Below are 144179 nucleotides of genomic sequence, written 5' to 3'. Positions count from 1 at the left end.
TATGATGTACGTAAACTAAAAATATCACCCGAATGGGGGATTTCATCGTTAGACACTAGACACGTGGGGAAAGTGTGTGGAGAAAAGGGAACCAGGGTAGAGTGTTATCCAGGAATTAGGTTGAGGCAGATGTTGAGGAAAGTAGAAGAGAGGGAGGAGGGGAAGGAGAAGGTGGTAGTCTTTCACGTTGGTACCAACAACGTAAGGCAAGCTGATATAAGTACCAACATAGTTGGACATGTGTGGGATCTGGTAAATGCAGCACGGTTGAAGTTTAAGAAAGCGGAGGTTGTTATCAGTGGAATACTATGTAGGAGGGATACTGACTGGAGGATGATTAAATGAGACTATGGAGTGGGTATGTGAGAGACTGGGAGTGAAATTTCTAAGTCCTAATGGGTGGACAGGAGATAGGGATCTGCGCTCAGATGGCCTTCACTTAAACCGCAGTGGTACGTATAAGTTAGGAAATTTATTTGGAAGGGTAATAGGGAGGTACATTCAGGAAAACGGAGTAATCTAGGGAGCGGTGATAAGGGAACAGGGAACTGGAAATCAAGTAGGGATGACATAAAATTGTTAGTGTTGAACTGTAGAAGTATTGTAAAGAAAGGAATAGAATTAAGTAGTTTAATAGATATATATTTACCAGAAATTGTAATAGGAGTTGAATCATGGCTGAAAATGATGTAATGGATGCAGAAATTTTCTGACGTAACTGGAGTGTGTATCGTAGAGATAGGATAGGAATGGTGGGAGGGGGAGTATTCATTCTGGTGAAAGACGAATTTGTAAGCTACGAAAAAGTTAAAGATGAGAAACATGAAATTCTATCTGTAAGGCTCATTTCTAAATAGGCAATTTGATATCTTTGGAGCGTGCCGACCGGGAAAGGGTAGTGCTGACACATTTTCAGAATTATTTGATAAGATAATCAGCTATGTGGGAAACGACATGGAAAGGCATGTGATTGTAGCGGGCGATCTTAATTTACAAAATGTCAATTGGGAAGGAAACGCGAACGACAGGAAGCATGACCAAAAAATGGCAAATAAGTTAATATGGGAAAGACAGCTAATTCAGAACGTGACAGAACCAACTAGAGGGGAAAATATCCTATACGTGGTGCTGATAAAACCAGATGAGCTCTATAGATAAAACGAAGTAATAGATGGTATTAGTGATGACGAAGCTGTTTTTGTCGTAGTTAAAAATAAATGTGATAGAAAGGAAGGTTTTAAAAGTAGGACTATTAGGCAGTACCATATGGCTGATAAAGCGGGCATGGGGCAGTTTTTAAAAAGTAATTGTGATCGGTGGAAAACGGTAAATAAGAATGTAAACAGACTATGGGATGGGTTTAAAGAAATTGTTGAGGAATGTGAAAACAGGTTTGTACCTTTAAAGGTGGTAAGGAATGATAAAGACCCACCTTATTATAATAGAGAAATAAAGAGACTAAGAAGTAGGTGTCGACTGGAAAGAAATAGAGTTAGAAATGGCTGTGGAAGTAAGGAGAAATTGAAGGAACTTACTAGGAAATTGAATCTAGCAAGGAAGGTTGCTAAGGATAACATGATGGCAAGCATAATTGGCAGTCATACAAATTTTATTGAAAAATGTAAGGGTATGTATAGGTATTTTAAGGCAGAAACAGGTTCCAAGAAGGACATTCCAGGAAAAATTAATGAACAAGGGGAGGTGTGTATGTTAGGATCTTCAAAAGCCAGAAGTATTCAGTCAGCGGTATGTAAAGATTGTTGGTTACAAGGATAATGTCCAGATAGAGGAGGAGACTAATGCTAAAGAAGTATTACAATTACATATGATAACCATGACATTTACAATAAGACACAAAAGGTGAAAACTAGAAAAGCAGCTGGAATTGATAAGATTTCTGGGGATATACTAAAGACAATGGGTTGGGATATAGTACCATATCTGAAGTACTTATTTGATTAGTGTTTGGTTGAAGGAGCTATACCAGACGAATGGAGAGTTGCTATTGTAGCCCCTGTGTATAAAGGAAAGGGTGATAGACATAAAGCTGAAAATTACAGGCCAGTAAGTTTAACGTGCATTGTATGCAAGCTTTGGGAAGGCATTCTTTCTGATTATATTAGACATGTTTGCGAAATTAATAACTGGTTCGACAGAAGGCAGTTCGATTTTAGGAAAGGATATTCCACTGAAGCGCAACTTGTAGGATTCCAGCAAGATATAGCAGATATCTTGGATTCTGGAGGTCAAATGGACTGTATCGCGATTGACCTGTCTAAAGCATTTGATAGGGTGGATCATGGGAGACTACTGGCAAAAATGAGTGCAATTGGACTAGACAAAAAAGTGACTGAATGGGTTGCTATATTTCTAGAAACTAGATCTCAGAAATTAGAGTAGGCGAAGCATTATCTGACCCTGTAATAATTAAGAGGGGAATTCCTCAAGGCAGTATTATTGGACCTTTATGAGTAGTATAATAGGACAGTTCGGCGGCCTCCTCCTCCTCCCGCGGCGCGGAAAATTTGAATTCTGGCGGGAAATTTGAATTTTGGCGGGAGATTTGAATTTTGGCGGGAGATTTGAATTTGTAAACAAAGCCACGTGCTTTTTGACAGCTGTCATCGACAACAACGCATCGCTAACCTCACTGCTGCCATATTGACGGGCCTTAACCTCAGTAGTGCCAACTTAACCTAACTAGCGTGAGGTAAACAAAGCCACGTGTTTTTTGACAGCCACGTGCTTTTTGACAGACAACAACGCATCGCTAACCTCAGTACTGCCATCTTGACGGGCCTAAAGCTCAGTAGTGCCAACTTTACCTAACTAGCAAGAGGTAAACAAAGCCACGTGCTTTTTGACAGCCACGTGCTTTTTTGACAGCTGTCACTTAACCTAACTAGTGCGAGGTAAACAAAGCCACGTGTTTTTCGACAGCCACGTGCTTTTTGACAGACAACAACGCATCGCTAACCTCAGTACTGCCATCTTGACGGGCCTAAACCTTAGTGGTACCAACTTAACTTAACTAGCGCGTGGTAAACAAAGCCACGTGCTTTTTGACAGCCACGTGCTTTTTTGACAGCTGTCATCCGCCATCTTTAAACACTGTGCTGCCCTCTTTAGATGTAAAATTCGTCACCTGTCATCGGCAGTGCTGCTATCTTGGCGGGCCTAAACCTTAGTGCTACCAACTTAACCTCACTAGCGTGAGATAAACAAATCCACGTGCAGCTGTCATCCGCCATCTTTAATCACAGTGCTGCCCTCTTTGTGGTGGCGGATAATTTGAAAAATGCTTTTTGATAGCAGCCATCTTTGATCACCGTGCTGCCCTCTATGTGGCGGCGGTAAATTCCACGTGCTTTACAAACCTATATGCTTTTCTGACAGCTGTCATCCGCCATCTTTAATCACAGTGCTGCCCGGTGGCGGCAAATTCCACGTGCTCTTGTTTGGAAACAAAGCCATGTGCAGCTGTCATCCGCCATCTTTATTCACCGTGCTGCCCTCTTTAGCTACTTACCTTTGACAGCTGTCATCCGCCATCTTTAATCACAGTGCTGCCCGGTGGCGGCAAATTCTACGTGCTTTACAAACCTATATGCTTTTCTGACAGCTGTCATCCGCCATCTTTAATCCAGAGAGAACAGTGCTGCCCTCTATGTGGTGGTGGCAAATTCCACGTGCTCTTGTTTGGAAACAAAGCTATCTTCTTTTTTGACAGCTGTCATCCGCCATCTTTAATCACCGTGCTGCCCTCTATGTGGCGGCGGTAAATTCCACGTGCTTTACAAACCTATATGCTTTTCTGACAGCTGTCATCCGCCATCTTTAATCACAGTGCTGCCCGGTGGCGGCAAATTCCACGTGCTCTTGTTTGGAAACAAAGCCATGTGCAGCTGTCATCCGCCATCTTTATTCACCGTGCTGCCCTCTTTATCTACTTACCTTTGACAGCTGTCATCCGCCATCTTTAATCACAGTGCTGCCCGGTGGCGGCAAATTCCACGTGCTCTTGTTTGGAAACAAAGCCATGTGCAGCTGTCATCCGCCATCTTTATTCACCGCGCTGCCCTCTTTAGCTACTTACCTTTGACAGCTGTCATCCGCCATCTTTAATCCAGAGAGAACAGTGCTGCCCGTGGCGGCAAATTCCACGTGCTTTACAAACCTATATGCTTTTCTGACAGCTGTCATCCGCCATCTTTAATCCAGAAAGAACAGTGCTGCCCTCTATGTGGTGGCGGCAAATTCCACGTGCTCTTGTTTGGAAACAAAGCTATGTGCTTTTTTGACAGCTGTCATCCGCCATCTTTCATCATCGTGCTGCCCTCTACGTGGTGGCGGTAAATTCTACGTGCTTTACAAACCCATGCGATTTTCTGACAGCTGTCATCCGCCATCTTTAATCCAGAGAGAACAGTGCTGCCCGGTAGCGGCAAATTCCGCGTGCTCTTGTTTGGAAACAAATCAACATGCTTTTTTTTGACAGCTGTCATCCGCCATCTTTAATCACCGTGCTGCCCTCTATGTGGTGGCGGCAAATTCTACGTGCTCTTGTTTGGAAACAAATCAACATGCTTTTTTTGACAGCTGTCAACCGCCATCTTTAATCACCGTGCTGCCCTCTATGTGGTAGCGGTAAATTCTACGTGCTTTACAAACCTATATGCTTTTCTGACAGCTGTCATCCACCATCTTTAAGCTGTAAATCCCCGATTCTCGTGTTAGCAGTTGTAAAACAGATTCTTAATCAGAGTTCTTTGACGTCAGGAAGGGCAACCGGTCGAAAACAATAGTGTATGATGTAAGAGGCTAGATACTGCCAGTTTTGCGTCAGGAACGGCAACTCAACAAATTCTTGCGATTTAAAATCTTAGTTTTGCGTCAGGAAGGGCATCCGGCTGTAAAACAATAGTTCGTGATACAGTGATTTAAAATCTAAAAAGACCATCTAGCTGTAAATCCCCGATTCTCAAGTTGTAAAACAGATTCTTAATCCGAGTTCTTTGACGCCAGGAAGGGCAACCGGTTGAAAACAATAGTGTATGATGTAAGAGGCTAGATACTGCTAGTTTTGCGTTAGGAAGGGCAACTCAACAAATTCTTGCGATTTAAAATCTTAGTTTTGCGTCAGGAAGGGCATCCGGCTGTAAAACAATAGTTCGTGATACAGCGATTTAAAATCTAAGAAGTGCATCTAGCTGTAAAACCCCGATTCTCGTGTTAAAAGTTGTCAAACAGATTCTTAATCCGAGTTCTTTGACGTCAGGAAGGGCAACCGGTCGAAAACAATAGTGTATGATGTAAGAGGCTAGATACTGCCAGTTTTGCGTCAGGAAGGGCAACTCAACAAATTCTTCTGATTTAAAATCTTAGTTTTGCGTCAGGAAGGGCATCCGGCTGTAAAACAATAGTTCGTGATACAGCGATTTAAAATCTAAGAAGAGCATCTAGCTGTAAATCCCCGATTCTCGTGTTAGATTCTTAATCCGAGTTCTTTGACGTCAGGAAGGGCAACCGGTCGAAAACGATAGTGTATGATGTAAGAGCTTAGATACTACCAGTTTTGCGTCAGGAAGGGCAACTAGTCTTAAAACAAAACAGATTCTTAATCCGAGTTCTTTGACGTCAGGAAGGGCAACCGGTTGAAAACTATAGTGTATGATGTAAGAGGCTAGATACTTCCAGTTTTGCGTCAGGAAGGGTAACTCAACAAATTCTTGCGATTTAAACTCTGTAAAACATATTTTTAACCCCAAGAGAATCGAACCCGAGACTACCGGGTGAGAGGCATGCACACTAAACTAAACTGTAGGCTATGGGTTTGTTCTACAGTCTTTGAAGTTGTATCGACGCAGTCATTCTGAGCGAGCCGCGGAATGCATGTGTTAGCTGAAATTGTACACGTATCTTCCGGCTGTAGTAGTAACCTTGAACGAAGACACGGTGTGCTGATAAGCGACTTGTAACTCACGAACGTCTTCTTAGCTGAGTAGCATTCAGCCCATGTAAGCTCTTAACATATTATGATTGTACGGAGAGGTTAAAACACAGTACCAATTAAGGTTGTAAAATATTCTGTTCTGTAAAACTGAAATAGTCCTCCTCTGTGGTGTAGTAGTTAGTGTGATTAGCTGCTACCCCCGGAGGTTCGAGTTCGATTCTAGCCTACTCCTACCGAAGAAGCCTGCACAAGGCTTATTACCTCCATCCGACAGATGAATCACCATCAACGTCTTGTACTCAAAAATCATTTTCGAAGGAGTCTGCACAAGATTTAACGCCCCCCTATCAACAGCCCTTACTTAATGCTGGCTTTTTGCACACCCCGCCTCTTAGATCATACACCATAGTTTTACGACCGGTTGCCCTTCCTGACTAGGATTTTAAATCGATAACTAGATATCCCGGTACCGGCACATAGCCTACCCCTACCGAAGAAGCCTGCACGAGGCTTATTGCCTCCATCCGACAGATGAATCACCATCAACGTCTTGTACTCAAAATCATTTTCGAAGGAGTCTGCACAAGGTTTAACGTCCCCATCAACAGCCCTTACTTAATGCTGGCTTTTTTTGCACACCCCGCCTCTTAGATCATACACCATAGATTTATACGACCGGTTGCCCTTCCTGACTAGGATTTTAAATCGATAACTAGATATCCCGGTACTGGCACATAGCCTACTCCTACCAAAGAAGCCTGCACAAGGCTTATTGCCTCCATCCGACAGATGAATCACCCTCAACGTCTTGTACTCAAAATCATTTTCGAAGAAGTCTGCACAAGGTTTAACGTCCCCTCAACAGCCCTTACTTAATGCTGGCTTTTTTGCACACCCCGCCTCTTAGATCATACACCATAGTTTTATACGACCGGTTACCCTTCCTGACTAGGATTTTAAATCGATAACTAGATGTCCCGGTACCGGCACATAGCCTACTCCTACCGAAGAAGCCTGCACATAGCTTAACGCCTCCATCCGACAAATGAATCACACTCAACACTCTTCAATCATTCTCGCTACTTCGGAAGATAGCGGGTTCGAACTAGAAGCCGTAAAAAATAGCAAATGCTAGGCGAGGAGCCTGCGCGATCGTCATAACGTGATCTAGCTAAATGTAGTTTTAGCTCAATGCCTTTAAGTGCCTACAGGTAAAGAATACCGCGGATGTAGCTTAGTACCCTCCCCTTTAAGTCGAGAAGTCGAGGATCGCGCGCTAACTTTCCAAGGCTCGATCCGCTGCAGAACTCTTAAATTCTGACACCTCGGCATCAACAGGAGGTTCGATTCCGGCTTAAATACATCAGCCTGCGGGACTTCAGGAGAGCTCTTGTTGCATAAACACTTCGTTCCGACTGTACTGCAGTTGTCAGCGATTTTCACATCCGCTTGGTAACAAGCAGCATATTTACTCGCTGCAGTCTGCGTGAAGTGCTCACAGTTCTCTATATGCGTTTATCACGCACACATCTCCCGTCTAAGTACTGTCTGCTGTGAATATTATTCTTCAGCCTTTATCTTAAGGTAAGGTAGAACTGTTAGTTACTTTTTGCAAAGCAACTTCTACGCTAGACATCTACATTCGTATATGTTTGTTCTTTTTAGGTACCGTTCGAAAGTACGCATTTTATTCATCCGAGTAACAGTCTGCAGCACGTGCATTTTTTAAAGGTATGTTTTCGAACTTTGAGTTGTAAAGATAACTAGGCTAGCTGATACACCCTACACTACATTCATATATGTTTGTTCTTTTCTTTTTAGATTTGACCAGAATATTATCATTCGAGTTTCAGGCTTGAACGTACGCATTTTATTTATCCGAGTAGCAGTCTGCAGCACATTCATTTTTAAGGTATGTTTTCGAACTTTGAGTTGTAAAGATAACTAGGCTAGCTGATACACCCTACACTACATTCATATATGTTTGTTCTTTTCTTTTAGGTACGACCAGAATATTATCATTCGAGTTTCAGGCTTGAACGCACGCATTTTATTCACCCGAGTAACAGTTTGCAGCGCGAAGATTTTAAGGTATGTCTGACCTCTATTCGTTGAAACTTGGTTTCTTCTAAAACATCGTAACTTTAGTCTATTGATAAATAGTCATTTTCTTTAATCCTCATGCTATAGACGAGGTTAAATTTATAATTTCAAACACGCACATAGCTATGTCTGACCTCAGCAGGCTGAAACTTGATTTCTTCTAAAACATCGTAACTTTAGTCGTTCTCTTCAATCCTCATGCTATAGAGAGGTTAATTTTATAATTTCAAACACACACATAGCTATGTCTGACCTCAGCAGGCTGAAACTTGGTTTCTTCTAAAACATCGTAACTTTAGTCTATTGACAAATAGTTATTTTCTTTAATCTGCATGTCATAGATGAGGTTAATCTTATAATTTCAAACTCACAGCAATGTCCGACCTCAGTAGGTTGAAACTTGGTTTCTTCCGAACATTGCAACTTTAGTCTATTGATAAATAGTTGTTCTCTTCAATCCCCATGCTATAGAAGAGGTTAAATTTATAATTTCAAACACGCACATAGCTATGTCTGACCTCAGCAGGCTGAAACTTGGTTTCTTCTAAAACATCGTAACTTTAGTCTATTGATAAATAGTCGTTCTCTTCAATCCTCATGCTATAGACGAGGTTAATTTTATAATTTCAAACACACGCATAGCTATGTCTGACCTCAGCAGGCTGAAACTCGGTTTCTTCTAAAACATCGTAACTTTAGTCTATTGACAATTAGTTATTTTCTTTAATCTGCATGTCATAGAAGAGGTTAATCTTATAATTTCAAACTCACAGCAATGTCTGACCTCAGCAGGCTGAAACTTGATTTCTTCTAAAACATCGTAACTTTAGTCTATTGACAAATAGTTATTTTCTTTAATCTGCATGTCATAGAAGAGGTTAATCTTATAATTTCAAACTCACAGCAATGTCCGACCTTGTAGGTTGAAACTTGGTTTCTTCCGAACATCGTAACTTTAGTCTATTGATAAATAGTCATTTTCTTTCATCCTCATGCTATAGACGAGGTTAAATTTATAATTTCAAACACGCACATAGCTATGTCTGACCTCAGCAGGCTGAAACTTGGTTTCTTCTAAAACATCGTAACTTTAGTCTATTGATAAATAGTCGTTCTCTTCAATCCTCATGCTATAGACGAGGTTAATTTTATAATTTCAAACACACACATAGCTATGTCTGCCCTCAACAGGCCGAAACTTGGTTTCTTCCGAACATCGTAACTTTAAGCTAATCATAAATAGTTGTTCTCTTCAATCCTCATACTATAGACGAGGTTAATTTTATAATTTCAAACTTACAGCAATGTCTGACCTCAACAGGCTGAAACTTGGTTTCTTCTAAAACATCGTAACTTTAGTCTATTGACAAATAGTTATTTTCTTTAATCTGCATGTCATAGAAGAGGTTAATCTTATAATTTCAAACTCACAGTAATGTCCGACCTCTATTCGTTGAAACTTGGTTTCTTCCGAATATCGTAACTTTAGTCTATTGATAAATAGTCATTTTCTTTAATCCTCATGCTATAGACGAGGTTAATTTTATAATTTCAAACACACATAGCTATGTCTGACCTCAACAGGCTGAAACTTGGTTTCTTCTAAAACATTGTAACTTTAGTCTATTCATAAATAGTCGTTCTCTTCAATCCTCATGCTATAGAAGAGGTTAATCTTATAATTTCAAACTCACAGCCATGTCCGACCTCTATACGTTGAAACTTGGTTTCTTCCGTAACTTTCGCCTAATCTCTATCGGTCGTTCTCTTTTCAGATGTTCCCCTGCTGCGAGGAATGTATTGTAACGTTTACAAGGCGAGATAACTTCATGCGCCATATGAAATCAAAACACCCTAGCATAACATCTGCTTTATGTAAAGTTTGTAGTGTGTATTTCGCTAACGTAGAGCGATACGAGGCTCACTTAGTAGAGGTACTGATGTAGCTGTGGAAAGTACTAGTAGTAAAAAACCTAGAAAAAATCATGAACTTCAAACTATTCACTGCGAGCACTGTAACACTGATGTACCATCTTCGCATTTTCAGGGACACTTACGGAGTAATGCACATAAAAATAATGCGTGTAGAAGTGGTAGTAACGCAAACATCGAGGAAATTAATACAGCATTTAAAAGTAGGATTGCTAGTTACAGAATTCGCACTAGTCAAAAGTTTCAGAGCACTTCAAACTTTTTAAATTACGTTCAACCGGATGTACAACAGCTTCTTGCTAAATCTTTGTCTAATCATAATTTATTTCATTTTGAACTTTTCGCCTTGTACATTAAAAGCACGGATGAATCCGAAATAACGGACATTAAATCATTTAATACGAAGAATTTTGTCATAAGTGAGTCGACTAATTTTGGTGATGTACTTAGGGATGTCTCTAACATTATTTCAACTAAGAGCGAGGAATTTCAGGAAAAGGAATCAGGGTGGACTTTAGTTGAGATAATGTATCTAGAAGTTAACATCAATAAGTACAATCCCATGCGAGGTTCATCGTACATCGACCTGCCGACATGGATTCAGCAAAGAAAAGCTGTTGTAAACATCCAAAACAATGACGAGGCATGTTTTGCATGGGCGGTGATGTCGGCTTTAAATCCTGTGAAACGGAACGTAGCGAATAGAACATCATCGTATCCACACTATTCAACGCAACTAAATTTCGATAGTATAGAATTTCCTGTGCAGTTAAAAGATATTAAGCGCTTTGAGGAACTAAATAGCATTAGCATTAATGTGTATGGTGTAGAGAAAAAGTCTGTAGTAGGTCCTCTGTATTATACATGTCATAAGAAGAGTACTCATGTTAATTTACTCTATATTGAAAACAGTGAAAATAGCCACTTTTGCTGGATTAAAAATCTGAGTAGACTTGTTGGTAGTCAGTTATCCAAAGAAAGGTGTAAAAAGTGGCTATGTGATGGATGCTTGCAGTATTTTAGAACTGAAGATCAGTTAACGAAGCATTCCAAGAATGACTGCAATCATGTACGTACAGAGATACCTACTACAGGCAATAATGTTTTAAAATTTACAAATTTTCACAAGCAGATGTGGGTACCGTTCGTGATTTATGCAGACTTTGAAGCCATCCTCACGCCATGCAACACATGCTTACCTAATCCTGACAACTCTTTCACTAATACTACGCAAATGCATGTCCCGTATAGCCTCGCGTATTACATCAAGTGTAGTTACGATAGCACGCTTAACAAGTTAGAGCTGTATCGAGGACATGATGCTGCTAAAGTATTTTTAGAAAGACTTGAAAGTGATGCAGTTCGTCTTGGTCCTATTCTAAATAGTAATATTCCTATGAAGCCACTCACCGAAATTCAGTTAAATGATCATGAACGTGCTACAAAGTGTAGCATTTGTGATGGGGAATTTTCAGAAAATGACCCTAAAGTTTTTGATCATGATCATTTAACTGGTTTCTACAGATGTGCCGCTCATTATAGCTGTAATCTTAAGTATAGAGTTCCTAAATTTATCCCTGTAATTTTTCATAACTTATCTGGTTACGACTCTCATTTCATCATTTCACAATTTGGAGCTTCAGATGAAAAAGTAGATATAATCCCTCAGAATAAAGAGCGGTACATTGCGTTTGCAAAGTCTGTAAAAGTAGATGCTGAGCATTCTATAAAACTGAGATTCCTTGACTCGTTTCGCTTTATGGCGAGTAGCCTCGATAAACTTTCTAGTCATTTACAACCTGAACAATTTACGGAAATTCGACGCGTTTTTCCCGAAGAAGCGCAGTTTAATTTACTTCGGCGTAAGGGTGTTTTTTGTTATGAATATCTCGACTGCTTAGAACGCCTCGAAGAACGTGCCTTACCATCGAAACAATCCCTTTACAGCTCGCTGAATTCAGCAAATATTAGTGATGATGACTATTTACATGCACAACATATCTGGGAGCAGTTCCACATTCAAACGCTGGGTGAATACTCCGATTTATATTTAAAGACAGATGTACTTTTGTTAGCTGATGTTTTTGAAAATTTTCGCTGTGTTTGCATGGAAACCTACAGCCTTGACCCATGTCAGTATTTTACTGCGCCTGGGTTAAGTTGGGACGCGATGTTAAAACACACGCAGGTGAATTTGGAACTGCTAACTGAATTGATATGGTGCACTTTATAAAATCATCTATTCGAGGTGGTCTAAGTCAGTGCAGCGGGCGGTATTCGAAGGCGAATAATAAGTACATGCCGAGTTTCGATTCTAGTCAGGAATCTCGGTATATCGTTTACCTCGATGCTAATAATCAGTATGGGTGGGCGATGAGTCAGCATCTACCGGTGAGTGGTTTTCGCTGGCTGACGCAGTGCGAAATTGATGCTTTACAGCTACACGCCCTAGGTGATGAAGCTGATAAAGGTTATTTCCTCGAAGTTGACTTACAGTATCCTAAAGAGTTACACACTTCTCATAATGACCTACCGTTCTGCCCTGAAAATATGAAGCCCCCGTACATCGCATCAACGACGAAAATGCTCATTGCTAATTTGTGCGATAAATGTAAGTATATCATTCATTACCGAAATTTAAAACAGTGTTTGCAGCATGGTTTGAAGTTATCCAAAATTCATCGCGTACTAGAATTTAATCAGTCACCGTGGCTAAAGCCATATATCGATCTGAACAATAATTTAAGAACGAATGCGGTTAACGAGTTTGAAAAAGATTTCTACAAGCTCATGAATAACAGTGTGTTTGGTAAGACTATGGAAAATGTTGACAAACGCGTTGATGTAAAATTGATTACAAACTGGGAGAATATTAAGAAAAGGTATGGTGCTAACTATTTAATAAGTAAACCAAATTTCCACAGCTGCACCATCATACATGAGAATTTAGTTATTATACAGATGAATCGTGTTAAGGTTAAGTATGACAAACCTACCTACGTCGGCTTTGCAGTACTTGAATTGGCTAAAACACTCATGTATGAATTCCATTACGATTATATGATGAAGAAGTACGCGCATAATGCGCAATTGCTCTACACACATACCGATTCGTTTATTTATCAAATCAAAACTGATGACTATTACAATGATATAAAGCCGGACTTGGGTAGGTTTGATACAAGTAACTATCCTGCAAATAATCAATATCATCTACCGCTAGTGAACAAAAAGGTTCTAGGTAAAATGAAAGATGAATGTGCTGGGAATATTATCGATTCATTTGTAGGTACTAAATCCAAGTCATATTGCATAAAACTCTTAAATGAATTACAAATAAAGAGATTGAAGGGGGTTAAAAAGAATGTCGTTCAGAATCAGCTAAGTTTTGAAAACTATAACAATTGCATTAAAAGTAATCCATCTGTTTTGCATAAGCAAATGTCTGTCATTAGAAGCAAGAAGCACCAGTTGTACACTCATTTAATTAGTAAGGTAGCCCTTAATAGCGATGATTGTAAACGGTTTGTCATTCCAAATTCTACCAACACGCTAGCCTGGGGGCATAGAGTATTGATAGGTACTACTTTACATAAAGCGGATGTAAACATTATGCTAGAGGTGTGTACTTACGTTACGCTGTCTTACATCACAATTCACTGTACATATTGTAGGGAGAGGTACGCTGAGAGAGTAGTACGGCAAGTTTAAACTTGTACATTCAAGAATTGCATCGAGAAGTACGCAAACATCACTAGGGTAAAAACGATTCGAGATAAAACTTGTACATACAAGATGTAAATAAATAATGTAGAATTGGCATATTCTTTTATTTTAGGTTAGGTATTACCTTCATCCCGCTCCTTATTTGCAAGATAGAGTTTTTGTTTATTACTCAAAGAAGAAAAGCAAGAAAGAAGGTGTTGAGCAGATTCGTAAGTATGTTATTGTCTAGCTCATGTTGAGAAGAGATTTTTTTTCTAAACAGTGTTTGATTGCAATGCATTGCTAAACAAGAGCACGTGGAATTTGCCGCACTGTTCTCTCTGGATTAAAGATGGCGGATGACAGCTGTCAAAGGTAAGTAGCTAAAGAGGGCAGCACGGTGAATAAAGATGGCGGATGACAGCTGCACATGGCTTTGTTTCCAAACAAGAGCACGTGGAATTTGCCGCCACCGGGCAGCACTGTGATTAAAGATGGCGGATGACAGCTGTCAGAAAAGCATATAGGTTTGTAAAGCACGTGGAATTTACCGCCGCCACATAGAGGGCAGAACGGTGCTCAAAGATGGCTGCTATCAAAAAGCATTTTTCAAATTATCCGCCACCACAAAGAGGGCAGCACTGTGATTAAAGATGGCGGATGACAGCTGCACGTGGATTTGTTTATCTCACGCTAGTGAGGTTAAGTTGGTAGCACTAAGGTTAGGCCCGCCAAGATGGCAGCACTGCCGATGACAGGTGACGAATTTTACATCTAAAGAGGGCAGCACAGTGTTTAAAGATGGCGGATGACAGCTGTCAAAAAAGCACGTGGCTGTCAAAAAGCACGTGGCTTTGTTTACCACGCGCTAGTTAAGTTAAGTTGGTACCACTAAGGTTTAGGCCCGTCAAGATGGCAGTACTGAGGTTAGCGATGCGTTGTTGTCTGTCAAAAAGCACGTGGCTGTCGAAAAACACGTGGCTTTGTTTACCTCGCACTAGTTAGGTTAAGTGACAGCTGTCAAAAAAGCACGTGGCTGTCAAAAAGCACGTGGCTTTGTTTACCTCTTGCTAGTTAGGTTAAGTTGGCACTACTGAGCTTTAGGCCCGTCAAGATGGCAGTACTGAGGTTAGCGATGCGTTGTTGTCTGTCAAAAAGCACGTGGCTGTCAAAAAACACGTGGCTTTGTTTACCTCACGCTAGTTAGGTTAAGTTGGCACTACTGAGGTTTAGGCCCGTCAATATGGCAGCAGTGAGGTTAGCGATGCGTTGTTGTCGATGACAGCTGTCAAAAAGCACGTGGCTTTGTTTACAAATTCAAATCTCCCGCCAAAATTCAAATCTCCCGCCAAAATTCAAATTTCCCGCCAGAATTCAAATTTTCCGCGCCGCGGGAGGAGGAGGAGGCCGCCGAACTGTCCTATTATACTACTTTTATGTTTTCTTATGTATATAAATGATATGCGTAAAGGAGTGGAATCAGAGGTAAGGGTTTTTGAAGATGATGTTTTTCTGTATAGAGTAATAAATAAGTTACAAGTTTTGAGCAACTGCAACGTGACCTCGATAATGTTGTGAGATGGACAGCAGGCAATGGTATGTTGATAAACGGGGTTAAAAGTCATGTGGTGAGTTTCACAAATAGGAAAAGTCCTCTCAGTTTTAATTACTGCGTTGATGGGGTAAAAGTTCCTATTGGGGATCATTGTAAGTATCTAGGTGTTAATATAAGGAAAGATCTTCATTGGGGTAATCACATAAATGGGATTGTAAATAAAGGGTACAGATCTCTGCACATGGTTATGAGAGTGTTTAGGGGTCGTAGTAAGAATGTAAATGAGAGGGCATATAAGTCTAGAGTATGGTTCCAGTGTATAGGACCCTCACCACGATTCCGTGATTCAAGAACTGGAAAAAATCCAAAGAAAAGCAGCCCGATTTGTTCTGGGTGATTCCCGGCAAAAGGGTAGCGTTACAAAAATGTTGCAAAGTTTGAGCTGGAAAGAATTGGGAGAAAGAAGACGAGCTGCTCGACTAAGTGGTATGTTCCGAGCTGTCAGCGGAGAGATGACGTGGAATGACATTAGTAGACGAATAAGTTTGAGTGGCGTTTATAAAAGTAGGAAAGATCACAATATGAAGATAAAGTTGGAATTCAAGAGGACAAACTGTGGCAAATATTCATTTATAGGAAGGGGAGTTAGGGATTGGAATAACTTACCAAGGGAGATGTTCAATAAATTTCCAATGTCTTTGAAATCATTTTGAAAACAACAGATAGGGAATCTGCCACCTGGGCGACTGCCCTAAATGCAGATCAGTATTGATTGATTGATTGATTGATTGATTGATTGATTGATTGATTGATTGATTGATTGATTGATTGATTGATTGATTGATTGATTGATTGATTGATTGATTGATTGATTGAATATAAAAAGTACGCCGAATACTCCTTAAAGAAAAAATAAGGCAATGTACGATCACTTATAGTATTTCCAAATGGATAGTCGGTATTAGTTGAAAAACATTCTAGAAGAAGGAACTAAGAGTGATACTGTGAGGCAACAAGAAGAAAAAGCAGCATTGTTTCAGGCAGTAAGGACTTATTACAGTCATTCCGTGGTTCCTCTTTTCACACCAGGTAAGTGTACGATAATGAATACCACGGTCGCTTTCTTGTTCCTTCCCACTACTAACCCTTTCCCACCCCATCATCGCCGTGTCGGTGCGACATAAAGCAAATTGAAAAATATCAAAGATATCTGATGTTGGAAAATGAACTGAAGGTAGAATAAACTGTTCTTTAGAAATTGGCCCAGCATAGCAGCTGGTTTTAAAAGTCATTTTCTCTGACTAATGCCATTTAGGATTGATGGTTTGGAACAAAAATCCCCTCCTTCCCTTCATCCCCACTCCACATGGCACCACGGCTCTGATCGGCCTTGGCCTACCAAGCGACCACTACTCAACCCGGAGGCCTGCTGATTACGAGGTGACGCGTGATTGACGAGATGAATCCTTATCGGCTATTGTTTTTGGCTTTTTAAGGCCGAAGCCGCTATCTAACAGTCGTCAGATAGCTCTTCAATTGTTCTCACTTAAAGTAAACTCGTGCCTCGTTCCGACGTGGTACAACTCTAGTGGAGGTCAGCTGCATGTACCATTTTAACAACATACTTAAATATTATTCTTGATTCTCTGGAAGTACTGGGAATCGAACTCTGGCCTCTGCGCAGCTACTGTTACGCTACGGAGGCAGTTTCTATGTAGACTTAGTGAACCGCTAACCAGTCCTCAGATCCAGGTTTAAAAAAAAAAAAAAACCTGACCTGGTCGAGAATGATCCCGAGGCCTCCGAAAAAGGAGGAGGCTGACGGCGGGGCTGGCTTGGAACAAAATACGTGTTTAAGAAAATATGAACAGTAGTGCTAGGAGGTAGACATCAGCGAACGTGTGTTAAAATATTATGCTTTGAAGCTAGGGCTGATCGTAAGTAGCAGGAAAATATAAATGTATATTTAAGAACTTAATTTCAGGTGACGTGATATCAAACTTTTTTCAAAACACCATGTTGACATATGAGCCCATACCGAGCAAGTTAGCCACAAAGTTGAGTCACGTCACTGTGAGCTTACATTCGAGAGATAATGGGTTTGAACCCCACTGTCAGCAACCCTGAAGATGGATTTCCGTGGTTTCCCTTTCACACCAGGCAAATGCTGAGGCTGTACCTTAATCAAGATCACGGACGCTTCCTTCCCACTCCTAACCCTTTCACATCATATCGTCTCAATAAAATCTATCTGTGTCTGTGCGACGTAAAAAAAAGTCTAAAGTCAATTATGGTTTTGTTACGTAAATATTGTTTGCATTATAAGACACAAATACGATCGTGTTAGATTGGAGGCTTCGGAACTGATGCAACTCAGCTAACTGTAAAATAATCTTTTGGTCACAACCCGCGATCGTTACAATACGGAATGCATTATTACACTCATCTGAAAATAACGGTTGTTAACGTTCCCATTGTGTGACATAGTCTAAGTATAGTATTGTTGCTCCATCTGTTCCATTAATTTAATTTATTTCAGGATGGCCTAATAAATGCAAACACACATATTTAAACACAAACAACAACCAGTTGTGAATGGCCACACTAATTACTAGTTTATTTACAAATCTCTCTTCTGTACACACACCCGGGAGTCCCGGCCGGTTGCTACCTGGGAACGTCCATAATCCTTACTTTCACTTTCTCAAAGTGCAGTCACCTCCTACAGCCGCCGTGCATATACATCTGGATTTGAACACAGTGCCACTGGCTAAACAACAGACGACGACTGTCCGTTGGTTCTACTCCACTTATACTTCACACAGTCACATGCAGTGAGCAACCAAACAGCTCAGCAGTATTCAACAGCAGGACGATACTCACAACGGCGAACATTAACACACATAGCGGGTTTCCTCACCGGCTCACGGCGATCCTCAGTCCTCAAACAGTACAGTTCTGTCGTCTCCAGTTACACACCCACTGATCTCTCCGACACCACAACAACAACTCTCTTGCAGGGGCCTTGTATTTATACCTCAATGTTGGGCCACTAGAACATTCAGGCTTGGCTGGATATCGAACTTTCCCGTCATAGCTTCCAGAAATCGCATAGAGAAACTAGATGAAGGGAACAATAGAGAAAGAGCCGTGGCATGTCTTCGGGCGGCCTGGGAAGTTCCCCGATCAGGCTTAGGAATATCGAAGGGGCTGCAACAAAACTGACGGTCGCTTGAGCACGTAACAGTATTAATCAGTAACGCTTGCATTCCAAGGAATGGAATTAATCAGTGACATTAATCAGTGATATTAATCAGTATATTTCCACGACATAATTATGGTATTAATCAGTACCGTAACGTTCTCATTTATTCGGGAGATAGTGGGCTCCAACCCCACTGTCGGCAGCGCTGAAAATGGTTTTCCGTAGTTCCCCATTTTCACACCAGGCAAATGCTAGGGCTGTACCTTAATTAAGGCCACAGACGCTCCCTTCCCACTCGTAGCCTTTTCCTGTCTCACCGTCGCCATAAGATCTATCTGCGTCAGTGCAACGTAAAGCAAATGGTAAAAAAAAAAAAAAAATCACTTCGTGACAATTATGGCATTAATCCACTAAATGTTCACCTCCATAGAGTAACAGTTAGAGTTAGCCCTATTAGCTACCGTCCTCGGAGCTCCGAGTTCGACTCCCGGTACTGTTAGAAATTTTAAAATGACAGGAGGACTGGTAGGCCCTATGTAGTTTCTTCTTCTTGAACATTTTTTCATTCCTACCCCTGAAAGGTGAGGCGGGCCACCTAAAGGGTTGTAGTTAAATGTGTACATGTAATTCACCTCCATTTGGGCTGCGTCTGAAAAGAGCTGCATCACCTCAAGCATAAGAGTATACGAGTTTACTTTAATCCACTAAATGATCGAAACAGAAACGCAGATAACTATAGAACATTTAAAAGGCTCGTGTATTTGATAGCATCAGGTATTAGCCATATTTATAGTAGAGAGTTCTTAGGAATGTTTATGCAGCGTAGTTTTAATATTGTTGTAATTTCATGTCACATGTGATTCCGTAGATATGTTTTCTGAAGTCAGTGTATTAATGATGCGTTATATCAATAAAAGTTTTGCATTGAATACCAATGGACTCGGGAAACAGGTGGGCTTTAATATTCCGTTAGTCATCCATGATATATTTACTGCTGTTTCATATACCGGTAGGTCTGTAATAAAAACAAATATGCTAAAATGATAAGATAATCAAAGCCATGGCTATTTTCTTTTCGCTTCTTGATCTAATTAATTCTTAATAATACTATCAGATGTTTACATCCCTTCAGTTGCTTTACTTTTTATGATACGATGAGGTGCCTGAATATTTTACTGAAGGAAAGGTCTTAAACATTCCAGAAAATCTACCGATACTGTATATATCTTTCTAATTTATGCCAGCAGACTGTAACTACGCTACTCAGCTGGCGTAAAATGTATTCAAATACACGCACCTGAAGAAACATCTCATTAATATTATTCAAGCAAGTGTTCACACGTACCACGCACGGCATCGAGTGAGTTGGCTACGTGGTGCGAGTTGCAGTGACATACACAAGGGGTTGCAGAGGGGAGATGGTTACTGGGTCCTTTCCTCTCCGCTCCTGAACACTTGACATTTCCTTTTTTAATTGAAACATAAACCAATATAATAAATATTAGACTATCTGAATCCCTTGATGTTTCTCAAATTTCAAATTAACACCTGTGATCAGATTTTTTTCTTTCTACAATTGACTTTAAGTTGCACCGACACAGAGTATGATGGCAACGATGGGATAGGAAAGAGCTAGGATGGGGAAGGATGTGGCCGTGGCCTTGATTAAAGCACAGCTCCAGCATTTGCCTGTTGTGAAAATAGGAAACCACGGAAAACCCTCTTCAGGGCTGCCGACAGTTGGGATCGAACCCTCTATCTCCAGAAATAATAATAGTAGTAGGAGTAAGCATTAAAATTCCGGCTAACTGCATTGGAATAACCAGTCTTAAAAATGATCCCCCCAACTTAACGAAATTATTTGTTCGTCACTGACGAGTTGTGTAACCACAGAATTATACGCACAATAAGTAGGCCCTACCTACGTGGGGCTGATGATTATGATGTTCAAACCATAATAAATAGCCTACTACTGTACTTCAATGGCGAGATAAATATATTCTACTCTAACGTAAATAAATAAATGATTACTGGATTAAAGCCACTATGTTTATTTAATGAAGCCGAGCTTTCAGCCAAATGGAATTGGCCTTCATCAGGGCAAGTTAAATTCTGCTTCCGACAGTGAGCAAAGCAATACAAAGAAACGTGGAAGTCATAGCCGGACTATCCACGGCCTACCCAACTAATAGGTCTCAAGGATCTTCGTGCTGTAATTCACCGCCCTCTGTCGATGGTTTCGTGAGCGCGTCCCGCTGTTCCATGGTGATGTTATCAAATCAAATCAAAATCTCTTTATTTGCAAATGAGGTGTCTACCTCGGTGGCAAATGGTACACTAAAATACATTATTGTCAAGCACTAAATATTAAATTACCAAGAGAAGAAAATTTTGCCAAAATACAATATTATACAATTTATACTAGCAATTTTTTCTATTAAACACACAGCTCATCCTTAATAAATTTATATTGTTTACAAAATTCTACTTATATCTCCTGTACTACTTACAAATATAGTCAACTGATATACAGTATGTGGAATTACTTCAAATGATACTATACAACTTGTATAAGATTTAAATTTACATTGCATTTATTTACTTTTTTTTTTTTTTTTACCCATTCTGGAACCTAAGTAGCATAACGACCTGCTGCGTCTTAACCACGGCCCCTTTTGCCACCACTTTTCAGAGTTCCTGAAGGGCCTTCACACCTACCGTAGCGGTCCCAGGGCCCTCGAAGTCCCCACTGTACTTCACCCCTACAGGCAGTCCCCTACTTTGGCTGTCCAAACTCCTTAGACCAATTATGCAAGTATTTTGCAGTACAGGTCCCCATGTATTTGATAACTTGAAGCCGTCTTCCATGTTGATGTTATTTGGGCGCAACTCTATCTCTATGGCTTCTCTTACCAGTCGAGCATAGAAGTCTTTTACAGGCACGATGACCTTCGCCTAGTCAAAGAGGATGTCATGGTCTGTTCTGAAGAAATGTTCTGCTATGGCATACTGGCTTATGGCATTCTCCGTGGAGGATGAAAGAGCGACATTCTTTACCGACCTAATGTGTTATTTCACCCTGGTACTGACAAGCCCTTTCGTCATGCCAATATATGAGCAACCACAACCACATAGAACTTCATACACGTCCGGTGTTTCAAGATGTGGTTTTTCTTTGAATGGTTGAAACAGGGATTTGAGCTTCCGGTCTGTGGTGAAAACTGGAATTATATTGTGCTTCCTAAGAATGCGCCCTATTCTGTCAGTTATACCTGCCACGTAAGGAAGGAATATTTTCTTCTTTTTACTGTAGTCCTGGTTGGTATTTTCCCTGTTAGGCTCCTTGATCTTCACAGCTCGTTCTATGTCTCCTGACGCATAGCCGTTTTTCTTCACAGATGTTGTCAGTTCTCTTAATGCACTTGAGCGGTTATCAGCGTCCACTGGCGTAGCCAAGGGGGGGCCCAGCGGGGCCGCCCCCCCCCCCCCCCCCAAATGTTTCCTGAAACTAGAGCGAGGATCAGCCGTTGTTTTACGTACGATACGAACAACTTAAAACTTACGCCGAAATGACGAATTAACGTAGCGACAAAGAATCTACTAGCAGGGCTCAATACGGCCATTCATAATTCTCCATATTTGTACTGCTTGAATGAAAGGAAGACACTTAGGATTGTGATGCGCGGGGATATTTCGCTGTAGAGGCCTCGGTATTGGGAATGTGTTGACAAATGCCAAAAGATGAGGAAAAGGGCAATTAGCCAGGGATTACTCAGTAGGGGGCCGGAACGTGACCACCGAGATAACGGGGTCCACGGCCTGAAACAGTTGAACAACATCGAGTCAGCTTTTGCAGATCAGTTCCAGGAAACTGGGGTTGTACCGTGGTTGAAAGACGTGCTGTGTTTAAGTTGCAGCGTTCGGAAAACTGTGACAGGATTGTGAGCTGCACGTTAGTTTCTCATTTTGTGCCATATAATAACTTTATTTGTCACTAAGGGCAAAATAATGTGCATCCTCAGTAAATTATGATTTTTTTAAATTCTAACAGTAGCAAGACAGATCGCAGATGCGTACGTTAGTTCTATAGGTAGGTCTATATATTTTGTCAAATGCCCGGGGACTGATTGGAACCTCAAATGGCACCATTAAAAGTGCATGTAACTATCTTGTAATTAGCGGACGTGATAACTCAGTCCAATGAATCTTCTCATCAAGACGGCCGAGGCTTGAGTCGCAGTCGATGCATGAAACATTTTTAAAATGGGAAGTCACGTTCTATTGATACAGATTCTACTTAAAACACTAGGTCGCGTGCCTTACCTTTCTTTAGTACTTTTGAGTAATAACCGCATCATTTATGATGGTGTATTTTGAGCATCAACCGTTCTTCGGGCTTACCTTGTATCTTAAATAGTGAGTGGATGCAGTGGCGTACCCACGAAATAATTTCAGTGGCCAAGTCTAGGCCAGTAGCGTGGATACAACTTTTCCATGGAAGGGGTTGTGAAAAGATGTTTTATTTTGTATTTAGAATTTGCTTTACGTCGCACCGTAGGTCTTATGGCAACGATGGGAAAGTAAAGGGTTAGGAGTGGGAAGGAAACGGCCGTAGCCTTAATTGTATGTTGAATGTTCAGTCTTCAGTCCTAAGGCTGGTTGGATCCTCAACAGCTCCGCCATCAGCTATCATTAAGGTATGCAAATGGGAAACCACGGAAAACCATCTTTAGGGCTGCCGACAGTGGGGTTCGAAGCGGATGCAAGCACACAGCTGTGCGCCCTTAACCGCACGGCCAACTCGCCCGGTGGATATGAAAAGAAAGCCGGTCCTACCGAGTGCGGTGACGGATCTTCTGTAGATATTGATGGTTTTGATTGTTACCATGTAATTATATCCAACAATCGAAATCATAGCTTCTGAACTCTAAACCGGCTGCATTATTGAAACTGTTCGTAAAATTGATAATATCGTTCTTCGTTTGTGAGGAAGTAGAATCTTTATTTAATTTTTTTTCTAAAAAAAAAAAGGAACCATTTTGGTACCACGCCCCGTGAAGGTGACTACCTGCCAGGTAGTAGATATTTCGATCACGGGAGACTCATGGCCAACTCTATTGCACCCACAAACAAGGCTGTATCTTCCCGATCCCATGCCTTTCTTAACTCTGTCAGTGGCGGGCATCGAATGCAGGATGCCTTAAGTCTAATTCTAAAGGAGACCTAAAAGTAACAAGCCGACCCCGCCGTGTAGGGGTAGCTTGCCTGCCTCTTACCGGAGGCCCTGGGTTCGATTCCCGGCCAGGTCAGGTTTTTTACCTGGATCTGAGGACTGGTTCGAGGTACACTCAGCCCACCAGCTTATAATTGAGGAGCTATCTGACGGTGTGATGGCGGCCCCGGTCTAGAAAGCCTAGAATAACGGCGGAGAGGATTCTTCGTGCTGACCACAGGACACCTGGTAATTTGCAGGACTTCGGGCTGAACAGCGGTCGCTTGGTAGGCAATGGCCCTTCGGGGCTGTTACGCCATGGAGTTTGGTTTGGAAAAGTGTACAGAGAAGGAAGCGACACCCCTGCAAGGCTCTTTAGCTTCCAGCTAGTTCTTCCGTCCGGTCTCGTGCATTTAGGACAGTTGGAAAACGTACGCCTTAATACATGCTCTTCATAAAACCTGTGTAAACATAATAACTGAATCTATTTATAACAATAATCACTAACGCCTCCTTTTCATGTGGTTCAGTTGGTTGAGTCGCTGTCCTTCTGAGTCCGAGTTCGCAGGTTCAAATCCCTACTTTGGTCGGTGGCCCTCAAAACGGTGTTGAAATGGCAACAGCTCTATGTCGTTGGTTTCCGGCACGTTAATAAAAATTATACATACGAATATTAGCGTCATAAAACTGTAATTTTATGCCACTATATTCTGCACCCCAGGCTTGCGAGGGGAACGAATTAACAATTAGCTTTACGTCGCAACGACACAGATAGGTCTTATGGCGACGGTGGGATAGGAAAGGCCTAGGAGTGGGAAGGAAGCGGCCGTGGCCTTAATTAAGGTACAGCCCCAGCATTTGCCTGGTGTGAAAATGGGAAACCACGGGAAACCATTTTCAAGGCTGCCGACAGAAGGGTTCGAATCCACTGGCTCCCGGATGCAAGCTCGCAACTGCGCTGCTCTAACCGCTAGGGAAACTAATAGGACAAGGTAAACACTCCCTAGCATACGTTGTAACATATATTTTTCTTTACCAACTAACAAAATATCTATACCCATACCCCTTACATTCTATATTTATTTATTTATTAGTGCCTTTTTTACAGTGGCGAAGTTAGGGCTCGAGGCCCTCTCGTATACTTAACCACATACAAATCAAAATCTTAAATAAAATACTGAGATAAAATACTGACAGTTAAAACTACATAAATTAATAGAATTAAAAATAAATTTAAATAAATTACTAACTAAATCAATATTAAAACTAATTAATATTTAAAAGTGCGGCTCCATGGCTAAATGGTTAGCGAGTTGGCATTTGGTCACAGGGGTCCTGGGTTCGATTCCCAGCAGGGTCGGGAATTTTAACCATCATTGGCTAATTTCGCTGGCACGGGGGCTGGGTGTATGTGTCGTCTTCATCATCATTTCATTCTCATCCCGACGCGCAGGTCGCCTACAGGTGTCAAATAAAAATACCTGCACCTGGCGAGCCTAACATGTCCTCGGACACTCCCGGCACTAAAGCCATACACCATTTCATTTCAAAATTAAAAACTCTTAAAAATAACTAATCCTCAGGCACGCACACATTCACACTTCAACCATTCAGTCAGCTGTCCTCAGCAGGTAGTCTCGGCAGGTGACCTTAAATCTTAATAAAGAGCTAATTTCTCTGATCTGAGCTGACAGGGAATTCCATAATGTGGCGCCGATCACCACAAATAATCTATTAATTTTATTTGTGCGGTGCAGTGGAATAGAAAGAAAGGATCTAGTACGTGTATTTACGTTGTGAAATGATGATAAAAAGGTGAATTGAGAAGAAATATACAGTGGCTGACTTTCAGCTAACACTCCTAAACACTCGTTTGAACATCGTACCCGATGTTGTAAATAAATCGCAGGCAGGAATTCAGTGCTCGTTGAAGTTTACGTGCTTCTTCTCTCGTCATATCAACTAAAACAACGTAACAGTAATCAAGAATAGGGAGAATGAGTGTCTGTATTAGTTTGGCCTTTAGCTAAAATGGAAATATATCCCTCTGCCGTTTAAGAGGGTGAAGCACTCTAAAATTCTTTACGTATTTCTTTCGTGTGACCAGAACAATCAAGTGTTTCATTCATAATGAAGCCGAGATTTTTAACCGTTTTACTGTGGGGAATAATGTTACCATTCAGTAGGATAGGCGGGACTGCGACATTGTTTGAGCAGCTCAGTAATTTTCGTAGTCCAATTATGATTGCCTGAGATTTTTTGGAGTTTAGTATAAGAGAATTTCGTTGTGCATATATACTGAGTCATCAGAGGTCATTGTTAATATCTTGTATTGCATTGTCGATATGTTATTTCATGTCACGGATGGTATGTCATTGATATAAATACAGAAAAGTAAGGGCCCTAGAATACTGCCCTGCGGGGCACCACTAAGTTTCATTTTCCATTTAGAGGCCTTGTCGTTTACTGTTACACGCTGTTGATGGTTACTCAAATAATAACTAAAAAACTTAAGCGCAGCTAGGACGAAATTTAGCAGTTCCATTTACTTTATCGTAGTCGGAATTTCTATAGTGTCAAAGGTGCTACTGAGGTCAAGAATGATAAGTTTAGTGAGCAGTCGTTTGTCTATAGCGTTTCTTCTTACCTTCAAAAGTGCTGTCGCCGTACTGTGAGCCTTCTTAAATCCAGATTGCAAAGGGTCCTAAGGAGCATTTTTATTTAGGTATTCCAGAACTTGCTCATATACTAAACGTTCAAAGGCTTTAGAATGCGCAGGGAGTGTGAACACAGGACGAATGTCAGAGTGATTGTGGGTCTAAACTCTTAGGTACCAGTATAATATTCAATATTGTCTGTTTTCCAGACAGTAGGGAAAATTCCGTTTAGTAAACAGTAGTTCAGTATGTGCGTCAGTTTAGGCAGGACACCACCAATAATGTTATGTATAAAAGTAATAGGAATATCATCTACACGCGTGGCCTTTGATTTAATCGAGTACAAAGCCTTTTTAACCTGATTTTCTGTGACACTGTGAAATGAGAATGGTGTATTGGCTGGAGGGGAGGGCGGTGATTCGGTGCAGTTAATTGGGGTAGGTTGAATATTTATTCTACTAGAGTAATCGTTCAGTTCGTCAAGTAGAATGTCAGGAGTTGTCTGGCTCTGTTGATGTTTTCCTATTCCCAGAGCTCTAAATTGGTCCCATGCGCGATTGGAATTAAAGTTGTTAGCTAAATTGCGGAAATATGCACATTTTTTTAAATTTCTGATTAACTGCTTTGTGCGATTTCTTAAGATGCGGTAAGATTCGAAGTCTGTGTCATCTAAGGTTTGTTTATAATGTCGAAATAACAAGTCACGGTGGGCCATAATTCTCTTAGTTTCAACATCTAGCCATGGAGAAGGGCGAGAAACCTTTATTCGACGTGTATGTGTGTGTTTCTTTGCCGCATTAATCGTATAAAATGTCACTTCTTTATAGATTATCACATGACCATTATTATAATAAAATTACCGTATTTATATTCTGGCTTGGGGACTTGGTATTTGTCCCAACATTTTCCTCTTCATATTCAGACAACATACTACACTACCAAACACCAAAGAAACACACAACAGTGATTACATCCCTCCATATAGTGTTGGCGTCGGGAAGAGCATCCGGCCGTAAAACAGGGCCAAATTGACATGTGCGACACAGTTCGCACCCGTGACCCCATAGATGTCGGAAAAACAGAAGAAGAAGATTATTATAATGATGATGATTACTATTAGCTTCGGAATCCGCACGAATCCACCACTCTTACTTGGTTCCAAGGACACTCATTTCCTTTTTAGGTATTCTATACCACCTAAACTCTGGAAGTTTGGTCACCTATCAAAATAAATGCCCCCCCCCCCAAACTGAAATCCTGGATACGCTACTGTCAGCGTCTGCAACGTTATTCACCCTAGTAAATAACGTTCGAAGGAGAGCTGCTTTTTGGCACGGGTGGTGATGTGAGGGCTTATGAAGGTATCTTTCAGAATGTGTAGGTTTCCTGTGCGTTGCATGGCCTAGTGTACCATCATTTTTCTTGTATACTAGCACATCAAGAAAAGGTAATTTACCTTCATTTTCTACTTCCATCGTGAATTTGATCTTACTGTTAATGGAAGTTATGCGTTCCAAAAATTAATTAATGTTTCCCTTCCATGTGGCCAGACCGAAAATGTGTCATCCACGTAACGATAGAAGCACTTAGGTTTCAATGGCGCTGTAGTTAATGCAGCAGACTCAAAGTGTTCCATAAAAATATCAGCAGCCACTGGTGACAGAGGTGGACCCATTGCTACGCCTTCTGTCTGTTCGTAATAATCCCCTTTGTAGTAGAAGTAAGTAGATTTTAAACAAACTGCTGCCAGATTTGTCAAGTCCTCAGACATGTATTGTCTGATGTAAGCTAGCGTTTCTTCTACTGGTATGTTAGTAAAAAGTGCGTAACATCAAAGCTTACCAAGATGTCACCTTCGTCCACTCGTAGCTCACGTAACTTCTGTAAGAAGTGTTTCCAATCTTTAACGCGATGTTCTGTCTTCCCTGTTTCTGGCTAAAACAGTGATGAAATATAGCGGGCTAACTCATGGTCGCAGAACCAATGGTACTCACGATTGGTCTTAATGGCACGTGACTCTTTTCATTCTATGCTCGATTGCGCCTAAATAACACCAACAGGGAAGACAGCTTCAAGTTATCAAATACATGGAGACCTGTACTGCAGAAATACTTGTATAACATCACCATGGAACAGCGGGACGCGCTCAAGAAACCGTTGACAGAGGGCGGTGAATTACAGCACGAAGATTCTTGAGACCTATTAGTGGGGTAGGCCGTGGATAGTAGGGCCAGGACTTCCACGTTTCTTTGTATTTCTTTGCTCACTGTCGGAAGCAGAATTTAACTTGCCCTGATGAAGGCCAATGCAATTTGGCTGAAAGCTCGGCTTTATTAAATAAACATAGTGGCTTTAATCCAGTAATCATTTATTTATTTACGTTAATACTATGAGCCACGAAAACCTACGTTCATTACTTATATTCTACTCTGTTCTATTATTCTAGCGTATACCGAGCGAGTTGGCCATGCGGTTAGGGTCACGCAGCTGTGAGGTTGCATTCGGGAAATAGTGGGTTCGAATCCCACTGTCGGCAACCCTGAATATGGTTTTCCGTGGTTCCCATTTTCACATCAGGAAAATGCTGGGGTATTATTAATTAAGGCCACGGCCGCTTCCTTCCCACTCCTAGCCCTTTCCTATGCCGTCGCCATAAGACCCATCTGCATCGGGGTGATGTAAAGCAAATTGTTTTTAAAAAATCTTCTAGCGTGGGCTAGAACAAATTTGTTCCTTTCATTGAGCTGTCGCAGTCTAATCCTCGGCTTTGACAGCATGAAAGTGGCTGAGGTATGAGTGATGTTAGAAATGCCATTCCCTATTTTGAATGGTATGAAACGTTTGCTCATAGAGTCGGTTGGGACGTGCTTTTTTCTTTTTGCTTTACGTCGCACCGACACAGATATGTCTTATGGCGACGATGGGATAGGAAAGGTCTAGGAATTGGAAGGACGCGGCCGTGGCCTTAATTAAGGTCCAGCCCCGGCATTTGCTTGGTGTGAAAATGGGAAACCACGGAAAACCATCTTCAGGGCTGCCGACACGGGGCTCGAACCCACTACCTCCCGATTACTGGATACTGGCCGCACATAAGCGACTGCAGCTATCGAGCTCGGTGGACGTGCATTTTAGTGGGCTTGGCAGACTGATATGTAATTGCTACTTCCGGCCCGGGTAGGAAATCAACTGGAAACTACCCCACTGCTCATTTATTTTTTATTTATTTATTTTTTATTTTATTTATTGATAAATAGGGTTCCAGAGAGCAAGAGCTCTGTCAAGAGGAACAATACATAGATAATCACAACAATGGCGGATTAACGCATAAGGTCTAAAAGTGAAAGAGTAATAATAGTGGTTTTACATATACTTTAAGTATCACAATTTATCTAATGGATAGGATTATATTAAGTGGATTATCATCAGAGTAACAATACATGAGGAACAACTTTTTGACTTTTAAGATTTGGAAATGAAAATATCAGAGAAATAACTGTTACACATTTATAGTGCCTAACAGGTACTTCTTAAGCTTATTACGAAATGGCACAGTTTTAGAGATGATTGCTATGTTGTCAGGAATGCTGTTATATTCAGATATTAGTAAGTGTTGCACTCCCTTAGTGCCAAACCTTGTTGTATAATTTTGATGAACATGTAATTTATTTTTTTGCCTTGTCTTATATGAATGGATGTCAGTGACTTTAGGAAATTCAGAGTTGGTGAACATTTTGTTATGCAAGACTTTATGAATAAGAAGTGATGCGTTTAATGAGATTAATTTCTTCAGAGGTAATATATTTGTTTCAGAGTACATTTTATTTCGAGAATATAGTTGATGAAATCCATACATAAATCTAATAACCCTGTTTTGTAAGACCTCCAAAGTATTTAAGTTATTTTGGGTTGCTTTGTCCCAAATGAAACACAAGTAAGAAAGTCGAGATTGTATCATTGTGAAATAAATTAGACGAAGAGTGTCAATTGTTAGTAGGTACTTAATCTTGCCAATGATACCAACCAAGACAGAGATTTTATTTTTTACGTTTAATATATGAGGTGTCCAGGAGAGGGCACTATCAATTATTAGTCCCAGATATTTAACTTCTTTAACCCATTTCAACTTCGTAGTGCCAAATAATATATTTGTAGTTGCATTTAGGTCATTTTGTGATTTATCGAACATCATACAGACAGTTTTTGAGTAATTGGCTGTTAGAAGATTTTTTCTCAGCCATTCATCTAAGATATAACAGTCATGCTGGATATCTGCAACTATTTCATCTTCAGAATTTGATGAATAGAACAGTGAAGTATCATCTGCCAAAAGTGATATTTTACCCTTAAAAGAACACAGGGCTATGTCATTAATATATATAAGAAACAAAATTGGACCCAATATGGAACCTTGTGGTACACCAAAACAGATCTTTTGTAGCTCACTTTTATTGATGCCAATCTGAACATATTGTTGTCGATTTGATAAGAAATCCTTAAACCAGAGCAGCGAGGGACCTCTCACACCTGCCTTTTCCAGTTTGTATATCATAAGTTCATGGCTAACAGTATCAAAAGCCTTTTTTAAATCAATAAACAGCCCAGCAGTCTTGTAACCTTTATCAATATCATTTTGAAGCTCAATTATCATGTCCATTAAGGCAGGATTCACCCCAGCCTTTTCTCTGAAGCCATATTGAAATCTGGAAAAATAATTGCATTTTTCGAGGTAACTAATAAGCCTAACTTTGACAACAGTTTCTAAGATTTTAGATAATTCAGGTGGTATTGAGATGGGTCGGTAGTTTCCAGGGTCGGATCTATCATTCTGTTTGTGTATAGGAACCACTCTAGAGATCTTTAATGAATCAGGGACAATGCCTTTTGCCAAAGAGCAGTTGATAAATTCAGATATTGGACCAGAGAGTGCTCGATTACAGATTTTGAGAAGTTTACTGGAAATACCATCACTAGCAACTGAGCGAGCATGTTTTAGAGAATTGATTATTGTAGACACTTCTTCTGGAGAACATGGTTCTAGGAAAAGGGAATTAGGATGATTATTGATTGTAGCAGTATGTTCAGGATGTGGAACAATATTTGAAGATAGTGTGGCAGGGACTGAGATAAAATTATTATTCAGGGCATTACAAATGTCACTTTTGTCTTCAAAACATTCATTCCCTAGCTTGATACGTGTAATATTGATTGTTGACTTTGAAGGTTTACCAAGAACTTCGTTTATGAGTTGCCAGGTGTGTTTAGTGTTGTGTAGATTGTTTTTAAATTGATTATCATAGTACGACTTCTTGAGAGTCCTTTTCAGGGTTGTAACTCTATTGCAGTAACTTTTATATTCTTCTTTAATTATACTGTTGTGTGGGTGTTTTCTCAATTTACTGTAGAGAAGTGCTTTATGCCTGCAGAGTGATGCAAGTTCTGGTGTGCACCATGCATTCAGAATGGTGTTTGCATTTTGATGATGAAATTTTCTAACTGTCGATGCATAGTCAAGACCACTTTGAATGTATCTGGTTAAAGCAGCATATGAAGCATTTATGTCCCCACCATCTACCCGCTGGAATTGGTGTTGCTCAAAATATGATCTAGCCCTTTCATAATCTATATGTTTATATGAGTGTCGTTTTGGCTCACTGGGAGTAGGCCTATAATTAGATGTTTTTGAAATATCTAAACTAAAGAGCAAGAGATTATGGTCACTCATATAATCAATTATGTTATCTACAGACCAGTTATTAAGTTGTATGCTGCATAAAAAGTGGTCGATTAGTGAATTGTTCGAACTCAGTCTGGTAGGGTATATTGTGTTACAGTTTTTAAGGCCATAGCTCTGCATGAACGATTTATATTCATTAGTTAATACTGCATTTGAGAGTAAATTTATGTTAAAGTCACCAACAACAATTATATTTCTATGTTTTATTTTGTTGAGTATTATTTCTATGTCATCACATACCTGTGTCCAGTTTGAAGTGAATGGATTGTAAACAGCTATAATAATATAACTACACCCTGACTTAGAAATCTCCAGAACCAGAATATTATGATGCTTTTGGACATTATAGATGATATTACATTGCCACAATTTGTTTTTAGCGTAAATTGATACTCCCCCACCCTTAAGTGATTTTTCAGAAGGAATTCTAAAGGAATGAAATGCTTCATAACCTGGGATATTGTAAAAGTTAGACTCATCACCGTTTACAGACAACCATGTTTCGACAACAACTATAAAATCGATATTCTGAATTAACTCTATGCGATCAGCAATCATCTCTAACTTACCATTTCGTATGCTACGTGAATTGAGATACATTATTCTCAAGGTTGGAGCAATTGTTCCAAGTGAGGTAACCAAATCGCTATATTGAAAGTATGAGTTCCATTGTCTTTCTGTCATTAGTGTAGTTTAAAAGAAGAGGAAGAGAAACAAATATACATAAATATAAAACATAAAAAGGAATCTGTGAAGACTGACAGCTCATTTAGGCCTAGATGCTGCGAGCCTAATCAATTTTTCAATATCATCTTCACATTTTATTGTAAATACTTCGAGGGAGGTGGCAGAGATTTTTGCCAGAATCCTCCCTTGTCTCACAAATGCACGTTCAATTCCCTTTGTCCTAGCATCACGAGCCTTCTTGAAGAGAGATTCATTGTAGGGCGTAAGGTGTTCGTTCAAGTATATATTCACTTTTGGACCACCAAAGCCTAGGAGAGAAGAGGTTAGGATCTTCTGGCGTCTTGCTGATTGCAAAAAAGCATCCTTTTTCCAGCGTTGGACAAATCTGACTATTACGGGCTTCACACTGGTTTTGTTGAAAGAAGAAACCCTGTGAACAGTGTCGATGCTGTCCGGATGTATTGGTACATTAAGGTTTTCTCCAATTTTCTGGACAATTTCGGTTAAGTTTTCTTCTGAGTGGTACGGAATCCCTAGAACACTTCTGCAGTGATGTCTAAGCCATATATGACAGCTTATGGCGGAGCTGTTGAGCTTCCGACCGGGGTCCGGGCTGAGTACTCAACATACACACTGCACTTTAACCGAATATTGACAAGGCGTCTATAAAATCAGGGATCATGCATTCGAAACTTTGTGAAATGAAGTCATGTGCTCACACTCAGGCTCATACCTCCGGGACTAAAAATCCGGTTCAAATGGTTGAGCTGTCGTTTGACTGGAATTTAGGACGTGATAGAAAATGTACAGTAACTATTCATAGGCCTCAGTTTAAAACACGGGATGGGGAGAGGTCGTTACAAAAGTGACGATTTTAAGATACAGTAGGCCCTATATGATTTGGTTTGCGATGACTTATTCCGAACCCGAAAGAGATACGAAGGTGTTAAGATGTATAAAGATAGAGAAATTGACGCCTTACATTCACGTAAAGAAAACGGCCTAAGTCCTGAAAATACAACACGAGAATAGATTAGTTCAAAATGTGATTTATTTTTTTGAAAAATCGTTGATTTTACCATTACAATGTCAATTCTGACCCATAATGGAAATATTTCTCTGAGCCTCGGATGATTATATCACAACAGTTGCCCTACGAGTAGAAATGTGTGAATTTCTTACTTAGCTTCATACCGACTTGATATAAATTCTGAACGATCATGCATGTATTATGGGTAGTAAATCTTGACACCCAACATAATGGTACATAGCGTACCAAATTTAGATAATTATCAAATGTTAGAAAACAGTATAATTGGAAAGAGGAATTCAAATAGGACTGAACTGCGATATAAAAATTCTGAAAATTTACAAATGATAACTGCACGGAATCATACCACTTACACAAACGCAAACACCAACGCCGACTGGAATGGAATACGGAGTGGTATGGAGTGATGTGCGGAATGACGCCTGGAATCGCGAGAATCGGTTCCTACGACTCCGAAGTCGCACTCAATGTCGCATGCGAGGAATCGATTCCCGATGACGTCACCAGACTGTGCTGGGCGCACTCGCTAGAGCAAGTCAATCAATCAATCAATCAATCAATCAATACTGATCTGCATTTAGGGCAGTAGCCCAGGTGGCAGATTCCCTATCTGTTGTTTTCAAAATGATTTCAAAGAAATTGGAAATTTATTGAACATCTCCCTTGGTAAGTTTTTCCAATCCCTAACTCCCCTTCCTATAAATGAATATCTGCCAAAGTTTGTCCTCTTGAATTCCAACTTTATCATCATATTGTGATCTTTCCTACTTTTATAAACGCCACACAAACTTATTCGTCTACTAATGTCATTCCACGCCATCTCTCCGCTGACAGCTCGGAACATACCACTTAGTCGAGCAGCTCGTCTTCTTTCTCCCAATTCTTTCCAGCCCAAACTTTGCAACATTCTTGCAACGCAACTCTTTTGTCGGAAATCACCCAGAACAAATCGAGCTGCTTTTCTTTGGATTTTTACCAGTTCTTGAATCAGGTAATCCTGGTGAGGGTCCCATACACTGGAACCATACTCTAGTTGGGGTCCTACCAGATACTTATATGCCCTCTCCTTTACTTCCTTACTACAACTCCTAAACACCCTCATAACCATGTGCAGAGATCTGTACCCTTTATTTACAATTCCACTTATGTGATTACCCCAATGAAGATCTTTCCTTATATTAACAGCTAGATACTTACAATGATCCCCAAAAGGAACTTTTACCCCATCACACAGTGGGTAATTTCTAGCATCCAGCCGGCCAAAAATGATATTTTCAACCCTTGTCTTTGGTGCGCATTTTCTGTGAGTCGTGTTTATAAGACTCTTGGGTACAGTAATTAAGTTTTGAAAAGTCGCGCTGTCTGATTATCTAATCTCACTGAAGGCCCAAAGTGGCTCTTCTCCGTTACGGCATCATATTCTGGCGAGGCGAGCTCGCAGTTACAGTATTATTATGTGAGGGCTCAGTAAATACGTCAGAACTAAATAATATTTCTGTAGCTTTCAATGTGATTATATTAGATGAAGGTATGCATTTTATATGGTATGTAGCATTTTCTGAAAATTACTGTATTGTTGTCCGGAGTATGCACTTAAAATTCAGGTACACGATGTCCAAGCGCTATCTAATTATACAAATTTGAGCTGACTTTCAAAATGGATTGCCTTTGATTTCCGCAATGAAAGTCTTTTGGATGAGATATCTATACTTGAATGAATAGAAAAGTGTGACTTTCTGCTGCGACCAGGTGCGACCATCAGAGTAATTAATTTTTTTCAGAAGCCATGCACTCTGTAACCCGGAGGTCGGTTTTCGAGCTGTTGAGGAACAGCAGGGAATATAAGCGGAACGATAATATTGCGAATGTTGTAATTGAACATTTAGGCTTTGAGGATTGTTCCGAGGATATATCCAAGTCAATAAAGAAATCTTATTTTGTGTGCTAAAATTCGATCACGCTGGACAAAATATAGTAGAAAAGGGGACAAATTGCTGAAGTACAATAAAAGATAGTTCGAGCAGAGAATGAGCCTTGCAGAAGGACGTGCATCACAACAATGTCAGGATGAGCCTGCCAGTACTATAGCTCATTCCATGTTAAGAAAACAGTATTGCTCTTATGACAACAGGGTTGCCATATCTAACGGCTCCGCTCAACGCCATCACGGGAAAACGGCGGCACATAAATTTGTGAAATTCAGTATGTAATTTCAAGACAAAAGGCTAAAGAAACTAAGCTACGAATTACTTTTATGAACTAAAGGGGACGTGGTGTTTACGGGGGCCACTTTTCGTTTGTACAGAATCAGAGGTAAACTACGGCACATAATAAAACCTCAGCACTGAAATATAAGGAAAATTGCGAGAGAAAATAGACAAATAATTTTATGGGCTCGAGGGGCTGGGATGTATTTAATTGCATTTAATAAATTTACCCAGACAATTAAAGCTAGAAAACAGACGCAGTAAATAAATACTCCAGATGACTACAAAAGATCACAGTATTAATGTTAAAGAAGTAAATCACACACCTAGGCTTATTGCATAACTCTCATTCAACAAAATATATATTTACGCACTTATTTAAAGCCTAAATAAATAAATAAATAAATAAATACCGTAGATGACTTCACTACAGAAGTTCAGGGAGGAAACGCTTCTATTGTTTGATATCCGAAGCAAAGTGCTGGCAATACCAATGATGGACACCGCTAGAAGATTCTTCAGAGAGGCTTCCACTTCTACGGATATTACTGGAGTAGACATAAATTTAATAAACATCTACGTGCCATCGTATAAACTCTTTCGTGTGGGTATGCCATTGATAAAGTGACATTTTGGCATGTACGCAACGGAAACTATACAACTGTACTTACAAAAATACAAATCGTACTACATGTGTAACTTTGTACAAAATATTGGGTCATGGAGAGGAGGTCATTAGGCACTGTATTATACCTATTGGACAACTCTCCGAGGAAGCCCAGGAGACCAGGAATAAAGATAATAGGAAACCTTCCAGAAAGACACAAATACTGACTTTTTCCATAGGCTGCTTATATCATCGGACCCTTATATTACCAGCTTAGGAAAATCAAGGAGGAAGAAGTTGATTCCGCTTTCACGAGAAGTGCTCAACTTACTGTCTGAGCCTCCTGTATCTGGTTCTGCCGAAGGAGATAATGACAGTGACGATAGCGATTCTGATATAACTGCATCTAAAGAATAAATTGTTTGGCAAGTACATGTATTCCTGTATCTGTTTTTAAACATACTAAACAGCATGTCCCGCTATTAACATCTATTTAATTTCTTAAAGCTATAACGAAAATGATTAAAATTACAAAGATTACTAATTATATCCTTGGCGTAGTAATTTGTTCTTTGTACTTGATTGACCACACAGTGAATTATCTCCAATAAAAGCAGTTACATACTAAGTTTTATATAAATCGGTCCATTAGTTTCCGAGATACGATTTTTGGCCGGCTAGATTCCTGAAATTACTCACTGTGCATCAATGCAGTAATTAAAACTGAGAGCACTTTTACTATTTGTAAAACTCACAGCCTAACTTTTAACCCCGTTTATCAACATACCATTGCCTGTTGTCCATCTCACAACATTATCGAGGTCACGTTGCAGTTGCTCACAGTCTTGTAACTTATTTATTACTCTATAGAGAATAACATCATCTGAAAAAAGCCTTACCTCTGATTCCACTCCTTTACTCATATCATTTATATATATAAAACAAAAAGGTCCGATAATACTGCCTTGAGGAATTCCCCTATTAATTGTTACAGGGTCAGATAAAGCTTCACCTACTCTAATTCTCTGAGATCTATTTTCTAGAAATATAGCAACCCATTCAGTCACTCTTTTGTCTAGTCCAATTGCACTCATTTTCGCCAGTAGTCTCCCATGATCCACCCTATCAAATGCTTTAGACAGGTCAATCGCGATACAGCCATTTGACCTCCAGAATCCAAGATATCTGCTATATCTTGCTGGAATCCTACAAGTTGAGCTTCAGTGGAATAACCTTTCCTAAAACCGAACTGCCTTCTATCGAACCAGTTATTAATTTCACAAACATGTCTAATATAATCAGAAAGAATGCCTTCCCAAAGCTTACATACAATGCATGTCAAACTTACTGGCCTGCAATTTTCAGCTTTAGGTCTATCACCCTTTCTTTTACACACAGAGGCTACTATAGCAACTCTCCATTCATCTGGTATAGCTCCTCCGACCAAACAATAATCAAATAAGTACTTCAGATATGGTATTACCTATATCCCAACCCATTGTCTTTAATATATCCCCAGAAATCTTATCAATTCCGGTCGCTTTTCTAGTTTTCAACTTTTGTATCTTATTGTAAATGTCATTGTTATCATATGTAAATTTTAATACTTCTTTAGCCTTAGTCTCCTCCTCTATCTGGACATTATCCTTGTAACCAACAATGTTTACATACTGCTGACTGAATACTTCAGCCTTTTAAAGATCCTCACATACACACTCCCCTTGTTCATTAATTATTCCTGAAATGTCCTTCTTGGAACCTGTTTCTGCCTTAAAATGCCTATACATACCCTTCCATTTTTCACTAAAATTTGTATGACTGCCAATTATGCTTGCCAGCATGTTATCTTTAGCTGCCTTCTTTGCTAGATTCAATTTTCGAGTAAGTTCCTTCAATTTCTCCTTACTTCCACAGCCATTTCTATTACTTTCCAGTCTTACCGAGTTCGATAGCTGCAGTCGTTTAAATGCGGCCAGTATCCAGTAATCGGGAGATAGTGGGTTCGAACCCCACTGTCGGCAGCCCTGAAAATGGTCTTCCGTGGTTTCCCATTTTCACACCAGGCAAATGCTGGGGCTGTACCTTAATTAAGGCCACGGCCGCTTCCTTCCCACTCCTAGCCCTTTCCAGTCCTATCGTCGCCATAAGACCTATCTGTGTCGGTGCGACGTAAAGCAACTAACAAAAAAAAAAAAATCTTTCCAGTCTGCACCTCCTTCTTAGTCTCTTTATTTCTCTATTATAATACGGTGGGTCTTTATCGTTCCTTACCTCCCTTAAAGGTACAAACCTGTTTTCGCATTCCTCAACAATTTCTTTAAACCCATTCCAGAGTCTGTTTACATTATTTACCGTTTTCCACCGATCATAGTTACTTTTTAGAAACTGCCTCATGCCTGCTTTATCAGCCATATGGCACTGCCTAATAGTCCTACTTTTAAGACCTTCCTTTCTATCACATTTATTTTTAACTACGACAAAAACAGCTTCATGATCACTAATACCATCTATTACTTCAGTTTCTTTATAGAGCTCATCTGGTTTTATCAGCACCACATCCAGGGTATTTTTCCCTCTGGTTGCTTCTGTAGGCCACCCCTAGTGGACTTTGAGTGAACTAAAAACCGTAGATAACTTTGCTTTGCCGAGAGAACGGCGACCGAAAAAAATAAAGATGGACTGAGCTGTTTTTGTATGTTTGTGTAACGATAAGTGTGGTGTAAAATAGAAGTGTAGTTAAAGAAGATTCAGCGTGCTGTGTACTTCACTACAGTTCCATCACTTTCTGAATCAACTGTCCTTCCCATATTAACTTATTTGTCATTTGTTGGTTATGCTTCCTGTCGTTCGCATTTCCTTCCCAGTTTACAACTGGTAAATTCAGATCTCCCGCTACAATCACATTTCTTTCCATGTCGTTTCCTACGTAGCTGATTATCTTATCAAATAATTCTGAATCCATGTCAGTGCTACCTTTCCCGGTCTGTGCACTCCAAATATATCAAGTTGCCTTTTATCTTTAGAAATGAGCCTTACACCTAGAATTTCATGTATCTCATCTTCAACTTTTTCGTAGCTTACAAATTCTTCTTTCACCAGAATGAATACCCCCCCCCTTCCCACCATTCCTATCCTATCTCTACGATACACACTCCAGTTCCGACTGGAATGGAATGATACGGAGAGATCTAGACAGACCTTGACTAGAGTGAGTCTTCCGTATATAAGTAGGGCAAATTCGTACGTGCAATATTTACTATTTCTTTTGTATGCAGTGAAATGTCTTATTGGTTTTCATGAATGAATTATGCCACATAATAATGAAATAACAATTTATCCTCATAGTCTGGAAATCACATTACACATTTTGACACTGGGTGTAGCAATCGACATTGTTATTTGTCCTGCTTATACTGTATATTTTTCTCATGTGGCTTTCAAATATCGTTAGTATAAACGTATAAAATCTGTTGAATTAAGTCACATTTTGAATAAGTACACAACTTGTTTCGTAGCATACCTGTCTTTCGTTACATTTATTTCGAAATGAGCATTTTGTGCTATTGTCCGACTCATTGGCTGAATGGTCAGCGTTGAGGGCTTCGGTTCAGAGGGTCTCGGGTTCGACCCCCGGCCGGGTGGGGGATTTTAATAGCAACTCATTAGTACTTTTGGCCCGGAGGCTGTGTGTTTTGTGTTTGTTCCAACATTTTCCTCTTCATATTCAGACAACACACTACACTACCAACCACTACAGGAACACGCAGTAGTGATTACATCCCTCCACATAGTGTTACGTTAGGAAGGGCATCCAGTTGTAAAACAGGGCGAAATCAACATGTGAGATACAGTTCGCACCCGCGACCCCAAAGGTGTGAGAAAATTTGTAGAAAAAGAATAAGAAGAACGTTTCATACTATTGCTAAATATTATGATAAACTGTCAGAATTACTATTTTTGTTTTCATCACTGCTTAACATTAGTTAAGGTTATCTCTAGTACAATTGTAATTTGATGAAATAGTTATGTTATAGGCCTATTATGTCATAATCACCGTACAAGTTTTGATTTGTTTACAATCCATACAATTTGATTGATTTCAAACCGAGAATCATATTTTCTAATCAAATCACAGTCGCAGTAGAACATAAAACTCCCGGACACTACAATGAGAGCAGGCATGGCTTGTGAAGTGACCTGGTTATAAACCAAAACGAACTCGTTCGCGCTCCACGTGTTTACGTTTCTGCATCATAGATGGTGCTACTAGTTCCTCGGAATCGATTCCCGAATCGGGTAAGTACCCGATTCCCCAGGCATATGGAATCGACTCTTCGCGATTCCAGTCGCAACCCATCACTAGTGGTAGTGGTATGGGAGAACAGGGCAAGTGGACATTCCACCGGAATATGACGTGATATGCGCCTGTGATGACATGTTTATTACGGCTTACTTTTTTATGCAACAGTTCTACAATGTTCAAAGTTCTTGTTTTAATAGTTTTTTCATAAAGTAGTAAAGTTTAATTTTATGCCAATTCGTCATCTTGCCCCGTGCCCGGGGTAAGTTGATTAACCTATTGGGGTAAGATGACGAGCATTCTTCTAAACTGTTTCAAGACGGAACTTCACCGAAATTTGTTACAGGAACACACTATCAAAACTTGAAGTAATTAAATACTACACACAAGCACATACATTTCTGAAGAACATAAATTGTAAAATGATTTTAAAATACTTAAAAATAAATGTAAAATAATTCTTAGAAAATCCTGCTAGAATTAATCACTACGGTACACTACACTGAATACAAGAACTGTGAAGAAAACAGCCATATCACCATCCACTACCTTCATAACTTGAGCAGTCTCTATGCCGCCTCACTTTACAGTTATGGCACTGAATCCACTCTTCATTTGGAGGATGAACATACTTTTATTCACACAGATCTAGCAGGCAGAGATTCACACACAGGACATGCAGAATTGCCTTGTTGCCGATTAGTGCCAGATTCGGATATGAAGCCCAACTGCCTAGCTACTTTTCTTCTCTGGGTTTTACATTCCTGCTCTTTCTTCAGTATTTCTTTTTAATGAAGCATGTCGTTCATTGGTGTGCTGGTATGATGGATGCTGATTTCCTATTGTCGCGGCCACCAAATTAGGCGGGTGAGGAAAACTGCGCTGTCGTCAGATATGGGAACGGCGAAGCGACAGATGGTCGAGAGTCGCTTACCCCCGGGCACGGATTGGCAACGCTGATCGTGCAGTGCTGTCAAACTGAAGCCCATCCGCTCCAGGCCACCTTACCCGAGTCATTCCCTGTCATGCAGCTGTTGAGCTCGCATCGTAAGTGCAGTTAAAGATGGATAGTGAATGTGAATTGATTTGCGCTCAAGTCAAGAGAGAAGTGGCAGAGAGAAACGAGACATACAAAATAAAGGGCGTAGAAAAACTCACGTCAGAAGCCATCGACCGTCTGACTGGTGCATATTGGGAAAAGTGCTTCAGTCGCGCGGAAAATGTTCAAACAGACGATTGGGCCAAGGAAATAGTAAGGGACGAAAGAATGGAGCCATTCATCATCAGTGTAAAAGACGACTCGACAGACAGTGAGATGAGTGATAACAGTGACTAAGGCTACCTTGAAGCCAGAAACCGATTCTTACTTCATTGTAAATTAATGTAAACCTATTCTTTAAAGTAGTTCTTTTTCTATATTACTCGGTACAATATACAGTATTCAAATATTTAAAGTTATAATGTAATAAAACTGATACGGATTAATATGTAATCCGAAAGTATTTACGGGGTCCTGCAGCCTGTGCTGGTACGCGCGCCCCGAACTGCCTCAGCTTGTGACATTTACACGATCGCTTTCCGGGGCATTTTCCAGGAAAATTACAAGACTCACGGAAATATGTTTCAGATAAAAAATATAAGTCAGGCGATTTATTACATTTTTCCCGCAGTCAAAATTTTATTGGCTGAAGAAATAAAAACTTGGCCGCTTACTGAAATTTTCAATACATGATTCTACGGATTTAAACTTACTCGTTCAAGATTTTATTTTTCATAATTATTTAAAGTGGTTTACATGGAAAATAGTTATTCCACTGGAATCAGCAATTTTTCCTGAAGCTTGTAGTATAATTTGTTTCGAAACATTGTATGAAGTAACATCAGGAGCTTGAGAGAGAACAACTTGCCTCGCGCTCCGAAATGATGTGTTCAGTTATAGGTGGGCCGGCATAAGGTTGCACATGACAGCTGCGCACAATGTTGGTCACACTGCAATGGCGCACGAAGCGATGTTGCCGCCACAACAACAGCTGATTGCAAGACACGTGAGTTTTTAAAAACATGGAAGAAATGTTTTTAATATCATCGCGATGATACACAAAACAAATGAAATCCGCCGACAAAAATCGAACTTTCAACTCACCGGTTATTTATCACACAAAATGATACGAGATAAATATACTACGAAATTCTTATTATCGCGATGTTAGAAAATACTAAAGAAATCGGCCGACACGAATCTCACTTTGAATACACCAATAAATGTTAGAATAATATATACCGGTACTAACACAAAATATTTCAAGTAAAATCTATAAAATTTACGAAAATTCAGAATCCTTATTTTTATACTTGATTCATACACGTAGAGGCTCGATACCCTCCAGATCACTGTTATCACTACCGTCGCCTTCGTTGTCATTGTCATCATCGTCTAGGCAGATCATCAACTCTTGACAGTCACTGATGATGCCATGTATTGCCATTGTCGAGTTAATGAATGTTGCGACATGGCTAACTTTCTTCATCCACAAAGCCGCATCCATTCGAGCAATACTCTCCCTAAACAGTCCTTCAGTAATTGTGAAGGATTTGTTATTAGTGCGTACCGGTACGTAATGTTTTACTTCACCCCATACCGTACCAATTCATTGCGGTTGAAGTGACAGTGGTACGGCAACAACCTAATAACCTCGTGCCCTTGTTCCTTCGCTATCTCGTCGACTAATTTAGTCATACACATATGCGCTGGGATATTTCTTTACTGCAGCCATTCCACACCAACAGTTCTTTACTGATGCTCGAAGGAGGGGTCTTGTTCATTATTACGGAGTGGTAAGGTACATTGTCCATAACAATGACAGAAGGGACTTTGAGCTGTAATCATCGTACGGTACCGTCTTTTTCTATTGAATCAGCCTGGAAATAATTAATTCCTGTTACAGGAGATAGCTTAATTCGTTTCTTCCCGAAGTGCTGTGAAATAAGTCCCTACTATCAGTCCCGTTTCCGCTACTGCTATGTAGCCTACCCCGGTCCCTTTTTACATCTATTCTTGGAGGCGGACACCTCTCTGAATAACAGTACGCTTTGAAAGCCCTAATGTTTGACGTATGCGTTCCACAACATGATCTGCAGGAACAGAGAGACGGCTGTACAAGCGTACGAATTTCCTCTCCCTCTCATAAAACTCGCGAGTTCTCCGCACTAATTCTAATGCCTGACTATTAAGGGACACACCGCCACGGCGCAAAGAATTATCACTTCGCGTTTCATGACTGTGTTGTCGTTTCCGAGACATCGCACTGCATTCGTTAAAATGAAACTTCACAATTATCTCACAATGAAAACAAAACTTTCATAAACGCGCGAATCACACCTGACCACGTGCTAGCGACGACATACATAACGGCAACACTTCAATGCGGTAGTCAAGCTAGTTATAGATGGCACCACTATACTACCCATATTGCCAACAACAATCAACTGAAAATAGTTCGTATTTATTTTGTGGCTCGCTTAAACCTTATAACATTTATTAAATGCTCATATTTGTGTAAGCAAATAAAAGATTATAAGCACTATACGGAATTAAATAGGAATTAACGTGAATAAAATGCGTAACTCTATCTGACATATAAAAAGTAGTAGATTGGTGATTCTGATTGATGGGTGACGGTCTTCATTTCATTTTTGTAGTGGTGCCAACATGACTTACAACTGTCAAGTGCAACCTTGTGCCGGCCCACCTATAGACATTTCTTCGCCAGTTGCTACATAACCTTGGCAACAGCGTAATTTCTCTGACCCGCCTAATTTCCTGGCCGCGACAATAGCTCTGTTTCTCGTTGTGACAGGCCTTTGAGCGCGAGGTAGCGGTCTAATATTATATATCGTTGTCGATAATGTTCCGGGCTGTGGTGATATTGACACTTCAGGTTGTAGAGTTTTATCACAGTGATTACTGATAGCCGTATCTTCTTCTGAAATTAAAGTATCAGGAACCGAAGGCATAGTGTATGTGCATATCGATTACGATCGTGTGCTCCAGAGGTACAAGATTGGTAATCTCTTTCTGTTGTCGCTGCTGGAATGTAATCTTTCTCATCAAATATATGTGGGTCGAATGGCTCAATTCCACATGCTTCATATCCTTTAATGGCGTTGCTCATAGTTGCAGTACAAGACATCTGAGATTCTTCGACAGTATGCATTGCGACTATTCCTACTTAATCCCAGTCCCGTCTCTCTGTCTTCCGCTGATAATTTCTAGGCATTTCTGTAATTAGCGCAAAAGTATGGGTGACGAAGTGTGGTCTATACCTGGCCTGGGGGTAAGATAACGAATTCGTCAACTTGCCCCCGTCATCTTGCACCAGGCTCCTTAGGAAGCGGTTTGCCTTTATAATCGACAGACGTCTTACAGCCAAGATTCAGATAACACTGAAGTAAGTTGGAAATACATTGATATTCAAAGAAAATAAAACGGTTAATTCATATTGTGAGTACACGAGTAGTAGAAGTTTCCTGCACATACCTCAGATATTTTTGTGCGACAGCGCCAAACAGGTACCCCCTACCACTGCTTGTCTCAGACTGAAATGAATTTCCTACTATGTGTAAGTTATACATGTGAGAAATCGGGCCCAAGGTCACACGGGAGGCAACTTAGTGAACAGAATACAACAAAAGTGATGGTCTATTCGACATCTTGCCCCGTTCGTCATCTTGCCCCGGTTTCCTCATCATCATCATCATCTGGTTACCCTCCAGGTTCGGCTTTTTTCCTCGGACTCAGCGAGAGATTCCACCTCTACCGCCTCAAGGGCAGTGTCCCGGAGCTTTAGACTCTTGGTCGGGGGATACAACTGGGGAGAATGACCAGTACCTCGCCCAGGCGGCCTCACCTGCTATGCTGAACAGGGGCCTTGTGGAGGGATGGGAAGATTGGAAGGGATAGGTAAGGAAGAGGGAAGGAAACAGCCGTGGCCTTAAGTTGGGTACCATCCCGGCATTCGCCTGGAGGAGAAGTGGGAAACCACGGAAAAACCACTTCCAGGATGGCTGAGGTTGGGATCGAACCCACCTCTACTCAGTTGACCTCCCGAGGCTGAGTGGACCCCGTTCCAGCTCTCGTACCACTTTTCAAATTTCGTGGCAGAGCCGGGAATCGAACCCGTACCTCCGGGGGTTGCAGCTAATCACGCTAACCACTACACCACAGAGGCGGGCCCCGGTTTCCTACTCGTGCTATTTAATTAGCAGACCTAAAAATCATCAAAAATTGCTCAAAATGAGAGAGAAAATGACCCAAAAATATAAAGAAAAATAGGCCTATATATTTACTCAGGATAGTGAATATATTCTATAATTCTATTACTTTTAATTCGTAATGGAGTGAATACAAGCAATAACTGTTATCTATTACTAATAATAAACAAAGGTAATAGATACAGAAACCGAGCGAGTGACTCTGCGGTTTGGGTCACGTAGCTGTCAGCTAGCATTCGGGAGTTAAATGCGGCCAGTATCCAGTAATCGGGAGATATTGGGTTCGAACCCCACTGTCGGCAGCCCTGAAGATGGTTTTCCGTGTTTCCCCATTTTCACACCAGGGAAATACCGAGGCTGTAACTTAATTAAGGTCACGGCCACTTCCTACCCCACTCGTAGTTCTTTCTTATACCATCGTCACCATATGACTATCTGTGTCGGTGCGACGTAAAAATAAAAGGCTAATCTAAGTGAAACACACTCATTCTAGATTCATACAAATTTGTTTGTAAACGCATGTTGAAGGCAGTATAATTGTTCACTGTGAGAGCTCAAATACATAACATAGACATTGTAGCCATCTTGTAGCATGTAAAGAAAAAATAAAGGTTGGGGGGAGGGTGGGACAGTGGTACTACACCAGGCCATGGTGACACTACACAACACTACCATCGCCCTCTAGTATACTAGAGGTACACTACCAACCTGCAATGGATAAATACATATCTAACAATCTAACAATTAGGATATTATGCAATCCCTGCAATCCGCCGACATTCTGGATACCACGTGTTTGTCGCGACCCACAAGTTTCATGGCAGGGCCGTAACGAATGTAATACGGGCCTGCCTGCAAAAATAAATATTCGGCCCCTCTCAAATAAAATAACTATAAAACCTATGAATAACTAACATAAATGTAGCCTAATTACAACAGGTAGAATTAATGCAGGTCCGCCTCTGTGGTGTAGTGGTTAGTGTGGTTAGCTATCACCCCCGGAGGCCCGGGTTCGATTCCCGGCTCTGCCACGAAATTTGAAAAGTGGTACGAGGGATGGAACGGGGTCCACTCAGCTCGGGAGGTCAAATTACTAGAGGTGGGTTCGATTCCCACCTCAGCTATCCTGGAACTGGTTTTCCGTGGTTTCCCACTTCTCTTCCAGGCAAATGCCGGGATGGTACCTAACTTTAGGCCACGGCCGCTTCCTTCCCTCTTCCTTGTCTATCCCTTCCAGTCTTTCCATCCCCCCGCAAGGCCCCTGTTCAGCATAGCAGGTGAGGCTGCCTGGGCGAGGCACTGGTCATCACCCCCTGTGGGTGGGGGCGGTAGAATAACACCCACGGTATCCCCTGCCTGTCGTAAGAGGCGACTAAAAGGGGCCTCAGGGGCTCTGAACTTTGGAGCGTGGGTTGGCGACCACGGGGCCCTTAGCTGAGTCCTGGCATTGCTTCTACTTACTTGTGCCAGGCTCCTCACTTTCGTCTATCCTATCCGACTTCCCTTGGTCAACTCTTGTTCTTTTCCGACCCCGACGCTATTAGGTTTGCGAGGGCTAGGGAGTCTTTCATTTTCACGCCCTTCGTGGCCCTTGTCTTCGTTTGGCCGATATCTTCATTTTTCGAAGTGTCGGATCCCTTCCATTTTTTCCGTCTGATTAGTGTTATATAGAGGATGGTTGCCTAATTGTACTTCCTCTTAAAACAATAATCACCACCACCACCACCGCACTGGTCATCCTCCTCAGTTGTATCCCCGACCCAGAGTCTGAAGCTCCAGGACACTGCCCTTGAGGCGGTAGAGGTGGGATCCCTCGCTGAGTCCGAGGGAAAAGCCAACCCTGGAGGGTAAACAGATTAAGAAGAAGAAGAATTAATGCAATATATTGCCAAATTGTGTAAACAAAGGAATTACTGATCACTGTAAGATTATTGAAAATAACGTTTAATAGTTTTTATTTAACTGACTTCATGGTTTAACGGCTAAACTGCCTAACTACCAACCTCACACCACATAGATATTCGCACATAAAATTTGTTTACCTTTTAGTAACTACAGAACTATACTCTGTAACCGATACCGAAATCTCAGTATAACGTAATCAATTACAACAAAAAAACGTATACGGAGAAAATTTAATAAACAATTGTTCAAATAAAGTTTGAAAAATGTGAAACCGCACAACTGATAAGCCTGTTATTTGTTATCTTCGCGCAAAGAGAGCTACTTGGAAACCGAGTTGACTGATTGTTACTACACCAACTTTAAATTGATATTATGCACCGTTGTCGAATAAATGTGTGACAGGAGTTAATTAAATGTTCAGGAAAATTGTGCATAATACGATTTCAGGAGCACTACACTTCAAGAAAGCATCATTTTCTAACTAAAACAAGATATTTTGGTATCACTTTTCATTGCTATAATTATTTTTCATTTGGTGCAGGTTTTTTATAAGGGGCATGTCGCAGGTTGCGAGAAACGGCAAAGGCAAGCATCGTTCAAGCTTCCTTTACAGTTATGCTGTGTTACACGCAACACAATTATAATAACTGCTGCTAGATGCAACCAAATGGCAATTCCTCTATATATAGGCTAAATTGTAAAACAAACTGTTTCGACTGATTCTACAAAACTGCCCTGACCATTTCCGTGCAGAGTGACATTAGGCTAGGTTAAGGGCGCGCAGCTGTGAGCTTGCATTCGGGAGATAGTGAGTTCGAACCCCACTGTCGGCAGCGCTGAAGATGGTTTACCGTGGTTTCTCATTTTTACACCAAACAATTGCTGGGGCTGCACCTTAATTAACGCCATGGCCGCTTCCTTCCCACTCCTAGCCCTTTCCTATCATTGCCATAAGACCTATCTGTGACGGTGCGACGTAAAGCAGTTTGTTCAACAATGGCATTCGGCTAAATATTATTATTATTATTATTATTATTATTATTATTATTATTATTATTATTATTATTATTATTATTATTATTATTATTATTATTATTATTATTATTATTATTTGCGAGGAGTCTGTGGGATCCGTTAAAGGCTCGGGCCCGCCTGCACTGTAGGCCCTACATGCCCTAACGTTACGCCCCTGCTGAATGGTTAATCCTTTATCTGCTGCCCCTTTCACTTCACATATTTCTCAGAAAGGTATCTGACCCATCATTAGAACTCGCTGAATTGAGAAACAGTTTTCCTACATTGGGCAGATAAAGTTTTGTCTTTGACATTCTCGCACTGTAAAACGAAAGTGAAATGGAAATGGCGTATGGCTTCTAGTGGCGGGAGTGTCCGAGGACATATTCGGGTCGACAGATGCAGGTCCTTTGATTTGGCACCCGTAGGCGACCTGCGCGTCGTGATGAGGATGAAATGATGATGAAGACGACAAATACACCCAGCCCCTGTGCCAGCGAAATTAACCAATGATGGTTAAAATTCCCGACCCTGCCGGGAATCGAACCCGGGACCCCTGTGACCAAAGGCCAGCACGCTAACCATTTAACCATGGAGCCGGACAAAACGAACTAACAAGCACGTACAGTATATTAATGTACGATAATACTCGGGTACGTCAACAACATAACTGAAATGCGAATTTATACCTACTACAGTGATGTTAATTTCATCGCAAGCCCTACTAGATAGAAGCAATGTCTCGTCGCTCTTTAGGTCACATTTTCGAACTAAGTAGCGGTACAGGATCTTCTGATGTTTGGGTGTTCTCCTTTATTGAAAGTTCGGATGATATTCAAGTAGGCCTATGTTGATTACCCAACGAAAATCTGTAACAATGACTAAACAATAACGCAGAATAAAGAAACGGACTTATAAACACTCATTTTACGTAATGAATTGCTGAAAATGACGAAATAACGAGGCAAAAGGAAAAAACCTCATAAAAATGGCAAAAATGGCGAAAAAATGACTGCAAAAAGACATTTCTGTGATCAGGGGCTATGATCAGAATTTACCTATAGGCCTATATATGTTAGCAATGTGTATGATGCACCAGTAAAAAGATAACATGTCATCAAAATCCGGGTCCAGGTAATTAGCCATTCGTGCCGCTAGGATGAAAAAAATTGCGTTAAATTTTGCTAGGGCCTATCTACCGTATCTTTCATTTCATCGGAAGAGTTACGTCGCGTGACGTCACAAAAACCCAGCGGGACAGTTCCTCACCTGTACCAGGAGTATTTTTTTACTTTGCCATTTTTGGTGTTTAGTTTTTTGCTATTTGCTTTATGTCACACTGACACAGATAGGTCTTATGGCGACGATGGAATAGAAAAGGCCTAGGAATGGGAAGGAAGCGGCCGTGGCCTTAATTAAGGTACAGCCCCAGCATTTGCATGGTGTGAACGTGTGAAACCACGGAAAACCATTTTCAGGGCTGCCGACAGTGGAGTTCGAACACACTATCTCCCGGATACAAGCTCACAGCTGCACGCTCCTAACCGCACGGCCAACTCGCCCGGTTTTGGTTTTTAGGAAATATCGTGTGTTTTGCTGTCTTTTGAACACTCGGTTATGAATGCTACAGAAAAATCGACCACTCTGCGTAGCAATCTGAAGCTAAAGCAAGGCCCTTTTTTCAGTGGAGTGGAAGCGGTGAAGGCTGAAGAGAAACTGTTACCGTATGTTCTGTTACGTACCTGCGGAAATCGGTTTCAACGGAACTAAGTCATTGACACGGATCACGCTTCCAAGCCGTTAGCAGCTTGGGTTTACGATATCGAGCCGAGAACCCCTCATCCCATATCTCCATGTATGAGGTACCGGTATTTCAGATATGCAAGTACATATCCTGAATATTTTTTACAACCTCGTTTTATTGTGAATTATCGTCTTGATATTGGACGCTGAAAAAATGGTCTACTGGTAATTAGGAACTGGTAGTGGTACAATAGTGTGGAGTTCGGGTATTGTAATAAATACAAATGAAAACAAGATACATCGCATCATTCTTACATTAGCCTATAATATTATTACCGTATATATTACCTTATTTGATTTTACAGGATAATGAATTATGACGGTAGTTTTCTGATTCTCACTGACTTGGGGTATGTCACAGTTTCAGCTGCTTTTTTCTCCCAAAAAATTCAGCAATATTCTGTTTCATTGTCAATAATTATTTATAAGCAGTCATTTAAATTGAAACGAAATCCTGTTGCGCTATTACGTGCCCTCATCACGATTAGCCAACGGGGCATCGACCACCTTGGCGGGTCGCTAGCTCGCCAGGGAGTGGTAGTTGGGTAGGAGACAGCACCAATACACAGCTTGGCCTAGTGTTGTGTGGCTGGTGATTCGCCGACCATTGGTGTACAATTTGCCGACCAATCATTGGGAAAGTGCTGTCGAAAATATCCAATGTAAGTCCACAAATTATCTAAGAACTTCTCTGATCATGTGTTCGTCTGTTGGCCGGCAAAATTTGATTGTTTCATTAGAATTTCATCCTTTGAACCTAAATTTGTCGTGACTTGCACTGAAACAAGGAAGGAAGCCATGTTTGCTATGAGTCTTCCTGTAAAATATATTTTCATAATGTGCATTATCCTACCTCCAAGAAGTTTTAACGTGAGCTGTATGTTATCATACTACAGTATTACGTTTATTTTCAGAAATGAATTGTATATATGATGCTTTTCCTAACCTCGTATATCATTATTACAATATTCTCTGTGTACTGTGATTGATGTTTGTCCTACATCTAGCATTCCAACAAAGCCTTTGTTTTTTAGTGCGTATGGAATTCATTCCCTACATTATCTAAAGTATTATTCATGTCTTTAGGTATGATGTTTGTTTCGACCTATGCACTATTTTAACCTTTTGATATGGATTGGGATATTTTTTAAAGACATGCTGTAGCCCAAGGAATGTAATAAAAAAATAGTAGCCATAACCTCAAAATCCAATGTTCTGGGTAGTCATGTGCGATTTTGTTTTTAGTATTTTTCAGACGTGCTGATACACATCTAAAGTTATTGTGGTTGTGGACCACAAGTTTACAAGCATGGAACAGCAACTGGCGAGTGATGGACAGGTGACGGTGATGCAAGCTGTCCCGGCTGGTGCTGGTGGGCAGCAAGTTCAGGTAGGCGAATCATGAATCATTAGTACGTGGGGCGTAATTTAGTAATTTATAATATAATATTAAAAAAAACATGTGCTTTTGAACTCTTGTTACATTGATCACTTGGTTGATAGGCTATGTCTCTTGCAATAGAAAATTATGTAGTACCGTAAATGTTCTTCATTGCTTTGCAAAATAGTTTTTTCTAAAATGTTCTGATTACGATATTGTTTTCATCCACTAATTGATGATATTTTGCATTTATAAGTTGCGTGGTAGTCCTTGGAAAGTTGCTGCGAAACTTTTGTTTCATGACAGATGGATTTTTTCCTCTCTAAAATCTCTCTAATCTTTATATCCATTAGATCTCTACCCTTTTCCTTCTTTGGATTACAACCTAACCTGTCACTGAAGTTTCTCACATAAGTAATCAAAGGAAACAGTAACATTACATACCAGTTATGCTGTAAAGGCTTAACTAAACATTTTAAATTTAAAACAAGCCTGATCTACCATTATTGTAGCAGTATGTGAATGGGTAGACAGAAGAATGCATAGATACTTTGCAAGCAAATGCCAGATTTATAGTCTAAGCACTTCGAATTCTAGTTTCAGTAGCATATTCTACTGCCCCATTCTTTTTTTAGTATAAACCCATGCTGTTTCATTTGCACATCTTTTCTTTTAGCATAACCACAGCTGTAGGCACTTACAGCAGCAAATTGAACAGCAACCTAATCTAATTTAATTAATGACATGATGAAAACAAAAGACAGAACACTAGGTTATTCTGTCTTGACTGAACTACTGTCAAAAGAAAATGTTTGAAAATAACTTATGTTTCTTGTTACGGCCTACATTGATATTTTTAAATGTTGATACGAAAACTCTGCAGGTTGCTTTGTTGCCAGTAGCCTATATTCTTACTTTTCTTCACTAATATTCTTTCTACAACTTTGTTTTTGTACTACTTATGAATTCAGTCAGGTACGATACTTGTTTCTATTAACTGTGCCATTTCAGTGCAGTCGTTGAAGCGAGGTACTGTAACAGCGAATGAAATGATGGGGTGTAGGCCTGTATTTGCTAGAGATACAAATACGAAACATTTTCACATTTATATTGCTCACATGCCAAGCCCAAGGAAGAAAGTTGAAGTGTCACAAATTCTTAAATTTTTACATTTCTGATGGACAATGATCCCTTGAATAACAGTTAAGGAAATATACAAGTTTGCTTGGTGCTGAATGCAGTTGTTCCATTATTTTATGTATGTATGTGTGTATAAATAGGCCTATAATATTCATATATGTAACTTCTTTGTCACATAAACATTTACATAGTCAGCATTGGCTGGTAAACTGGTGACTTGTCAACTTATCAGGAACAAATATCAAAGTCATTAAATATACAAATTGTAAATTTTCACTTTTAAAAATAAAGTGATGACAGTGTGGCATAATTTAATTGGTTTAAGTCATGTACCAGTAACGTTTTTTTTGCAATTGGTTTTACGTCGCACCGACACAGATAGGTCTTATGGCAACTATGGGATAGGAAAGGCCTAAGAGTTGGAAGGAAGTAGCCGTGGCCTTAATTAAGCTACAGCCCCAGCATTTGCCTGGTATGAAAATCTGAAACCACGGAAAACCATCTTCATTGCTGCTGACAGTGGGGTTCGAATCCACTATCTCCCGGATGCAAGATCATAGCTGCATGCCAACTCGCCAACTCGCCCGGTTCCCAGTTATTAATGTATGGAATAATATACTTCTCCGAAAGCAAATATTTTACTTCAACTGGCATATTCCGTCCCCCAGGCGTCGGTGATCACCATGGAGAAAGCACCCCTTTGCTTAGCTAACTTGAAGAGTTGTTTGGTGTTGTTGATGCAAGTCCAGTCTTTGATGTTTTGGAGCTGTGACATCGGTGGTCTACCAGCTCCTTTCTTACTTTTTATCTTGCCTTGTAATATCAGGTGTAAAAGCCCATATTTTCTACCTCATAGAACATGGCCTAAACAAGCTGTTTTCCTGGCTTTCATGATGTTTTCCAGCTTACTCTCAGTTCTTCTTCTCCTTAACACTTCATTATTTGTTACAAAATTTGTCTAGGGTATTCTGAGCATTCTCCTATGTACCACATTTCAAAGGCTTCAAATATATTCAAGAAGGAAGCTTTGACTGACCGGGTCTCTACTCCATGAAGTAGTGTTGACCAGATGTAACATTTCAACAGCTTCTGTCTGAGTTTGAGGTTTAGATTATCATCACAAAAGAATGACCTGTTCTTTTGGAAAAGTGGTCTGGAAATCTCAATACGGCATCTGATCTCTCTGTTAGGGTCTAGATTGTCTGTTGTAGTGCCCCCAAGGTATGTAAACTGACTTGTTCATTGTTTTTATTATTTAAACCAGACGAGTTGGCCGTGTGGTTAGGAGTGCGCGGCTGTGAGCTTGCATCCGGGAGAAAGTGGGTTCGAATTCCACTGTCGGCAGCCCTGAAGATGGTTTTCCGTGGTATCCCATTTTCACACCAGGCAAATGCTGGGGCTGTACCTTAAGGCCACGGCTGCTTCCTTCCAACTCCTAGGCCTTTCCTATCCCATCGTCATCATAAGACCTATCTGTGTCGGTGCACCGTAAAGCAAAAAAAAAAAAAAAAAGAATTATTATATAATGAAATGGAGGCATGATCTTGGTTGTTTCTGGTAAATATCATGAACTTGGTTTTTGTAGTATTGATGTTTAGACCTTAATAGAATATTTATTTACCACCTACAGGATGTCCCAATTACAGATGATGCAATAGAAAATTAAATAAAAAATTAAATAATATATACAAATATAGGCCTACCTATATACATAAACCCACAGATATACATGTTCACACATTTTCTACAGACTATTCACATAATAATTCACATAATTTACCAAACTATCATGTTCCACCCTTGAGAAGAGCGTTCTGGATTGCAGTGGAAGGGTGGTGAGAAATGTCCAGTGACCCTTCCAGCTGATTTGTGGTCCTAAGGGCTTGCGTGAACCAAGAATTTTCATGTGCAACCGTCCTACATTTGGGCAGGTGGAATGTGCATTTCTGCCTTGTTCGCCTGCATGGAACATGAAGTGGAATCAATCCCAGTATAGCTGCACAATCCACATTACTCTTCAAACATTTAGTTGCTAACATTGTGTTCACACATTTTCGGCGCATTGCCAGCGGATTCATTCCAAGAATTTTTACAAATTCTTCATACCTGCTTGAAGAGAGTGGCATGCCCAGGAATCCAAAACTAATCCACTTTATGAACCTTATCTGTAGTCTTTCGAGATGGTTTGAGATAGTATATGTGGCCTTTCTGATACGGGAGCCACACCTCACAACTGTACTCGAGAGAGGGTCTCACCAGGGAACAAAACAGTGTTTTGGCACATGCAATATTACTGAAGTCTTTACAATTCCTTTTGACAAACCCCAGTAGTCTGAAAGATTTTTTTATAAAATTATCGATATGTTTCTCAAAGGATAAGCCATTCCTGTTACTAAGAATTACACCTAGGTCATTAAACTCCTCCACATGATTAAAAAATTCTCCACTGATTTTATATTTGTAAAATACAGGTGTTATATTTCGAGTAAATGACATGACACTACACTAACTTTATTTACTCTGAGGGATCACTTTTCACACCACTCGCATATTTGTTTCAAATCTTCATGTAATTAATTGCCATCACTGTCTTCATATGACTTCGTATAGTTTCAAGTTGTCAGCGTACAAGACACATTCACTGCTCTGAACGACTGTAGTAATATCATTTAGAAACAAAACAAATAGGAGAGGCCCTAAGAGTGATCCCTGTGGGACGCCAGGTGAAGGTAGGTAGGAGTTAGAGATCAGACCTTCGGACTTGACAAAACATATTCGTTTTGTTGAGTGACTCTTCTGCCACTTGAAAATACTCCCATACACCCCACACGCTGACAACTTCTTCAACAAAGTCTCATGTTGTAAAGAGTCGAAGGCTTTGGAGAAATCAGTATATATCACATCAACCTGTTTACCTTTGTCCAATGCATCTGAAATTGAAGAAAAATAAACTGCCCGATTGGTAACAGTTGATCTGCCTTTAACGAATCCCTGCTGTGATGGGTCTATGTACTGACTAAAAGAGTCATACAGGTGATTATATATGACTTTTTCCGCCACCTTCGATAAAAGTGAAAGCAGCACTACTGGTTGTTAATTATCGACACCCTATTACCTTTCTTGAAAATAGGGTTTACATAACACTTTTTCCACTCGGCTGGAAAACACTCGCACTTAAATTATTTATTTATAATTTCACATAGTGGAATTTCCAGCTGGGTAGCATATTCACAGAGGACGATGCCAGGTATCTCGTCAGGCCCACATGATTTGTTGATATCTACTGATGACAGGATCCCTGTCACTTCTGTCACAAAAGTTTGAACAGGCACTGGATCTATTGAAAATAGGGGAGAAAAGTTGCATTGCCGGGCTCGGAAGGAGAATGGTACTTTGCAAAAGTTTGCACAAATGTGTTTAGAATTTTATCTTTTGCGTGGATTTCTGTTCCGTTTATTAGCATAGTGGGAGGCAGACGGGAAGATTTTCTTTTATTGTTAATGAAATTCCAAAAGTGCTTAGGGCATGCGATGACGTCATCTTCTACCAACCTAACGTAGTCTCTGTACTTAGCAAGCTGCAGTTTTTTTACATTCATCTCGTAATGTGGAAAACTGCACAGTCACACTCTTGGCCTGATCTTTTGTCTTTCCGTCTTACCCTGTCTTTTTCTTTCAGTTTCTGGATTAGTTCTGAGTTGTATCAAGATGGATATTTTGTGACGTTAACTTTTTCGAAATGGTATACTGTCTTTTATGACTGCCTATAGTGAGTCATAAAAAGTGCTCATAGCTTCATCCACAGAGTGGGATTTTTAAATCATATCCCAGGGGCACAGGGAGGAAAGGTCCCTCATCAAATAAAAATCAGCTTTCTTCCATGCCAATATGACTTCGTTTTGCAGTTTGAAGCAAAATGTCCTTGGCATAGACATTTTCAATTTTGACGCACTCTCCACTCCCAAGTAATTTGTGACTAAAATTAAGTCTAGAAAATTATCATTACTAGTAGGAAAATTACAAATCTGACTGAGATCGAATTCATTTACAATTTGTAGAAATAAGAAAACCTCTTCACTTCTTTGTTTGATAATGTGTTGTACTTTTGACGACTCATCAGCTTTCCAGGCTAATTGGCTCAAGTTAAAATCGCCGCACACAATAACAGTGTCCTGTGTGTTGAGAACAGATGTAATGTTTCCCAATGTTTGGCGTAGGTCATTAAGCTGGTTGTTCACTTCATCTGGAAGCAGGTAGCAGCACACAATGAAGTCAGCATGACCGGGTTGAGGGTTGACTTTCACTACTTGCTACTCCCAATTTCCAGCACACACAGGCTGCGACACTGACCCAAGGTCAGGTTTCACAGCCAGTAAAACACATCCCCCATCCAGTTTTGAAGTGTGCATGGAATTTCTGTCCTTACGAAATACAGTTTAACTGTCCATTAATATTTCAGTATCAGTATCCTTTGAGATGAATTTTGCTGGGCAGTTCTTTGAGACCTTCAATGGTGTCGCATATAATTGGTGTCATCTGCATATCTTATTTTGTTTACGATGACTCCATTTACTTTCACACCTAGCTCAGTATCATACAAGGCTCCTTTGAATGTGTGATCTGCATAGAAATTGAATAGGAGTGGTGAAAGTATGCAACCTTGGTTTGCTCCTCTTTTGATACTTATCTCTGAAGTTCTTGTTCATCCAATCTTGACTCTGGCTCGGTGGTTCCAGTAAAGATTTGGTATGATGTGGATATATTTTATGTCTTAACCATTTCTGCTGGAGAATCTTGGATCCGTTTTTCATGTTTGACTCTGTTGAAAGCCTCCATAGGCAATGAAACATGAAATACATCTACAATGGTGGGAGAAGGGGGTGAACACTATTTAACAGATACTGAGAAAGCAAACCTCTTTAGTAGGGAATTCCGAGATTCAGTAGAAAATTGTCAGGACTTGGAAACCGTAACAGAAGATAGAGAGGGAGAGACACAGAGGGAAACAAGAAGCTTCTCATTCACAAATGAAGATATTTTCAGAGAAATCCAACTGCTTCAGCAAGGAAAAGCAGTAGGAAGTGATCAAATTACTGGGGAGGTATTAAAGACAGTGGGGTGGTATATAGTGCCTTATTTAAAATTTCTCTTTGACTATGTCATAAATAATAGTGTGATACCAAAGGAATGGAAGGAATCTATAATAATACCAATTTATAAAGGAAAGGGTGATAAAAGGAAACCAGAGAACTACAGACCAATCAGCCTGACCAGTATAGTTTGTAAAATACTGGAGAGTTTAATATCAAAGTACATCAGAGGGATATGTGATGATAAAAATTGGTTCATGAGGAGCCAGTACGGATTTAGAAAGAAATTTTCTTGCGAGGCACAACTGGTGGGATTTCAGCAGGACATATCAGATCAGTTAGATTCAGGAGGCCAGTTAGATTGCATAGCCATAGATCTTTCCAGAGCCTTTGATAGAGTGGAACATGGAATATTATTAAAGAAATTGGAGGGAATAGGATTGGACGTAAGGGTTATACGTTGGATAAGAACATTTCTAAATTCAAGGGTTCAGAAAGTCAAAGTAGGAAATAATATATCACAGGAAGAGAAAGTCTGGAAGGGAATTGCACAGGGTAGTATAATCGGTCCGTTACTTTTCTTAATATACGCAAATGACTTAGGGAACAATATAACATCCAAAATAAGATTGTATGCAGATGACATAATTGTTTATAGGGAAATAAATAACATTGAGGATTGTTCAGAATTACAAAGGGACCTTGACAGTATCCAGGAATGGGTTGAAGAAAATAATATGAAGATTAATGGAGGCAAATCAACTGTTACAACATTTACAAACAGGAGCTTTAAAACTGAATTTGAATATACTTTGGATGAGGTAGTTATCCCAAAAGATGGCAAGTGCAAATACTTAGGTGTGAGATTTGAAAGTAATTTGCACTGGAAGGGTCATGTTGATGACGTTGTTGGGAAAGCATACAGATCGTTACATGTCATAATGAGGCTACTTAAAGGATGCAACAAAGAATTAAAAGAAAAAAGTTACTTAAGTATGGTTCGTCCATTATTGGAATATGCAAACAGTGTTTGGGATCCTCACCACGAATACCTAATAAAAGAACTAGATAGTGTGCAGAGGAAAGCAGCAAGGTTTGTAACAGGGGATTTCAGGAGAAAGAGTAGTGTATCAGAAATGTTAAAGGAACTTGGGTGGGAAACTTTAAGTAAGAGAAGGGAGAAAAGTAGACTTATAGGATTATATAGAGCCTATACAGGAGAAGCAGCATGGGGAGATATCCGTGAGAGGCTTCGGTTGGAAAATAATTATATTGGTAGAACTGACCACAAGTACAAAATTAGAAGGAATTTTAGCAGAAGCGATTGGGGTAAATTTTCTTTCATTGGGAAGGGCGTGAAGGAGTGGAACAGTTTACCAGGGGTAGTGTTTGATCCTTTTCCAAAATCTGTACAGATATTCAAGAAGAGAATAAACAACAACAGAGATAATAAATTAAATGTTAGAGGGCATTCGACCAGTGCAGGATATTGTAAATAATAAATGTGTGTGATTAAATTAATTCCATCCCCTGGTCTAAGGTGTTTGGACAGCCCAAGTAGGGGACTGCCTGTAGGGGTGAAGTACAGTGGGGACTTCGAGGGCCCTGGGACCGCTACGGTAGCTGTGAAGGCCCTTCAGGAACTCTGAAAAGTGGTAGCAAAAGGGGCTCTGGTTAAGACGCAGCAGGTCGTTATGCTACTTAGGTTCCAAAATGGGTAAAATATAAATATGTAAATAAATTCAATGTTAATTTTAATCTTATACCAGTTGTATAGTATTATTAGAAGTAATTTCACATACCGTACTGTATATGAGTTGACTATGTTTGTAAGATATTATTAATAGAATTTTGTAAACAATATAAATTTATTAAGGATGATGTGTGTGTTTAATAGAAAAAATTATTAGCATAAATTGTATAATATTGTATTCTAGGAAAATTTTCTTCGTCTCCTGTTAATTTAAAATTTAATGCTTGACAATAATGTATTTTAGTGTACCATTTGCCACCGAGGTAGACACCTCATTTGCAAATAAAGAGATTTTGATTTGATTTGATTTGATCTTTGTGTTGTTCTTGGCATCTTTGAAGGAGAACATAATTGACAATTAATAATGCCTCTTAGGTACCAAAGCCATTTGGTTGTCGTCTGTGTCTGTTTTGCACTTTGATCTTATGCATGCATGTATAATACATAGAAATATTTTCAGCATGTTGCTCATTAGACGTATAAGACGGTAATCATTACATTTTCTCGGGTGTGATTTCCGTGGTATGGAAATGATGTTGATTGTAGCCAGTCACATGGGATTTCTCCTGTACTGTATATTGTGTTAAAGAGCTTGGTTATCTGATCAATATTATCTTCTATTATCAGTTTTAAAAGTTCAGGCCGTGGTGCTTTATTATTCTGAGTTAGAACTTGCATCAGTTCGTCCTTCATTATTTCTGGTCCATCAGCAGCATTGAATTTCATATTCTCACTGCTATTACCCCCAAACGGTTGATTTATGAATTTCTTCTAAGTGTGCACGATTTCCTGCTCATCCAGAATGAGTATGGTGGCATTGTCAAGAAGAGTGGCTGATGGTGGGTTTTTGTATAAACGTGCTATCTCCTTGACCTTGTGCAGTTTGAAGTGATTATGTTATCTCAGCCAGTTCTTTGCACATTTCTGTCATCCATTTTTCTTTAGCTATTTTGATTTTTCTTCTGATTTCTCTTTGTATCTACTGATAATCCTCTACATTGCATTTTGCTAGTCATCTTTGTTCCATCAGCTTCAGTATCTCATCTGGCATCTATTTCTTCCTTTTCTATATCTCTTTTGTCCTTAGACGTTTTCTACAAACACCAGCCAATGTGTTTCTCAGTACTTCCCACTGGCTTTGTGCGTTATCAACATTCGTGAGTAAGCCATTCCCTATTTTGCTGTAAAATTCTTCTTTAATTGCTTCTCTTCTTGTGGTATCTTGGAGTTTAGTAGTGTCCATTCTGTTTGAAATCTGTTTTGGTTTAACCATTTTTAATTTCATGTGTTCATCTGCTACTACAGGGACGTGATCAATAGCCATTGTCTGCACGAGGATATGTTGTCACCCTTTTGATCCTGTTCCTAAATCACTTTCTAATTAGGATATGATCAATCTGGTTCCTTACTGGTTTACTGGAGTTTGCTTCTAAAGGTGAAATCCATGTGTATAACAAGACATTTGGGGAGTTTGTACCAAGTGTTAGGGACCACCAGTTCGTTCTTGGGACAAAATTCAAATAACCTATCTCTCCTCTTCTTAGCTACACCTAGATGATAGTCGCCTACCTAGTCAAATCTTCGTCTTTGTCCAATTTTGGCATTAAAATCACCCAAAATTATAGTGATATCATTGCTGTTGAGCCTGCTATATACATTGTTCAGCATCTCCTAGAATGCCTTTACTTCAAAGTTATAAGTTTTGTCTGCTGTAAGAGCATATACTATACTTGTATAATGTTGATTTTGAAAGGCTGATTTTGAATCTGTAACATCATCATATGTTCCAAGGTAGGTATGAAGCTCCGCGCATATTTTCTGTATTCAGGTGATACAAGAATTCCAACCTCATTCCATTGGTTACGGTTGTGTGGGTCGCTGCCATAATACTAAAGCCTTCCTGAGTCTGGCCATTGTAATTCACTTATCTCTAATATTTGAACATCCATTCATTTGGCTTTTTGTATCAAGTTATCAGACTTTCCTGCTGCATACAGGTTTCTGACAGAGTGTTATCACCACCACCACCACCACCACCACCACCACCTGTTGCCTATGAAGAAACGTTGAATGCCTTTCATCGCCACGATTCATTTGCAGAAGTAAAATTTATATTTGCTTTCTCAAATTGGGAATGCTGATCAGAGGCCTGTTTATTTTGAAATGCCACTAGACAATACAGTTCACATTAAGGGCTCTAAAAGCGTTGTTATTAGGACAAATGGTAATGAAAAGCAACACTGCAGGGTAATGTTATGCATTTTAGCTGATGGAACCAAACTTCCTCCGTACGTGGAAATTTGCCGTTTGGTATTTTTGCTCAAACCAAAGAATCTAGCTGGATGGACAGCGAGCTGGAAGATTTATTGCATAAGAGGAGCCTGCTTGTGTTCGACAGTTATCGCGGGCATTGGATGTTTGTGTGAACTGGCTCTACACTGAGTGGATGGCGTCTGCTGGCGATCATGCCCCTTTACCAACTGAATGAGTGAAACTATCCGAAGTGGAACTTCTATGCAAATGGATAAAAACCTCCAGTGACTTGGTGAGGAAAAGTTTCAAGAAATGTGGAATTTCATATTCTGTGGATGGTAATGAGGACAGCTGTGAATGGGAAGCTGACAGTGATGTAAGTTCCGATGGTGGTAGTTCTGATGACGTTGAATCGTGACTGATGTGTACGTTGAACTAGTTTTATTTCTCATTGAGGTGTTTGTGTTTTTATTACTTGTAAAGTGTTTTAAATGAGCAATTCTGTGACACATTTGCAATATTTAAAAAATTGGTAAGTATTTTTTCCAAATTTTGTTGCTAGAAATTCAGGTGTGCAGGTCTTATTCAGTGGCGGGTGATATTGAGGATTATACAGTATTTATCCCAGGCATGTTCAATAGAGTTCATGTCTGGGAACATGGTGGCCACTCTATTCGAGCGATATCATGATTATGAAGGAAGTCCTTAACGGGGACTGCATGATGTGGATGTGTGCATTATCATCTCTTAAGACAAATTTTCCTCAAATGTAGGCGATATGGTGTCACTATGGGTCAGAGGATGTTGTCCCTGTATTGTACAGCCATGACGTCAGACATGCCAACTCTCCTGATGTTTCATTGTTCCTCCCAAATTCCCGATCGCTGGGACCGATTCCCCAATTTTGGGAGCAGTTTCAGTAATTTTCATATTATTTTTAACTCCCGCACGTTTCCCCGTTTTATCGATGTTTGGCTGGGCGATAGTAGTTCCAGTAACCATAACCGAAGGGCAGTATTGGGCAGGGTGGCCAGCCATGTGCTCCTCTTTGGTGTATAATACAGTCAAATAGCTTAATAATAGGAAGTGGAAGTCACAAGCGGGTAACCCTGCCTCAGAAGTAGCACACCATGGACGTCTACCCAGGGCAGAACCTGCGTCAGTGCTCATGTTATGTTACATAGTATTGCTTCTTGGTTGTATGTCTTAATTATTTTTTGACCAAAATGTCAAAAAGAAAAAAGTATGATGCAGTGTTTAAAAGCGCTTATAAGGAAGAGTTTCCTTGTTTGAGCGAGTCTAGGAAGGGACCAACGTTCGCATTTTGTACTACATGTAGGTGTGATTTTTCAGTTGCGCATGGTGGGAAGTGCGATATACTCAAACATGTGCAAACGAAGAAACATAAGGAAAGTGTCCAGTGTGTAGAAAGAAACCAAAAACTGAACTTCTCATGTAAAAAACCACTAAGATGTAAATCCTGTGGCAAATTGCGAGGCTTTATGTACATCACATAAGTAACCTGCCTGTAAATTGTGCCAAGCATACAGGGGCTTTGTTTTGCAAAATGTTTTCTGATTTGAAAATTTCTAAACGATATGGGTGTGCTGGAATGAAAACAGGGACTATCATTACAGAAATGTACGTGGAAGAATGGGTAAAAATTGTATCGCATTTGCAGGTGAATGCAATTTTTGTTGCTACTGATGGCAGCAGTTAAAGCGACTTCAAATTATATCCTATTGTAGTAACATGTTTTAGGCCTGGACTCAGTGAAATTCAGAGTTATCTACTCTCTGTGCCTAATTTAGAAGGGGATGCTACTGGAGCTAACATTGCCAATCTTTTGCTCTCAACTTTTCAGGAATTCTGTATTCCATTAAAAAACTGCTGCTCTTGTCACCTAATTAATCTTGGTGCAGGGAAGGCTGTGGTGTGTTTGTCTGTAAATTTACATAAAAGTATAATCAATATATTTTATTATCTGGAAAGGAGTGCAAAGAGGAAGGAAAAGTTCAAAGAACTTCAAACTTTACACAACACAGAGATCAGGAAATTTCTGAAATACATGCTTACTTGATGGTTATCATTAAGGAGGTGTTTAGATAGAATTTTGCTGCAGTGGGACCCTTGGGTTACTTTATTTAGGAGTGAAATTGTGAGTAAGGATTTTCAGATGGCAAAGAAGACTTACAAAATCCCCAAGCACAGTCTAATAGCAGATGTGTCTTGTTTGTCTGAAAAGGTGAAGTATTGTCAACATTTCACTACACTCTTCAGTTAAAAGGAAAACCCAGTCATCAGTTTCACCCAAAAAACTGAAACTACTGATGGCTCTAAGAGTTAGACTTTGTCACGTAAAGAAGGACTGTTCATGTTCCTTTCATCAAATTTACTTTTCTTTCCCCCCCCCCCCCCCCCCCCCCCCCCTTTTTATGGCTATGTTTGGACACTGAAATATGACACTCTGTAAGCTGATGCTTAACTATTTTATCAATTCCACATATCAGCACAGAGTGTGAAAGGATTTTTAGCAGACTTACAAAGACAAAAACACAGTTCAGATCCTTGCTGTCTGAGCAATAAAATAATTTCAGCACGGCAAGTGCTTTGAGCAAAGTTTAGTTCCGAGTTTATTAAGAAGGGTAAGTTATGGGTGTGTTGAACAACAGTCGTATGGTGTTCATAACTTAAGTTGAAAAGAATGAAGACTGTTCCTTTGAGTAATCAAGGTATTGGCTAAACAGATGAAAGAGCATATGTTTTTTATATCACACCTTTGCTACAATATTCCAAAACATAAGTCACCCTCTTTTTCTCAGTATTGGTGGTAACCTGAAATTTCTTTGGTGGCAGGTGAGTGCAAAGTACTTCATCTGCTTTGACTGCCATTTGGTTTCAGAATTTAAAAAAGGCATCCATGTCTCATCCATTGTAATAGTTTGTGGATTGAAAATCATTTGTGCCATCGTCAAGCACTAAGAGTGATAGACTCAGTGCCATGCGTGCAGATTTTTGATTGTCTGTCAACATTTGCGTCACTCATCTGGGAGAAACCTTCTACATATTTAGGCTGTCATGAGGGATAGTGTTCACCATTCTTGCAGAAATGACAACTTTGAAGGCAATCTCTTCTATGGTAGAGTAGTGGTCCTTCATAACCTGTTGCTGTTACTTCTCTTGTGCAATCAGATCAACTGGTGCATGCTTGAAGATATTTTATTTTTGCTTGCATGTGACATTCTGCCTTTGTTGAATTTTCTCACTCTCAATTATACATTTTTCACATCCACGATACCATCACCACTTGTCTCGCTCAGTAGATGACACTTTTATTGGTGCAGTACCATGCCGGTGGAGAAAACACACTATTCCTGTTTTAAGTATCAGAAACATGTCTAGTTCCAATTGCTGCCACCACATGGGTTATGTGCATCAGAATGTAGAATCTGTATCACTTTTTCTAGAACGATGATGCCCACATGTTTTAAAATGTGTCCTTTGTTTCTGCATCTACTGTTTTTTGAAAAACAAAATTAAGGAAACCTTAGAACTTGAATGCACTTCATAAATTCTTTCTTCTAAGAAGTCTAGACTAAAGGATCTGACTGCGACGTTTTGGAGCTATTATTTTCTAATATTTACACATTACATGTGATTTGAGGATGGCTATACAAACAATTGTGTGGTGTGTGTCATGGAGAAAGAATAGGATGAAACTTAAGTGTTGGCAAGTTTCATAAAAAATAGTATATTGCCTCAACTTTTCCATCTGACTGACAAATTTTCTCCACTAGAATCTTATCACTTCATTATTCATTGTGAAGTAATTTGAAAATTGATTCAGCGTTTTTATTCGCTAGGGAGGGAAACGTTTCCAAAATATTTTGGGTTAGAAGAATATTCTGGTTGCAATGTATAAAACTTATATTTCTATGCTTGCTTCAGTCTTTCCAACAGGACATATAATTTCAGTTATAATATTTGTAGGTGGTTCAGGTGAATCAAACTGGTCAGGTTATCCAGGGTGCAAATGGACAACAGATCATGGTTCATGCTGTACCTCAGAATGCACAAGCTATTCAAGTGGCAACACAGGGAGGTCAGGCTTTGCAGCAGATTCAGGTTGTTCCAGTTTCAACTCTGCAGGTGAGTGAAACTAACTACGCATACCAGTTATAATTTGAACTTATGTGCTGATTTCATGTTCACTACAATATAGATATATATCTCATTCTCAGGGCAGTGGAGCACACCAACAAATAGTCATCCAGCAACCTCAGCAGGCACAGATTATCCAGACTTCTGATGGACAGACCTTTATCTATCAGCCTATGCAGTTGGATAATGCTGTACAACAAGCACAACCTACAGGTAAATTTTGAACTTAAGTTACTAGTTGGCTGTATTTCAGGACAGAAATTACCTCTGCAAAGTTTGAAATCCATTGATTTATCTAATTTCAGCTATAGCACTTGGAGGTAAATAACTAATCGTAATATTTCACAAATAGAACTACAGCCCTTGGAGATAAATAACTATTAATAATAATTTACAAACAGAACTATAGCACTTGGAGGTTGTTTCACAAACAGAACTTGGCCTACAGCACTTGGAGATAAATAACTAATAATAGTATTCCACAAACAGAACTAGGCCTACAGCACTTGGAGGTAAATAACCATTACCTAATCATATTTCACAAAGAGAATTATAGCACTGCATTTGAAAGTTACTTTCTGATGTTCTTTAACAAATTAAAATATGAACTGACAGTAACTACATACATTTATATAATTACAAAATAATATTTCAACTATCATTTTTCTACTTCGCTCCAGCTCGAAAGTCTAAGGTGTAAGATGAAATACTGTATTTACGTGAATAATCCTCGCATATTTTTTAAAACAAATTGAGGCATGAAATTGGGGTGGAGGTTTTATTTGCGTCAAGGTTGGCAGCACGCTCGTGGCTCACCTAGTTTTTTATGTTGGATGTACAGTTATACTTTGTGTAACTTCAGTTGGAATAATGTCCCCATATGTCATATTTAAACAGAAAACTATTCAGACTTTTAATTATAAACTGCCTTAATATTTAAAAAAAAAGTATTTTACAGCGTAATTCAAATTCGAAATTTCTCCGCATCACGATAGAACGCGTCTTCTGGAACATGCAGGGGTAGCTTTCCATACTTTCACTCACTTTGGTGTGTCTATAGTGTGTTTCATATTTGCTAAGTTCGTGTGAAATTGTACATTCTTTTGTATTCAGCGTTTTAAGGAATGCCACAATATCATGTAGCAGGCAGTGTGCGGAGAAGCAGAATCCGCGAAGACTGGCGAAGCAGACTCTAGGCAAAATTTTTTTTTGCTATTTGCTTTGCGTTGCACTGACACAGATAGGTCTTATGGCAACGATGGGACAGGAAAGGTCTAGAAATGGGAAGGAAGCGGCCGTGGCCTTAATTAAGATACAGCCCCAGCATTTGCCTGGTGTGAAAATGGGAAACCACGGAAAACCATCTTCAGGGCTGCCGACAGTGGGGTTCGAACCCACTATCTCCCAGATGTGGGCTCACAGCTGTGCGCCCCTAACCGCACGGTCAACTCGCCCGCTAGTAGCCGAAAAAGCGTGGCTTGTAATTATATCCATTCGTACGTACCGAACAATATTGTCAATGCTTATGAAACTGCACCCTTTTTTTTTTTAACTGCCGAACACAGAAGGGTTTTAAAGGAGATGGAGTCACTGTACTGTATAACAATGCAGAAGGAAGCCTCCCTTCGTCATAGGAAAGTTTGATAAGCCACAATGTTTTAAGAGCGTCGGGCACTTTCCGTGCAAGTACAAGGTATCTAAAAATGCAAACAGTACAGTAAACCAAGAAATAAAACGTTTGCACATGGGAGCCAGCATAATTTGTCCTCATCTTTGAATCGTGCTTTTTTCCTTTTATTGCGTGAGGTTATATTTGTCAGTAAGTTATCTAAGTGCATTATTTGAATAATGTAAATGCACCTTGTTGGATACATTTCAGAAATAGATTTTTTCCACGGCATTTGAAAGGTTTAAACTGTGAATCAATGTTAATTGCATGCAGTAGTTGGTATCAGACTACTTTATGACGTAGCAGGAGTTGGCATTTCTGGATTATGAGTTGGCGGTTAATTCAAAATCACGTAATAACGTGGTTTTACTGTATCGCGAAACTAACATCCGAGTTCGCCGGTGTATCTTTTTCAAGTGTTTACATTGCATGAAAAGAATTATCCGCCGCAGATTGTTACTATCCGAATAAAAAGTTACATTGCACGAAAAGAATTATCCCCCGCAGATTGTTACTATCCGAGTAAAAAGAGACCGTGTGTGAGAAGGGTTTTAGATGTGGAGTGTGATAAATTTGTAATTTAGGAGAGGATTCTAATGATGCAAGAGACAACGAATCTTCCGATCTACAGGGCATCAAGCCTATTGCAAGTTCAGATTAATGAAATACCTGTCACATAAGTAGGAATTTTAATGGCATTTTATAGCAGTGATAATTTATCATCTCAGGCAAAGCAGTTATATTCGCAAATTAACATGTTCATATTTGCGTAAAGAACACGTGGTCCTCATGGAGTGTTATGAAATGTTTGTTTAAACCTATGTTACTCTTTCGATGGAAGGAATTTTAGTTAATTTCATTTAAAAAATTTTTTTTTTTTAAATGAGCTTTCCTAAAATTAGGGTGTGGGGGATTATTCGCGTAAATACAGTACTTTGTCCAGTGGAGCATTATCCGGAAACGTGCCCATAATGCTGGCAGCATTTCCTTGCTGGATAGCAATTCCTAAAAATCAGATCAAAAATTAGATGGATGGCTTTATTAAGCAAACGCCGGAAAAGCCATCCATCTAATTTTTGATCTGATTTTTGACATGCTCTATTGGTGGAAAAGAATCTAATTCCCTCCATGGGAACTTAGAATTTCCATTAGCAATTCCTATCCGCTGCCTCAGGAATTCTGTTGAAGAAGAGTCTCCAGTGATTGCAGATAATTGTTTGACAATATCTGAAATCAGACTTTTAGTCTCTTGACATCACGTTCCCATTGTTTCGACTGTGAATACCACGAAGATGTACTTGTCCGTTACTGCTCTGTATTTCGCTCTTTTATTGCGCATGGCCAATTCCGCAGCAGAACCAGCCGCATTGCAAGTGTGAGAGGCAAATGAGATGGTGCTAAAGTGTCTACACATGTGGCATCCCACAGGAGAGACCAGCACTCTTAGGGCAACCTAAAGCACAGCGGCCATAAACGTCTACTTCCGTTCCACCAACTTGGATATTGTATGATGTAGATGTTGATTCCCTCTACATCATTTGATGGCCAGGCAGGCATCTATTTTTGGAAATGAGACATAGCTCTCATAGTGCATTGGCACTGCTGGTGGCTTCAAATAGCCTATGCAGTGGCCTCCACGGTATGCACTAGCCTTGCGTCTTGGGTGGGTGCTAAGTCTCAACTGACGAGCCTAACTTAGCACACGAGGGTGAAACGCAGGCAACCAAGAATGAGTTAGCTGGAAAATTTATAATGTCCAATAACGGACCATTATATTGGTATTGGATATTGTACATCTGTGTCATATTGTTTTAATGAAAATTCTTTATTTGTGGTAGTTTACAGTGGAAAGTTTCTGGTTATGTACATTATTATCCATTCTGAATAATTTTCATCACTACGGGTTTCATCAAATCTACAATTAGCCTTCATAAGCATTTGAATTTTGTAATGACCGGAAACTAAAGCTGGTTTGGCTTTCTGACCCCAACTTAGCAGGTTCGATCCTGGCTCAGTCTGGTGGTATTTGAAGGTGCTCAAATACGTCAGCTTTGTGTCTGTAAATTTACTGGCACGTAAAAAACTTATGTGGGACAACATTCCAGCACCTCAACATCTCCGAAAACTGTCAAAGTAGTTAGTAGGACATTAAAACTAAAGTTGAGTAGCTCTATTTTGGTACGTGGTAACTGTCAGTGGTTATTGATATGCACTTTTTCCACCCCTTTTTAAAGTGCCTTGCTCAGTCTCCTGACTCAGTATTCGCTGTGGAGAAAACATTTCAGTCTTTATAGCCATTCTGAAGAGATCACTTGTTTTATGAATGCTGGTTTTGATGTTGTTAAAAATACTGTACATGTATACAGGTTTATTAATCGCCATTTATTTCAGATACTGTTGAAAATGACTTCCTTCTGCGGTGAGACGTAAATGTGTAAATATTCTCAACAATTATACTGTATACTGTATATTCTCTTGTTCATTTGGAGAGGCTTGGAACCTGTAGAGGCCAGATAACTAGCTATAAACAGAGAGGATTATAGAAATAATTAATTCACATAGGCTTACAGGCAATGAGAAAAGGTATAACAGTCTTCAGGAACACAGTAATTTCACACCTCAACTTGTTCCTGGCAGAGTATTGAATATGTAACACATTTTGAAGTTGTAAGTAAGTTTACTAATAATTATAATAATCATCATCATCATCATCGTCCATTTCCCTCATCCAGCTCCCAGTTTCTTAATATTGGATGATGAATCAATACCATGCTCTAAATATATATAACATTCATATTTTAAATAGGCTTATAATAGCTGAAAGGGATAAATAAAATAATAATAGACAATGCTGTCTTAATATTTTGTAACACATTTTGGTAAACTTTAACTAAAATGACTGGCTGAATTTGCTGTAATTTTCTAACTAATCCTTCACATTGTGTTGGTGGCATTTTGTTTGACACATTGTTCGGCATCGAAGGTTCTGAATAGTCACCATAAGAAGACTGAAACTATCATTTATGATGGATTAGATTGTTCATATTTGATTATTAGAATAAGAAAAATTTCATGTTCATGTTTTGCAGTAATCAACCTGAATGGTAACCTGGTCCAGCTCTCAGGAAGTGCTCCGTCTGCAGCTACATCACCTGCCGCTCCGGCTCCAGCTCCACAAGCGACTGTTGGGAGTCCCACTGCCACGACTGTGGCTGCTGCTGTCCCTCAAGCTATGGCAGTTAATGGGAGCAACATTGTCATGGTGAGCAACGTGCTTGTTGGCATGTCATTATTAAAGCTATTAATATCATTAATGATGTGGACTTTCTTAGAGTAAAAAACATGTTTTTTGACATCCTCTATTGGTGAAAAATATCCAATTCCCTCCATGGGAATTGAGAATTTTCCATTCTCTCTTAGAGTACCGGTACTAGTTTCCCGTACTATTGAGTCAGCTGCCATTATTGTACTCTGTGTGCGATGAGAATTTCTACAACTGAGATGACACAAGTAAGGGCACCGATTATGGAGAAATTGGAAAGGATGTTGACCCAGTGGGTTGAGCATTAAAATCAACATGCTATTCAATTATCCAGCTTGATTATCCAGGTTAAAGCGAGGAGAAAAGGAAGAATAAAGTAATCAACATTTTTTTTAGGAATAGAAGCAAACAGGTAAAATTTCACCATGACCATATTAACATCAAAGAAAGGACAATAGTTCCACCTTTTCAATACTATATATTGTGTGAAAGTTTTACATTACAGTTAAAACATCACAACTTTTGTACATTCTGTACCGGTTTCGACAGATTCCCTGTCATCATTAGCCGAGAATAATTAAACAAAGACACGTATAGATCATGATTCTTATGGTGTGATTACAATGGTGGATTAAAAATGTACATTATATGTCCTTTCTTTGATGTAAATCTTGTTTCAATACGGAACCTAAATATGAAATTCTTAACGTTAAATGACCATATTGACCGTAGTGTGCTTGAAAAATTCCAACTACAGTATAACCCCGATTTTGCATGACCTTGGTTTAGTGTAAACCCGTATTTAACGGAAGAAGTTTCCAGTCCCAAAAATTTAAGAGCAATGCAATTTTATATTTGATTTAATGTTATTCACAATAGGGCAAAAGCACATTTAGCGTTAAGGAAATAGAATTCTCAAATAGCTGGGCTGAGAGGCTCAGACAGTTGAGGCGCTGGCCTTCTGACCCCAGCTTGGCAGGTTCGATCCTGGCTCAGTCCGTTGGTATTTGAAGGTGCTCAAATACGACAGCCTCGTGTTGGTAGATACACTGGCATGTAAAAGAACTCCTGCGGGACTAAATTCCGGCACCTTGGCTTCTCCGAAAACCATAAAAATAGTTAGTGGGACGTAAAGCAAATAATAATATTATTATTATTATTACTAAAATTTTCAAATATTTATTTCTATTCCTTTTGGTTTTGGAACATTAAGAACCAATGAAAAAGATGTCATAAGCTTTCTGAGGATGATTCAAGGCAAAAGAGCAATTTAGAGCATGGGCACTTAGGGCTAAAGTGAGATGGTTAGTATTATTAGCTGCTGTCCTCGGGGGCCCGGATTCGATTCCTGATACTGTCAGAAATTTAAGAATGGCAGGAGGACTGGTATGTGGTTGAAATGGTACATGCAGCTCACCTCCATTGGGCGTGTGCCTGAAAAGAGCTGCATCACCTCGGGATGAGGACACGAGTTTTGTCCAGCTCCATGGCTAAATGGTTAGTGTGCTGGCCTTTGGTTACAGGGGTCCCGGGTTCGATTCCTGGCAGGGTAAATAATTTTAACCATAATTGGTTAATTCCCCTGGCATGGGGACCAAGAATACTGAAATAAGAAGTAAAAAGGATTGTGAGAGAAGAGAAGAAGTGCTGTGCTGGGGTAAATTTACCCCAAAACTACAGGAAGGTAGTAAAGGAAACATGAAGATTCTGTACAGCTTGTTTAAAAGCAAGAGATCTAACAAAGAGGGCATCACAGCACTAGAAATAGTAAATGGAAATGTAGTCAGGAGCAAACAAGAAATGAAATGACCTGTTTTGATACACTCCTGAATGAGGGAGAAACTATTGAAGAGGTAGAAGAAAGGCTGAAACTACATCATCAGCAAACACCAATATGTGTAGTTCTTCATCTCATTCTCTTTTGAGTATTTTAAGAATACTGTCCATGACAGTAATGAATAGCAATGGCGAGAGTATGCTCCCTTGCTCGACACCCTGTGTTGTATTAAATCATTCTGAATGGCCATCCCCAACATGCACGTTCAAGTACAAGGCATCTAAAATGCATACAGTACAGTAATCTAATAAATAAAGCACTTGCATAGGGGAGCCAGCATAGATTTCTCCTCGTCTTTGAATCATGCTTTTTTTAAAAAAAAATTTGCGTCAGGTTATGTTTGCCAGTGAGTTATCGAAGTGCATTATCATTTTAATGCTGGAAATGCACTTTGTTGGATACATTTTCAAAAAAGTTTTTTTTCATGGCATTTGAAAAGTTTAAACTGTGAATCAAGGTCAATTGCGTGCATTAACGTGTCTTATAATATTTTGTGCCGCGGCAAGGGTTGGCATCTCTGAATTACGAGTTGGCGGTTAATTTGAAATCACGTAATTTGAAGTCCGATTTTTGCATCCCAACGACTTTGAATTAATGAGGTTTTACTGTAATTAAATGGCAAAGTTTAAGTTGTGTGTACATTTCTTCTGCATAAACGAGCGAAGTAAGAGTTGCAGGCCGAGAATTTTCAGTTGATCTGAAGTTAATACGATACTGGCAAAACCAGAGGGAAAAATTAATGATGGCTAAGAAAACGTCGCAGTCTTTACGTGGTCCAAAATGTGGAAAATACAGGCAAATTGATGAGGAAGTGCTACAGTATGTTACAGAACCGAAAAACAGTGGTTACAGAGTAACAGACGAAATGTTGCCAGTTAAAGCAGGCGAGATGGCAAGAAGGAACAGCATCAGTGCACAAAATTTTAAATACAGTAGAGGATGGCCATTGCGATTTATGCGAAGAAGTGGACTAAGCTTAAGAACATCACTCTATCAACGACTTCCAGAAGTGTACGTCGATAGGATATTAGAATTTCAAAAATTTATCCGGCTATGGCTGAACAACAACTATGTTCTTTCTCAGATTGGAAATGCTGATCAAATGTTGGTGTTTTTAACATTGTAAGTACGCGTAGTGTGTTGGGGAGAAGTACAGGAGAAGAGAAAATGAGGTGCACAGTAATGTTAGCTATCACAGCAGACGGCAGGAAGTTGCCACCTTACGTAATTTTAAAGCAGAAGACTCTTTGCAAAGGAAACTTTCTGCCAGGAATCCACATTCGAGTGTATTAGAAGGGTTGGATGGTGGGTGAATTGATGGAAGACTATGGAGAAGACGTCCTGGAGTCTTAATACAGCTGAAGTCCATGCTTGTTTTGAATAGTTTTAGAGGCCATCTTGTGGATGCTGTAAGGGGGAAAAAATTAGAGATGAAATCGGACCTCGTAATCATACCTGGCGGTCTGACATCTGTTCTTTAGCCTCTCGATGCTTTCGTGAACAAACCCTTCAAAGATTACCTAACGCAAAGTGTATATGGAATGAATGTAAACGAATGTGCATAGTTTTACACCAACAAGAATAATTCAAAAACCATCAATGGAAGAGATGTGCCAGTGGATTCTCCGAGCATGGGCTATGATCGCCGAACGTGTGATTAGCAAAAATAATGCCAATAAAGTTGATCCGTTATTGGACATTATAAGTTTTCCAGCTAACTCATTCCTGATTGCCAGTGTTTTGCCCCAGTGTGCTAATTTGGGATCATCAGATACTAGAATTTCAAATTGGCATCAAAAAACTGAACATCAGCTGTAGATGGACAAGACGAACTGGAAAAGGCTTGTAAATACCCTCACCCGGCTTGCTGGAGCGGAAAATTGATGATGTTGACGACGAGTTAGTAAATATCACACCTACCAAGACGCATGGCTAATGCACACTGAGGAGGCCACTGTGCAGGCTACTTGGAGCCATCGGCAGTGCTAATGCACCGTGAGAGACTGTCACGTTTTCAAAAATTGATGCCTACCTGGCCATCAGATGATATAGATGTTGATTCCCATGGGGAACCTGAAATATTTGTCCCGAATGAGTAAATTTAAAATACCAATTTAGTTGGTCCATTATTGGACATTATAAATTTTCCAGGTAACTAGTGCACTAGCCATGCGTCTTGGTAGGTGTGCTATTTACCAACTGATGAGCCCAAATTAGCACACTGGGGCGAAATGCTGACAACCAGGAATGAGTTAGGAATGGACCAACAGTATTGGTATTATAAATTTTACTCATTCGGGACAAATATTTCAGGTTCCCTATGGCAGTCAACATCTATATCAGTAGCAAAAGTTTAAAAAAATATATGGGCATATCCAATTCTCTCTATGGATCAGAGGATGGCATATCGTGGTTGGAAGACTCAGACATGCAAGACGATCACAAGAGCGACGGTCTACAAGCTGAATCTCCAGATGAAAGTGATCGTGCATGAGGAAGGTAAGTTGCAAAATGTCTACTTCGTGTTCACATAATGTAAAATAATCGAAAAGCGTGGATGTTTTTAGAACAGATTTTTTGTCTCATTCGCAAGTGGCTGAGAGTGCAGTAAAGCAAGTGCACTCTTAAACCCAAAAGGAGGCCTCGTTCTTCCATGAGCAGTGTAGAAGTGAAAAGCCGTTACATACAACCCACTGAACATTATTTCAAGTTTTAGTATAATACCTTTGTTTATATATGTATTCATTGAGTTGCATTATGAAATATGTTTTATTTATTGCCTACAAGTCAGTATTTCTCGTATTTTTCTTTAAAATGGCCTACAACTTTTACTCAAACTTGAAAGACATCGCGTAATTTCCCCTCCCCTCAGTTCCCTGCCTCAAAATTGTAAAACAAGATGGGGCAAATATGCAAGTAAATATGGTAATTTATTGCAAACGTGAGTTGCAAGAAATTAACTGACACCTTCTGTTAATATTTGTAATGTTAAGTGTCATTTGTGCTTCAAACGAAAAGATGGTTTTAGTATGTAGGCCATGAAACCCTGTCATGGTAGTTACCTTACAATTATTTTTAAAATTCCTCTCCAGTTTAAATATATATTTACTGAGAAGATAGCAAATCATAATATTATGATGTAGTTTCGTCGAGGGCTGAAAAGTAATAAATTTCCAGGAGAGCGAGGGGAAAAAATGTACCATTTTATTTCTGCTTTGTTGAGGTTAACTACAGTGTAGTTTGGAGAACTACCTAACAATTAGGTTGATGTATTTTGCTTACAGGCGTTTCATCAAGACTTGTGGTTTCCATGTGGAATTTGTACTCTGTAGTATTAAATTATTGCTGTGTCTAGTATTACTCTACTGACTTAAGACCTTTGCCTGGTTTGCAAGCAGATGGTTCCAGGCAATGGAGGTGTACCCCAGTTCCAGAGGATCCCTCTTCCTGGCACTGAGTTTTTGGAAGAAGAACCCTTATATGTAAACGCTAAACAATATCGACGTATCTTGAAAAGGAGACAAGCACGTGCCAAACTTGAAGCTGAGGGGAGGATACCAAAGGAGAGACCTGTAAGTATTTAATCCCGATTACTGTTAATTCTGCCCTTGTAAAGTGTCTGAGAATCTGTTCTAAACATTTATTTATTTAGTCAACATACATACCTACATACCTCATTATAGACCGTTATGCCTTTCAGCGTTCAGTCTGTAGGCCTGTGTGAATTTACTAAACATCGCCACAATCCTCTATTTGCAACTAGTGCTGTGGCCTCATTTAGTTCTATACCTCTTATCTTTAATTCGTTAGAAACTGAGTCTAACCATCGTCGTCTTGGTCTCTCTCTACTTCTCTTACCGTCCATTATTTTCCTAGGTAAACTATCCTCCTCCATTTGCCTCACATGACCCCACCACCGAAGCTGGTTTATGTGCACAGCTACATCCATTGAGTTCATTCCTAACTTAGCCTTTACCTCCTCATTCTGAGTGCCCTCCTGCTCTTGTTCCCACCTGCTTGTACCAATAATCATTCTCGCTACTTTCATGTCTGTTACCTCTAACTTATGAATAAGATATCCTGAGTCCACCCAACCTTCGCTCCCGTAAAGCAAAGTTGGTCTGAAAACAGACCGATGTAAAGATAGTTTTGTCCAGGAGCTAATTTTCTTCTTCCAGAATACTGTTAATCGCAACTGCAAGCTCACTGCATTAGCTTTACTACACCTTGATTCAGTCTCACTATATACCATCCTACGAGAACACACATCCCAAATACTTAAAATTATCTACCAGCTCTGTATCCCCAATCTGACATTCAGTTCTCTTGGATTTCTTACCTATTGCAGGCTTATGACACAATCTGCCATTAAGACCAAGTTGTTAGTATAGGCCAGACTGCTTACTACATATCCAACTACCTGAATCCCTCCCGGCCACTACATACCTTTCAGCAGATGATCCATGTAAACTACGAATAACAAGGGTGAAAGATTACAGTTTTGTCTAACCCCTGTAAGTACCCTGAACCAAGAACTCATTCTACCATCAATTCTCACTTCAGCCTAATTGTAAACATAAGCCTTTGATTTTAATAACCTACACTTAATCCCATAGTCCCTTAGTATGGCAAACATCTTTTCCCTCGGTACCCTGTCATGTGCTTTCTCTAGATCTACGAAACATAAACATAACTGTCTATTCTTCTCATAGCATTTTTCAATTATCTGGTGCATACTAAAAATCTGATCCTGACAGCCCCTGTGTGGTCTGAAACCACACTGGTTGTCATCCTACTTCCTCTCAACCACTGATCGCACCCTCCCTACCATAATGCCAGTGAATATTTTGCCTGGTATACTAATAAATGAGATACCTCGATAGTTGTTGCAATCCTTCTTGTTCCCTTGCTTACAGATAGATCCAATTACTGCTTTTGTCCAGTCTGAAGGTACCCACACTCTATTAGTCTTTGAAGCCATTCCATCACTGCCTTCCCACTCATTTTAGGTCTAATTTCATCTATTTCTGCTGCTTTATGACAATGGAGTTTATTTACCATCCTTTCCACTTCCTCCAGCATAATTTCACCATCATCATTTTCCTCCTTTCCACGAGCTCGGCTGTTCGCGACACCAAGATGATTTCCTTTTACGTTGAGAAGATTTTCAAAATATTCCCTGCACCTGTCCGGTTATTCCCTGGGATCTATTAAGAGTTCACCTGAATTGCCCAAAACACTGTTAATTCCCTTTTTCCCTCCCTTCCTAAGATTCTTTATTACTGTCCAGAAAGTTTTCCCTTCTATTTGACCTAGCCTTTCCAGGTTATTGCCAAAATGTTCCCACAATTTTTTTTTTTATTAAACAACTATTTGTTTTGCTCTGTTTCTTTCATCTACTACAATTCCCTGTCTGCATCAGCCCTTGTTTGGAGTCATTTCTGATAGGCCTTCTTTTTACATTTACAAGCTGCTCTAACTTCATCATTCCACCAAGATGTTCACTTTTTCCCATTTTTTCACACAGTTGTTCCCAGGCATTCCCTTGCTGTTTCTACTGCAGCATCCCTGTATATTACCCATTCTCTATCTATATCCCGAACCTGTTTACTGTCCACTGTTTGGAACTTCTCACGAATCGTATCCATGTATTTCTAATTTCTTCGTCCTGGAGATTTTCTACGCTTATTCGTTTGCAGAGTTGAAAGTAGTATGGAAGGAAAAGAAGACCCCTGAAGATTGGAAGAAGGGTGTAATCATACACATTTTCAAGGAGGGCAATAGAAAAGAGTTTAAGAACTATAGGGGCGTCACATTGATATGCCACTGTGCAAAGGTGTTTGAGAAGATTCTGGAGAATAGAATCAGAAGAGCAGTATGGTTTCAGATCAGGAAGGTCCACAGTAGACCTTATATTCTCAGTAAGACAACTACAAGAGCGTCATTATTAATGGGGCAAGGATCTTGTGATGGCCTTCGTTGACCTTGGGAAAGCTTATGACCGTGTGTGTAGAAACAAGGTATGGGGAGCCTTACAGAAATAGGTGTCGAGGAGCAGACCATAGAAAGAGTGAAGGAGATGTACAATGGGAGTGTCAGTTGTGTGAAAATAGGAGAGAGAACAGGGTGGTTTGAGCAAAAAGGTGGATTAAAACAAGGAAGTGCTCTGTCACCTTTGCTCTTCGTAGTAACAATGGATGAGATAATGACAAATGTGGCAAGGAAAATTGGAGAAGGAAAAATGAAATTGATGATGTTTGCAGATGACCTGTTAGTCTGGGGAGAAAACAAAGAGGATATCCAGGAACAGTTAGATGCTTGGGTAGGTGAGGTGGAACAATATGGAATGAAATTTTATGGCCAAAAGAGCGAGATAGTGATCACAAGTAGAAAGGAGAGATCTACGAGAGCGATAATGCTGGGAGGGGAACAGCTTAGGAAGGTAGAGAGTTTCAGTAGTTAGGAAGTATCATAGAGGAAAGTGGAAGAAATGATAAGGAAATAATCAAGCGTGGAAAACAAGCAGGAACATTCCTGAAAAGTGTCAGTAGCCTGGTTTGGAGCAAGGATGTCCCTCAGAGAAGCAAAAGGGTGATATACAGGATGTACTATATACCTATTCTGACATATGCAGCTGAGACTTGGGTAATGAGGCAGAGAGCAGTGAATAGAACACAGGCAAGTGAAATGAAATCTCTGAGAAGCAGGATAGGAGTGACAGGATGGGATAAGATGAGAAATGAGAAGTTACGAGATGTAGTAAAAGAAGAGCCACTACAGAATAGGATAGAGGCATCTAGACTTAGATGGTATGCACACATGAAGAGAATGCAGAGGAAAGGATACCGATGAGGATGCACAAAATGGAGATAACAGGTAAACGACCAAGAGGAAGAGCAAGAGACAGGTGGATAAAAGGAGTGGAAGAGTGTGTACAGAGAAGAGGAAAGGACTGGGCAAGAGTGACTAGGGAGAAGTGGTGGGAAGACAAGAGGAGGTGGAGAGGCTTATGTTCCAAGCAGACCCGGCCAACAGCTAACTGCAGATGATAATGATTTGTTTGGCAGTCAGATTTCACTTTCTTTATTCTTGGCCTAGAGATACTTAGTTCACTCCAGATCAAACAGTGGTCAGTATTATAAAAAAATTCCCAGAAAACCTCTACATTCCTAGCAGATTTCCTGATTTTGAAGTCTGTTGAGATATAGTCTATTATGGATCTGGTTCCCCTACCCTCCCATGTGTATGCTTGAAGAATGTATTCATAATAATTAAACCCATATTAGCACAGAAGTGCAGCAAACGCTTCTCATTCCTTTTAACTCCATATCTTCCCCACATTTACCAATCACCCTTTCGTATCCTTCAGTTCTATTTCCAACTCTCGCATTGAAATCGCCCATTTACCACTACCCTATCTTTGCAGTTGACCCTCACTACGATGTCTCTCATTGCTTCATAAAACTGCCGAATCCACCCATATCATTCTCTCATTTATTTGCCTAACAGAAACTATGTTGTGTGCAGTAGTATTCCTGATGAAAAACCCTACCCCACACTCTGCCCTTCCCTTTTTAACACCCATCAAGTATCAAGATAACAATTAAGTAAAAGGTTCCACCTGATCGATATTTTTTTATTATTTAGCCTTTGGCTAAATTTATGTCATTAAAAACTTACAGACCATGTTTCGATTGCTTAGCAATCATCATCAGCTGTTTCGCTTAAGGCTTAGGTGAAAAAAGCATAAAACATTTCATAATTAAAATTAAAATGTGTTAGTAAGGGGCGTTGAAGTGGTGCGGGAGGATGGATGGGGGAGGGGTTGTGTTTGTTAGTTAAGATTAAAATTTGTTAGTTAAGATTAAAATTATACAAATTAAAAACTAATCTAAAACATCTTTGATTTCATTCGTTGTCACATGCACTGGTTCATTATTAAGTTCGACAGTTTTCCGTTAATGCTCTTGCACACTTGTCTTGATGGTATAGTGTTCCTTCTTTTTCTAGACCTTTCTTACTGTCCGGCAGAGAAGAAAAAATTTAAATGAAACGAACGAACAAAGAAACCCCTTGTTTGAACACACATTGAGATACATGGAATTATTAGAAGGCAATCGAATACGCCCAGCGAAAGTAGGAAGCAATCGCAAAGCAGCTACGTCACAAATAGAAGCCACCCCCCTGCACATGACAACACGCCGTCACTTCCCCTTCCCCCTCCAAACCAAGCCAGCAAAACGTCCTCGTCACACAGCTACTACACAAGGTCGAGAATGGCAGAGACAAATACAAACACGTAAACATCGGAACAAGAACGAATTGGACAGGGGTAAGTTTAAATAAGTTTTTCACAGTATAAATAATTCCTTTAGAAAACACATTTCCAGCTCAGTTAACAAACACGTTTTCTCTACTGGTTACAGGTTTCATCTTATACCGATCCAGAGTTCACTTAATCTTTTTCTTTTTCATATGCATTGTTTTACATGTTTTTACGGCTAACGATGACCTGGACTAGGGTCGAAACCGGTCCTATTTATAGTTACTATTAAATAAGAATGTAATCACTACATTTCTTTCTCTTATGTATTGAATAGGTTGAACCTCTTTTTCAATTATTTAATTTTTAACGTTAAGGTTACAGGTAGTACACCAAACTTCCCAACTTAATGATTCCGAATAAAATTCGTACAACGAATAATTGGATAGGGGTAAGTTTTTAATCTTTACCATTTCATTTTTTTAACTGCATATAATTTCTTTAGGCAACATACCCTCAAACAATTTTTAATTAATAGTTACATTTTCCTGCCGGTTACAGATCGTACTCCAAACTATCCAACTAAATGAAAACTGAACAATTCGACCAACAATCTACATAATCTTCTCCACCGGACAGTAAGAAAGGTCTAGAAAAAGAAGGAACACTATACCATCAAGACAAGTGTGCAAGAGCATTAACGGAAAACTGTCGAACTTAATAATGAACCAGTGCAAGTGACAACAAATGAAATCAAAGATGTTTTAGTTTAGAATAGTTTTTAATTTGTATAATTTTAATCTTAACTAACAAACACAACCCCTCCCCCATCCATCCTCCCGCACCACTTAAACGTCCCTTACTAACATTTTAATTTTAATTATGAAATGTTTTATGCTTTTTCACCTAAGCCTTAAGCGAAACAGCTGATGATATTGAAACATGTTCTGTAAGTTTTTAATGACATAAATTTAGCCAAAGGCTAAATAATAAAAAAATATTGATCAATTGGAACCTTTTACTTAATTGTTATCTTGATTACAATATCGATACGGAATGAAGTGGATAGTATGTAATACCCATCAAGTACACGTCATAATCTCCTATATCTTACTCATTATCTCCCCTTACCCGAATATCACTTACTTGTAGCACATCCAGATGCATCCTCTTTGCTGACTCAGCCAGTTCGACTTTCTTTCTTCCATAAGCCGCATTAATATTGATAGCTCCCCATCGAATTCCATCTTGTTTGCCAGGTTGTTTCTGAGGAGTCCCTCGCCTGTCAAATGGGAGTGAGACTCCGTTACTCCCATAGGTCCGAGGCTTACTTAAAATGTTCTGAGCTCGGTAAATTCATGAAGCAGGATGCTACCCTACTTACACATATTCTTAGTGAGGTTCGCTCCTGTAACAGGTTAGGGACCACCGGTGGATTTTATAGTCCGCCGCCTGAGCACTAGGAGGGTCATGACTCAGAATATGTCCGAAATGCCCACTCCCATTACGTAGCAACTGGTATCCCTATTCTCAGGACCACTTCTGGGCCACTCAGCCGTTGCCCATGGTTTACAGACTAGAACGTGTCTACAGTAACCCACATCATGAACCATTTACTTAGTCAATAGAATTGAAAATAAATTCAACTGGGACATTAGTTTACTTCACAAATTGTGAAATTAATTAAATATCTGAAAAAAAGAAATTCCATAACCATGGTACAAATCTTAATGCCACCTTTTTTTTTTTTTTTTTTGCTAGGGGCTTTACGTCGCACCGACACAGATAGGTCTTATGGCGACGATGGGATAGGAAAGGACAAGGAGTTGGAAGGAAGCGGCCGTGGCCTTAATTAAGGTACAGCCCCAGCATTTGCCTGGTGTGAAAATGGGAAACCACGGAAAACCATTTTCAGGGCTGCCGATAGTGGGATTCGAACCTACTATCTCCCGGATGCAAGCTCACAGCCGCGCGCCTCTACGCGCACGGCCAACTCGCCCGGTAATGCCACCTTTTGGGTAATAGAATATGGAATGAGAGAACAAGGAGATAGTAAAATGCAGTTGCAAACTAGGTTCCTTTACAATTTCATATTTTAATTTTAAGCATGTATTTTGGATATTTTAAAATTGTCGGAATCATAATGTGGACTAGATAGTTGAGCTGAGTCAGAGAAAATAGGAAAGTGAAGAATTCACTTCACTTCTTCTTTTTATATTTATTCCTCAAACACAGACACGTAAACTTTCATAGAAATGTTCACAATGAATTATAACAACGCAATTTTGGTATATTGTAGTACAAGGTATATATAGAATGCCATAAGCTCACCTATTATTTCTTGTTAGTGTAGTATATCTTCAAGCATGTGAAGAGCTACCCACCTGCTTGTACTGGTCTTTCTCTCTCTTTTTTTTTTTTTTTTCACACACTCGAGGCTGCGTTGGGATTTTGTTTCACTGGGTTAGGGGTAATCTGCCTAGTAAAGTGAACCCAGTGAACAGCCTGTAGCGGTCACAGCGGAGAGTCAGTTGATAGACTGCCTATTCTTGCATAGTCTGGTGCAGTGACACATTCCAGTATCCCCTCAGCTACAACAAGCCTAAACTGGTTGTATTTTTGCTTACTTTGGCCATCTTTCTTTATACAAAAGAATTGAACATTGCCATTTCAGCTCAGTCAGCTGATAGACTAATTTTTATTCACTCATCACAGTCCATTCAGGTGAAGTGATCGTAAAGGAATTGGATATTTTATTGAGCCTGGACAGGATCTAAATTATTATCTTTCATTTCAGGTGCCATGTAGTTGTCTAGACGTCTTGACAAGTTACAAGCACATATTCAAATGTTCTGTAATCTAACCTAAATCTCTCATCATATTCATATGTTTGTTTCTTACCAGTATAGACTGTTCTTGGCCTAAAAGTTCTTGGACGGCAAATATACACTCGCTCCTCATCCCTGTTCAAATCGGAGTCAACAATTTCACTGATCTTCACAATTGTATGCCAAAATATCACAATACCACTCACTTTGATTTCACTAATAATATGGATTATGAGTCAAAATACACTAATGGAAAAAATCCCAATAATATGATTAACTTTTATTGGTCTTGTTTTATATGAAACACTTTACTAATATTATTAGGAACATCTACTGATAATTTGACTCCTAAACTTATTAATATTATTAGTTAATAATATTGTTTTTACTAATAATATTAGTGAAATATGTTTTATGAAACAGGGCCCTGGTGTCAGAATCCTCTAGATGATTTGCCCTCTTTGATGGTTTGTACAGCGGAAATGAAAGTCTGTCTCTGCAGTTTACTAGACTCTCGTCTATTGCAATGCCTTCTTCTGACATATACAAGCAGTGTAACTTATTGGTCAGAATGGTTAGTTTTGTCCACCTTGTTATAATTTACGAAGTTCAGAATGTCAGCGGGTGCCCTTATTTTACCTAAAAGGTCGGTTTTGTCTATCTTGTCATTATTTATGAAATGCAAATTATGAAAAATCAATAAAAATTGTTTATGTGGCATCACAGAAGAAAAATTGAGTTTCACTTCATATCCTTGTACTCCAGTAAGACTGAAGACTGTCTTTTTTCACATGCAACTTCAGAATATATAGTGAAATAAGTGCCTTTATTTCATCGACAGTTACATCATACCACTTCAGATCCAAGCTGGTACGTGTAGACGGCGTGCACAAGTCAAACTACTATTCGCATACCTATTTGTCTTATTGCACACTCTTTATCAAAAGTCTTCATCGATAAGGTCTAGAACTTTTTTTTTGGCATCAGATCAATGTCAAAATCAGTATTCACCCCAGGAATTCCAGTGAATTGTACGTTTTGTGGAATATCGGTCAGTGGACAAGCCGTTTCCCATTTCCCGTTGTCTACTTTCTCCTTTTTATTTTGATTTCTCAGGACATCACTGCTCAGAATATTTAAATTTGTTTCATCACTCGCTAGGAATAGATGAAGTATCCACATCGCTAGAATCACTAGAACAATTTCCAGTAGCGTTATAGTTTTTTTTTTTTCAGAGTCAGTATTCAATAGAATATCTTTTGCTTCTTGCTTGGTTATAGCTTCACATGCTGTCATTTTCACTGACTGAATTATTGCAAGTATAGCTGCATTGGATATATAATGGGTATTCCCTAGAGAAGAAACCGTGAATAGAACTGAATGAAACATGCTTCAGGCATGAAGAAGCCTTCCAGCACAGTCTGTTGAATTTTATAATGAACTGCTTGCCCAGTTAGTCAATAATACAGCGTTGTGCATGAGACCGTTGAATCAGCAGCTAGATAAGCCAGTTGTCAGATCCGTATTTAATACTAGCTGATATACCCGTGCTTCGCTACGGAATTCTACATTGTGTACAGAATTCTAGGTTAGGTAGTGTACACGTTGTGAGCAAGATTGTATTAAATTGTGTAGCTCTTAACGTTACCATAGAAATGTCTTTTCTCATATGAAGACTGGGTTAGGGAATCTTCATTGTAATGGTAGGCCCCCTTACCTACCATCAGTCACAGTCAGATTGGAGAGTTTTCATTATAACGGCAGACACTCACTCTCCAGCTGCCTTTTTAAATCCTCAGAAAGACTATCTCAGTATTTTCCCAACTGAAATTAATGTAGGTCATTACAATGACGTCAGTAGAAATGACATGATTAAAAGCAATGCTTTCACATGAAATACTCGATCAAATGAAAAACCACACATTTTCTCACTTTTAACGAACAGTGCTAGGCTGTCAATCAAACAGTCCAAAGTTCCAGAGCTGGAACGACCAAGCCGCAGACAGCCGTGATCTACGAACACTCTTCGTCTTATTTCGGCCAGGTGGGCGTGTCGAATAGTGGAGACTCCTAGGGCGAAAACTATGCCCTTTTACTAATCTGTTCCCTGGGAGTACCTGATGAGTCTGAAAATCTCAGTTCACTACACAGGCGACGGAAAATCTATCTGACTTGGAGACAAATTTTTCCTCCAAACCAGAGGAAAAACTCCCTCTTCATTTTGGAATAAATAGAATTTAATAAAAGTTAGGAGAAAGATGCTTTTCAGGCTCTTTTCAGGGTTGAATTTTGAGTTATTTAGTAAATTGTTGTGATATAAATTTGAATGGGCTTGAATTGTAATTCTACTACTATTAAGTGAGCCTCTGCCATAAGTGTGTACACTGCTCATTCAAAACAGCGCATCAGAGTAGGGATTGAATAGCTGGAATACTATGATGAACCAGTGTGTTATGTACTGGCAGGATCAGGAAATGTATGAACCAGAGGAATGGCATGCTAGAGAAGAAAGGTTTCTAACTCTCCAGCTATTTGCTGCCAACATTCAGTCAGGCTGTTATACTTGGTACGCAGCAATAATCCCGTCTATCGGAGTTGAGATGCGGCATAAGAGACAAAGAACATCACCACAAACAATGGTCAATGTAATGTTATTGTTGATCAATGTTACGAGCTCTCAATATTGTAGGCCTTCACATTTAGTTTTCTTCCGACTCTCAAATACCACTCTTATCGTAGTCGGTATGGTAAAACTGAATAAAACATAAATGGTTGGAAATTGTATTCTCTATAACTTTTGTTATGTAGTACTTTTCGATAGGACCAATAACATAGGTATTTAAAAATAAAATTTTCGCCTTCCCCTAAACTACGGTTTCATTCAGGGTGAATATGATTGTTTATAACTTAAGACTATAGTTTCTTATTCCCCGACTCTACAGTATATAAACTGTATATAGGATAATATCTTTTGTTTATTTCCACCTATTCAATACAATACAAGATGTTGGCATTTATGTTAAAACATTTTTCAGGTGAGACATGTTTCGCCTCCTACTGTGAGGCATCTTCAGTCATTATCAAAAAACCTTATTATTTTATCAGGCATCTGGTTAAAGATATTCTAAAATGTGTTTGATGATTATAAGAGAGATAAGATTTACATTTGTTATAAACATGTTCATGAAGTAACTAAAAATCTAATATAGTGATAAAAACATATGTAGTTCTTTGTTGAATAGGACTTCGTTTGATTGTACTATAGTAAAAAAAGGGTGGCTTGAAGCCGTAGTCATTAATAGATGTCTAATACATAGTGGAAGGCATATAATATCAGTTCTATGAGAATATACATTACATTCAAATGTTACTAAAAACTGGTGGATTCATAGGTAGTACATATAAAATGTTCAATGTAATAACTAAAAATCTAATATAGTGATAAACACATATGTAGTTCTTTGTTGAATAGGACATCGTATGATTGTACGGCTTGAAGCCGTAGTCATTAATAGATGTCTAATACATAGTGGAAGGCATATGAAATCAGTTCAATCAGAATATATAATACATTCAAATGATACATAAAAACTGGTAGATTCATAAGCAGTACATTTAAAAATGGAGGCGTCATGTGACTATAAATGACAGTTGATGGCTTAAAGCCGTAGTCAGTGTTTGAAGTATGGGTCAAATAACTGCTAATATATGGTAAAAAGATATGTCAAAATATAAAGCTGAGTATAAAAATATGAAGGAAAAACATTTCAATTGCTTGACAAAAGTTACTTGACGTTGGCGTGCATTTGTCCGTGATATTTATTGGTCAACAGTTCATAGGTTATTTTAGATTTATTCGGCGAGATTACGTTGACAAGTTCACCAGATGTTTATAGTTGGCTTAATTTGTATTAAGTCATCCAAGAAAGTTGCAGAGATGATGATGGGCTGATATTCTCAACATTCTCAACGTTGGTATGGTTTTTTTTTTTTTTTTGACGTGAAGGTTGGAGAGCTGTTGTTTTCTTCTTCGATGACAATATATTTTATAAAAAACGTTGATTGTGATAATTTATGCTATTGAAGAGTATTATGGAAGTTTGATGGGGCTGTTGAATTATTGTTGTTATAGATTGGTTCTGAAATGAAGAAAAAACTGTAATTAATTTTGACGAGAATGAAAGAAAACATGGGAAGGTTTTGTTTAAGTGTTGTTAGTGAGAAAATGTTGGTGCTTACCTATGGCGTTGTAGGTCCGTTTGACATGCTGGTGAACTTCTTGTCAACGCAATCTCGCCGAATAAATCTAAAATAACCTATGAACTGTTGACCAATAAATATCACGGGCAAATGCACGCCAACGTCAAGTAACTTTTGTCAAGCAATTGGAATGTTTTTCCTTCATATTTTTATACTCAGCTTTATATTTTGACTTATATCTTTTTACCATATATTAGCAGTTATTTGACCTATACTTCGAACATTGACTATGGCTTTAAGCCATCAACTGTCATTTATAGTCACATGATGCCTCCATTTTTAAATGTACTGCTTATGAATCTACCAGTTTTTATGTATCATTTGAATGTATTGAATTTTTTACAGAAAATTACTGATTTCATATGCCTTCCACTATGTATTAGGCATCTATTAATGACTACGGCTTCAAGCCACCCTTTTTTTACTGTAGCACAATCAAACGAAGTCCTGTTCAACAAAGAACTACATATGTTTTTATCACTGTATTAGATTTTTAGTTACTTCATGAACATGTTTATAACAAATGTAAATATTATCTCTCTTATAATCATCAAACACATTTTAGAATATCTTTAACCAGATGCCTGGTAAAATAATAAGGTTTTTTGATAATGACTGAAGATGCCTCACAGTAGGAGGCGAAACATGTCTCACCTGAAAAATGTTTTAACATAAATGCCAACATCTTGTACTGTATTGAATAGGTGGAAATAAACAAAAGATATTATCCTATATACAGTTTATGAAACTTTCAATACGGACGAAAAATGATTTTCATCACTTGTAATCTACAGTATATACCGACTTTCATTAAATTCTGTTAACCTATTTTCTCGTGGCTCGGCGTTGATGTGGACTTGGCAACAAAAATACAAATTCATAAATATCTGTGTTATCAGAGGCGGTATGGTAACAATGTATGACATAAATGATCGGAAATTTAATTCTATATAACTTTCGTTATGCAGTATTTATCGATAGGACCACTAATAATATAAATATTTGAGAATTAAATTTTAGGCCTTCCCCTAAACTACCATTCCACTCAGTGTGAGTAAAATGATTTATAGCCTAGATTGTAGTGGCTCATCCTCCGACTTCACATACCGATTTTCATTAACTTCTCTTCATTCGTTTTCTCGTGATGCGTGTACATACATACAGGCAGACAGAAATTACAGAAAAGTAAAAAGTGCATTTCCTTGTTAATGTGGACATGACCGATACAGAAATACCATTATTTTCAAATTCAGAGCAATGTACAGGCAAAACTCTTATTTTTTATATATATAGATGGTAGTGGTGATTAAGAGTTATACAAATACATGAAATCAAGCATGGTAGCAACTTGGAAAAGGTAATTTGGTTTTGTTAATTGTCTCATGGTTGATCACTTGAATAGATACATTTGAGAAACAGAGATCTTTGGTTGCCAGACCATGAAGAAAATTAATGCAACACTTGAAATGAATATTTTTGAATGACAGGTAATTTTTACAAAGAAAAGTAATCATTTTGTCCCAGACTGACACTTAATGCACAATTTATATCAGTTAATAGATCCTGGACAAGGGCCAAAGATGGAAATTTCATTTCAAATTTTGTGTGATTGTTGTGTTTGTCTATTTGTTAATGTTTTGGTTACCTTATAACAAATGCAGTGGAACTTGGATAGCATGTTTTTGTGCAGTTGCTATATAATGAATTCGGTAAAACCTCATTAGCAAATTTTTTTGTGATCAAACAAATACTGTAATGAAGAAAATGTGCTATATAGAACTGTAAACCTGTGATGCTAACATAAGAAACAACACAAATCCTATAATCATTCATGAAGAATTATTTTTTGCTATGTAGGGCTACATTTTTTCCCCCCCCACTATTTGCAGCACTTATATCATGTTAGTATTCTTTATCTTGTGGTAGATCTGCTGGAAATTTTCATTGTAATTGCTATATATTTGCAAATCAGCCTGATGACATTTACAGAGTATCGCCCTCTATCCTTGCACCATTTCTCTTGCATAAGTGGAAATACTCACTCTTCCTAATACGTTTCTGTTTATGCAGGTCGTTCATCACAGTAAGCATTCAGTGGAAATATACTCACAAGGGAAGTGGGTACACCAGCTAGAATGGCTAAAACCAAGTAAAAATTAGTTTAAAATACAAAGTTGTGCTTGTTCTAGCACCCATCCAAGATATGATAATTGAACACGTTGCCATATAATGGATGAAACTCACAGAGATTCTGGTTTCTGTGGGTACATTCGAAAAGACATTGAAAACTTACTCTCTGCTGTTGCCCAGGTATGGCAGACTGTATCTGTCCTGAGCATATGGAGAAATTTTGCACGTCAGTTATGGAGTTACTTTAATAGTAATTTTGAAAGCCAGCTCTGATGCATGGTACCAATGAGTATGTGCCACGAATTCTGGACATTGTATTGCTTTAACAAATTTTTTTGGAAAATCCTGGGAAGTGCAGGTTGGTAAGCCTGTCTACACTTTTCATGGTTGAATATAAATTTTCTTTCTCAATAATTATTAAATGAATCATTTATAAATTGCCTAACTGTAATTTTCTTCCAAATTTCTAATAGGTGAAGCAGTCAATTCAGGTGCACTCTACTTGGACCATGGCTGCTAACGATTAGTGACATCACAATATGCATTGTTGCATTATACTTGGTCCATGGATGCACTACAAGTTTAAACTCTTGGCGATTTGAGTTATGAAGGTGCTAAAGAGGGAATTATTTGCAATTTCCATGTTTGTTTGTTTTTTTTTTGTTTTTTTTTGTTATAATTATGTCTTAGGACAAGGACTGGAACTTAACAAATATGGTGTACATACCAAAAATGCCTCTCCCTTTGGGTGGAGACAGTAAAATAACACCCACGGTACCCCCCTGCCTGTCGTAAAAGGGGCTCCAGGGGCTGCCAACTTGGGAGCAAGGGTTGGCGACCACGGGGCGCTTAAATGAGTCTTGTCATTGCTTCCACTTGTGTCAGGCTCCTCACTTTCATCTATCCTATCTGACCTCGTGCAGTCAACTCTCATTCTTTTCCAACCCCAATGCTGTTGGAGCATTCGAGGTCTAGGGAGTCTTTAATTTTCATGCCCTTCATGGTCCTTATTTTTCCTAGGCCGATATATTAATTTTTCGAGGTGTCAGATCCTTTCCATTTTTTCTCCCTAATTAGTGTTATATAGAGGATGGTTACCTAGTTGTACGTCCTCTTAAAACAATCGCCAACAACAATAATAATGCACTTTATGGGGAACATGCTAGCTAGATTCCACTGTACATAAAGCATTCATGTTACTTATATGGAAAATTTATTTCTAGAAATATCTGCATGAATCAAGACATCGTCATGCAATGAATCGCATCAGAGGAGAAGGTGGTCGGTTTCATTCGGGATCTGTGAAGAAGAGGAATTCGTAAGTACACTTAATGTTTAGATGGAATTCATATGCATCATATATTGCATACTTCATGCTCATATTTAGAAATGCAGATTAGATGTAATTATTTTATCATCACAGTCGTTCAGTGAAAGAGAGGAAATGTGCTGCATTTTACTGAGCATGTAATTTGACATCTGCTAGCTAGAAAGCACATTTGGTGAAGAGTAATTCTTAACAACAAGAAACATTTTTTATGTGTTTGTTTAGCTTTGTTAAACATTTATATACCGGGCGAGTTGGCAGTCCGGTTAGGGGTGTGCAGCTGTGAGCTTGCATCCGAGAGATAGTGGGTTCAAACGCCACTGTCGTCGGCCCTGAAGATGGTTTTCTGTGGTTTCCCATTTTCTCACCAGGCAAATGTTGGGGCTGTACATTCGTGAAGGCCACGGCTGCTTTCTTCCCATTCCTAGGCCTTTCCTATCCCGTCGTCGCCATAAGACCTATCTGTGTCGGTGCGACGTAAAGCAAAGAAAAACATTTATATTGAAAACCATAAATACTTTTGTACAATGAATTATAACATTATGAAGCAAGGTGTTGCGCCGTATCCTTGGCTAAATGGTCATCCCAGCGGCCTTCATTTCAGAGGGTCCTGGGTTTGATTCCTGGCTGGCTCGGGGATTTTAATTGTATATGATTGATTTCCTTTGGATCAGGGTCTGGGTGTTTATGTTTGTCCCAATATTCTCCTCTTCATACACACTCAACACACCACATAACCAACAACCAGAGAAAATAACAATACTGAATATATTCCTCCTCATAAGGTTGGCATTAAGAAGGGCACCTGGCTGTAAAACAGCACCAAATCCACATGTGACAGTTCACACCAGCAACCCCACAAGAGTGTGAGAAAAGCAGTAAAAGAAGAATCTTTGTCATGTTGTAATCTTCATTAGTATACTCCAGCAGACATATACTGGCATCCGGAATATGTTACCAATTTGTCAGACTACATACAAATTTTCCTGGTGCAAACCAGTGATACGTGTAAGGAAATTCACTATTTTTTCTTCATAATTGGCTGGAAATGCAAATTGAAGTTATTCAGTTCAAAAACATACGTGAGATTTTGATGGCTAGCCTTATGTGATATTTCAGCACCTGATGTATTGAGAAATTTCAAAATACTACTGGTCTTTCTCTGAAAAATAGTGTGCATTCCGCCGTGTGATGATGTTCCTTTTGTACTACTTTTTCTGGACATTCACAAAGTGGTGAAAGAGCCTTGTTTATTCTGTGGAGGTTGAATTGGAAATTTCCAGGATTCATTAAAAGCTGCAGAAGTATATACAGTGGAACCTCGATTCTCCATTTTTTGGAAGGACCCCGGGGGAAAACCTGCAACATGGGGTAAAAGGAAAATCTGGGAACGAATGGAAACCATCAACAATTTGGCTAAACATCACAAAAATTAAATATGTATAATCTTACACACTTCTACACCAAAATATGAAACCCTGGACATAATATAGACGTTTTGCAAGTACGAACATTTGACGAAACTCGTTCCGTCTTCAATTAGAGCTGTCAAAATGCGCTCTGTTTCCTTCCAATTGTTGTGGACACACTGCTTTATGATTTCCAAGGATTCTCTGAACAATACCACCCGAATGTGATGCTAAGATGGTCTCTTATGCATGTTCACCGCCGATCGCTTTTCCTGTACGGTACAGTACTTCCTCAAATTACTGCAATGACGGGACATTAACACCAAGATCCGCAAATATGTCATAGCCGTCCTTTCGTGAGATACAGTTTCTTGAAAAACGTGTGATCGAGAATTTAGCGTTCATGGGACTGAAAATTCTGGACAGTTGATCCGGGAAATTGTTTCTTCGAGGAGCGGACAATGTGGGATATTTACAACGTAATTTAATTAGGATGCTTGCGGGACCACGTAATTTGAACAAAGAATACGGGAAAACATAGTTTCCGGGAATGTATAACCGAGATTCTACTGTATTAAATTCACTCTTGAAAGAGAATCAAACAATTAAATTAATTTTCTAGATATAACAATAAACAGATAACCTTCCTCATTGTCATATATGATTTATAGAAAACCCACACATTCAGCTAATACCATAAAACAAGACTCTTTTCATCCACAGACACATAAACGTGCCTCGTACAACAGTATGGTTAACCGTGCTTTCAAAATTCCGCTATCAAAGGATAACTTAAATAAAGAACTAAATATCATCCGTTCCATCGCCAAATTTAATGGTTATAATAGATATTTTATTGAACAAATTATTAACAAATTTAAACACCCTCCTAATACGATACTTAGAGTTCGTGGTTTATAGCATTTAAAAATCAGTGATTTAGCGTTTTGATTTTCAAATTTAGCGTTTTGTAGCATCTAAACTTCTCAAATTTAGCATTTTGTAGCAAATTGGTTAAAAATAGGCAAAATTTGCTAAATTGCACACACAACAGTTGGGAGTAAAATCATGCTGTTTAATCACACATTGCTCGTCATGCAGTTTTGAATTCACTATGGAAAATAAGACAAACATCAACATAAGACTGCAAGAAGTATTAACGAACACACAGGAATATGCTTATTTTCAAATTTACAAACACAATTTCAAAGTGAAAAATACTATTCTGAACGTATTTATTTATCACAGTACAACACACCTACAAGGAAGAGGAATTTGAATGATGATTTAAGTACAACATGCCAATTATTTAAAAGGTGTCCTCCTTCATTTGAGACCGCCTATCAGTTACAATTATGTTGTACTTGCTAAAAAAAACTCTACATCGACACTGTTCGTAGAGGCCCAAATGCACAGAAGTGCTGCCAAGGCAAAGGAAAGCCTGCAAAACATTTTTTCTTCTTCAAGGTTTTGGTTGCAGAGTCGGCACATCAGTATAGGCCATCTGTATCCGTACATAAATATGTCCCAATTTGTGACTTTCGGCATGCTGTTTGATCGTCACTTCTCTTCGACCCATGACTAACAGACAATAAAATAAATCGCCACCGTACATTTAAACGGAACTACTACTCAACACCAATGTCAAGAATAACAAACTAAGATCAAGGGTCAGCACACAAAGAGAATGAACGTGGTGCTTGAAAGTGTATTTGCTGTTTGATTGACTGGTCTTTGCAGTGCTCTTTAGCCAGTGAAAGAAATTCCACACATTGAATGATTTAACCCTTTGGCCTGCCATTACTGGTGAAAGGAAATATTCCCTTACATACTATTTATTTTTTCGTCACTTTAACATAAATTTGATTAATCACATAGGCTACATAAGAATACACAAAGCAAAGTGAGCTTTTAGCTCGTCTATAGTAACAGGAAACCAATGTTTTTGTTCGTAAGTATTACTGGTTTCAAGGGAAGCAGATAAATTAGCAAGAAATGTAGAGGCATAGGTATTGGTTTCCTTAGTAACGTGATCCCAGAACTGTGGGTTTAGATATTAATTCCCTAAGTCCATTTCTTTCGGATTATTACCCAACCCCCTCCTCACTATAGAGTGAATTTCAAAAACTGGTTTAGATGTTACATTATTGTCAACAAGATCATAATTCCAAGTATCATTTTACTAGACTTCTCAACGGGTGAGTTGGCCGTGCGGTTAGGAGCGCGCAGCTGTGAGCTCATCCAGGAGATAGTGGGTTCGAACCCCACTGTCGGCAGCCCTGAAGATGATTTTCCATGGTTTCCCATTTTCATACTAGGCAAGTGCTGCGACTGTACCGTAATTAAGGCCACGGCCGCTTCCTTCCCATTCCTAGGCCTTTCCTGTCCCATCGTCGCCATAAGACCTATCTGTGTCGGTGCGACGTAAAGCAAAAAAAAAAAAAAAAGTAGATTTCTGACTTGCTCTTGTTGCATTCTGGTTTTGTCACGTAGTTTCAATTGGCACTATTATCTCGGAATCACTTTCATCACTGTCATTTGAAGATGAAGAATTTTCACTCTCCAGAGAATCTTTTCCACTTTTAACATCACTATTTTCAAGCCAGTTACGAATAAACTCATCCATGCCGCGCTTGGATGCCGCCATGATTGTTTACAACGAGCGGCAAAATGAGGTGCTTTTTATTTTCCGTATTTCAGCTCAGAGTTACTTTTTACACAGAGAAAATAGCTTCAGGTATCATCTGACATCAATCGGTTAGGCTGCGAAACAAAGAGAATAAATCTCTCCGACCAGCTAACTGCGATAATGAACTTATAGATGTTCCGTGCACCAAGACGGAAGTGTCCGTCAAAGCATGTTGCCGCTTAACGATCGCAGTGGGCGCCGTAATAATTATTTCTCCTGAAATAAATAACAACATTTATATCTTATTTTTAAGAAAAATGCATACTTTTTAAAAATATATGTTTATTTCGTATAAAACTGAGAGTTTCGCATCTATTTCGCATAAATTGTATAATTTTGCATTTTGAACCAATTTCGCATTTTATCGCGAATTCGAAATCGCTAAAAACCACCCGTACGGGTCATATAAGATGAAGGCACATACACTGACAAAGTTTCGGCATATTTCACATTTATCGCAAATGCTAAAAATCACAAACTCTAACGATACTCTTAAAAGATAATCCTAAACCAGCTGCTTACTTCACATTCACATTGAAAGATAATCCTAAACCAGCTGCTTACTCCACATTCACATTCAATATAAATGCCTACAGTATCGCTAATGTCTTAAAAAAACACACCATGATTTATTTTCAAACTAATATTAGAAAATTGAATTATTACATAACTCCAACTGCTTAAATAAAACCAGTGTCTTTTCTAAGTCAGGTATATACCGTTTTAAATGAAACAACTGCAACTCTTCTTACATAGGTCAAACTGGTCGTAACTTCAAAATTAGATGCTTTGAACACATTAATGCAATAAAATACAACAGATTTTCGGCATACATGACACAAAACATATTTTCACTATAATAGACCAGGATATCGAAATCCTCAGCACTCTAAATAAAGGCCCTCTCCTAGGCATCACTGAAAACTTTTATACACCTTGACCATTTTTCTCAATCAAATCTTAACCTGAATAATATTTCTGAGAAGCCTAACGCCCTTTTCAGTTTTCTCATCTCCATTTTAACTAATCTCACGTCAACAAGTAAGCAATCAATCTTTCACAATTAACACAATACCCTCTCATGCTATTTGCCCCTTCCACAATGCCCCCATGATCCTCCTTAGATACCCCCCACCCCCCTTTTCCCTTTCCCTCCGACCCTCTAATAAGCGCTCATTATTTCCCATCTGTTTCTCTATTTATCGTCTCCCATACCTTCATCATTAACCATGGCAAGCTGTTCGAGTTGTGCCTCACATTGTAATTCTTTAAAATTTTCTTCCTATTTTAAAAATATTTTTTTGGTTTTATTCTTTTTCAATGATTCAGATTCTTTTTAAGATTTATATATCTGCTTTGAAGTGTTGAAATTAAGTCCTACACTGTATTCCTTAGACTTCAATTACATCGCTTTCCACTCTTCGGCCGAAAAAACAAATGCCTACAAGATCTTGCCTAGCAACAACTATACATAAATGCATATCACAAGTTCAATTTCATAACGAGTTATCCTTCAGGGTTTCATCTTAGAACAAGTCCTTTAACCCATTCACTGCTAAACCCGTATACATATGTTATTGAACGCCGTGCGTCGTCCGCCAAACCCGTATATATACGTTTTGGTGCAATGTGTACTTCACCGTTCTTACAAATGTGCGCGATATAGTGTTATGCTTTGAGATTCCGTGGAAATGCTTAAGGAAGTTCTGTACGGCAGATATACCACTCCATTTCGTGTGTTTTGAAAGCAATCTGGTGTTATTTCAGCTTCGTTGGAGTGGAACATTTTCCCATTATGGCGTCTTGAAGTATACAAAGAAATTTAATGTCTCCTCATAAATAGTGATTCTGGAGTGCTATATTTTGATAATGAAGATGGAGAATATCTAAGTGGCGATATTGAACAAGAAAGTGTGAGACGAAGTAGTAATGATGAATCTCATGCGGAATTGTCACCCCTTCCTCAGATAAATTATTTTTCCCCAAATGTAAATGATTTTGGTAATACCAGTTCTTGGATCAACAATTTTATCTTTTAGTAATAGTATCACCAAGCGGAGTAGCCGCGTGTATTAACATGCTACATCTATGGAGCCAAGCTCTGCACTCAGCAGGCGAGTGAGTTCGAACCCCACCGTCAGCTGTCATGAGAATGTATTTTTTTCTTTTGTGGTTTCCCTTTTGTACCCCCAAGAAAATGCCGGGACAGCTCCTATTCATAAACCACAGCCGATTCCTTCCACTTTCCTTACTCAGTTTCAGTCGCCATCATTCGTTTCATATTCATTATCTTCTCAAATGATATTTGCATCAGGAAGGGCATCAGGCTGTAAAAATATGGTGTAAAATACCTCACTTCATCCCCGACCCCGTATTGGGCTGTGGGGCTAAGGGGGCGATATGCATTCCATTAATTGTGTCAGTAAACATGTATCTGTGCAAGTGCTTCTTCCTTAAGAAAACCCGGCCCTGAGGGCTTGCCTGGTCATCAAAACTCGGCAGTGAAAAGATTAACTTGTTATTGACCTTTAATACAACGTCTTCATACGCCTTCATATGTGAATGCAACACAACAAGATTGTATAAGACCTGCTTATGAACTTCAACTGAAATTGTTTGGGCACAAATTATTGTTCTTTTTACTCCTTTGACTGTGATCATTGTGTTATGAACATCAACTGGAATTGCTTTGACACGAAATAGTGTTAATTATTCTACGTACTCTTCTTGACTGTGATCATTGTGTTATGTGTTTTTAGAGCTTTATGATTTAATTTTTGCTCTGCTTTGCTAATTGGCTGATGATGACACATCAAATTTGTTGAAACCAGTCCCAAATGAACAGCTTGTAACTTCTGTTTGGTTCAACTTAATAACAAAGTATTGAAAAGGTGGATCCTTCCTTGTTTTTAATATTGTATATTTCTCTATTCAGTACGGAACAATCATGAAATTTTTAACTTTAAATACTACAATAAATCTCGGTAACATAGTAACGAATTGACAATACACTGAAACAACGTTAGGACGGACACATTAAGTGCGTCAATGGGTGAAGTTTGAGGAAATTGATATACGCCCCAAAGAAGTTGACTGCGAAAAGTTGAGGCTTTATTGTCCGTGGTTCCCAGGCTTTGAAGAAAAGGATCACATATCCGCCAGTGGTTGGGAAGTGATTGCATACATACTCATCGTAAACTGTTATGTCTGCCATTTCAGTTAATTTTTCAAATTTAAATGTGATTTAAAATTTAAAAATAGGGTTCAGATTAAAAAATCATATTATAGGCTTGATTATAGCTACATGTCGATGGTACTGTGTAGTATAACAAGTTCTGTCACTAGATGATAGTTGGCAGCACTTTTTGTTACATTATTGGATATGGTGCTGAGAAGCCTAAAAATGTAATTTATCATCTATGACAGTAGGCACAAAAAATACTTCAAATAGTGTGACGTAAAAAAGGAAACTTGAAATATTTAATGTAGAAGGTGATATAAATGGCTCTGATAGTAAAATAGACTAATTAGACAATACTACTAGTGTTTTTGAAGATCATGCATTGTAAATAATTTTGTACGGGCCTAAATTGTAGCAAATGCAACTTTTCTAAATTCAGGCCTAGGCTTTGTAATGAAAATATTGATAAGGGATATATTTTACCACAACAAGAAACAATATGATAGCTTGTGAATTACAGGCTGATAAGCTCACTGGACAAAAAATTAGTCACCCCTGGAGAAATCATTACAAGTGTCATTTAATACCGGGTAATAACTCTGTCTCTGGATTTGATAACCGCCTGGATTCGGTTAGGAAGCGAGTCCACAAGGTTGTGTAGGTTCATTGCATCCAGGTTAAAACGCTCGCTGAGGATTTGATCGCTCAATTCCACCAAATTTTGGGGATTCTTATGTCGGCATTTTCCCCTCTGTTCAATATGTCCTACAGATGTTTAAATACTTCATTTGGCCTTCGGTGCATACGACGATGTGCATTATTGTAATACAGGCAAAAACTTGATTCGTCAGACAACATTACATTCCGTCAGTCAGCTGCTGTTCACATTCGATGTTTTCTAGCCCATTGATGACTTGCAGCTTTATGTGCCTGTGTGAGCAATGGCCTCTTGCGAGGTGACCAACTCCAGATGTGTGTTGCATATAGTTCTTTCGCTAACAGGCTGGGATGGACCTTAATTCACCAAGCTCGATAGCTGCAGTCACTTAAGTGCAGCCAGTGTCCAGTGTTCGGGAGATAGTGGGTTCGAACCCCAATGTCGGCAGCCCTGAAGACGGTTTTCTGTGGTTTCCCATTTTCAGACCAGGGCTGTACCTTCGTTAAGGCTACGGCCGCTCCCTTCCCACTCCAAGCCCTTTCTTGACGCATTGTCGCCGTAAGACCTATCTGTGCCGGTGCAATATAAAGCAACTTGTAAAAAAAATTAATTTTAAATGTACCTTCATTCACTGACTGCAGCAAGTCCTTTCGGGTTTGAAAAAGATTTTTCTTCACAAGCCGTGAAATGCGTTTCCAGTCCATCTCAGTTGGGATCTTTTTCTGACCACAATTCTGACGTGTCTCTTGACTACACGTAGTACATCACTGCTTGTATACACGTTGAACAGTCCGCTGCGAAACACCAAGTTCATGCACTGTATGGCCACGGGCACGGCCGAACACGATTGTTCCTTTTTGCCACTCTATCACATCCTTACATCTACCCACGTTGACATACACTGTCTGCTTGAAACATCAATGTCTTGCTGATCGCTACTGCCTTATGCTCGTGTAGAGGAAGTGCATGCACGGTTGAGCACAGGAGTTGTTCGCTGCGCCATCTGTACTGGCTTAACGATCCATCTGTGTGTGCGCACTACGGTGACTAATATTTTGTCCAATAAGTTTATCAATGCAGTAAATACCAGTTGAACGAATATTTTTAGTTGAATGAGAAAATTCACAATCCCCATCTATGGTTCCATGAGGTGCAGTGTAAAGTAATATTATTTGAGCAAATGCCAGTAGTACGAAATACTTCTCATATTGATCCGTATTGATGAACAGTTACAATTGAAATAAAAAGGGATGGTCCACCTATTCAGTACACTTTTATTATGTAATAATATGAACATCACAACCTTGTGGGACTGGTTTCGACCTAACAATAAGACCATCTTCAGCCACTTGACCTTAAAATTGACAAACACATTGACAAATTATGTGCTGTAAAACAAGTATGAAACCTAGTCTTAAAATCTAATGGAACATGTTGTGTTAAAATACAATGGTCTCTTCTTATGAAGGACAGTAGTTAAAATTCAGTTCATCCAGTTATGTCTGGTGATGTGTCTTGAGGTGTTCAATTGTATTTTAAATATTGTGATTTATCTCATCTAAGGGACATCTTAATGTTTGAACAATAAGAAATATAGTCCATACTTTGCATGCACACACGGTGGAACTAGGAACATCTTAATTGGAGCTTAGATGGTGTCATCGGCTCCTGCTTTTAACGCTACCGCTGTGCCAGCATACAGTGAGCCATCTGGTGACAAATGATACCACTTGCTGACCAACGGTAGAGCATTTTAAAATTAGAACCGTCATTATTGGAGAAGTCTTTCTCGTGAGCAGTCAAGATTTTCTTCTGAAGATGTGGAGCGAAGTTCTCAGTGAAACAAAAGTATTTCACCTTATTTTCTTGACACGGTATTAGCCCAAAACCCTATATCATTGTACCAGTATGAGCCGTGAAAGCATCAGAGTTAACATTAGTCCATTAAAGTTGGTTTTGTTTACGACACAGATCTGGTTAGGCAACTAAGATGTCTGGAAGAAAACAAATAAACCTGTGGTTGAAAGAATAGAAGGGTTGAAAACTTAGCAGCATTTATGAGACTCACCCCCTTGAAGTACATTCTGTGTTATCAGAGTTGTGTAGTTGGGGACGAATCATGACGACCTCGCCCCACACCACTACTTTCCAGCAGCAGCTCGGTGTCTATTAGCGACTTTAGGATTTATTACCTCTACTGCAGCCAGAGTTGCCAAATCGGCCACTGCTCTCTACACGAAGAAAGGATAAATACTACAGGGAGTGAGGAAGAAAGTGGTTTGGCAGCCTCTCCAAAACAAAGGATCACTTAGAACTCGTTTACTCAGCAGGGTGCAGGGTGTGATTGACTCAGACAGTTCTTCCAGCTCGCTTCTAGGAACTGAGGCTGTCATGTTTTGTCCCCAACTATAATGGAAATTGCAGTGGCTTGGGTGAAAGTGGGGACAAGTGGAAGGAACATACACAAAGAGGGGATGGGTGTGTTTGCATCTAAGGTGGAGCTGACAAGTGTAAAGTGGTTGGGAGGTTTCTGGGAGGGTAAACAGAATGTATTAAGAGGATGAGGTTTATGATTTCTATCTGATCTATGTTCATCATATATTGGAACAATAATATCAAACAATATAATTATTAGCTCTCTCAGAAATTTTATTAAGATTAAAGTTGGGGTTGAAATATTGCTCCAAATGTATGAAACAGTTTTCAGTTAATGTTCAGTAGGGCGCCGTTGTCATTTCCCTTGAGAATCTTCATATTCTGTTCAGCACAAGTAAATTTATGATTAGCTTTCAGCATATGTTGGCCCATGGCGGAGAATCTATTATATTTGCATTAACATGCTCCAGATACTGCGTTAAAAAGCTCCTGCCTGTTTGACCTACATATGTGGCTTCACAACTATTGCATTTCAGTTTGTATACACCTGATTTTGAGAACCTATCATATTGATTTATAGAATTAATGTTCTAAAAATTAAAAGCATTGACCTTCACACCACGTGTATTAGTTCTTTAAGCAATTGTTTGATCATGGTTTTTGAAAATACTAATGAAGTTGTACTTTCATTATTAGGTGAAAGTAGAAGTTGAGAGGTATTAGATACTTTTTCTCTGGGTAAAGTCGTTAAGGAGCGGTATTTGATTTAATTAATTTTTTTCCCCTATCAGTTGTCTGCTATAGCCATTAATCTTAGGTAAGTTGTGAATAGTGTTTAGTTCTTTTTTATTCTCTATCAGACGAATTAATATTGAACTCCCTATTGTATAATATGCTGCTCGTTTGAGAGATTGAGTGAGTGTAGAGTTATGATTAATAGTATTGATCGTTGAGTAGATTTTCTATAAATATTACAACTAAAGAGATTCTTAGTGTCTTTTAACCCAGTGAACTTGGATGACGAGCTGGGCCCATGCATTGCCAATGCTCAGATATCTTTCTAGATTTTTGCTAGTTGTTTTTTTATGTCGCACCAACACAGATAGGTCTTACGGCGACGATGGGACAGGAAAGGGCTAGCAGTGAGTAGGAAGCGGCCGTGGCCTTAAGGTACAGCCCCGGCATTTGCCTGGTATGAAAATGGGAAACCACGGAAAACCATTTTCAGGGCTGCCGACAGTGGGGTTCGAACCTACTATCTCCCGAATACTGGATACTGGCCGCATTTAAGCGACTGCAGCTATCAAGCTCGGTGAGATATCTTTCTATAGTCCACCTAGTTTGTAACAGATGGTTCTTGTGTTAAGATTTTCGTATACTAGAAGGTTGAGGCGAGGATATGTCAAAGTTTCTTTCAAGCCAGTAGTCAATATGGCAACTAGCAGTGCGCACGTTTCTGAACACGAAGTATTAGTGAAGTTAATTAACAGTGTTTTAGATAGTGATTCTGAAGATAGTGTAAATGAAGATCGTCAGGAATTAGAAGACTAATTTGTGTGAGGAAGTGTTGAGTGTAAATAGTGTAAATGAGTCAGGAAATGTATCACTAGTGACTCAGAGAGTGATGATGAGCAAAACCTTCGCGCCAGGCCTCTACAACCAAAAAGGTACGAAACAGGATGACTAGGTGTGGATAAGTGGAGATAATAATCCTGTCATTCATATTTTTTTGACAATCGATGTGTTAAAATGATAGAAGAATGATAGACGCAGGGAAATTTAACACTGGTTTATATCGAACATTTTTGGGACTGAATAAATTGAACAATGGATACGGGAAAACGACAGTTCTGGGAGCGATGCATCGAGGTTCTACTGTACAAGCTACTTTCGTATATCATCATCTTCTCCTTCTTCTTCATTTCCAGTTTCCAGCTTCCTGGGTCGGGTTGTGAATCAAGAACCTCCATCGCTGCCTGTCTCTCCACCACTCTTCTCCTTTTAAGTACATCTTCTGGTTTTCCTCCCCTCTTCTCTATGCACTCCCACACTGAATCTGTCCACCTCTTTTGGGGTCTTCCTCATGGTCTCTTTCCTGTTAACTTCTCTAAAAAAGCTTTTTTTGGCACTCTCCTCCCATTCTCATATACCCATACCACTTCAGCTTTGTTGTTTCTATCCTGTCTTGAAGTTTGAAGATTCCTATCTTTTTCCTTATCTCTTCATTTCTAATTCTATCCTTTCTGGTCTTGCCCTCGATACCTCTGAGGAGTTTCATCTCTGCTGCCTGTATTTTACTCTCCTCTTGTTGTAGTCTACGATCCAGCTGCATAGGTTATTATGGGTTCATAATAGGTTGCATATAATACTTTGTTACATTTCTTCGGGACATCTTGGTTCCACAAAATACCCCTTGCACTCTGGTAGAAACTGTTTGCTTGTTGTATTCCTTTTCCAGTTTCCTCGGTAATCTTTCCATCTTCTGTGATCACACTTCCCAAGTACTTGAAACATTTAACCACTTCCAGAATTTTACCATTCAGTTTTATCTTTCTTTCCTTCCTTCCTTCCTTCCTTCCTTCCTTCCTTCCTTCTCCTTGTCATCACCATTGTTTTATTTTTCTCTGTGCTTACTTTCATCCCAAATTTTTCTATCTCTTGATTCCATACATCTACTTGTTTTTGCACTTCCATTTCATCCTCACCCCATGTCACTATATCATCTGCAAACAACATAGCTTTTGTTGCCTGTCTTCCCAATCTCTGTATAATGTTCTAATGAATTTCATCCATGACTATGATGAATAGTATGGGTGATAGTACACTTCCCTGTCAGAGACCAGTTTCAACTTGAACCATTTTGTTTTTCCTATACTAGTCTTCACACTTCAGTGACACCTAGGCTATCTATGACAGCTGTTGGAGGAGCTGTAGGGGATCAAACCAGCCTTCGGGCTGAATACCCAACACACAACAGTCTTCACACTACTAACACAATTTTTGTACATAGTTTTTATCATTTGCACTTCCACTCTGTTAACTTGTTTTTTCCTTAATGTGTCCCATACTAACTGTCTGGGCGCACTGTCATAAGCCTTCTCAATGTCAATAAATGTCGTCACTATGTCTTTTCCAAACTCCCATCTTTTCTCCGTCATATGTCTTAAAGTAAAGATCAGGTCAAACGTTGATCTGTCTTTCCTAAAACCATACTGTTCTTCCATTTCTCGTAGCTTCCCCCCTCAGTCTTCCTTCCAATACTCTCTCAAATATCTTAGCTACATGGGCAATAAGGGTGATCCCTCTGTAGTTATTACATTCCTTTTTATCACCTTTTTAAATATCGGGATAATTAAACCCTTTCCCCACTCTTCTGGAATCTCTTTCTTCCTCCAGATTATTATAAATAATCTATACAGCCACTGTAGCACTGTTGGTCCTGCTGCTTTCATCTTTTCCATAGTTACATCACCACTCCTGATGCTTTACCGCTGTTCATCTTTTGTGCGGCTTCCTCAATTTCTAACATAGATATCTCCTTTTCTTGTTCTTCTTCTTTCCCCATTGTTTCTTCTTGCTCCTTCTCACCTACCAGTTCACTGTATTTAATATTTATCAATTCTGAGAAGTATTCTTCCCATCTTTTTAGTATGTCATCTCTTTGCGTCAATATCTGCCCTGTTTCAGTTCTTACAAATTTTATATCTTCCCTATTTCGTAAACTATTCTTCACCAAACCATTCAAAACTTTTTTACTTCCCTTTATATCCTCCTGTAAAGTTTCTCTTTTTGTAGTATTTTCTTACATACCTTTTTGGTTTCTTTATATTTCTGCCAATTCTCTGTACTATTGCTGCCTATCCAAGCCCTTAGTTTCTCTTTAACTGCTTCATTTACCCTGCTGTTCCAACAAGGAGTCTCCTTTTCCTTTTTCCTCCCTGATAGTCTTCCACACTGTTCAAGTGGGAATTTCTTTCTTCAGATCCTCTTGAAACTTTTCCCTTATTTCTTTCTCTTTTAACTTCCATCCCTTTATTTTTCTGTCCCTTTTTTCTATTAACTTTGTTATTTTACCTATTCTTAATTTGGCTACCACCACTTTATGGTCTCCTTCGAAATCTGCTCTTGGCATTGCTGTCACATCTTCCAGTTGTCTGCGTTTCTCCTTCTCCACCAGAAAATAAGATCATTCCTTGAGTTTATCTTTTTATCTTCCCAACCATATCTAGTTATTTTTTTGGGAGTTCTTTTTTCTAAACTATGTATTGCCAACAATTAATCCATTCCTTCTACAAATATCTATTACTAAATCTCATTCTTCATCTTGGTTTACATAACTGTAGGGTCCAATTGTCTCTTCTTTTCCCTGTCTGACTGTTCCAGCATATGCATTCATGCATTATTATAACCTCTTTGTCTTTAATACAACTTTCCAGTTCTTATAGAAACTCTTCTAAACATTCATCTGCATTTGCTGATTGGGGTGCATAACCTGTATAAAATCCTTAATTCCACTCTCAAGTCCAAGTCTAACTTTAATTATCCTGTCACTGATCTGGTCGATTTTGTCCACATATTGTGCTAGGACTTCTCTCAACATAACACCAACACCATTTGTTGCCATCTTTCTTCCACTCCAGTATAATTTATAGCCTTTCTTCAATTCGTTTTGACTTTTACCCTTCCATTTTGTCCCCCTGTGGGTGGGGGCGGTAGAATAACACCCACGGTATCCTCTGCCTGTCGTAAGAGGCGACTGAAAGGGGCCTCAGGGGCTCTGAACTTTGGAGCATGGGTTGGCAACCACGGGGCCCTTAGCTGAGTCCTGGCATTGCTTCCACTTACTTGTGTCAGGCTCCTCACTTTCATCTATCCTATCCGACCCCCCTTGGTCAACTCTTGTTCTTTCCGACCCCGACGCTATTAGGTTTGCGAGGGCTAGGGAGTGTTTCATTTTCACGCCCTTCGTGGCCCTTGTCTTTCTTTGACCGTTATCTTCATTTTTCGAAGTGTCGGATCCCTTCCATTTTTCCTTCTGATTAGTGTTATATAGAGGATGGTTGCCTAGTTGTACTTCCTCTTAAAACAATAATCACCACCACCACCTTCCATTTTGTCTCGCTTATTCCCATCATTGGCATGTCTTTCTTCTCCATATACTCTATCAGTTCTTCTACCTTGTCATTCAAAGTCATGACATTGATGATACCGATTCTTGTGATGTCTGGTAGCCCACTTCTCACAGTTCCTCAGGAGCACCGAGAACTGTGCTTCACTTCACGGTGATGCCCTATCATTTTCCAAGGCCTCGATTCACTCGCACTCATTTTATAGTCTGTTTGTACAATGGGTTCACCACTCCCAAAGGCATTTATTACCTTCTACCAGGTTAAACTTAGGCCGCCCCTAACATGGAGTCAGACGCCTTTTGTAGCCGCTTGTCTGGAGAACAGGCGCTACGGGTTTGCCCCTTCCTCCATTTCCACTCTACTAAAGTCCATCCTCTCCGCCGTTGATGCCGTTGAGGTCTTCACCCATAACCTAGGGCAAGGGCCTTCCATATGTATGACCCCTGGAGAGAGGGTGTCACAGTATTTTAAAGCCCCAGAAATTGGGCTACTTGTTGGTCTGCGGGTTGTATTGGGTATTTCAACCAGCCCTACATACTGTAGGGGCCCACTCTCCGCCACCTGGGGACCGCTATAGGGGTCAGCTTCCCCAGGTTACTTAATGGAAGTTAACCCCAGCCTCAAAGGCTGAGGTTATTTGCAGAGACCTGGTCTGGAAAAAGCCCAGGCTCAACTGACACTGCGGATAGAAACCTCTATAGGAAAGAAAATAATGGATAGAAAGTGCAACCAGCGAACGAAGTGAAAAAGAAGACTGGAGCAAAGTCGACTGAAGAACGAAAACGGATCCACGGAGAAAGGATGAGAGCTGTTTGGCAACTCAGAAAACAGAATCGTTCGAGCTTTGCGTGATCCATTGGGTCCATACGCACATAATATATATATATATAGGAAATGATATGATTTGAACCTTCCTTTCCTGTGAGCACTAATGTTGTTATGAGCACGTGTGAACATTTGTTCAACAAAGGTCACACACGGTACCTTGACAACTGGTACATGTCTTCAGATCTTTGTAAAAGGGTTAATGTAAACAAATCAAATACTGTATTTACTCGTGTATTAGACACCCCCCCCCCCCCTGGCTTTTCAAGACGAAGAAAATGAAAAAAATAAATCTCGCGTACAAGACCCCCCCCCCCAACATAATTCGTGATAGAAGAACGGCAATTCCGCTTCGAAGCAGCTACAAGCCGTATGCAGCTGTGATGACATCACACAAATTTGTGAATAGTTTCGTCTGTACGACCCACGCAATGAAAACACGCCAAAGTCATGTGTTACATCTGTGTTTCGTAGTTAAGAAATGCCTGCCTTCGTAGCATAGGCCTACTGCAGCTCTGATGACGTCACACAAATAGGTGAATAGTTTCGTGTCTGATCCGTGCATTGCAAGCACACATCAGTCCTGTATATGTGTCTGTTTTGTAGTAAAGAATGTCCGCCAGCGTAATGGTTAGCACAATTGGCTGCCTTTCCCGGGAGCCAGAGTTCAATTTCTGGTGCCGCACTGCCAGAGATTTATATGAATGGCAGGAAGGTTGATTTGCGGTGAGAATGGTACATGTAACTCCCTTCCCCTGGGGGCCTGTCTAAAAAAATAACTGCACCACCTCGGGATGAGGAAACTAGTTTACTTTAGTTAAGACATATTCACGGTTGTGGCTAGGCCTATTAATATAGGCAGGCGAGATCATTAACAAAGTGATTGTTTAATATCTCGTAACTCAGGCCAATGTAAGGTTTCTTGGGAGAGAAGTAGGTTTGAAACATGATAAAAACAGTCCAATCACAATTGTTTTACTCTGCAACGTACCTAACAAGTAATAATAATATTGATTTTTTTATGTCCCCACTTACTTTCAATTATTTTAGGAGACTCCAAACAAAACATACTAGGGTATGCGTTAATAAAAAATGGGTGACAACGAACGTTCAAAACATTACGATAATAAAACGCATTACCTCCACACCTGTAGATATCCATAAATGCGGCAAACTTTCGTGTTATTTATTTTTAATCTTTCTGTCGTGGAACTTTTGGCACTATCCGGGCTATAGCATGCCTAACCTAAACAGTGCAGTCAGTCTCTCTTATCTCATTTACAGCTGTTTAGGTAAATCCTGATGTGATAAATGTAGAGAACAAGCATGAAATATGCTTAAAAATAAGGGTCTGGCTTTCAACAGGTGCAGTTATCAAAAGAATGCTTCCAGTCACTGTGTATTACATTTGGAAATACAACTCGTAACATAAGCTAGTTATCAGCTGGTGGTTTGGCACGCTTTCAACAACGCGGCTTTATTGAGGAGGAGTGACTTCTTCTACACATACACCAGGTGGGAATATCAGAGATCATCTCCGGAAACCATTTGGGAGTAGCTTCACACAGTTTGGGCTCTATAGTTGGGAACAAAACTATTTTTAAAAGGTTCAAAAAGACGGGACCTTGAATGCTCTTGGTCTCAATTGCAGTGGATGGCAGTGAAGATGATGTCACTTGGAATGACAACACGCCGGTAGCAGGGAAGTTAGGGGCGCGAGATAATTAAAATGAAAGCAGTGATCAGGTTTACTGTGTGGTAAGCCTACTGCTCAACTGCCAGAGACAAATGACAAGCCATTGAGTTATTTTGTATCAATATTGCATAATATGATAATACGATACCTTTATCCCTTTTCTCTACGGGGTAGAGTATAAGGTAAGACGAATCTTCGCAGCAAGTTTTTACGACTGCATGCCCTTCCTGACGTCAACCTCATCAGAGGAATTAATGAGGCAAAACAAATGACGTGATATGACTATTTAAAAGTCGTGTTCTCCATTTATTGACTTTTTACATTTAGAAACACTGCATTCCAATGAAAATAGCTGGTATAACTCAAATACATTCATAGTTTTGTTAAAGAAGAGTGTTGAATGTTTACATGTACAATTTATAGCCCTTTATAGCCTAGAAGTCATGTGTTCACTGCACAGAATTTGAGGTTATCGCATATTGGACCCTCCCCCCCTTTAGTTTTTTTTGGCTGTAAAAGTGGGGGAAAAGGGGGTCTAATACGCAAGTAAATACGGTATTGTTGGAACTGTCAGGCCCAACAGGGAAAAAAAAAAACCCATGCCACCTGATATTTCATCTAAAGTACTACAAAGAGGTGAATACCAAATGTGGTCATCCAACATCATTTTGTGCCTCAAGTGGAAGGATAACAAAGGTGTTCATTTTCTTCCTTCAAAACACACGACAGCATATATTACATCAACGGGAAAATCAGGTGAAGGCACTGACAAGTGCCATGGGATGAAATACAAAAACAAAACTGGCCTATGGATACCAAGATGGGATGAGGGGAGTAGATTTACAAGATCAGGTCATGCCCTTTTTCCCATCATGAGGCAAACAATCAAAGGGTAGAGAGAAATATTTGTCTCTCTTCTAGACATTTGTCCTTTCAGTTCCTTAGTAGTGTACTGTACTTTCTCACAGTTGGAGTGCAGGAAACCCTACTGCACAGACTTCCGTGTGGCCATAGCGACACAGTTACTTGCAACCATGCAGCTGCCTGATTACAAGGTCAGGGGACGACCTTCACCTAGTACAACCCCTCTTAGGCTACAAGCTAGAAATTGGGCTCATTTTCCCATGCATATCCCTAGTACTGAAAAGAACAACAATCCCTCTAAGCAATGTTTTGTGTGCTCAAAGCTGAAGAAAATAAGCAAGACAATGTGGCAGTGCAAGAAGTGCAAAATTCCACTACATCTCCCTGATTGCTTTGAAATCTATCATACAAAAACACCATTTTAAGTGAGTACATGTATTCATTCACCTAATGACAAAATTTCAGGTTAATATTTTCTATAGTTCTCTTTTTACAATATATTTTCTATTGTGCTAAACAAACAGCTTCTCCACTGGGATTTAAATCTGAGTCAGTGTGACACGCCGGGGGTATTTAAATGAGAGTCCATTGGGTTAATGGTAAGGTCTAAATAGTTAAGAACTCAATGGGATTCAGACTACAGTAAATTTGATGTGCAGGTTGAGTTAATTTAAATTTGAAAGGGTAGTGTCACACTGTTATTGCCCTATATAACTTACCCAAATATTACTAAAATCTTCGTTATTCGTGATTTTATTATGCTCCAAATGATCTAAATAGATTTCGGCCAAAATTCTCGAGGCCGGTGAACCCATGGCCAGTTCTTTTTGTTGATATTGTTTTATCGAAACAGAAATAGTTATTCTCTAGAACTAGTTTTAAAATAGATTTTAATTTCTGGATTTCTTGTTGACTTACCTTTATTATATTTACTCTAATTGCTATTAATGATGTTACAGATTTCATATAATGGGATACTAGGATACATATTAATTATATCAAATGAATGTATTGAGTGATTTGTATGAATTTTCATATTTTTGACTTTGTCACCTAATTCTGTGTTCTTTAATTAATTTGTTAGCTAAAAAATGGTAATTACTCTTAAGAAATCTGACTCTCTCAATATTTACTTCAAAGGGGTGGGTCTCATAAATGCTACTACTTTTTCAACCCTCTTCTTCTATCAATCATAGGTGTATTTGTCTTTCTGTTTTTTTTCTTTCAGACATCTTAGTTGTCTAACCACACCCTGCGGGTGGGGGACGCACATGTACAATACACCCGCGGTATTCCCTGCCTGTCGTAAGAGGCGACTAAAAGGGGCGACCAAGGGATGATCAAATTAGAACCATGAGACTACTTGTAATTAGTACCATCATGCAGGGAACACCATGGATCGCATTTACTTGCCCGTAGTACCACTATGTTAGGTACGCAACAGGTTTGTGATTAGTCGTGACAGTGTGTGAATCAGGATGAGGGTATTACAGTACCTGTGATTCATACCCCTATGTGAGCAACACCATGGGATGAGCGACACCATCGTTCTGCCTTGCCTATACTTAGTTCCCACTATGTGAGGAATACCACGAGATAGTTCGTGTTCCTGTGGTTAGTCCACTTACGTGAGGAACACCATAGGTTTGCGTTGCCTATAAATAGCGCCGCAATGTGCGAAACACCATAGGTCTGTGTTACATGTGCGCATTACACTACCTGTGAATAGTACCACCATCTGTGGGATACCGCAAGTCTATGCTACTTTTGATTAGTACCGCCAAATGACAAATAGCATGGTTCTACTTTCCTAGTGATAAGTACCATTATGAGGGGCCGATGACCTGGATTTTGGGCCCGTTTCGACTACAGTCATAATTGATTCAGCATCGCGCTATAGAAGCAGTCCCTTGGTCAGTAATACTATTGTTTTGTGCCAGCTTCTGTGCATGTGAGGCACTGTGGGTCAGTTCCACTGATCGTTTTAAATTCATATCCATCCATCCACTCATTCTTTGTCCTCACGCTTTGAATTCTGGTCAGTGGAGGATTTCGGACTTTTAATTTGTCAGGACATTTTGTCTCATTTCGTACCATTAAGGGCCGATGCCCTCTATGTTAGGCCCCTTTAAACAACAAGCATCATCATTATTATTAGTTGTCTAACCACATCAGTGTTGTAAACAAAACCAACTTTAATGTACTATATTTTTTATTCTACAAATATTAAGATATCCCCTGGATGAGATAAATCACAATATTTAAACTACAAGCACCTCAAGACACTGGATGAACTGAATGTTAACTACTACCATAATGTGTGGAGTACCGTGAGTCTACGCTACTTCTGATTAGCACCGCCAAATGATAATTAGCATGGTTCTACCTTCCTAGTGATAAGTACCATTATGAGGGGCCGATGACTTGGATTTTGGACCCGTTTCGACTACAAGCATAATCGATTCAGCATCGCGCTATACAAGCAGTCCCTTGGTCAGTAATACTATTGTTTTATGCCAGCTTCTGTGCATGTGAGGCACTGTGGGTCGATTCCACTGATCGTTTTAAATTCATATCCATCCATCCACTCATTCTTTGTCCTCACGCTTTGAATTCTGGTCAGTGGAGGATTTCGGACTTTTAATTTGTCAGGACATTTTGTCTTATTTTGTACCATTAGGGGCCGATGACCTCGACGTTAGGCCCCTTTAAACAACAAGCATCATCATCATTATTAGTTGTCTAACCACATCCGTGTTGTAAACAAAACCAACTTTAATGTACTATATTTTTTTATTCTCCATATATTAAGATGTCCCATGGATGAGATAAATCACAATATTTAAACTATAAGCACCTCAAGACACTGGATGAACTGAATTTTAACAACTGTCCTAATAACCACTTTAATGAAAGCTATAACATAATCACTCTCAGTTGTTTTTAAATTTGCCATTGCATTACTGAAGTTCCCTTATGGGAAAATAAAAATAATTATGTAATGGCTTTGATGGTGTTTTGATGTTAACAGTATGCAAAATCATCATAACCATCACCATCACCACACGAGAACAATCAGCATTCCAGTGACTTCCACCAGTGCCCAAGTAGATACAGACAACATTGGTTCAGCGCTTGTGATTGAGGTGAGCTTTCATTTTTTTTTCAGTTGTTGCATGTTAGTTATCCAGAGCTATTAACATTGTTGGTTTGAGAACATAAATAAGATACCAGTATTTGAAAATTTGGTACCTCATTTCTTTAGTTTAAATAAATCTCTTTCAAACGTTAAGAAAGACATATTTTGGAAAGGGAACGTTTCTTCTTTCAGTTCTGTTTCATTCTATTCATAGCAGTTTCTTAAATTATTTTCAAAATCCTATACCACTTTAATATTTACTTTACTCTTGTCTCCATAAGAATGATAGTAAGCTGGGCCAAAAAAAAGTGTGACTTGTAGAGGTTTCAAAAGTTAAATTGATGGCTAAGAAGGATGCCAGTTATTTTTAGCAGTGCTGGAGCAACCCAGGCTCATTTTGGTTTTGTCTGGAAGTTTTAAGGCCAGATGCCCTTCTTGATACCACGTGGTATTTCAGTTAAAAATTTCTTCCCAGGATTGACCAGAATTCGAACATCAGCTGTGTGGGTGGAAACCCAGCAACTAAGCCACTGCACAAATCACACACCTCCATTGAGGGCAGCAAAATAAAACAAAAAAATTAATGTTGAATTTTATGAGTTTGAACAAAGGAAGAGCCTAGTGTAAAGGGGTTAAAAAACTACTACTAATACTACTACTACCAAGAATTGCCTGACTAATTAATGAATTTTTAATCACTGAATTTATTATGGTAGAGCAAATTATTGTCTTTACAGGGCCATGAGCGGTAATAGCTTGAAGCAGTGTACAGATGAGAGGTTCTAACTTAAATAATAAACTCTTTCTTGGGAACTGAATATATTCCTTGTTGGCAGCCATCACCATGGTACCATATTCCCACGTTGGTCGTTGTAGAAGGTCTTGCAGCGGGATAATCACTCACTGTTTTACTTAATGCAAGTGTCCAATATTAACTGTCCTCCGAACACCAGAATGAGTTTTTGTATGATTATAGAAACACGGCTTCAATTTATGATCACTGAGTAGGTTCTGTGGTCACTAGAACCTACACACTTGTTCCGTGTTAAAAATATATGTTTAAATTCACACATGAAATGAACTAGTGGTGATTTTTCACTTGAAACTAAATTGTTCCAAGTTCGAAGCTTCTCGAATGTGTGTTGGCTTTCCACAAAACTTAGAGAAAAAATACTGAGAGTTGAATGAGATTCATACAGTCTACTTGCACTGAAATAATAAATGTTCTAATGCACATGTCAGCACTGGTTTTTGAGTGTCCGATGAAATGATTAACACCAAAATTAGTTATAAAAGTACCCTACAACTTTACGTCGGCACTGGGTTTAATGTCCAAAATAATTCTACTATACTATTGCACTCATTGATGGCTAGTGTCTATGAGAAAAGTTTGATTCATAAATGCCATTCACTTCATTATTAAATTGAAATAGGATATATAATGGTTCAACCTTTTCAATACAAGTAGAATTAGAAATGTAATGTTACATTCCTAGTCGATTACAAGCGCTACCGGTTTCGACCACTGTTCCGGGTCATCATCAGCCGATCACTTAAAATATAAAGAATAATGCATAGGAAAACAATAGGCGGTATAAATCTTTCACCATTTGCAGTTTCTATGCATTGTTCTTTATATTTTAAGTGATCGGCTGATGATGACCCGGAATAGTGGTTGAAACCGGTACCGCTTGTAATCAAGTAGGAAAGTAACATACAGTATCTTGTCCCTGAGTACAGGCCGTGAAAGCATCAATGGCAACATTATGGAATTCTTATCTTTAAAAGTCACTTCATTAGAAATGTTCAAGCTTATTTCTAAATGTTATTCACCTTTACTAAAGAATTCAAAATCACTCCATTATGAATGCAATGATCAAAGTTCATTAGAATTTGAAATAATTAAACCTTGACAAAAGTTATAACAGTTCTAATACACAAGGATGTGAGTACCAGCCGACTGTCTACAGGAAAAGTACAATTCGAAGACAAGTTTCCCTCGAACCTACTACACTGACGTAGCAGGGTGTGAGGTGATACTCCCACGTGGCGCGTCCCAGGTGGCAGATAGGGGGGTCCCAACCGGCTTGCTGGTGGACTTGAGGGAAATAAAATACCTCTCGCGTAGAATACACCGCAGCAATATCTGAAATGAAAGCCAATTTCTGTAACAACTCTCTATCAGAAAACACTTCATTTGATTGCTTCTTCTCTGCGAAGAACATTTCAATTTCTGTGTGCAAGAAACTTGACAAGACTTTGCCACAACTCAGCCATTTTTCAACACAACAGTGTTTGTTCCCTTTCCACTTTCTTGTAGTATCCACATTTTCAGGAGTTTTGATATCTGACATCTTAGCATGAACTTATATTCTTTTCTGCTATTTCTGTTATCCACCAATTAGTACCCAAACTTGCCACCAGGATGGCACACATGGTTCGCATCAACACAGATAGATCTTATCGCGACATCGGAAATCTAGAGAAGGCTCGGAGAGTATTGAGCAAATAGATGTTCCATATAGAGGTATTGTAGATGAAGGCTTGGTTGTCAGAAGCAATCAAATGCCTTTATATTGACAGACAGGCTATAGTGATATTTGATGATAAAACTAGTTCTAGGTTCTAAGGAGTTAGAAGGTTTAGACAAGGCTGTAATCTCCCACCCTTATTATTCATTTATTCAAAAGTTGAACATGACATGAAGGGATTCAGTAGAGTCAAAATGTAGTAAGCAGTTTGGCTTAAGGTGAAGACATGTCTTACTGGCAGATTGTGTCAGAAACTTACAACATAATATTTTGGAGCTTAAAAAGGGATGCAGTAAGAATATGAAAATTAACATTTCCAGTACTTAATTGATGTTAGTTGGAAAGAAACGTGAGGGTATTCAGTGGCAGGCAGGAATGCAAAACTGGAACAGATGGATCATTTTAAGTCCAGGATGGTAGTATAGTAAGTGAAATCAAATCATTGTAACAAAATCAATGCAGTGAACAGACAGTTTCATTAAACAATATTTTGTAAGAAAAAATTGCATTCTCAAACAAAATTATCCTTATATCATTCTATTTTCAGACCAACTTTGTTGTACAGTAGTGAAAGGTGGGTAGATTCATATCTTATTCGTAATCTTGAGGTAACATATGTGAAAGTAGCCAGAATGATCTCTGGTACGAACAGTGGGGAAGAGATAAGATAAACTCGATATGCATATTATGAGACGAATGGAGAACTTGTCATTGAGGGCGAAAGAAGCTGAGGGAGACTTAGGCAATGATTATTAGATTCTGTTTCTAATAATTTCAGGGTAAAAGGCGGGAACTGTAGTAGATAGATACACGGGGCTAGTTGCAAATAGAGGGCTGTGGAGGTACCTAGTTTCTTCAAATACACAGTGCTGGTTGCAGATACAGAATTATGGAGGCACCTAGTTAATTCAGAGCGACTTGCTGACTGATCACTAAAAGACATGCCATTCCAATGAAGATGTATGTGTGTACAAAGGTGTAAAAATAGAATCTCTCCTTTTTTGCTTGGGTTCAATTTATGGTTGGTCCAACAATTTTGATTTTGTCCATGAATTTGAAGATTTACTCACCCTTAAGAGATTCCCTGAGGGGATGTCTGATGCAAGAGGCAGCAACTTAGTTAGGAAAGCCAATAAATAAGACTGACCGCTGGGCTGTGTGGCTCGGACTGTAGAGGTGCCTACTCTAATTTATGTAGGCTTTCTTCTCCCAGTGAATCAAACCAAAATAAATCATGGCTGGTAATGGTTACATCAACAGTTAAGGATTATAATTATTGCCTCTAATGATACAGTTTATTTGATGAGAACATTGTTGAATTTTCCTAGGGCTGTTATTTCTATCTTAGGATAAAATACCTATCATTATGTTCTCTTTTGTTACAGAGTGGAGGTACAGCTTTGCCAGACATGATCTCTGATCCACTATCGGTAGGAGCTGACGGCCAATAGAATGTCTACACTTGTGTCCGTGTCAGAGATACGTAACAACTTCGTTGAACTGTCATGCTAAGAACAGCGACGAAAGCATTGCAGCTAAACAGTCGTGTGGTTTTGCTGCTGTGAAATGTACTGGGGATAATGCTTGCATTATGCTTCAGTGTCTCTAAGCCAGTTTCACGTGTGATTGTTTCTTTGTTTACAGACTGTGAGAAGCCTTAAAAGTACAAAATGTGTCGGACCTGTACATTATTGGATTTCTGAAATACTGAACATCCAAAGTGACTTATTTATGAGATGTAGAGAACATTGAGGTGTATGTGTATATTTATGTACTTATAAATTACTGGTCTTCGTTGACCAGTATTAAGGCTAAAGATGATATGGACAGGATTTTTTTCTTTCCTGAAGTTACGTTCATCTTTAGAATCCTCCTAAGTAATGTTTCTTGTTATTGTATTTTTCGCTCTGTTATATGTTCTGTCAAAAAAATGAAACTTCTGCACCAATATTTTTATAGATATTATGTTCCTCATCTTCACATTATTCTTCACATAGCTTGTTTACATTCACATTTCTTTCTTTCTTTCTTTCGAGTGTCACTTGAATGTTGTTAAGTTGTGCTGAAAGAATATTTCTTGTTTTTCTGTCCATTGCACATACAGACATAGTATAAAAGTTGAAATAATTTGTTCTTAATATACAAAGGATACTCATTGTAATGATATGAACTGGTTTTCGATGCCCGTTAGAATTGAATAGGATCCCTGTATGCTATCAAGGCTATCAATGCATTCTATTTCTTGCGTTATCTATGCGTGTTTGAATATTTCTTCTTTGAGAATACTATTTTAAGTTGTTTCCTATGCAGTTGTATATGGCATGAAATAGTATATTCTGGAACTAAATATTTCTTTATCATATGATGGAAGGACCATTTTTATTTTCTTTTTTGTTTGTTTTAGATTTATTTTCCCAAGTGAGTAATGGAATTACCTTATTAAGCTGTCTGAAGTATTTAACATTTCACTTAGTATAAGTCAGATTCCTGTCAAGCATATGCTAATTACTACTGATTTTGATTGGAACTTCTATTAATCATGTCAAAATACCATATGTATAATTCAATTGGAAGATAATATTCGTGCTAGTGATTTGTTACTATTTTCATTCATGAATAAACCTATTTCTGTACACATTTTATTCACATACGAGATTGGGATCATGTGGTTTAGTTAGTAAGAGAGGTGGTCAACTGCAATTCCGTGAATTAGGAATGGAGAATTTAAGCAAATTTAAGGAAAGCATAGGCCAGAGAAGTGTGGAAAACAAGGAAGAGTTACGGAAATCAAAATGAATGAAAACAAACGATGTAAAATAATCATGGTAGAGAAATGATTCTATACACACCATTGCAAACAAATGTTTTTAGTCCTTCCTCTACAGTAATATATGAGATGGTCCAATAAGTATAACACTTTTCTCTGTTAGTATCTTTGTGAAATGAATATTATGGTCAAATTTTGTGGTATGATAATTAACAAATTATTAGACCGATAAAAGTTTAAATTAAGCTGCTAAATTTTCATAAAAAGTGCTAATGCCAAATTTTGTCTAAGGTTAAAAATATGTTAAATTATAAAGTTGTTAGGTTTATTGTTATGATTTTGTCTATTGCCTTCCGTGTCCAAATTACAGTTTTTTTTTTCTTAGTTGTATGTGGACTGCGGGCAAAAGGCTCTCATTGAAAAGTGGAATTTCTTAGAAACCTTCAATTCAGGATATTTATAACAACTAAATTTTCCAAAGTTTTGCCTTTGTTACAAGAATTTATTACAGTTGGTCTATAAAGATAAGTAGACACATTTTATTTCTTATAAGTCAGAAGGATTCCCCCAAAATTTGGAGAAGACAGGATTGAAACTGTGTGAGAGTACTTTTGTTGAAGAAAGGCATCAATTTATTTTGAAATCATTCAACTTTGGTAACATTATAACAAGAACTAGAATTTTTTTGGGAGTAGCTCAATAATTACTCATTAGATAACATATTTGCAACATTATATTTTTGAAATCAAGTAACTTAAATTGAAATCAAAAGCAGTGACACTGCTTGTCTTATACATTTTTTTACCTTTTCAGAGCAAATTCTTACTGTCATTCTGATTCAGGGTTAAAAATTTAGAAACCCGTAAAAGAAAGGCAGGAGAGCAGATAGTAGATTACCACTTGTCAAGGTCTGAACTGTAAATGATGCCAAATCTTTAAAATAAAATCCTGTTATTTGTGTATTCGGCATGATGTGTACTGTGGGCACCTTATTTCAGTATTTTGTCAACTATATACAGTAAGAGCCCAATGTAACATGATTGTTGGGGGATATACTTCAACCCGGTAGTATCCTGAAGGTGGCCTGTACAGTGACATGATGGGGCGTGAGGACAAAAAAAATACAGCAACATACTAATGTGATAAATTTGCCCTTGTCCCCTGTTCTTCACAAAATCAATTATTTTAAGTTGATCCCTTGCAGAAAACCCATTCCTTTTCTTTGGCGTCATGGACGTGCATTGAACTGTGAATTCAACACCGTGCGCAACAATGCTGTACTACAGTTAACACTTGTTGACAGTGAGGTGGATAAGGGCTTTATTGACTGGTTCCTTGAACACTGCTACTTAACTTGGCAAGAATTCATAGAAATGTAACTGCTGTAAATAGCTCAGGAATTCTTTGTTTCTGGTTTCTTCTGTGATATTCCAGGAATGCAGTCCTAATTTCTCCAGATCTTAACAGGTACTGTAACTTTTCCTGTTGGCTGGGGCCTTGCAAGGATGAAAGAATTGCTTAGCTACAGCGTTAATGTGATTGTTGTCTTGAAATGACTATACATCAAAGCTCAGGGTGTTTACACATTGTCTAGAACTACTGTATTTATAGCTGGACTGGCGAAAAAGCAAGTTCCGACCTATTAGCAGTCTTGAAAATGTTATTCCATGATTTCCCATTTTTAAACAGACTAATTTACTGACTTTCAAAAATAAGAATTTCACTAATTAATTAATAAAGTATAGTTTTGGGGGGACACACTCTTCATCACTTTAAATTGTAATCCGTAGTATATTGGACCCTGTTATATAGGGCTTCTGCTGTATTTAGTATTAGGCTTTTATGGTATCTGGTAAATGCTTATTTTAGATAAATCATGACCTTTTTTCTTTTTTTTTTTTTTGGGTAGCAGTATTATTCTCTAGAGTATAATGACCTTCAGTTGGTATTTTATAGTTAATTTTATAAGATGGTTAAAAATTCAAGTTATTTTGAGATCATTTTACATTTATTCTATGATGAATTGAAAAGAAAAATCTTTTCCAAATTTCTTGCCTGTAAAAATTCTTTTAATGTGATGTTTATCATTAATTCTGGGAAATCGCATGTGCTTGTGTTTGAAAAAAGGTAAAAGTAGAGAATAATAGAAACAGAATAGGAACACCAAGACCAATAGGTATTTTGAGAAGTTTGTATACAAATTCTATGCTTCATTACCAGTTGTGGTTGGATAACAGCATGCAGTATGCATGGGCATGCAGTTTTGTTTTATCTTGTTTATGTGTTGCTTTTGTGTATTCTATGTAGTATCAGTACTACCTTTGGGAACTGCATAGTCCATTAATGCCAAAAGTTATAAATACTCGTGTAGGTAAGAGATTGTCAGAGGTAGAATATAGGGAATGGATAAACATAGATAAGGAAAATATTGACAGGAAAAGCATCTTATCAAAATAAGTCCCTGAAAGACCATGAAATACATAAGAATATACTTTCAAGACGGGTAGCTAGGAAAAGGATAGGATTTGCCAAACAAAAACAAAAAACCAATATCAGGCTAGCATAAAGAAAGGCAGCTTTGGTTCATTTTGCCATCTTGTTCATCCTGACTTAAAAATTTTTTTTAGCCACTTGTCAGACCTATTGTCTCTAAGCCATTCTACTTGACTAATGAATCTTGGACACTGCATATATCAAGACTTCTCAAGGGAAAGCTCCTCAATTTTTTTACATTGCATTAATCTTCCTGTGAGTTGCATTTCCATAATAGATGATAACGGTTGAGTGGGCATTTTAAATTTATATTTTATTTCTTTCCATTTTTTGTTTGACTGTCTGTTATTAAGCAACCATATGTTGCATAAGCCTTGGAAACACATGCTTGAATTTCACAAATTGCACTATTTAGACATACCATGTGTTGATTGGGTTTTCTATAAGCACCTCCTTTCTTCTCTTAATTTCTCACCACAATACCTTGCAGAACTTATAAATACTCGTGTAGGTAAGACATTGTCAGAGGTAGAATATAGGGAATGGATAAACAGAGATAAGGAAAATATACGTTTAGGTTTGTAACCAAAGCATAACTTGACATACAAATCGTGTAGTACCAAATAATCAAGTTCTCTGCACCAATAAAATGTTACGTTCGTTCAGTGTTGGCTGCAAGTAGGCACAAATTGGTCAAATGAGAAAAAGCATTTGGTGCACTTCATCAAAACAGACATTTTCCTCATGTTTTTCTACTGAGAAACAGCAGTTGAACTGTGAAATCAGGCTCATGACTTGTTTTGGCTCATTTCTTGTAATTGAGACAATACTTAGGAAAATATCACTATTAGAAAGTATGACAAAGTTTTGGTAGAGGGTATTCTCATGGTTTGGTAAGGTAATAATTGCCATGAATTGAGAGAGTATTAACCATTTGTCTGTTTAACATAATAATTTGATACTCTTTTTGTAATGTGCTATAACAATAACCACCACCTCTAACTCTTGACAAAGAAGCTCTTAGAAGTTGAAATAGGATTGTAAAAGTTTTTTATTTTAGAAAAGCATGTGACGTGACCAAAAAACTATGTTGGTTAATCTTGTTAAGGGTGCTTTATCTCATGAAGATGGGATTATTCAATTTGAACAAAATTAATCTTTACTTCCTGACTAATAGTTGGGTATCTCAGTTCTTGTTCTGTTATAAGTCAAAATATTTTCCTGCACATTTGTTTAATTCACAAGGTTTCTAAAGAAATTTGGAAATGGAAACTTTCCTTAAATTTTGAGCCAATTTGGACTAACTTCTTGGTTTTGTGCAGAAGGCCAGAATGTACTTTCATTTCTAACGTATGAAGTTATGTATTGTTTGAAATACTTTTCTATTACAATTTTAAAATGCTACATGTAAACTCACTCCATTTATAACAATTTTAATTATAGCAGTATTGTTGTATAAAAATGTTAAAAGAAATGTCATTAAGGATATTTAGGGGCTCTTAAGTACACAGTTCAGCTCCTTTAAACAATAACAACATTAAGCATCATCGTGAAAATTGTGTTGTTTCAGTTAAGAATTCTTAGGTATGGCATGTTAGCATAGGCCATTGGAATACTCTTGAATTTTCTCATTGTTATAAACCCTTACACATGAGAAGTATTTCAGTTAAGGTTTATTGATTCTTGCCCTGTAAATTAGTTTCAAAATAAGTCTGTCTTGCTATGGCTGTTCTGAAACATTATATGGAAATATTTCTCATGTTAAATTTGCACACACATATATTACTAGTCATTTAGTATTTGAAATCTGTTATACCTTACACCTTACATGAAATTCTCTACCTCATTTCTTAGTGATTCTGTACTAAAATTTTATATATTTCTGCTAGATGTTATTTTTTAAAATAAGTTTCTGTTGAAATGTTTCCTCTTTTTTTTATAAATCACAGTAGTAAACATTTTACATAATGTTTGTGTATTTTAAAACATTTTTTTTAAACTTCTATGTCTGTATGTGACAATATGGATAAAAATGTTTATAATTTTATTTGTGGAGTTATTGTGTTGATTGAGAAAAGAAGCGTTGTTATGCATTTCCACAAAGCTGAAAGATCCATTTTTTTGTACAGTTAATGAAGTATATTATTTACAATAAAAATATTACTAAGAATGGATTTGTTTATAACTGTTTCTCTGTTTTATATCCTGTTTCTCATTCTTTTTTACATTAATGAATAGCTTTTTAGCATTTACATCTAAAATTGCCTAATTGGCTTTTGTCTTATTGATCAATGGTTGTCCTTCCTGAAAGAGGCTTTCATTTTTATGTGGTCAACACAACATTTAAAAACAGGGTTGGTACCTTTAACACTCTAACGACCAAGCCCACATTTTGTATTTGCCCCCAGAAACCAGGCAATTTTAGTGATATTCAAAAATGTCCTCCTCTGCACTTAACTCATTGACAGGTGCATCATGTGAAAGGTGCAGTCACTGAGCAAGGTGGCTATGCAGTTTGGGTCATGTAGCTATAGGTTTGTATTTGGGAGATAATGGGCTCAAATCCTACTGTCAGCAGCCTTGAAGATGGTTTTGCTTGATTTTCCACTTTCACACCAGGCAAATGCTGGGGCTGTACTTTAAACTAAGATCATGGTCACAGCCTGTCATTGCCGTAAGACCTGTCTGTGTTAGTGCAACAAAGAAGCGAAAAGGAGGAAAGGTGCCGTCCTCTATATTTATATACTAAGTACAACATTCAAATAGTCTGAATAATTCACAGATGTGTTCATTATAACCTTGCAAACTGACAAAAAGTAATTTGTTGCTCTAATAATGTTAAATACAGATTATACGTAAAAATTATATAAGTTACATGTTACCTAATAATCACGAAATGCAGAAATGTCCATTTGTTTTTTCAGGAGGAACAAAAAGCTTCATAATTATGTTGTGTTATGCAGCAGGGCACTGAAAGTTTGTAGGTGAATGGAGATTTCATACAGGAGTATTACTACAAAGTTTCAATTTGCTATTTGTAGCACATATTGAGAAAAGTATTAAATAAAGTCGTGGACATACGGGGTTTCTGCAATGCATGAAGGAACCTCAGTTATTAAGGACAATAAATGGCAAATATACTGTTCATTATGCCGAACTATATTGTCCCAAGAATACGATGAATATTATTTGCCCATATACTAACTGCATTTACCTTCTGATGATGGGCTTAAGCACAAAACAATCAAATGGATAATATTCAGTGTCAATCACATTCACATTGATGGTTCTCTTCCCCACTGTGGGTCATGGGTCATGATATAAAATTCTTGAATATCGGGACTGTGAGATAGATAGGGAAGGAAACGTTGCAGATCAGCATGTTTGGTGTCCAAGATACGAAGGCGGCTTGGATAAGCTAATATTGCCGATGGTGGAGGGATGATCCTCGTGGACGCCAACCTGAATGTATGTTGCAGCAGTCCATCAATCAAGTCTCTAACCACTACTGATCCTATGTGTTCACAGGAGTAGTGGAATTCCTTAAATTGGTATGTGTCTCCCTGTCAATTCCACAGACAATGCACTCCTTCAGTAGAATTGTGGCCACTAAGCTTTGTAATCTACTATGTCTTGACTGCCAACCATTTTGACTTCAAAGTTTCCTTGTGCACTCGATTCAATAATTGATGATGATTATGCTTGTTTTTAAAGGGGCCTAACATGTAGGTCATCGGCCCGATTCAATAATTAACTTGCCCGCAAGCATAGCCATGTGGTCTGCTTTCAGTGACAGTCCCCTTCCAATTCACATATTGTGGATTCTTTACTCGTGCTTTTTTCAATATTTCTCTCTTATACAATTTGCCTTAAATCTCTTTTCTTTTTAACTGGATCAAGATCCAGTACCCTTGGACCCCCTGTGGGTGGGGAACGCAGGCGAAGAATTCATCCACGGTATCCTCTGCCTGTCGTAAGAGACTACTAAAAGAACCATGGGACTACTTGTGATTAGTACCACCACGCGGGAAACACCATGGGTCACTTTTACTTGCGCGTAGTACCACTATGTTGGGTACCAAATAGGTTTGTGATTAGTAGCAAATGAGGGCTCGATGGCTTTTACAGTACCTATGATTAGTAGCACTATATGAGCGACACCATGGGATGAAGGAACCCAAGGTTTTGGCTTGCCTATGATTAGTATCCACTATATGAGGAACACCACGGGATAGTACGAGTCCTTGTGGTTAGTACACTTAGGTGATGAACACCATAGGTTTGCATTGCCTGTCAAGGGTGCTGCAATGTGTGAAACACATTAGGTCTGTAATACATGTGTGAATTTCATACCTGTGAGTAGTACCATAATGTGTGGAATACCCGCGAGTCTACGCTACTCTTGATTAGTATCGCAACATGACAAATGCCATAGTTCTATTTTTCTAGCGATAAGTACCATTACAAGGGGCTGATGACTTGGATTTTAGACTCCTTTTGAATATAAGCATCATCGTTTCAGTATCGTGCTATTGAGGCAGTCCCTTGGTCAGTAATACTATTGTTCTACGCCGGCTTCTGTGCATGTGAGGCACTGTGGGTCAGTTCCACTGATCGTTTTAAATTCATATCCATTCATTCTTTGTCCTCACGTTTTGAATTATTGTCAGTGGAGGATTTTGGGTTTTTAATTTGTCGTTTCATTTCGTCTCATTTCATATCATTAGAGGCCGATGAGCTAGATATTAGGCCCCTTTAAACAACAAGCATCAATCAATCATCAAAGTACCTGTGGATTCACACATGTTGCTTTGTCTGACATAAACTCAGATTAAATAACAGGAAAGAATAATGAATCAATCAGGTTATAGAAACGAGATGGTTGACAATGCATGTTGTGTGTTCTGCAGAAATCCCCTATGTCCAGGACATAAGGGGTTTCTGCACTTCATGAAAATTTCATTGTCCGATATTTCGGCTAAGGGAGTCTGGACATACAGCACTTCTGCATAGTTTGTATGCCTTGGTATAACAAGCCCATAACGGAAATAAACTCATTTTAGCCAAAAAGTGGACATAGCATTATGCTACCTAATAAACCCAGACGGATGCATTGAGGAGGAAAGTATAAGTATGGAGGAGGGAAGAAACATGGAGAAAGAAAAAGACTTAACATGGAGTGGAGGTAGCAATGGACAAGAGGAAAGGAGGGTAAGCCCCAGGTTTAGATGAAGTGAATATTGAGATTGTGTAGGCAGCAGGAGAGGTCAGGAAACAGTGGCTTTATTGTGTGTTGAAAGTAGTATGGAAGGAGAGGAAGATCCCTGAAGACTGGAAGAAGTGGATAATCATACCCATCTTTAAGGGGAGTAGGAAATATTTTAAGAGGGGTGTCACATTGATGTGTCACTGTGCAAAGGTATTTGAGAAGATTTGGGAGAATAGAATCAGAAAGAGGGTGGAAGAAGAGTTAAGAGAAGAACAGTATGGTTCAGATCAGCAAGGTCCACAGTAGACCTTATATTTGCAGTAAGACAACTACAAGAGCATCATTATGAATTGGGTAAAGATTTACTGATGGCCTTCTTGGACTTGGAGAAAACATATGATCGTATGTGCCGAAACAAGGCGTTGGAGATTCATAGAAAAGGACTCGTACACACTCTTACGGCGTTATGTGATTTGAATATGTAATTTCAATGTACGTAGTTTAGTATCTCAAGTGTGAACTCCTGCTATCCAGCGGAGCTACTGGGAACTGCCATATTGCTTGTAGTTATGCTTTTGTTTTGTACTGGGCAATAGAAAGAGTGTGAAAGATGTACCACGGGAGTATTGGTTGTGTGAAAGTAGGAGGAGAGAGAACAGACTGGTTTGAGCAAAAAAGTGGATTAAGACAAGGAAGTGCTCTGTCAGCTTTGCTCTTCATTGTCGTCGGCTGTAACTCAATCCGAGTATGTATAATTTCTTCCTGCATACATTGACCAGTTCAACTCGGTTTATGGATGTGTTTACCATGACTAAACAGACCAATCCTGGCATAAAACGTATGCCCACCCAAATCACACTGAATGGATGGAGGAGGGCGGGGTTGAAATTGACGGAGTTTTCTTGCTTGTCGCTTGCCTCTTCATGTCTGCGGCGTTCTCTTTCAAACAAATTGACAGCTGTGGATGTAGTGTTCCGCCACAGTGAGTGGTCCACAGCACATTCTTCTCATGTCTGTATATCTATACCAGTTGGCTTCATGATGTGTTTAAGCTGGTCCTTAAAACGCTTAAGAGGGGCTCCATGAGGTCTACTGCCAGAGCAAAGTTCACCATAAAGAATTTGGCGGGGAAGCCTGGTATCACCCATGCGGTGAATAACCATCTCAATTGATGAGCGATGATTGTTGCCTCAATGCTATTTAGCTGCGCTTTGTAGAGAACTGCCGTGTTGGTCACATAGTCCTCCCACTTAATATTCAATGCTCTTCATTGTAATAATGGACGAAATAATGACAAAAGTAGCAAGGGAAATCGGGGAAGAAGAAATGAAAGTGATGATGTTTTCAGATGACCTGTTAGTCTGGGGAGAAAAGGAAGATGCATGGGAAGATGAGGTGGAACAATATGGAATGAAATTTAATACCAAAAAGAGGAAGATAGTGATCACAACAAAAAGGAGAGACTTATGAGATATGGGAGGGTTAATGCTTGGAGGGGAACAGCTTAGGAAGGTAGAGAGTTTTAAGTACCTGGGAAGCAACCTAGAGGGAAGTGGAAGAAATAATAAGGAAATAATCAAACGTGGAAGACAAGCAGAAGCGTTCTTGAAATGTGTTAGGAGCCTGGTGTGGAGCAAGGATGTCCCTCAGAAAAGCAAGAGTGATATACAGGACATACTGTACACCTAATCTGACATATGTAGCAGAAACTTGGGTAATGAGGCAGAGAGCTGTGATTAGGATACAGGCAAGTGAAATTAAATTTCTGAGAAGCAGGATAGGAGTGACAAGAAGGGATAAGATGAGAAATGAAAAGGTTAGAGATATAGTTAAAGAAGAGCCACTACAGAACAGGCTACAGGCATCTAGTCTTAGATGGTATGGACACATGAAGAGAATGCAGAGGAAAGGATACCGAGGAGGATGCACAAAATGGAGATAACAGGTAAGCGACCAAGAGACAGGTGGATAAAAGGAGTGGAAGAGTGTGTACAGAGAAGAGGAGAGGGCCGGGCAAGAGTGACTAGGGAGAAGTGGTGGGAAGACAAGAGGAGATGGAGAGGCTTGTATTCCAAGCAGACATGGCCAACAGCTGGAAACTGCATATGATGATGATGCTACTTACTAATTCACAAGCTATCATATTGTGTTTTTTCTTTTGTGTTTGTGTGGTGAATTGTGAATGATTTGTGTTACATGCTGTACCTTCAAACACACCAGTAGTATCTTTGAGTTCATCTGTTTCACTATCAGAGTGTTCTAAATTGTCTTAGATTGGAATTTCATCTTCTCTTAGCCTTCATACCATCTGTACTACTCCAGTCATAGATGATACAGCATATTCTTTTACATCTCTGAATAGCATCCTTGATTCATGGAAAAAAACAAAATAATTTCTATCTAGTGCCATTGAGTGACAACTTCTTGTTACATAATACCTTAAATATGTAGCTATAACAAAGTCTGTGAAAATTGCAGGCAAGATTTTGAATTAAATCTTATGTGCAAGCCTGCAGAATCTACAGACATAGTCCCTTGAATGTTAAGTACCACATAGCTCTTCAGTAGTCCTCACATAATTGAGTGAACCTTCTAACTAAAATTTTTAGCAGATCTGAGACCTCCTCAATAGCAACTTACTACTCTAACTAACACATTTAAGAGCTGCTTATTCATGTCCAAAAACATAGAGCTATTTGATCTTTCAACTCTTTCACCACCAGACCCATCTGGATCAATTAATATGTAAAACTCCTGTGGAATCTGGGTTAAGCAGGCATTCTTAAAAATATTAGATTTGGATTTGTACTGAATACAGCTTAGATTTTGCTAAAATTAGTTAATTTCTTATTTTTGTAATAAATTACTGCTCCATGTTATTCTAGTTTTTCTTACCAACACCGATTTATTACCTGTACTTGCCAGATCCTTGGTCTTAATAGATGCCGAAGTGGATTTTTGTCTAACACAGTCTAGCTCACATTTGGCTTTTCATTCCGCAGGCACACAACATATAAGTGGGCTGGCTTGTGATCAGTGTAAGTGCTTCAGCCACAGTAGTTATGTTGGAAGCAGTGAAAATCAATGCTGGGTGAAGTCTGCCAGTCAGTCTCAATTACTGTGGCAATACTCAAGTTTGAAATGGAGGCAGAAACTAATGAAAAAGAAATTACAATATAGAGTTACAACCTCATAATATTTTTGTATTGTATGCAATGAATTACAATTTTCACTATCTATATATTTAAAACACTAGGCTGATTTTTGTGACTGGAAGTTTGAGGGAACAACTGAATCGATTGACATAGTAAAGCATTCTGATGAAAGCTGTTGGCCTATAGATTTGCATTGTCTTTAAAAGCATAAAAATCTTGTGGCATACTTTATTAAATTATTAAAGAAAATGTAGCATTCGGATTGGCCAAAGCGCTCACCAGTACTGCAAGGCCACCTGAACCATGAGAGCGCTGTGGCAGTGGCACAAAAGAGGAGGTGGAAGGGGATAAGCACATACTGTTACCATAATGTTATTCCTTCTCAGGTAGTTTATAAATTTATTACTCAAAATTAGTTCCGGTAGACTGAAGTAAAAAAAAAAAAAGAAAAAAAAAAAGAATCTTCTGCAGTTCTCCTTATATTTGCTACCTTGAAGTGATTTTGGATTAATTTGAACATTTCCTTTTCCATGTCGTCTCTCCCAATATTGCATAAGCTTGAGTGATTTCAGAGAAATTCTAACATTTTTTTCATGTTGTCATTTTAACACTGAGGCTGTGAACTTCTTCAACTTCAATTCCAGTAGTTAACAAAGTGAGTTGATCCTCTGTGTCATGCTGATGTGCTAATTTTCAATTTTGATTTGACCAACATGGTACTCATAACAAACCAGGAACAACTTTAAATTACACTAGCCAACATGATTTTGAGGTAAAATAGAAAATATGTAATTCTTATGGAAATCGCTGCCCTGATTCCGAAAATGATGCTATTTTTTTCCTATCACGTCTAGTTTTGACGCAATTCGGTGTTTTAGTATCTGCATGAATTCATAAGATATAATGTTGAGAGATGTTCTCGCGCAACTGTTTTTAGAATACAATTATGTGATTCGATTTGTTATTGTTTGCATTGCAATCTGACAATGAAGAAATAGATTTCGAGCCACATCAATATGACACACCTTCAAACATATTCACGCAATCCGAATTGAATGATCAGATAAGGGACTGAGAGCTAACCAAAGAAAAATGTGAATTATTTGGTTCAAGATTGTGTGAAAAGAATATGTTGGCACATGGTGTTACATTTTCCTGGTACCGAAATCGTGACAAAGAATTCCGAAAGTATTACACTCAAGAAGATGAACTTGTGTTTTGTAAGGATGTTTCAAATTTTCTACATCAATTGGGAGATAAAGAGTAGGATCCTAGTAACTGGCATTTTTTTTTTATTGACTCTTCCAAAAGAAGTTTAAAGGCTATTTTGCTTTATAATACAAATGTTCTGGCATCCGTACCCCTTGCACACTCCACAAAAATGTCTGAAACATATGAGACCTTAAAGTTGGTGCTTGAAAATGTTAAATATCATGAGCATGGGTGGCAAATTTGCGGTGATTTGAAGATCATTGGATTGTTGCTGGGACAACAAAAAGGCTATACAAAATTTCCCTGTTTCCTATGCGAATGGGTTAGCAGGACATGGGATAAACATTGGGATATGGTGAACTGGCCAGAGAGGAAACAACTACAACCAGGATCCAAAAATGTCTTGAATGTAAGTCTTATTGACCGTGAAAAAATTCTACTTCCACCCTTGCACATCAAATTAGCATTGATGAAAGAGTATGTCAAGACATTAGATAAAAGTAGCCTATGCTTCCAACATTTATCCTCTAAATTTCCCTCATTATCAGATGCAAAAATTAAAAAAAGGCATATTTGATGGACCACAGATTCGTAAACTGGTGAAGGATAAAAATTCCACAGATACAATGACCAAAATTGAGAAAGAGGCATGGAACGCATTCAAAGATGTAGTGACTAAATTCCTTGGCAAAATTAAGGACCCTCAATACATTGTAAGGAAAATGTTGGTAAAGTTTAAGGAACTCGGTTGTAATGTGAGCCTTAAGCTTCATTTCTTAGCTTCGCATCTGAATTATTTCCCTCCAAATTTAGAAGCTGTCTGTGAAGAACAAGGTGAAAGGTTTCATCAGGGTCTCAGAGATGCAGAACGATGCTATCAGGGACGTTGGGATGTGAATATGATAGCCGATTACTGTTGGTTGATTGCACGAGACTACCCTTCTAGAGATCATTCAAGAACTTCAGAAACCCGGAAATTCCACGGAAAACGGAAAAAGATGGAGGTGTGAATCTAACCTGCACATAATGTAAGTAACAAAACTACATATGTTTAACCATGTAATTTTTATTCAAGGTACGGTTATATTAATTTAAAAGCAACTGTACAGCTGAAACTAAATAGGCACTTTATGCTTCAGTTTCACGAATTTCAGTATACCTTAAAAATATAATACAAACCATCTACTTGTTTATAAAGCAGCATTTATGTGTATTTAATGCATGCAAATTATGATTACGTTTTGCAAGCTGAAATTTACATTAATATATCAAATTTAATCAATACTAAGTATCAACAATTTTACGTAAGAACAAAATAACATGTAAAATTGCCACTAAACCAGACGTGATACGCCAAAACTAATTTTTTCTCGAATTTTGCGTTAAAAAATACATGAAACCCACCTATTTTCGTTTTTACTGCACAAAATGAGTTTTTTTTTTTTTTTTTTTTTTTTTTGCAGGCTAGTGTTATTAATGAAATCATTGAAGTGCTCCAACAAAATAGCACAAATGTCAAGAATGCATTTCTCATCAATGGTCCCGGGGGCACTAGAAAAATATTTAGGATATATAATACAAAAGTGCTTCAGTTTAGGGCTTCATGTTATATCAGTGTATGTTCTCTTGATTGACTGCGACAAGTCCTTGGTATACAAGCTGCCCGCATTTCAGTGAAGCCAGCCTAGCTGCTGTGGACTAGTCTAAGCGGGTGCCCAACTGCACAACTCTGATCTAACTGGAATTTTTCATTGTGCCAGATGCCAATGACATGTAATTGTTGTGTTTAAGAATCCTTAACTGCCACAGTCTTCAGTTGGGATTGAACCTGCTTTCTTTGGATCAGAAGGCCAATGATTAATCGATTGCACAACTGAGGTCAGCTAACAATTTTTGATCTAGAACAACTCTTTACTGCCATTTTCCTATAAAGTACTGTATTACATGCTTTTTTTTTTATTTTATTTTTTACAATTTGTTTTATGTTATACTGACACAGATAGGTCTTATGGCAATGATAGGATAGGAAAGTCCTAGAAGTGGGAAGGAAGTGGCCATGGCCAGAATTAAGGTAAAACTCCCAGCATTTGCCTGGTATGAAAATGGGAAACCACAGACAAACTATCTTCAGGGTTGCCAACAGTAGGGTTCGAACCCACTATCTCCCACATTCAAGCTCACAGCTGCATGCCCTTTACCACACGGTCAGCTCACCTGGTGTGTTTAATAATGAATAACAAGTATTTATTTAATATATTTTAGGTATCACCATATCATTACATCAGCATGTTTAAAATTCAAAACAATGTCTGTTCAAAGAGATTAGTACTAAATAAATACTGTTATCCAATGGTTAGTATGTGATGTCACAACATCTTCCCATGAAAAATTAAGGGGGTATGACGACTCGTCAACTTTTGGTTGTCTTGCATTCTTGTGCTGGATTCCCAGACAGTTCTTCTTGAGGTGGTCCTGTATTTTCTCTTTATCCATTATCATCCATCTCATGCATAGGAGCAACTCTGGAGTAGTGTCAAAATCAGAGTACTGGTACCTAGCCAGCATTTCAGTAGCATTCATTTGAGTAGTGTTTCTCCTAAGTAGGTCCTTATTTTTGCTCAGTCTATCACTACCTGTGCTGTGGTTCATTTAGGAACTCCTAATCAGTGGCAGCGATCTATGTTAGACATAGTTATATCTAAATTTGACCTGCCCTTCACAGTGTTGATTACTTTATCATAAATGTTCTTTGCCAGCTTTTTCTAGAATACCATGCAGCACTAAGCAGTTACGCTGGCTGTACTGTTCAGCTTTATCAAGCAGTTCAGCCTGTTGCTCGAGACGCTGTTCAATATACAGTGGAACCTCGATTATCCGTTCCCGGAAAATACGTTTTCCCGGAATATGCGTTCAAATTACGTGGTCCCGCAAGCATCGTAATTAAATCACGTTGTAAAAGTCCCGCATTATCCGTTCCTCGAAGAAACGATTTCCCGGATCAACCGTCCAGAAATTCCAGTCCCATCAACGCTAAATCCTCGATCAATCGTTTTTTAATAAACTGTATCTCACAAAAGGACGGCTATGGCATATTTATGGATCTTGGCGTTAACGCCCCGTCACTGCGATAATTAAAGCAAGTACTGTACCCGTACTGGAAAAGCGATCGGCGGTGAACTTGCATTCGGGTGGTATTGTTTAGAGAATCTCGGAAAATCATAAAGCAGAGAGTGGCGACAACAATTGCAAGGAGACACGGCGCATTTCGACAGCTCTGCTTGAAGACGGAACGAGTTTCGTCAAATGTTCGCAATTATAAAACGTCTATATTATGTCCAGGGTTAGATGTTTATATTTTCACTTTTTTCGATCGTACTGCCGAAGAGGTTTTTGGCACTTTGCTCAGGGCACTTGCAGAGTAACTGGGCTTTCAGGCAGGAATCGAAACTGCTTCTTAACACAAATTCAGCATTTTTGATATCGTACATGATTATGTTAGCGAGACCAAAACACATGTTGCACCTAAATGTAATTTTTAAAAAAGAAAGCCATGGGGGGTCTTGGAATTCTCTATTACTGTTTAGGTCCTAATGTAAGACTGGGAATTTTACGTTTTCGTGTTAAAATACCAAAAACCGCAGTCGTTTTATTTGCGCACGTTATATTTTAAATGGTTGGTATAATTTCAAACTCGTACTGACATGTGCAGCGAGCGCGCTTTCCAGATGACCTCAAGGTCACGAATAACCGTAATTTCTGAAGTTTTGATATTTCTTTTATCTTTCCAATTTGATTGGATTTGTGACGCGCAGAATTGAATATAATGCATTCGAGAACTTTTAAGAATCGATACTTACATTCGAAACCATGTTTTCGAGTTCAACATAACCTTTAAAAGTCGACGTAGGCCTAATCTGCGCGGTACGAGATTTCCAGAAACTGACTACGAACAGTATACTAGAGACCAAATTACAATGAAAGATTAAGAAATGAACGGATTTCGCATTCATTTTGGGTGCTTTCATATCTAATGTGCTTTATTTTATTAGATGAGAGACTTAAAAACTACTTGTGGTCGATTGTCGTTTGGCTTGGCGTTATTAGATTTTTCGAAGAGTTTGGCTAGCCTAATCAAAGTCGCTGAACTGAAAGAAGTTTTCACGGGAAACTGACGAAGATTCCCCTGTAAAACTGAATATAAAGTATCGAGATTTTGAACTCGCGTACCGGTAATTAATGCAGTTTCGTGGTCTAACATGCCCGCCTCTCATCCAGAGGCCCGGGTTCGATTGCGACCAGGTAAGACAATTTTACCTGGATATAAGTCTGGTTCCAGGTCCACTCAGCCTACGTGATTACCTTTAATTGTGGAGCTATCTAATGGTGAGATGGCGACCCCGATCTACAGAGCCAGGAATATCGGCCGAGAGGATTCGTCGCACTGACCATGCGCACCTCGTAATCTGGAGTCCTTCGGGCTGAGCAGCGGTCGCTTGGCAGGCAAAGTCCCACTGGGGCTGTAGTTTGGTTTGGTTTAGGAGTTTTGTAAGATTATAATTATACATATTTCATTTTTGTGATGTTTAGCCAAATTGTTGATGGTTTTCATTCATTCCCGGATATTCCGTTTTCCCGTATTGTACGTTTTATTTTCATGGTCCCTCGAAAAACGGAGAATCGAGGTTTCACTGTATTCTAGTTTTGTGTTATGATTTCATTTCACTAGACACCCTTTCCTGGAACTAGGAGAACTCAGCCTTTAGCCGCTGCAGCTTGTCCGCGCAGCAGGTGCAGCTTGTGATGTGTTCCAAGTGGCCTTGGAACTCCTTCATAACATCTTCAATAGATGCTACACGATGAGTAATTTCTTTAGTGGACGTACTGAAAGATGCTTCAGGTCAATGACGGATTAGTTACACTGCGAATGTCATGAATGGCACTTCTTCAGTGTCTCACAAGAATGTCTAAGCAAGCCAGTGTACAGACATACTTCAAGGAAGCCAAGCAGACAACGACAACGATTAAGAACTAACGCGGCAGACAGACGTCGTCCACGTCCAGCACTTCCACAGGCACCCATGCGCCTGGTCGACTCACCCGTTCCAGGACCGACCTCACAGCCTCCCAAGATATGGATGCCCAGCCTGAGCAATAACAGGAGGAAGCACCGCCTCAGAACATGGATTGGCGTGCTCTCATTGCCACTGTCCAAAGGCTGGATGAGCATCTGCAGCAGCAACAGCCTCCCAGACGTCGGCAATCTGACGATGACCGCCACTAGAACGTCGCTCCGAGTCAACACTCTGAGGAACCAGGGACGACGACCCTGAGACGGATGACGATGAGGAAACCAACTGGCGCCGCGCCCTCGCGCCATCATCCTGCCCGAACTGCTTGCCGGTCCCAGACAACCAACGTGTGTTCTGCCTCGCCGAGGCCCTGAAGCAACTGGTACCGGCCACACCGACAGGGAGGGACCAGCATGAGCCCAGGGCATTCTCTGGGCGCTCAGCATGTGGAATCACACGGACTTAAGACAGCGGCAGTACTTCTACACATGTGTGTTGCTGCTCTACATTGCCCTGACAAAGGGATGGAACTATGCCATTCAATTGGCATCTGCTACGGGTGATGATCTTATGAACTTGCAACCTGTACTTCAGTTTCAACAACCCACCTGGACACCCGCGGTCAGTCGTGGCATGTCTCGCCATGGCAGGGGCCCCTGCGCTCGCGGCGCCCGAGGTGGGGCTTCTAGTAGTGCAACCTGAGACGGAACAGGCGCTGGTACCTGCCCCAGTGTCTCCGCGTCCGACAATGTGGCCTAGCTGTAGACTTTGTGTGTGCATTCTGTGTTTTGTTGCTGGCTATGCCGGCCTGATTTTGTTTATTGCCAAGTGTTTCTCTCACTTTTAGCATGTATTTCTTGTATATGTACCACTTTGTATTTAAATTTGGATTAAAGCACTTGAGGGGTCCACCTTGGTGCCCTGTTGGGTGGAGGAAACATCTGGGTTCGCTCGGATGATTTCTCCTCCTGGCGGGTCCCCGGGGGGACTCGTTTGCTGAACTCCTCAGCCACTCGCGGCTCTTGCCAGTGCTTACATTTCATCATACATGTGTCCTGCCTGCGTCTATGTAAGTGCAGGAGGGTGGTGGCCTGGCGAGCAGTCTGCCAGTATAATATAGTTTGAGTGTTGTACAATGTACATTGTGTTGAATGGTGGAACATCCCTCAAACTCTATTATATTAGTTATACGTCAACACGGAAATGAAAAACAACCTATGACAGTGCCAGTGGTGGAGGAGGGAGGTCTTCTTCTACATTGGCTGTTAATCTTGCTGATGAGATTTATTGGAGAGATGTTTCACACAACAGCAGCAGTTGGCTCCATCTCTTCATATATACCATCTATCACTCCATTTTCCCTACAGATCTCATCTGGTTTTATCAGCACCACATCTAGAATATTTTTCCCTCTAGTTGGTTCCATCACTTTCTGATTCAGCTGTACTGCCCATAATAAGTTATTCACCATTTGTTGGTCATGCTTTCTGTCATTTGCATTTCCTTCTCAGTTAACATTTGGCAAGTTCAGATCACCCGTTACAATAACATACCTCTCTGTATCGTTCCCCACATAGCTGATTATCTTATCATATAATTCTGAATCAGCATCAGTGCCAGCCTTGCCAGGTCTGTACACCCCAAAAACATTAAATTGCCTATTGTCTTTAGAGATGAGTCTTACACCTAGAATTTCATGTTCTTCATCCTTAATTTTTTCATAGCTTACAAATTCTTCTTTCACCAGTATAATACTTCCCCTCCGATCGTTCCTAACCTGTCTCTATGATAAACACTCCAGTTTCGTGAGAAAATTTCCGCATCCATAATATCACTTCTCAGCCAGGATTCAATTCCTACTACAGTATGTGGTAAAAATATCTATCTATCAAATTACTTAATTCTATTCCTTTCTTTACAATACTTCTACAGTTTAACAGTAACAATTTTGAATGAAAATGAAAACCTACAACCTGTTTTTCAGTCTTTGACCGGGTCAGGGATGTAATGAATGAATCATTTATATAGGCTGTTATTACGATGGGGTCTCCACTCCCAAAGTGATTTATATTAATGAGTGATAGATGCTATGAAATCAGAATGGAGAGTGTTGCTGGAATGAAAGAGGACAGGGAAAACCGGAGTACCCAGAGAAAAACCTGTCCCGCCTTCGCTTTGTCCAGCACAAATCTCACATGGAGTGACCGGGATTTGAACCACGGTATCCAGCGGTGAGAGGCCGACACGCTGCCGTCTGAGCCACAGAGGCTCTAGTAACAATTTTATGTAATCCTTATTTGACGACATGCTTCCTATACTGTCATCACCGTTCCCTGGTTCACCCCGTTTCCCTGAATGTACCCCTATAATTCTTCCAAATGAACCTCCTAACTTATATGTACCATTGCAGTTCAAGTGAAGGCCATCTGAGCATAGATCGCTATCTCCTACCCATCCATTAGGATCTACAAATCTCACTCCCAGTTTCTCACATACCCATTCCATAGTCTCATTTAAGTCCCCAATCACCCTCCATTCAGTATCCCTCCGACACAGTATCCCTCCGACACAGTATCCCACTGATAACAATCTCTGCTTCCTTAAACTTCTTCTCTGCTGCCATAACCAGATCCCAAACATCTCCAACTATGTTAGTAGCTATTCCTGCTTGCATTACATTGTTGGTACTGACATGGAAAATTACCATCTTCTCCTTACCGTCCTCTCTTCCTTCTATTTTCCTCAGCATCTTCCTTAACCTGATTCTGGACAACACTCTACCCTGGTTCTCTTTCCTCCACATACTTTCCCCACATGCCTGACATTTGAGTCACCCATGACGAGAGCCTCAAACCCACCCTCATTAGATCCCCTCCACTCCTGGTCTCTCTTTATTTCCCTGATGCTTGCAGAACTCGCTTCCTCTTCCCTTTTCTCCCTCTCACTACCCTGTTCCACCTCCCTCCTCCTATCCTGTGCTGTACAAGTATGTTTCCCTTTTCTATTGCCCCTTTCCTCTTGCCCTGCTCCATCTGTGTAACACTTCCCTGATCTCCATCCTCCCTCTGCTGATCTACCTGCAGTGACTCATACCGATTCCTCACCGATACCTCTCCTGGGCCTACTTCCTGAGGAAAACCCTTTACCCTTGTTGTCCTTGACCTTAAGATATTAGCCCACCTGTCCTCCACAACATCTTCCCTTCCACCCCTTCCCTCTCCCCTACCTGCCCTATCCTGTACATTGATTGAGGAAGACCTGTCTTCATTCCTGTCCTCCAATACAAGTCTAATTATCTCCCGCAAGCTCGCTATCTCTTCTCTCATTCCCCTTAGTTTCCTCTCACACCCAGTCCTTTCACATAACTTTTCAGCCATTTTATCTCTCCAAAGAAATGTGAACTAATATGGAAATATCAACAGCAGTAAAATTGTGTGTTCTATGAATAGAAGGTATATATGTCAGATGAAGGAAATAACACAAAGATTTCATGATGATAATACAATCAGGAAACAAACTGTTAGAATAACTACACTACAACTATATTAGTTAAACACTAGCAAATGAACCCCTGCTTCGCTACGGTATTCTACATTGTATATGGATATCGACGTAAAGACTGTGCGTGCAGTAAATGAGATTGTTTTAAAATTGCATGTCTCTTAGCTTTATCCGAGAAATAGCATGGGGAAGTCCCCATACATTATTTCCAATGTAAAGTGAGGGTTGCGGACTTGTGATGATAACGGCAGGCTCACTTGCCTACTGCCATTCACAATCGAATTGGCAAGTTTACATTATAATTGCAGGCTTCATTGTCTATTGCGCGATCACAATCGATTCGGGGAGTTTTAGTTACAATGGCAGACCCATTTCCTACTTTCAGACAGATAACAGTTGAGTAGTTTTTATTATAATAGCAAGCAACTTCCCTACCACCAGTCAAAATTGAGTTGTGCGGTTATCATTATAATGACAGGCCCTTTTTACTGCTGCCAGCCAGCTTACTGCCAGTCACACAGAATTAGTGAGTTTCCATGAAAATAGCAGGCCACTATGCCTAATGCTAGTCAAATTTTAGATTGGAACATTTGTTTATAATGGCAGGCACCCTGGCCTAGAGCCAAACACAATAGGGTAGGGGACTTTCGAACAAAACTGCATGATCCCTTGGCTTCTGCAAGACAAATCGAGAAGTGAATTATTCATAAAATGGTAGGCCCTCCTTACTAATGTCAGTTACACAGGAGTTGGAGAAGGACCCCATTCCTACTGCCAGCAGTCAAAGTCGGTGTAGGGAGTACTGTTTACAATAGCAGACACACCCTTTCTCGATCGCTACAAATCGACATCAATGAATATATATAGATGGACATACGAAAGTATAAGCATGTATACAATATTGCAGACCTTCATTTTCAGATTAACTGCTGCTAAACGGTACGTCATATTGACAAAGGATTGTACCGTAAAGCACAGTATTTAGCGATCTAAATGGCTGGTCCTATGATATTTTCTCACATCTCATCTGTTCATGGGTCAGATTGAGTCAGAAACATTGAATAGGTTGAAATTTGCGTAAGATTATCTTACATTGCAGTACTTTTCAGATAATTATGTGACATAGCATTTGGGTCACATATGGGTATTGGGTGGGCCAATGTTCGTGTAGAGTTTGATCATACTATCTTCCCTGTTAGCGATTGAAAGTATGAATTATATAGGTAAAGAGTCCAAATTTACTTAAAATTGAGAAATAGAGACAAATCTAATGTATAAGTGATACAGATACGACAAAAAGTCATAAGACCAAAGTTGAAGATCACTCCTAATTCAACGAAGATTGTGCCATCCGTTATGTGATAGGACCTCCCGTTTATCCCACGAAATACCTCGAAACGAAGGTCTGCACCATCATTAAAATTGCTTCCATATTTCGATATTCTCCGGGGATAAAAAATGAAAAAATTAAAGATCTGTGAAGTTTTTCATTCGTTACAGGCTGAAACATATAATTTTGCCAAATTTCAATTTTCTTGCTTGTCTGGCAGATTATGGTGCAATCTGGATTTTGGGTGAGGGGGTAAAAATTATAACTTTCAGGAAATTAAACCAAAAAATATGCAGACGATCATTATTACCCCTGCATTATTACCTGCAAAACCAACTGTTCATGATATCTCACTTATTAATCCTCCTGTCGAAAAATTCACATGAGAAGAAAAGTTTTAGAAATGGATTTCCATTAAGGATTGTAGATTTCGATTAATTTCGGATGTGCATATTTTGAGGAAGTGCAAAATCATGGTTCTGGTTTTGGATAAACCCCCAGTAAATTTAGGTATTCAGAAATAATATTGGCCCTAAAATCTACACAAGGACAGGTGGATTCTAAATATCAAGTTTGGTAGAAATATATTCAGTAGTTTTCAAGTTATAAAAACTCATACAATCAAACCGACAAACAGACACCAAAGTTAAGAAATATGCAGATGGTCATTATTACAACTGAAATGAATAACTGTATGGAAACTCCACCAAAATAGCCAATGTATAGACAGACGGTCATTGCGATTATATTTATATAGGTGACAGATAAGCATGGGCACGTTTGAAAGTGCAAACCTTCATTTCGAGATTTACCGCTCCTAAACGGTACATCATACCAACAAACAGTTTGCACCCTCAGATGTCCCTTTTATCGCTCTACATGTTTGGTGTTAAAACATTTTCTCGTATCTCACATATTTATGGGTTCGATTGAGTTACGATATTTGAATGGGGTGAAATTTGAGTACTTTTTCATCATTTTATATTATTTTTCGCATACTTATGTGGAAGCTAGAATAATGAAATTGGGTTTGTATATAGCCATTGGTCATGTCAATGTGTGTGCCAAATTCGATGACTCTACCTTTCCTATAAGTGTGTCAAACTAAGTAATACACGTGTAAAAAGCACAAAATTTACGAACCATCGAAATATACAGCCAAATCTACCCTATAAGGGAGAGAGAGAGAGAGAGAGAGAGACGACGAAATATCACAGGACCAAAGTTGTAGATCATTCGAAATTGAACGGAGATCGTGCCATCCGTTTTGTGATAGGACTTACCGTTTAGCTGCGAAATATCTCGAAACGAAGGTCTGCACCATCATTAAATTGCCTATATTTCGATATTATTCAGCATAAAAAAGTGAAATATTTAAAGATCTTGGAAGTTTTCCGTAGGTTACCAGCTAAAATGTATAAATTTGCTTAATTTCAATTTTTCAGCTCGTGTGGCAGATTGTGAGGCAATCTTGATTTTGGGCGGGGGTGGGGGGGATAAAATTTAAGACTTCCAGGAAACTATAGCTAAAAAATATGCAGGTGGTCATTATTACCCCTTAAACGGAAAGCTGTACAAAAATTTTGCCAAAATAGTCAATGCACAGACACACGGTTGTTACGATATGATTTATCTAGATAGATAAGGAATCTGCTCCACGTATAACACCTTTTGGGCTATGTCCGCTAGACTTAGCCTGAAAACCGACCTTTCATGTTATCTCCCTTATTAATCCTCCTGTTGAAAAATGCACATGAGAAAAAGAAATTAGAATTGGATTTCCAAACAGTTTGATCGATTTCCAGTCAGGTTGGTCTTGTACTTTATATATATTGTGGGAGAGTAAAAAGCACCATTTCGGTTCCCTATAAAACCCCAGTCCATTCTGGGAATTTGAAATGGTATAAACCTTGAAACCTACCCTTGGAAGGGTTGATGCTAAATATAAAGTTTGGTTTAAATATCTCAGTAGTTTTCGAGTTGTAAGAAATACGCTTTACGCGCACCCGCCCTTGCGTTAAGTCCGGTGAGACTTGTACTGAAAAACGGTCTGTTAATGATATCTCCGTTATTAATCCTGGTATCGAAATGATGCACATGAGAAAAAAAATGTTTACAAATTAATTTTCATTAAGGCAGGTAGATTTCCATTAAGTTCGGTTGTGTATACTTTGAGGGAGTGCAAAATCACGGTTTCAGTTTCGTAAAAATTCCCACTCAATTCAGGGATTTAGAAACGATATTTGCGCTAAAACCTACCCAAGGACAGGTGGATTCTAAATATGAAGTTTGGTGGAAATATATCCAGTAGTTTTCAAGTTATAGAAGGACAGACAAACAGACACAAAGCTAAGAATTATGCAGATGGTCATTATTACACCTGAAACGGATAACTGTATGGAAATTTCGCCAAAATAATCAATGTACAGACACACGGTCATTACGATTTTATTTATATAGTAGATATCCTGTTTATAAAATACTAGGAATAAGAGGTTGACGATAGAAATGTTCGAATATACTAAATACGTATAGTTATGGACAAATTATTATTATTATTATTATTATTATTATTATTATTATTATTATTATTATTATTATTATTATTATTATCATCAACTAGCAAATGTACCCGTGCTTCGCTATGGTATTCTACATTGTATACGGATATTGAAGTAAATTATTGTACAGG

The 144179-nt window shown here is 39.0% G+C and overlaps 1 protein-coding gene across 2 annotated transcripts; it reads left to right on the top strand.

The window, feature by feature from the left end:
- Positions 1-51426: 51426 nt before the first annotated feature.
- Positions 51427-124181, top strand: LOC136866103 (nuclear transcription factor Y subunit alpha). Of its 2 annotated transcripts, none has more exons than XM_067142781.2 (9): positions 51427-51563; positions 52147-52291; positions 66508-66666; positions 66759-66891; positions 71437-71609; positions 76845-77018; positions 92151-92245; positions 114113-114227; positions 118137-124181. In XM_067142781.2, exons 2-9 carry the CDS (start codon positions 52211-52213, stop codon positions 118200-118202), a joined length of 996 nt encoding a protein of 331 aa, XP_066998882.1. In that variant the 5' UTR covers positions 51427-51563; positions 52147-52210; the 3' UTR covers positions 118203-124181. The 2 variants fall into 2 exon arrangements, with proteins under 2 accessions (XP_066998882.1, XP_066998881.1); XM_067142780.2 differs by lacking the exon at positions 51427-51563 and adding an exon at positions 51690-51778 and having other exon boundaries at positions 76842-77018.
- The last annotated feature ends 19998 nt before the right edge of the window (positions 124182-144179 follow it).

The sequence above is a fragment of the Anabrus simplex genome, chromosome 3 (assembly GCF_040414725.1).
Source record: "Anabrus simplex isolate iqAnaSimp1 chromosome 3, ASM4041472v1, whole genome shotgun sequence".
Lineage (NCBI taxonomy): Eukaryota > Metazoa > Arthropoda > Insecta > Orthoptera > Tettigoniidae > Anabrus > Anabrus simplex.
The sequence above is the reverse complement of the archived record's forward strand: the minus strand, read 5'-3'. Positions and strand labels throughout refer to the sequence as shown.

Bases quoted from the DNA above. Each gene is read 5' to 3' on its own strand.
- LOC136866103 (XM_067142780.2), top strand. From the start codon at position 52,211: ATGGAACAGCAACTGGCGAGTGATGGACAGGTGACGGTGATGCAAGCT. The intron at 66,667-66,758 runs GTGAGTGAAACT...TCTCATTCTCAG, and splicing joins TTCCAGTTTCAACTCTGCAG to GGCAGTGGAGCACACCAACA. The intron at 92,246-114,112 runs GTAAGTACACTT...TGATGTTAACAG, and splicing joins TCTGTGAAGAAGAGGAATTC to TATGCAAAATCATCATAACC.